Genomic DNA, 144179 nt, shown 5'->3' with positions numbered 1-144179 from the left:
ATTTATGCAAATACAATAAAGCGGAGGTGAGTAGGTGGGGATGGAGAGGGGGGGGTCGGGCGAGTTGGGGTGTGTGGGGGAAGGGTGGAGTGTTGGGAGAGAGGGAGACTATCAATATTTGAATAGTATACTCACCCGGTGTTTATATCAACGATATCAACTTACAATGCTTAAGTGCTTTAATACGGTAAAAGTATGTTGTACTTAAAAATGATTAAATGAAAATAGTCTCTTCGCAAATATATGTCAGCCATCTAAAGGTGTGAAGTAAATATCAGATGCGGATAAATATTTATTCGAAATTCTCCTCAAGAAATGTCACTTGTAAGACTTGTTTCTACTTTCATCGAAAAAGTCATTTTCGTGTTTCTTTAAGGAATTTATTTATCTTGCAAAATACTGTTCAAAATATTTTGATTAGTTAAACATGAAAAAATTAAAAATATCTTCGTTCGTACCAAAAACACCCTAAAAATCAAAGGTGAGGAAATGTTTTGTTTTTACGTCCACGGTGCACCTGATATGGAGGAAACTTTCATCATATCATTTCATGGTCTTCATCATTTTACGTGAGTGCTATCTAGTTAGGCATAAAAGTATGTGGTGTGATATATTATGATTGTACATTATGTTCAATAGTGTAAGAACATAATATATTTGTGCTATTTTAGGTACTAAATGGTTGGATCAAATGTTGATCGGAACATGTGAAATCAAATGAGATCGCAATATTTACAAAGAAAATCATTTCGTCCACCAAGTTATAAGTGGAAAACATTTTCTTGGAAGGAAATTATCTCGCATTTTAACATTTTCTGTGCAACAAAAAATTGTTTTCTTCTGACGAGATTGTTAAATGTTAAGTAATTCAGAGGAAATTATTTAACATTTTCTTCAGACGAGACTGCTTCTTTTCAAAAGTTCATGTACGTACATAATTACATATTCTACAAGCTTCAATTGAAGTAACAAAAAATTATTATTAATTCTCTATGCAACTAATTAATGAAAATGTTCAAATAAAGTGGGGACTATCACTTTTTCTTTCTTCCAAATAGAGGTTAGGTTAAAGTTGATCACTTCCATTTAATAACACCAAATAATATTAACAAAATACTACTGTGCTTGAAGATTGCATCGCTTTATTTCATGTAAGTATTTCAGTGAGATTGGTAGCTAAGTCCCTATACATGACCAACAAAACTACATAAAGGTAAAAAGATAGCCATAAAAAGAGGGATTTGATTCTCATGTATCCTTTTTATATGGCATATTGCCACTGCCTTTGCCTAAACTATAGTCTATGAGTAATCTAAAGCAAATATACGTTTGAATTTTGCTTGTCATTAACCACAACATTATTTTGTAAGCGTTGTGGAGCAGATAAAAAGAAGAAAAGAAATATTTAAAAAATTACGGAGAGAAAATTGTTTGGAGAAAAGTAGCTAGAAAAATAAATTTTAGTACTTTGACGACAAAAATAAAAAGTTCAAATAACAAATCAGAGGCGGATGGAGCACTGTATTGAACCCCAAACTTTTGATGCGGGGTACAAATTTATGTTAAAAATTTACTAAAATTACAATAAATAGTAGATATGGACCCATAACTTTAGAAATATAATGGTTTAGTGCTAAAAATTTAGAAGTTGAACCCCTAGAATTTAAATTCTAAATCCTCCTCTGATAACAATCACGATTTTAAAAATTTTACATTAAATACTTACGCACGCCGGGTGTTTACACCCAATCAATAAATAACACATGTGTCTTTCATATATCAATTTATAACTTAAACCATTATTAAGTTATACGGTATGTGTTTTTGTTCCGACTTTTAGTTAACTAAGGTCAATTAATGATTAATGATTTAGTGTAAACACTTCGCGTAAGTTTTTACCAAAATGTACTCATATTTGGTGGTTATCCTGGTTCTGTCATTAAATAAGTATGAAATATGTGCCTTTTATATATACTTCTATCGTTAATATATTTATCTTCACCTAATTGATTATTTAACAATGATAAATTAATATAATTTGATCCGAATATTAAATGGTGGGAAATATTTCCCGTCAAATTATATTACTCCTATGTTGGAAAGGAGCAGCTCCCAGATTCAATGGTCGTGGATGATGATAAAAGGAGAATAGAAGATGGTCCGTGACCCTCCAAAAATCAAACTTATATTTGTCGTGACCATGCATTCAATTTTCTCCAAATCATCCTTTTCAGTAAAATTAAGAAATAAAAATCCCATCAGGGCAAGTAACCTTGTGAACTTCATGGACGTTAAATCTTCATTAAAACGTGTTAACTTATTTGTTTAATCATGTGATGTTCGCTTTTATTATAGTCTAAAGTTTAAAATAAAATAAAAAGATCAGATTTCGTCCGTCCACATGAATGTTTATATTGTGTTAAATGCACCGATGACAAAAGTAAAATTGCGACGAAAATCCCATTAATTTTATGGTTAGTAGTTAGTACCCTGTTGATTTCAAGCACTTGTATTCATCTTTAAACTTTTTTTTCCCAAGTAAATTGGGTAGGTAAGTTTCACTATCAAAAGATATCTTTACCAGGATAAAAATGGAAAATTTAAATTGTAAAAATTTGGTAAGTTTTACTCCACCACATTCAACTTCGAGGAACGAATATAAAAAGGAGAAATAACTTACGCATGTCTTATAAAAATTATTCCAACTCCTATACATCTTTTGACTTTCTCTTTGAAGTGATTTTGGTTGGTATATTTCAGTATCAAAGCTTTCTTTTTACCACTAGAGAGTAGAGAAACACAAAAGAAAAAAACAGAACTTATTTTATATACAGTTATAGGCTGCGTTTGGTATGGATCCAATCATCTCTATATTTGGTTAATAAAAAAATTGAAAAATATTATTTTTAGTAAAACTAATCCTTGAAAATGAGCAAATAATATTTTTTGGTATTCCACCCGCACCCTCTAACACACCCCCCACAACCCTCACACACTAGGCTGTCTTTTGCGTGCTATTATGCGCTGACAAAAGAACCTCCACTTGAATTCATTAGTCATGAGTTCTTGTTTATAATTCTCGTATATGAAGATTGAACAAGAGTGTTGATACAATTCAAATTGACAAGCAGTAGTGACAACATACTAAATGTCTCGAGAACATAACCTTTTCCATACATTTATAGTATTTGCTTAGATTATATATATTTCTTTTGAGATAATATTTTTTATTTATTTACGAACACCAAAAAATAAGTTAAAAAATCACTAATTTTTTTAAAAAAAAGTTGTCAAAAATTTTTGCCATACCAAACACACCCAGCCTTTACACTATTAAAATAATTTAATAGGTTATATCAAATTGGTTAATAACTTAATATAGTTACTATACATAGACGAATTCAGAATTCTATTTAATAAGTTATCTAATTAGTATTACGAGACAATTATCTACCTTTGCACATATATTACAATTACCTCATAGTGTATAACATATTGCACTCTGCTTGTGCTTTAAGGTAAACTAAACACTTGTAAAATTTTGCTGCACCTTTTTTTTTTTAGAATCTTTGTGGGGATCAGAAAGGGGAAATAAGCTCGAAAAAACGTGTGTCTCCCCAAGACCGGCAACTCAAGTTCTCCAACGTGAAAACTCATTAATCTCTCGGTGGGCCTCTTTCTTTATTATTGTAATAAATAATAATTGTCCTACTTTCATTTATTAAATTAAACATATAGTAATACTATTGAATTAACTGCGTACTATTATGCTGCTTAAATAGTACTATACTATTTATTTTGTACTACTTTGCTCCTTAAGGTGGCATCCAATGATCCAAAGCTCCTTTACTTTATGTAATTAAAAGGAAAAAACACCACCTAGTTAATTTATTTAAATGGATCTTACGTTATTCTAAGCTTTGTCCTGTCAACTTTGTAGATTCTCTCGCATACAATTATCAGAAGCACCGTACACGTGTATTATAGAAAAGACCAATTAATTACTTGTGATGAAATCAAGCCTAAGGTTCTTTTTCTGATTCAATTCATTGATCTTATTTTTTAAGTATATTTTAATTCAGTTTCGAAGGTAGAGAAAGTGAGACACTGCATGTGCTATGTGTTCTATAGGTATCAAGTAGCACATTTTTACACGCCCTTTTCTAATTCTTTTTTCTTCTTCCAAGATGTTCTGGAAACCAATGTGGACAATTTACTTAGCAGCATATAAAATCACGAGATGAAATCGTGAGATACAATCATGTTTGAACATGTAATTTAAATTTTTTAAATTATATTTTTTTTTATAGATATAAAAACTTCATAAGTTATGAAAACAATCAAAACTTTCCCAATTATTATATAATCTTACCAAATAAGCAAGTCATAGTTCATAACAAAATTAATAGACCTTTCTAAAAAATACAACATTAATTGATCAAATTTTAGTTCAATAAAAAATAAATTTTAACATGAATAGTAATGTAACTACTTTTAATATAATCCTTCCACTGGTACTAACAATCTCTTCACGCCTAGAATGCATTTCCCGATTAGATGACCGAGAAAACGAACCAACATTGTTACATTTAAAAAATTTATGGGTTTCTTTTTTACAAAATATAAATTTATAAATAAAGTCTTATATTTAAAAATTTTGAAATCATGATTTGAAATCCCAAATTATGCCTTTTTGAATTATTTGAAATTTCATCTCATGAAATAAAATCATATATCCAAATGAGATGAAATCGCACGTCCAAACGCCTACTTTGTTTAGACGAGTTTAAATTCTTAATATAGATCGAGTGAAACAATTCTCGTAATGGTAATTTAATAACTGCACGATTAATCTTTTCTTTTATTATGGGGGTGAACAAAATGTTGAAGCAAGATTGTCACAGTGAGTTACTCACTCGGTTTCATAATAAGTGATGTTTTAATCTTCATTTTATTTTAAAATAAGTGATGTTTTAGGATTTCAAAAAGAAATTGATCTTATTCTTCTCAAATTACCTTATTAACATAATCAAAAATTATTAAATAGCTTTTTTAGGAAAAGGGTAATTTAGAAAGAGATAAAAATTTAATTAGGAATAAATTAGTAAAAACATTTCTAATTTTTTAAATGTGTGTATAAGCTAAAAACATTATTTTTTATTAGTAATAAACAAAGAAGGATGACGTAGGGTGGATGCGTAGTTGAAAAGTGGCAGGAAATAATGGGAAATAGGTGTTGCCGTGGAACCAGTTGGTAATCTCCAGTTGTTACGCCTCACTCGTCATCCATGAGCGGCGGATCCATCAGCAAATGCAAAGATTTGCTTGGAATTTGGGCCAATGTTGCCTTCTCTTCTCTGTACTCCTTTTGGACATTTTGATCTCATTTCTGTTCTCCAATATTATACTCTATCCAACAGCAATTTAGACCATTTTAAAGGCAAAAAAAAACTGTAAAGTCTTACCCATAGGTCAGTTAAATGTGAAGTCAAAATTTGACCTTTGTGCAAAAAATTAAGGAAGAGTTGAAGGCTGAACAATGTAGATACGTGTTTGGTTTATATGTCTCTATGATGTAGAAATATTTGTGTGAGAAATTAGTGATCTTGTTGCAGATTTTTTTGTTTAGTCTGTGAGTACAATCCTAGTTAAAAAAATTATAATCTATCCATTCAGGACTGGATTGGACATTCGAAGCGTGGATAACATAAGACGGGCACGACATCAGAAATAATGAATTGAGGTCGGGTTGATTCTGATACCATGATAAAGAAATAAATCTTGAGCCTTACTCAAATTCAAAAGCTAATTTATGAGGAAATGACTGTAGATAACGAAATTTTATTGAATTTAAATCCGTAAGAAATTCGGATTATAGTAAATTCAAGATATATTAGTCCAAATAAAGATTACGGATTAATATAATTGGGTTAATTATTTAAAGTCCAATAAATATGGATTTAAGTAATGGTCCAAATTTATTGGGCTAGTCCATTTAATTGGGCTACAAATGATGAGTCCACTTTGTCAAGCCCAAGATGTCATCTTATTCAAGAGGCCCAAATTGATGTCACATGTCAAATGACGTGGCACGCCAAGTCAAACGAAGGAGCCAATAGGGTCATGCCATGTGTCAAAATGATGCAGCATGCCTAGTCAAATCAAAGGCCAATGAAGATACGCCACGTGTACAAATGACATGTTCCGGCCAATCAAATATCGACATGTCAGCTTAAATCTGATTGGTCGAAAGAAGTCTGTCCTTATCACAACTCCTCCATCCTACAACTATAAATAGGGGTCTCATAATTCATAGAAGGGACAGAAATTCTAACAAGAAGCAAGGGAGAGCTCGTGGATCAAACGCTGCGGATTTCTCTACAAGCTAAAAGCATTCAAGCATTCAAGTATTTCTCTAGAAGTTCTAGAGATCCAGACGAAGATTCAAGATTAAGCTTCAAGCCCTTGAATCCAAATACAAGTTCAAGATCAAGACCACCAGATTCAAGATCAAGCTCAAAAGCCCTTGAATTCAAGTACAAGTCAAGATCAAATCCATCAAGTTCAAGAATAAGCTCAAAAGCCCTTGAAATTATTGTTGAAAAGACGAATCAGAAGAATCATAGAGATTGTAACACTCATATTCTGAAATCAAATACAAAGATTGTTGCGATATTTTCCTGTCTCGATTATTATTTTTCTCGACGCGAATTTTATTGTCTACAATGACCATATAAGGAGTATATGAACTCATCCCCCACAGATGATGTGGAACGTCAACAATTATTAAAACAAAAAAATCACTATATAAACCCGACGTCAACTCTTCAAGTAATAGGATGTCTATTTTGTATTAAAAAGATTTAATCTAATTACAAATCAAACATATAGTTGTATTCTACATCAAGTATTTCGTACTTTTGATTAATCCAGTTCAATATTACTAGTAGTATTACTTTATATTCAAACCTTTTAATTTTCTAGACTATCTAAAAGTTCCCCACTACTTTTTTTACCAATAAAGCAAAAGACGAATTTGAAGGGCACATATGAAATTTAACCTTTGTTTTGTCGGTTTCTGCGAGTGCAGGCAATAGTTTAAAAATCTCATTTATTCTGACGTCTCCACAATGAAATGATGTTTGATGGTTTTTAGACAGGGGAGGTATATCCCACAATTAATGGGCCCATAAAACTGATGTTTTAGTATTTTTTTTTTGCGCGGAGTGGCCTTTTTTTGGCTGGTCTTTATATTTTGCCTCTTATTTATATTTTATTTAATTTTTGTCCTTGCCGTCTATTTAATGAAAGTTTTTTGACAAAATTATTCTTATTCCATTAAAATCCTTTTTATTTCGTTATTTTCCCTTTTCTTTTCTTTTTTGCTTCTTCGTTCCTCCTCTGTTTGTGTCTGTCTTATCTGTTCTAAAATTTAGGTACGAATTTGGATCTTTTGCTCGTTTCAATATTTGTTTTTATGTTAAATTGTTGTTTGTTGAATTGATATCTTTGTCTTCGTCGTTTTTTATATTTAATTGATCCTTTTTTATATAAAATTATTTTCTAACATGTTTTGTTAAAGTGTCTGTATGATTTTTTGAACTTTAGTTTCGTTCCCCATGTTATATCTTGGTTTTTTGAATGTCGTATTATGAATGTCGTAATATGTTTTAGTTGATTTTGATATGCGTTTTGGTTTTCTCTTTGTTGAATCTTTGAAGTTTTTCCTGTGAACAGCTGTTTTATGTTGTTGGTGTTGTTTTTGTTTAGTAATCTGATTTTTGTGAAGAATGTGTTTGTGTGAGGCGGCATATGCCTGTTCCGGCAGAATTTTTATTTTTTTGAAACTGAATTTATGCCTATTCCGGCATAATTTCGTGATTTAAGTTAGTTTGTATGTGTTTTGATTTTTTGGTGTTTTTTTTTTGTTAATAATGTTGGTTTTTATGAAAGTTTATATGTTTTCTTGATTATAGGAAAAAAAAATTGGCATTTTTGAAGTTTAGTGATAATATTTTGTTTGAATGAAGTTATTTTGTATGTTTTTTGGTTTTCAATGTGTTGAATATGTTTATTTTTGCCTGTGAACATTTGTTTAAGATTTTTGGTGTTGTCTTTTGTTTAGTAACCTGTGTTTTCATAAAGACTGTGTTTGTCTGAGGCAACACATGCCGGGTCCGGCAGAGTTCTTGGTTTTTGAAATTGAAGTTATGCCTGTTCCGGCATAAAGTTATGCCTATTCCGACATAACTTCATGAATTAAGTTAATTTATGTGTATCTTGATTTTTTGGTGTTGTCTTGTTAATAATTTTGGTTTTTATGCAATCTTATGTATTTTTGGTGTTGTTTTGTTAATAATGTTGGCTTTTTATGCAATCTTATGTGTTTTGGTTCTTTCTTCTATTATGCAGGTATTTGTGTACCAGACTAGGGGCTGATTTTGTATTATGGTATATGTTAATTATTTTACATTCTCATTTTTGGTTTTCTTATGTAAATTCTTGGTTTCAGTTGACATTAATTTTTCTTTTATAGGAGGAACATCCCTTGGTTAAATTTGAACACTGGGCTGAAGGAGGTGGCATGTGGAGTGGTGATTTTCATTTTCGGAGTTTGACTTTGTCCTTTTTTAGTGTCTCTTAATTGGACTTGTTGAAAATAGGTGTTTTTGGACAGTTTATGAATTTGGTTGATGTCCACCTGAGTGATAGTATTTTCCATTGCTTGATCTTATCCCAACTTTCATCTAGTAATGATAGTGTGTTAAAGTTTAAGATATTTAATCGCGTGTGTGTATTTGATTCCGAGTCTTTCCGTCTTATTACTGGTTTGGATTCTTGTGTTAGTGATTTTAGTGTTGTGTCTAGCAAACCAAATAGATTGTTGAGACTTTATTTTCCAAATCAGGATAGAATAAGGTTGTGTGATCTCAAGAGTTTCTTACAGATTAAGTCAAGTAATCATAGTGGTGGATTTTGGGAAAGATCTAGTGATCCTGTTAGACTTGCTGAGGTATGTATAATGGAGAGGGTTTTGTTGGGTCGTAATGAGAAATGTGTTGTTAAAGGTCATCTAATGAAGATAATTGATGATGACAGTCTTCGAGTGTCTTATCCTCGGGGTTCTCTTAGTTTTAATTGGTTGGTACGGTCGATTCGTGGTTGTGTGAAGACTTTCAAGAGCATGCCATCTACACCTTATATGATTAGTAGTTTTCCTTACGCTTTAAATGTGTGGCTATTGGAGGTTTTCCCTATCTTTCGAGGGTTTTCAAGTTTTCATGGTTTGAAGTCTCCTCATATGTTGTCTTGGGGTCCTTCCACGTAAGTTGATTATAAAGTTATTACTGATAATTTCTTCCATGCTGAAAAAGTATGTGTTTCCTTTTTGTTGATGCTTCTTTTTTTTGTTCTTTTTCCCTCTTGTTATTTTTGTGTTTTTGTCTAATTAATGTGTTTATATTGTGTTAGAGAGATTCAAGAAATTTATTGTCCATGTTGTTGTTGTTGGTACGAAACAAGAGATGCTGAATTATCCAGTTGCACTTAAATTTCCAGATGATTCAGGCTCTTGTTCGTCTGGTACGGTTTTGCCATCTCAACTTACTTTTCAGATAGTTGATGTAAGTTGTAGTTTGCCTTTTGTGTTTTTGGTTGTTTAACTGAATTCTGAGTTAGAGGCCTTCTGGTAGAGTATTTTAGTAGGAGACATTTTTGTAGTCTTCTCTGTTTTGGTTATGGAAATGAAAGTTTATGCCCCTTGAGGCATATTTTTTGGTTTTGCAAACTTAGAATCTTCCCCTTCTGGAATACATTTCTCCTTTCATATTTCAGTTCTGCCCCTACGAGCATACTGTTCTCATTTTGAGACTTATTTTAGTAGGTAACACATTTTGCAGTCTTTTCTGTTTTGGTTATGGAAATGAAAGTTTATGTCCTTTGAGGCATATTTTTTGGTTTTGCAAACTTAAAATCTGCCCCTTCCGGCATACATTTCTCCTTTCATATTTCAATTCTGCCCCTACCGGCATACTGTTTTCATTTTCAGACTTATTTTAGTAGGCAACACATTTTAGCAGTCTTCTCTATTTTGGTTTTGGAAATGAAAGTTTATGCCCCTTGAGGCATACTTTTTGATTTTGCAAACTTAAAATCTGTCCTTTCCGGCATACATTTCTCCTTTCATATTTCAATTCTGCCCCTACCGGCATACTGTTTTCATTTTTAGACTTCACTTCTGCTGGGTCCGGCATACTTGTTCAACATTAATTTAATGGCATCAAAGTAATGTGTTGTTTTATTGATCTGTTATACAGGGTGTTTTGTCTAGTATGAAGAAGCAACTTGATGATGAACAATCTACAATTGTCAATCAAGTAAAGGTATGGCTTTTTATTTTTTTATTTTTGAGTTTGTTAATATGATATGTATACTTTGCATGTCGCATTCGTTGTTTTTGTTTATTCTCATTTTCTTTTCTTCTTTGTTTAAATTTTTTTTCCTTGTTTTGTAGTCTTTGGATAGCCGTTTCGAAGAATTGGATAAAAAATTTGTTGGTGCGATTAATGCTGTGGATAGCTTAGTTCGTGTACATGATGAAACAAAATCATGTGTAGCAGCTTCTGAAAGTGCTAAAAGAACTTGTTTAGAAAGTAGACTTGACAGTTTGGAAAGTAAATTTGATTATGTGATGCATTGTGTTGAAAGTTTAGTTCGACTGCATAGCGAAAACAAATCTTGTAAAACTTGTGCATCTGGTAAAAGAAAACCTGATTTGGGTTATTCAGTGAATGATGAGGTGAAGCTAGATGCACATCTTGGAAAAGATTTGCAGGAACGTATGGAGAATATGCTTTGTAAAGCAAGGTCTACAAAAAATGTGACCTCTCCCATGTTCGATATGCTTTGTGATGCTGCTATTTCTTCATCAAGTCAACTGTCTGATAAAACTCAAACTCTTTCTCAGTTTGAAAAGGAATTTGTGAAAGAAAATGAAGACCGTGCAAAAAAAGAAGCACTTAAAGAAGTTGTTGTAATTAATGATGCTTTTTAATGCGGAGATTATGTGTTTTCTTCTAATGAAGCATCACAAAATGTAAATGAAGTAGCAGCTGTTGTTGAAGATTATAGAAAACGTCCGAGATGCGAAGATGGAAACAAAGAAGATGATGGTTATCCTAATTGGTGTTTGCTTACACCGAGCAGTACTCCAGTTGAGAAACGGTTGAGTTCTGGGACTGATATATACTGTATTGTAGAAGAGTTAGGAAAGTGAGTTGATCTTTTTGTTGTTATTTCAGGCAAGTGTTATGTTATTATGTTTTCCCCTTTTTCGAATGATGTATATGTAAATTGGTTTTTCATTTCTGTACATATAATGAATCTTCACTTTTTCAAACTGTACTTTATTGTAGTCTGCCTTAACCGGCATACTTTTGCCATTTGTAAACAGAAGTTCTGCTCCTTCCGGCATACTTCTAAGATAGAAGTAACTTTTTTCCTAAAAATAAAAAAGATAATTAAAAAGTGACTCTTGTTCCAAAACATCTCGAATAAGTGCTACAATTACTTCCAATTAATGTATTAATTGTTTTTTTAAAAATATATATATATATGAAGAAAAGCTGAAAAATTCTTTCTATTTTTGTCAATAGTTCCAACAGTTACTCCAATTCAAATTTCACTAACTGTTTTTGTTTTTTTTGTTTTTTTAAAAAAAAAAAAAACTGCAAAGTTTGTTGTATCCTGATCCAATTGAAATCCAAAGAGCTTAATATGCAAAAGTCAAGCCAAGTGAGCTTGCCGCCTCCGACATACTTTTGCCCGTTGTGAACAGAAGTTATGCCCCTTCCGGCATACTTCTAAATTGGTAGTAACAGTTTTTTTTTCTAGAAATAAAAAATATAATGAAAAAGTGACTCTTATTCCGAATATCTGTAATAGGTAGTGCTACAGTTACTTCCAATTGAAAGTGTATTAATTCTTTTGTTAAAAAAAAAAACTGAAAAACTCTTTGTATTTTTGTCAATAATTGCAACAGTTACTTCAATTCAAATTTGACTAACTGTTTTGGTTTTTTTTTTTTGTCAATAATTGCAACAGTCATGAAGTATGCCTGAAATGGCATACTCTACCATTTTGTAAACAGAAGTTCTGCCCCTAGCAGCATTCTTAAAAAACGGAGTAACTGTTTCTGCAACAGTTATTCCAATGAAATTGCAACAGTTATTTTCATGAAACTGAAAAACCTCCTCTGTCTTTATCCAATTTAAATCAAATCCATGCAACAGTTATTCCAATTTAAAATGTACTAATTTATACTTCTATATAAACCAACACAACTTTTGGAAGAAGGAAAAAAAACACTTTACTTCTGAAAACCAGATATAATCACATACAAAATGAACCAAAATCAACATGTTGTACATGTTAATGATGGCCACGGGCAAGCACATGAACATGCCCATCTTCATAACCAAATCCATCATAATATTGCGAATTTGCAAATTACTCAAGAAATTGCAGATATCAAAAGAGACATAGATTTTTTTCGGGCTCTTAACGGTGCTCTAAGTAGAGAAAATGAACGAAGAGAATTACGATTTGTAAGGCAGAGGTTATTCCAGCACACTGGTCAAATTGACGATGGGGCAATTTGGAATGGGTACACATGAAATTAGAACTGATGATGGTAGTTTGGTACTTATGAAGTTAGGATTTTATGTTTTGTGGACATATATATTTAAATGTATGTTAATGAAGTCTAAGTTTCTTTAGGTTTGTAAATTTTACTTTAATGGCTTCTAAACATAAGTATTGCCTTCTCCGGCATACTTGTTCAGAAGTTTGTTCAGAACTTTTCCTGTAACAGCATACTCTACTCCTTTGTAAAATGTACTTTTGCCTCCTTCGGCATAAGTACTTTTTGTTTTGCTTATCATAATGCAGTAACTGTTTTTTATTTAAAAAAAAATGAAAACCTCTTCTACCTTCATCCAATTTAAATCAAATGCCTACAACAGTTATTCCAATTAGAGGATTGACGCAACTGGACTAATTTATACTTCTATATAAACCAGAACTTTTGCCTTCTCCGGCATACTTGTTATGAAATTGGTTCAGAACTTTGCTGGTAACGGCATACTATACTCTTTTGTAAATTGAACTTTTGTCTCGTCCGGCATAAGCACTTTTTGTTTTGTTGATGATAATGCAGTAACTGTTTTTGGTTAAAAAAAAATGAAAACCTCCTCTACCTTCATCCAATTTAAATATAATGTCTGCAACAGTTATTCCAATTAGAGGATTGACGCAACTGGACTAATTTATACTTCTATATAAACCAGAACTTTTGCCTTCTCCGGCATACTTGTTATGAAATTGGTTCAGAACTTTGCCGTTAACGGCATACTCTACTCTTTTGTAAATTGAACTTTTGCCTCCTCCGGTATAAGTACTTTGTTTTGCTTATCATAATGCAGTAACTGTTTTTGGTTAAAAAAAAAAAACTGAAAAACCTCATTTATCTTCATGCAACATAAATTAAATCCATGCAACAGTGATTCCAATTTAAAATGGATTGATTTATACTTCTATATAAACCAGAAGTTTTGCCCTCTATGGCATTCTTGTTATGAAGTTTGTTCAAAAAAATTTCCGATAGCGGCATACTCTACTCTTCTGTAAATTGAACTTTTGCCTCCTCCGGCATAAGTACTATTTGTATTGGTTATGATAATGGACTTTGCTTCTAACGGCAAAATGTACTCCTAAATAAATTGAACTTTTGCCTCATTCGACATACTTGTTCAAAATTTGTACACAGCTTGCCTTAATTCAAGTTTAAATCGATAAGCATTGCCTGATTTAAATTGAATTTACTATAATTACAATTTTAAGTAAATATGCATCGTATACTAATTTAAGTAAGGTATAAAGTAATTAAAATCAGAACAAAGCAATAAATCCAATCAATTCTATTTTGCTGATTAATTTTATCATGCGCAATGTTCAATCTGAGTTGTATGTCAGCTGTTTCTTAATAATCAGGTCGTAGAAGATGATTTTTCCAAATATTAACAGTCTAAACTCAATAAAATTGTTAAATTGAGTTGAATTAAGATTTGTACCTTTTACTGATGTTGTAGCAGCAAAATCAATTGAGAAATCTGGCTTGAAACAACGATTTGAATAATGTGAAAAATTTGGAACGAAATTTGGGTTAACGATATGCAAGAAGGGAAGGATTTGAATAAGGGTAAATTTAAATAATAATATTTTTTCATATATAACGGTTAGGGATAGTAATATCTTTATACTATATTACTTTTGTTCGGAAGGGCAATAATTACATGCCACCATTTTAAGGGGCAAAATCTAAATACCAACCCAAAAGAGGGGCATTCGCGCCGTGCGTATTACTATATGGTTTATTTGGGGCGCACTGAACTTGGACCAGTTGTGAACTGGAAGAAAACGACAAAAGAATCTGGAGTTGGATGACCAAGTAAAAAACAAAAGAAAAGGTTAAAGGGGTTGAATGACGTTAGGGTAAGGGTGTTCGTTTTTGAGTGACGCGTAAGTTAGTGGGCTTGGTGCATGACTTCCACGTACGGATTCCATTTCATTTGCTTGCCCTACTCTCATTCAATGCACGTGAATCACCCGTCCATTTATTCTAAATTATTTGCTGTTTTTGCTTACTTTACTCCCGCGGTTCCAAATTAATCGGCCTTTTTTTACGCTTATTAAGAAATAATTAATTAAAAGTGACATTTGACTAATTTTATTCTTATTTATTCTAAATTATAATTTCTCTTCATTAAATATTTTTTCTTTTTAGGTGTTATTTTCAGTAATGATAAAATTCTATTAAGAGTAAAATGAGGAAAAAATAATTAACTTTGCCTGAAACTTCTAGAAGACGATAAATAATTTGAGATAGATAATTTGAGGCGAATGAAATATCTTTTTAAGGTGGTATAGGGAACTAAGTTAATAAATAAACTATTATTTCTTGAATTGAAATATCTTGAGCTAACTTAAGCTAAAAATCGGATCATAATAATTTCATCTGTCCAAATTATTTAAGTAACTAATATTTCTTTTTGTTATGATAATATTTAACATATCAAACAGAAAATATTTTTAAAAATATTTCAACAAAATTTGGTCAATGTAGATTGAATATTATACTAATTAGGTTATATTGAATCAAAATAAATTATATTAATAAATAAATAGATCAAAACGAACTGAATTTATAAATACAGAACAAAATCTAAATGAGAATTTAATAAACGAGAAGTATTTTTCTGTGACTCTCGAAGTTGACTTGTTTGCTAAGTAAAGGAGTAAAGACCTGGGCGGTGCGCCGGAAACATCACATCTCAAGGCCAGAAGTTGTTCATAATTTATTGTACTAGTAATTGATATGCATTTAATCAATATTTGAATTAAATTCAAAAATAGTATCTTAAAATTGAAGTAGAAAAATATTATTTTTTCTTTCACAATTCATGTGACGTGTTCTATTTTATTTATCCACAAAAGAATACTACCTTTTAATATTTATAAATTTTTTAATTGTAGCTATTAGTTTGCCTTTAATTAAAGAATGTACAACCATACAAACATTTAAGACTTATTGTACATAAAAACTTTAAAAAGTCTTTCCGTATTTTTCAAATTCCATATCCATCAAACGAAATCACATAAGTTGAGACGATGAATAAAGTGAAATTTTATATTGAATTTGAAATATACCATCTTCACTTGAAAACATAAGTTTAGAGTCGTTTGGACATGAATTGACATCATGATGATTTGAAATTGAAGTTTTATTTGACCATGTAATTTAGATTTCTTAAGTTGCATTTTTTCTCATGGACATAACATTCACAAGTTGTGAAAACAATTAAAACTTTCTCAATTTTTATACAATCTTACCAAATGAGCAAATCATAGTTTATAACAAATTAAATACTCTACTAGAAGACATTTCTGAAAAATACAACATCAAGTGATCGAAGTTTAGTTCAATAAAAAAGAAAATTGAACATGAGTTGTATAAATAAATGCAGTTGGTAAATGGTTGATAAGAGCAAATTTGTTATAAATATACTATCAACTTGCAGATCTTTAAATAATTAATAGTACCAATTAGTTTACTTACTGAGTCGTTGATCACTTATGGCTATGAATAGCTAACATGGAGAGAATATCTACATATTTGAATCAAGGTCTCTCGGGATGGGGTTTAGATAGCAAAGGAGGTTGAGTAGGGCAAGTTCGGCTCGTCCATCATAGATTAGCGGCTTTGATTATGATTAGCAAGTGACAGGCTAGTTATAGACCTTTACTTGGTAAATCTTGCTTATTCGATTAGGAGTTATACATGCATCCTTATCATCAGATGCGATCATGGAGCCATAACATTCAGTAGTTTAGATAGGCGTCGTTCTAAGGTCACTCATGTGCGATGTAATTAATATCAACCCTGCAATTAGTAACTAGGTTCATAATAATCAAATTCTCATGGATAATTCAATAGGATTGTAATCAACTGTAACCCTAGGATCTTACCGTCCTTGAATTCTCCTCGTTTTTATGGTTGGTAAACATATATACCGACTTACGAATCTTTTTTTACAAAATATAAACTTATGGGTCAAGTTTTATATTTAAAATAATTTGAAATCATGATTTGGAATCCTAAGTTGGTAGATATAGGATTTGAAATCATGATATGAAGTTGAAGTTGAAATTTTGTGCAAATTGCATAAACAAACGCTGATTAGAAATCAAAATATGAATCATAATTTCATATCGCACGGTCAAAGGTGTACTTAATAAAGTTAATGATTTGCGAATGGAAATAAATATACACTTGAAATAGGTTAAGATGTACCATGTGTTTATATCAAATCATATAAATTTACTACACTTAAGTTATTTAATAAGGGTGAAAACACATATTAAGTAATCATAATTAAATGCTAAAAGTCTACTTACAAACACATATAATATATCTATTAACTTGGCGAAAATATCTGCTACCAATAAGGATTTTTATTTTTTGCTAATAGTACTCATGTTATAGTATATGCAAACATTAACGTCAACATTTGTAACTCAGGTCTACCGTCCCTTCGGGGACATCCGATAAAATTGGAAAGTCAGGTCTACCGTTTGAACAAAGGAAAAGAAAACCGACTTTAAGATGGAAAAGAAATTAAAGTGAAGTGAGTGTGACATACCAAGTAAGCCCGTCAACCGGTTCGGTTTTACCGGTTCAAACCGGTAACCGGACCGGTAAAATCAAAACCGGAACCGGTTACCGGTTCCGGTTAACAGTGTATTATATACCGGTCCGGTTTTAATTTTTTTGAAACCGGAACCGATAAAACCGGTGGAATTTAAAAAAAAAAATAGTTTGTAGCCGTTGGCAGGTTGGTAGCCTAATGGACCGTTGGGCAACGGTCCATTTGCAAAAATGGCCGTTGCCAAACGGTCCCCAACTCATTCCCCCCCCCCCCCCCCCCCCCTCAAACCCCCCAAACTTTTTTTTTAACACTTTAACCCATCCCCCACCCCTATATAAACCCCTCTCCATTTCCATTTTAATCCACACCAATTTACTCTTCTCTTTCTTTCAAATCTCAATCTCTCAATTATAGTTACTTTGCAACAATTAGTCACTTTAAATTTCTCTCAAATAAATATTATAAAGTCTTATTATAGTTTCAATTATTAATTTTGCAATTATAATATTGTTGGTGGAGTTGGTGATTTTGCAACAATCCGAAGTAGCTTTGGTGGATTTGCAATTGAGGCCGCCTTCACTTTGTTGGAAATTAGTCCGGCAATTTGGTACCTTCGTTCCAACTCTATTTTTATTTTTCGCAATTTAATTTATGCAATTTAGTTTGTTGCAATTCATTTTCTTGTGATTTATTTGTGTGTGATTTAAATTAATTCTATTTAATAATGACGAAGAGATTTAGACGTGGTGTCGGTAGTAGTGGTATTGTTAGGCGTGGGCTTAATGAGGAAACATTTGTGGAAGAAACACCTAATTTAGGTATTGATATTGGTGGAAATAATCCACTTTTAGGTCATGAGGCAATGCAACAACATTATACCAACACTTTTAATGAAATTGATGATGATGATGAAACACAACCCCCCGAAAATTCCATAAGAGATACATGTCCTGCACAATCACATACACAAGACAAACCGCCTAGAACTCGTAAGTCAACCGCTAAAATTTGAAAATTTATAACTAAAGATAGGGAAAGCTAAACAGCTAAATGTACCCTATGTGGACAAGTATTTACTTTTAAGCAAGAAACTAGTAAGGATGGTGGAACGGGTACACTAAATGGTCATATGAGAAAGAAGCATATGGATGTTTGGGGAGAGCAAACGGGTTCAAATGTGGGGGATATTCAAATGACGATAGACCCACGAACCGGTAAAAATTTTAAGTATGACAAGAAAAAAGAGCATGTAGAAATAGCTAAAATGGTAGCTTAAGATTGTTTACCATTTTCCTTTCCTTCAGGTTTGGGGTTTGTTACTTACATTCAACGTTGTTATAATCCGTTATTTGAGGGTATTCCTAGAAGTACTTGTAGAGCGGATGTTATAGATTTGTATAAAAAATATAGATTTTATTTGCACCATGTATTTAATTCTTTAAATTGTAATGTTTCTCTTACTGCTGATTTGGGTCTTAGTCTTAACAAGTTAGATTTTTTTGCTATTACATGTCATTGAGTTGATGACAATTGGGTTATGCAAAAAAGAATTATAGTTTTTTTATATGATGAAGGAAAAGGTCGTCACGATGGAAAAATTTTAGCGGATTCAATGTCTACTATTATGAGATTTTTTAACATTTATAGAAAAACACTTTGTATTGCTTTAGATAATGCTTCTAATAATACAAAGACGGTTGGTCTTTTAAAAAGAGAACTAAACCCTCCGTTAAGAAATATTTTTCATGTAAGATGTAGTTGTCACATTTTAAACTTAATTGTTAAAGATGGTCTTATGCGTTTTGACGATTCTATTCAAAAAGTTAGAGATGCGGTTGCGTTTCTTTTTTGTAACGCTAATAAGGGAAGAATTAGAGATTTTAAGAATGCTTGTGTGAAAAATAACCTTAGACCTAGGAAAATTCAAGTAGAAATTGAGACTAGGTGGAACTACACTTACATTATGTTACAACAAGCATATGAGTATAGGATTCCCATACAACAAGTTCACAACAAATATAATATTAATAGTGATGATTGGTTAAATTTTACGAATTGGGAAGATGTTAAGGAATGTATTGAACTCTTAGAAATTTTTTATAACGCAACTCTTGCTTTTTCTAAACAATTCTATCCCACGGTAACCGGAATTTTAGCCTACTTAGCGGAAATAGCTAGAGTTTTACAAGAGTATAAATATAAACCCGATTATCAAGCGGCTATTTTTGATATGACAACAAAATTTAAGAAGTATTTTTTTCCCATCCCAACTTTATTTATATTGGGTTCTCTTTTAAATCCTTGTTCAAAAGTGTCTTATACTAAAGCATTGGTTGGTCAAATTTATACATTTTTAGAAATTGAAGCGGGAGTTCAACCATCTTTAGCTGAAGCTGAACTCGCTATTGATGACGAGTTTAGAAGAGTTTTTACTCATTATTCTAATTTGGAAGAACATGCTACACCCGTTGCTCCACGCCCTACTACTTCTAAAAGTAGCAAAAAGGACTTATCGGGTTTAAAAGTTTTACATTCACATCCAACTCCTTCTTGTAGTGCAACTTTGATGAATATCACTTTTATTTGATGCAGCCAAATGTGAATATCAAGGAACTAGATGAGTTGGACGTCTTAGCATGGTGGAAGAAATACAAGACAAGTCATCCGATACTCTCAAGAATGACTCGAGATATCCTTACGGTTCAAGTATCAACCGTGGCTTCGGAGAGTGCATTTAGCCAAGGAAGACAACAAATTGGAGACCATAGACACTCATTATCCGGCTTTAGCTTACAAGTACTAGTGTGCATTCGCGATTGGATTAGATCGGAGCGACGCAACCAAAACTTAGAAGCGGAGGAAGGCGAAGAGGAAGAAATTGAAGATTTGATAGCAAGTGGACCGGACCAAATGGGAGACTTTGAAGATATCTCCATGGCCGAATATGATATGAGGGAAATTAACCAAATGATTGAGAATTGGTGATTTTATTATGCTACTATTTCTTTGCAACTCATGTATTATTTGCAAGTTAAAAAAAACTACAACTTGCAAATAAATGTTATCCAAGAATGAATAAAATATATGGCTCATTGAGCTTTCTTCTATTTACTTGTGTTCATATTTTTACTTATATTAAGTTAGGAATATACATAAAATATACTAAGAATATACTTATAATATACATCTACTTAAATTAAAAACTAGAAAGTTATATACTTGAAAAATAACTAAGATATACTAAGAATATACTTATAATATAAATATACTTAATTTATAAAATACGAATTTATAAACTTAGAAAAAAAGCTATAAATAACTTAAGTTATAATATATAAGTATATATAGTATACATATAACTTAAACATATATATATATATATATATATATATATATATATATATATATATTTATATGTTTAAGTTATATAACCTAAGTATATTGATATATATATATAAGTATATTCTTAGTATATTTTAGGTATATGTAGTATAACTTAAGCATATAACTTAATATATATATACGTATATGCTGCCTGTATTGCTGTTAGTCAGTTAATATATAAACCTTACTTATAAATAAATATAACATATGTAAATGTACCTACAATATGCTAATAAATACTATAATATATATATATATATATATATATATATATATATATATATATATATATATATATAATATACAAAAAAAAAAAAGAGGTTTTGCCACTTTTGAACCGGATCGATCTGGTTTCGGTTATTTAACCGGTAAATCGGAACCGGTGGCCGATTCCGATTTTTGAAGCGGAAACCGGCCGGTTCGTTAACCGGTTACCGGTCCGGTTCAAACCGGTTAACGGGATTAATAGCAAGTACATTTTGATATTTTATGAATAAAGCATTAGAAAACAAATTAGATTACTTTAAGCTTCCACTCAGTAGTTGACAGCATAATCACCAATATACCATAAAAAAAGACCGAGGTCGGCAAGCAAATAATATTTTCACCCAAAGCAACTTAAAACAAAATTTTAGCAAATTGTATTTATAACTATAAAATAGCATGGCATCCTAAACAGAATGAGTAACAAATATCAAAGGCAAGCAATAAGAATGTTCTTTACGAAAAAAAATAATAAGATGCTTCAAATTGATTACGATAGTTCGTTTAATTTTGTTCATTTTTCACTAGCCTTTATATCGTTTCATCTGCTTTAAAATAAATATCAGAACAGGTTGTTAGGTTCACATATATCGGTTTTGATGGTGATTATATACGTGAATATTAATAATTAATAAGGAGATTCTTATGCACGAGTTTCTTAATTCAATTGGGTCTTTATGTGTTTAAGAAATACAATTCTTGCGAATATGCATATATTTATTTGTCATATTAATCTCATAAAATAATATAAAAATTCGCATAATTTAATGAGTATATAATTTTCAGACGACATAGTATCGATTGACAAGACACGCGGCGAAGTTAGTGATAGACTGGAGGTTTGGAGACAAATCCTAGCGTCAAAAGGTTTCAAGTAGAGAGGACTAATATATGACAAAGTGCATGGAGTGCAAGTTCAGCGACACATCATAGGAAGCGAATGGGGAAGTGAGTATTGATAGTCATCCCCAAAAGAGGAACCTTTAAGTATCTTGCGTTTATAATTCAAGAAAATGGTGAGATTGACGAGGATGTTGCATATTGTATTGGAACGGAGTGGATGAAATGCAAGCTCACATCCGGTGTCCTATGTGATAAGAATGTCACTGAGACTTAAAGTTGAGTTTTAAGGAGTGATTGTTAGACCGGTTATGTTGCAATACGAGGTTTGAGTGTTGGCATGTCAAGAACTCTTACGGTTAGAAGATGAAGGTCGCAGAAATGATAAACACGCTTAGATCGATGTGTGGGCATACTAAGAGAGACAGGATTATGAACAAAAATATACGGGGCAAGGTAGGAATAGCCTCCAGGGTGGACAAGATGCAAAATAGAGGCTAGAATGGTCCGGACATGTGAAAAGGAGCACAGATGCCCACTGAGGAGATGCAAGAGGTCGGCGATGATAGATCTGAGGAGAGGTAGAAGTAGACGGATTAGAGGAAGAATTGGAGAGATATGATTAGATGGACATGACTCATCTTTAGCTCACTGAAAACATGCATGACCGTATAGATAAGAGATCATGGAGGTCGAGGATTAGGGTAGTGAAGATATTTTTCTCTTCCCATGGAGAAAAGCAAGTTACCGCTAGTAAAGAGTCTGAGTACACCCACCTCTTTCAGACCCACACTTGTACAACTGCACTGAATATGTTACGTTGTTAGTGATTATATAATGCAATACAATCAAATACATGTTATATGTATTTGTATTTTAAGTATAAATATTTTTTTTATACGATTAATTAAATATTATATTATCTTATACGAAACTTTATTCTGCCAGTATTAGTATTTCGATCTATCGACTAAACGATCCCTATAGCTAATTGTACGTGAGGTTTTTTTTTTTTTTTTACATGTGTCACAGGTTGCAAGTGTTGATAATCACAGAAATCTCTTTGAGGAGTTGAAACCTCACAGTAAGCTCGGAGTCAGCGTATGATAGGGGAGAAATACCCACAAAATATCCATAGATAGGGCATAGGTAGAGAGGAGGGTAGTAGAGCTGTCTACGAATATTAAGACGGTGACAATCCTTATAATTGACGTGTAAATAATGGCAAGTGGGGTTTTGGTGCTTGGTTTTTTTATGGTATTATATTCTATAGTATTTATTTATTTTTGAGGTATATACAACTTTTCGGGCTTTATAAAGCACAAGCATATCATGTGGAGTTAGTGGGGGAGAGTGGGCCTCACATACCCCACCTAAGTCCATTTTCATTCATTTCTAATGAAAAAACATTTAAACTAATAAAAATCTTTATACATTTGCAATATATTTTTGTTTTGATGTTGATATCGTACGGACAAGTTTTTACCCCGAACATATCATACGCCATTTGCCTTTTCATCTTATACTTGTTTTTTTTTTTTTTTAAATACTCATCATTCATTTTAAATTGTCTTTATGTTTATACAAAAAGTGGTTATTTCTAATCTTTTTTAAATAAAAAAGGAAATTACTAGTTTTAAAAAAAATTAAAATTGATAAAATAATTTATAGAGCAGCTAAATTTGTTCTTGAAAAAGAACTTAAAATTAAGTTTAGAATTACAAAATTCACTTTTTTCTTCTGACGAAAATTTGAGTTTTTATGCCGCCCACCAATGATAACGATGTATAACAGGAAGGGGTGAATTTGGCATGTAGGAAAATATTTTTCATTTTTCTCATATTTGATTAGTTGAATTATTTTAGAATAGAGAAAACATGTTCATTAATAATGAGAAAAATAACTTTCTTAATGATAATAAGGAAAACAGTTTCATAAATAGTATCTCAAGCTCATTTTTTACTTTCCTCCCTCAAGCTACTAGCTCCGCCTCTCTGACCAACCCACCTCCCACCACCCCAACCCTTACACCCCACCCGTATAATGTTGTCCTAAATGTATATAAATACTTTTGCTATAGTACTTTGTACTTACTTATAAAATACTAGAAAAAAAATACTGTAATTAACACTCTTATTTTTCAAAAAGATCATTTTCTAGAAGCTTCATATACGAAATGTAAACAAATCAAGTTTTACAAGAAATTCTCAGCCAATAGATTCACTTGCACGGAATCCTGAATCCCTGCAGTAGTTTACACTTCTCCCTACTCCACCCCCCCCCCCCACACCCCCACGCAAATAGACCCCAATAACCCTTCTTTATAATCAACTATTTTCCACCTTCATAGCTCCAAATACCTTCTTCCCTTCTCTCTTCATCTCCTAAACTAATAAGCTCTTAGCTAAAAATATGGACTCACCATCACCATCATCAACAAGAAGAAGAACATGTTTCATTGAAGAAGATTATGGTCTTGTTTCTTTAGCTGAAACTCAACCTGGTTTTTCAGGCAACAATAATAACAATCAGAGTAATCACAATAATAATAAGAATATGATTTCTAGGCCTCTTTATTATACAGTTTCATCTAGAAGAAGAAATAGTTTGAGAAATCTTTCCTCTTTTTCTTCTTCTTCTTGTTCATCATCATCTTGTTCTTCAATTTCTTCTCCAAGATCTGTTGTTACTGCTGCTGGAAAGTACTATAATAACAGAGTTGAAGAACCCCAACAACATTTCTTGGATGCTTGTTACCTTTGTAAGAAAAGAATTGGTGATAACTGTGACATCTTCATGTACAGGTTTGTTTTCTTCAACTTTTAATCCTTTTCTCTTTTTGGGGTTCTTTAAATTCATGTTTTCTTTTATATTTGGCTATAAAGATCCAATTTTTACTCAAAAAATAGTACTAATATGAACTTGTTTGAACTTTATTTCTAGAAAACAAACAACTGCTCTTTGTGGTTCTGTTTATTCCTTTTCCTATTGCAAGATGAAATTTTGGGAAATGGGGTTCCCATAAATTCATTTTTTCCCTTTTATTTTTTGCTTTAAAGATCCAATTTTCACTCAATAAATAGGTAGTAATATGATTGGTGAGTCAGTGAATGGTGGTAGTTTGAGCTCTACTTCTGGAAAACAAAAACAAAAAAAATGCTTTTTGTGGTTCTGTTTATTCCTTTTCCAACTGCAATATTAATAACTCTTGAGATTTTTTCTTGATCTTATTGTAAAAAAGGGCTCTGCTTTAAAATAATAGTTTCTTCATATTCCTGGGCACAAAATCTAATTATTATTAAGAAGTGGTACATTCAATGGTTTAACATGACTTGATATCAATTACCCAAGAATTGGAGTTCCTTTAAATTCATGTTTTCTTTTCTTTAGCTTTAAATATCCCACTTTTACTCAAGAAACTTTAGTAATATTTTCTACATCTACCAAAAAGAAAGAATTGCTCTTTGTGGTTCTATGTATTTCTTTCCAATTTCAAGATGAGATCTTTGATTTTCTTCTTATTCCACCATACAAGATCTAATCTTTATTTAAGAAATGACACATTAAATGGTTCACTAGACTTTATATGTATTACTCTTAGAAGGATTGGCTGTTGGCCTTTAAATGCTATTAGGTGATTGGGTGCCAGAGTTCTGATTGTGCTTGTGATTTGTGTATTGCAGAGGGGACACTCCATTCTGTAGTGAAGAGTGTAGGCAACAACAGATAGAGAAGGATGAAGCTAAAGAGAAAAAGAGAAACATTTCTTCCATTAAAGCCATGAGAAAAAAGGAGCAAAGACAATCCACTTCCCCTAGCAAAACTACAGATGATTATCCTTTCAGACCTGGAACTGTTGCTGCTGCTTGAGCAAAATGAAAATGAATCTCCTTGATGAAAAAAGATATTCAAGAAGGTTCATCTATCACAATTTAGCTATAAATAGCTAAGAAAATATATAATAGTAAGAAAGGAATCCATAGGAGTGGAGGAGATGGACTGATGAAGAAGAAAGAATATACAGAAGAGTTATTTTTTTCATTTTTATGTTTGTATATTAAGTTTTTGTTATGTTGAAAGTGGAGGAGAGGCTTGTAATGCTCTCTGAAAAGTGGAAAAGAGTGATGGCTCTTTTTTTGGGTTTTGCCCCAAGTTTTGGTTGCTCCTTTTGGGGTTGTCTTGGGTTTTTCACTGTTGAATGAGAAGCAATAACAAAGAAAGTTTTCCTTTCATTATTTGGCTGAGTGTGTTTTTCAATTCTTTTTCGGTTTGATGTGTATTTGCCTTCTGTGTATCCCTTTTAACCTGAGGACTAGCTGAATTTATTTGTTCCAACACTAGCAAGTCTAAAATAATTATTTGAAGCTTTTCAGCTTTGTGTAAAGTGAAAAAAATTAGGGATCAATTCAATTTGTTGGATAAATACCATGAACCATTAGTCTTGGGTCTTAATACAAAGTGAGCTAATGCTAAATTTCTAAACCTGTTGCATGAGTTTTTGAGGTGTAGGAGAAGTTGTTGGGTGCTTGACTTTACATACTCCTGTTCATGTTTTGGATTGTGTGACAGTTTCTTAACAATGATATGATTAATTTGCACACAGGACATTGATTGCAAGATCAATCCTAATCCTAAGTCCTAGGATGGTGTAAGCTGTTAAAGTGTCTCAAATCAGATGAGGGCATGAGTTGTTGTATCTTTAACGTAGTCTAGATATGTAACTTTAGAGCTAGCTTTTAGATGCGTTGCTTTTTTTTTTTTTTTTTTTTTTTTAATTGAGTTAATGGTGAAACACACCTAAACTATCATTTCGCGAGTTTTCGCTCTAAGTATCAGTGCTATTTTTCTCATTATTTATGTATCAAAATACATCTCGAAATTGATTAGGCCTTAATTATTATCTTTTCCTACTTATCCTACTTAAGCTATTACTCTCTCCGTCTCAATTTCTCAATTTATGTAATATTTTTCATTTTTTGAGATTTAATATAATGACTTTTGCTTAAATCTTGTGCTTGAATTTGAAAATTAATTGAATATGTATAAATATTTAATTGCGAAGTTAGTAACTAAAATATGTTGCGATTTGGTGATAAATCTAAAATTTTTAAACTTGAAATTCTGACTCCTGTAATCAAGTAGAATAGTATAAGAGACTACTGCAGTCTTAGATTATAATTCAAGTAAACGGTCGTTAGCAGATGATGTTCAAGTGGGGAGAAAAAGTGGTGTTGGATTGATACCTTGAGTTGGTAGTTACAAGTTTGTTATACCAGTTCCATGCATTGCTTTTTTGCATTTTACTATCTTTTGTTTCCTTAAAGATTGTTGTTGTTTTCTGACTCCAAATGGAATATTTGTAAGATTTAAAAGGAGAATAATTTAACAAAATCAATTTCAATGGATTTAAGCGTTAATTATCTTTTATTCTTGTTCGCGTTTATTTATTCTGCAACAAAATGGAAAGTAATAATAGCTGCTGGAAACCAAATATTTTTCACTTTATTTGGTATTTTGGAGTTGGAGTTGAAGTTGGAGTTAAAGATGGAGTTGTGGTTAGTTATAGTTTTTGCAAAGAATAATTAGTTGTTTGAATGTATTGAAAGTGAAAAAAATAAAAAACAAATTTTGATTATTTTTTAAATTTCAAATACAACTTTAAGTTTTATTTGGAATTTTATGACCAGGTGAAAAAAGTGAAAAATATTCCGAGAAAAAGTGAATAATTTCCATGGACAAACGGGCCCTCAGTAGGCGTTTGGCCATAGAAACAAAAGAAAAAAACACTTTTTTTGGAATTTTGAAGGTGGAGTTGGAGTTGTTTTTTACCATAGTTTTTGTAAATAATAGTTTGTTGTTGAAATGTACTTTTTTAACAAGGTTTTGGTTGTGAAAAGGTGAAAAAACAAAGTTTTGCTTGTTTTAAAAATAAGTTGTATTTGAAATTTTCAAGGCTAAACACTTATTTTTAAAAAAAGTGAAAAAAAGAATCCGGAAAAAAGTAAATAATTCTTATAGCCAAACGGTCCTAAAGAGCCTGTCCGGATTGTCTTATTTTATGTGCTTTTACGCTAAAATAGCTTTTAAACACTTTTATAGTATTTCGGTAAAATAAAAGAGTGTCTTTAAGCATTAATTTTTAAAATCAAAATTTTAACTTATAACTTTTAACTTATAATAAAAAATTTATAAGCTCATTCACGGGCTCCACTATGAAAATGAAAAAGAAATGACAAGGAAAATTCTGTTTCCACAGTCGACTGAGTCGACTTTTTACTTATTTTCTTCATTCTTCTCTTCTTTTCTAATGAGATGTCTTCTGTGGGTATCCATTCCAAGAATGTGAAAGTGTGAAAAGTAGTAGCATTTCCGTAAGCTGGACCATATGAAAACAGCAATTGTAAGAAAAGAATATCATTTATTAAAGTTTGGACCGTATGAGAAGAAGTATAGCATTTCGAACCTAATTGTCAGCACTTAGAGGGGTTGTCTGGAATCACAAACCCGAAAAATTTAAACTCTTTAATTCACCTATGTTTATCATTATGATTATGATAAGATGTTTGGTCAAATGGATCGAACTCACAATACCGTAATTATTTGTTTCACTATGTCAATAAGAGTAAGATGCTTGGTTGAACTGAATGAAATTTTAATACTCTCTCTATCTCAAAAATATTATCCTCTTTTAATTTGACATAAAATTTAAAAAATAAAAGAATTTTTTTAAAATGTGAGATCTAAAATTAGTCCTAAATATTTGTATTGCTGTAAATCATCTCATAAAATTAAATTATTTCTAAATATACAAAAAATGAAAAAAATTTATCATCTTTTGAGAACAAACTAAAAAAAAAATTGTGTTGGGTGAATCCAATTTGTGAGGACTTTTGAGTGTACTGAATTGTTATGATCACGGGCAATGGACCAGTACAACTGACCTGAACGATGGTGACTCTGGAATTGGGCGGTGCACTGGCTGCTTCTGAAAATGACTGATATATATTGTACCAACAATAGTAACACTGAGGAATGAGGAATGAGTCTAGACTCTAGAGTGCCCATGATTTTTTAAAAACCGATTTAATCGCGTATCAAATCAATTTTTAAATTTTTCAAGAAAATCGATAATTTTTATATAAATTTATAATCGTACCGAATAATTAAGTTAATTTTATTTTTATAAAAATAAGTCGAAAAAATCTCAAATTGTACCAAATATATATATTATAGGTAAATATATCTTATATTAAGTTTAAAAATAATAAAATATTAAAATTTTCGCCATGAGCCTGGGTGATGGAAATAGCTATGAGCCGTCAACATAATTAACACCAAAGGTCCTAACACTGAAACCTACTATAATACTTTTATATATTAAAACTGAATTAGCTCTAAAACTAGGATCACGATTAGTAACATGTAAGTTACAAGGTATTCAAACGATTTTGGATAGCTTTCCTCTCGTATAATTTAAATTAGATTTGTTTTATTGGATACTTAATCTTAGTAGATTCAGTTCTTGAGTCTTATATTGATTGGTTTCTTCCCAGTTGTGTGCTTAAATTATACTAGTGTACTTGTCCGCGCTTTGCGTGGTCATAAAATATCGAAAATAGTTGAATAGTAATGCCATAATTTTTATTAAAGTAAAATAATAATCACAAACCGAACATATCGTCATGATTCTTTTAACAACCTATATTAAAAAAAATTGACAAAACAAAGTGTGAGAAGCATATTAGATCAAATATGAAGCAACCCTACTAATTTAGTATATATGAACATGAAAAAGCAAAACATAAAAATTAACTGAAAATGTGTAAGATACTATCGTTTAATGAACTCCTTGGAACCTTGTTATACTTGATGAAGCCTCCCTTCCTATACCCGTTGGTGCCAAGTTTGTCAATTTCATCAAGCCGGACTTCAATTTAAAATACGTTCCTGAAAAAGCTATTTTATATTTTATTTTTCTATCCGAAATAGCAAAAATCAGTTATAAGCAGCTCACAAAGGAAAGAATGCTCAACCTGCCGCAATGGTGGAAAAAATCACCTTTTTAAGAAATTAATTTAACACATTTTTGTGCAATTACTAGTTAGTATGTCATGTTGAAGGGTTCTTATATTATGCTTTCACATTGTATCTTGAGCAACTCTTTTGTTTTGTTATTCATCAGTATTAAAATATTCCTTTGCTATATGTCATATTGTTGTGCATCAATAGATATATTAGATACATTGTCAAAGATAGCCTAAAAAGCATTAAACCATTAACAAAATTATTTGTACTTCCACAAAATGAAAGTAGAATCCGAACATAGCTAATAACACGAAGAGTCGTAGTCTGCCCCCATCTTATGTGTAAATGGAACCGTGCTTTGTTAGTGTACATTGACACGATTCACTGGCTTTTTGTACACTCTCAAACTTACTAAAAAATATTTCTGCAATAATTGAAGACTTACCAATGGATTCATCTTTGGAGTTTATGTCAAATCACTGTACATATAATTATCGGAAGCAATCTGAGACTTGTGAAGCTAAATGCAACCTCACAATCCGAAAAGTACTTGATTCATGAAATTTTTGTTCTTCCAAATTCAGATATAGTAAAGAAAAGATGAAATGATTCTATTTGTCCATTCTTTAGTAGTGAATTAATCAGAAGATAACCTTTATTAACTTAAGATTAGGGAAAATGAAAAGCCATAGATTAGATTTAGAATTGTAACCGGCCAAAGCAAGAACGTGACTATTTAATCATAATAGTAGAGAACAACAAGGTGCAATTATTAGAAAATTAACGAGGTACTTTTTTGGATTTTTTAAAATATCACATAAATTAAAATAAACGGGAAAAAATTCAAAAAAGGGAGAAAAAATATAAATAGCATTCTAGGCATAGAGAGCTGTCACATCACATTGTCTATGTCTAGCTTTATATTATATAAATATAGATGTTTTGTCTTTGCTTAACGTTGTTTTATACAATTGTAAAATGGTGAAATCAATCTCTTACTTGTCATCTTTCATGTTTTCTTGATTCATCACCTTTGAAACGCTAAAAATGTCTAGAAAATTTTGGTCAAAGTCCAACCGGAGTATCGTGTTCTAACTTTTACTAGTGATTTTACATGAAGTTTTTGTTTTAAAAAAATACCGAAAATTAACCGAATAGTACCGATACCGAAAAAACCGAGATGATGAGACAGTTTCGAAAAGTCTAATTTTGGTATACTAAATAAAATAATCAAAAAATCGGTATGGTATAAATTTTATAAAATAACCTCCTGAACCGTACCATTAACACCCTAGTAATGACTACTCCAAATCAAAATAATTTAACAAAAAATGGGATTTCAGATATTTGAAAGCTAACTTAGCTATTTAGGCATGCTCTTGTTGTGTGACACTTTCCTTTTCTGTCACTGTTAAGTGCTAATGCCATGAGCTGTTCATCATATTTTTTCCAGCTAACTCCAGTTGTTGCAATGCTGTATTATTATTGTTGATATGGACGTGGTTTTTGGATTTTTTTCCTTTGGCAGCTCAACTATTTTTCCACTAAAATAGAAGTGGAGCTAGAATTTTAATTTTATTGATTTTGTTTATAGATAATGTAGTTTATTAAGTTGTGCATATATTATTTGTACATAATAGGTGAATCTTTTGAGTTAATTTCCTGAATGATCAATCAAGTTTAGGGAATTTCTACAAAAATCAATTTTGTTTTATTTATGACAATAATAAATACCTAAGTATTATTAAACTACATTTCTCATGCAAAAGGAAAATAATGATACAAAAGTGACTTTCGTAGAAAATGATTTTCACCCATTTTTTAAATCAATAGATAAGTTTTAAAAATTAAAATTAAAATATAAAAATTTAAATTTTACATTAGAGCTTTATTAGTTTAATATATTGCTAGATATTAACATGACAAGTTGGAATATCTATATCATAACCTGAATAAATTAAGAATATATTAAATTTATATAGGACTAAGAATAATATTTCAAAATATAAAATAAGAGTAATCATATAATATTTTAAAATAAATATTATAGTAATGAAGATTCTATACTTTCTTTTATGATATGGTAACCCACAGCTGCTACTCTTTGGGTGCGCACAGGGTAAAATTCTATACTTTTTGCATGAGAAATAAAAAGACTTCGATGGTATGGTAATGGAAATGCCAAAATAACACACTACATATATAAGAATAAAATAACTAAAAATAAAGAGAAAAAATTTACATTAACTTTATTTTCAAAATATACGATTTAATTAGATTTTTTTAAAGGTAAACCGATACAAATGTAACATTTGTGTTATTTGTGTCGTTCTATTTTAATATGGAAAGAATATGTTGTTTAATGTGGAAAAAAAATGCTATTTAAAAAGCTTGAATTTGAATAAAGAGATTAAATTACTTGAATTTTACTTTAAACTGAAAGATAACATATTTAAATCGAGATTTGAAAAAAAAAATATATTTGAAAAAGTGGCATAATAGAAAGTACGATTTGATTCTTTTGTCGCTTTTTAACCAGGTCATATTTAATTGGGCACAAAATATGAATTTGGTTAAATGAGTTTGATTAGTTAAATATGTCTACTATTAATAAAAAAATGTGACTTTAGTGACATGGCATGCCAACTAGGGGAGAAGGAGGCTTTTGAGGTGTTTAGGTACTTTTTTGAGGGAAATAGTGATATTTGAGTGACCTTATTGTCCTAAATGAAATAATAGTGATTTTTGTAGGAAATTCCCAAAACTTGGGTGATCATCCAAGGAATTAACCCAACTCTTTTAGTAAATTTGACACTAATATTCCCAAATGGCATAAACAACCCATATTTAAAAATTTGGGCAATTTACAAAAATACTAGTAAATATACAACTATTTATAATACCTACAACTATTTTTTAATTTACATTATCTACAAAATATACCCTATAAATGATAAAAGGAAAAAATCTTTAGATATGGTCAATTTAGTATAAATATGGTAGCAGATTTATACAGGTTATATTTTTTCCCCTTAATTTGTCTCTACAAATTCTCCTTTCCTACCTATCATTAATAACAAAATTAATAATATGATGAAGGCAATAATATTAAGTATAAGTGACATAAATAATATACATAAATTTTCAGATATGGTCCATTTAGTATAAATATGGTAACCATTTTATACAGGTTATATTTGTTCCTTTATTTATCCCTACAGATTCTCCTTTCCTACTTATCATTAATAATAGAATTAATAATATGATGAAGGCAATAATATTAAGTATAATTGACATAAATAATATACATAAATCTCTAGATATGGTCAATTCAGTATAATTATGGTAACCGATTTATATATGTTATATTTTTTCCTTTATTTGTCCCTACAAATTCCCCTTTCTTACCTATCATTAATAATATAATTAATAATATGATGAAGGTTATAATATTAAGTATACTTGACATAAAAAATATTCATATACCATATATACTAAACATGTACCTTTTAAGTCATCTTTTGAAGGTTTTTTCTCTTTCCCCTTGAACATAGCCTTCAATCATAGATAGTGTTAATATAACATATATTAAAAATATAATATACTACATACTATATTTATGCATATTTGTGCATGAGTGCATCGACGTATTATATACCATATCTCCATATACCATATACCACATCCAGGTATATTTTCGTGTACTTTTCTTATACCATATACCATATACTATATCAGGTTTATTTTCATATACCATATACCATATCAGGTATATTTTCATGTACTTTCTTATACTATATACCATATCTTTTCATGTACTTTTCTTAATATTAATATATTTAAATAAATTTCTTTATGTCACAAAAAATAATTGTATTCATCAAGTGAAAATAAAAAAGGAAGAATAAAGAGGAGGAAACGAAAGAAAAAATATATTTTTAAAACTGTTTGAAAGAAAGAGAAAGTAATAGGTGAATATATGCATTAATGGTATTCGTGCCTTGGGGAATGCCTACCTTCAGGAGAAGATTACCGAATGAGCGATCTCGTACTAAACGAAACGACTTTCACTTTCCATAACCAAAATGCCTTTCGCTTCTGAAAGCGTCCTTCCTTCTCAATGCTCGGAGGCTCCGCACTTTCCCTATCATACGATTCTGCCAGACACATCCTCACTCGAATAACACAAAAGCCGCCTACGAATTTACCTGTTGGGAAGGTTAAAGCATTATGTCTATCCTTATAGGGTAAGAAGGCTTTCTCTATTGTAAGTAACTCTTAAAATTGAGTCTTATTGATATTTTAGGCATGTAAGAAGTGTATTTTTATAATTAAAAAGTTAAAATTTTAAATAAGTTGTATTTATGTAATTTTTATAAAGTAGTTATAATATTTTTAATTACTATTTTAAAAAGTTGTATTTGTGTGAATTTTCCTAAAATTTTGGCATCCGCTAGTCTATATTCACGCTTATGCTATACTTGTATTTTATTGTATTATATATAGCATATAACCGTTAAATAAATAGCTTCAAATTTTCGAGCTTTATCTCTGTCTCTTGCGTAGAATTTAGGGATTTCTACATGGTGTAGATAACATTAGGCCTTATTTATATCTAGTAGCTGTACTTTAAATTAATTACATTTCATAACTAAAAGGTGTATATCAATTACTGTACATAACTAAAACATTTAAACACGGTTAAAATTAAAAACCAACCGTTCTCCTCCTCCTCTCTCTCTCTCATGTCGTCTTCTCTCTCTCTCTCTAACATTTTGAGCCGCCGGCGGTCATCTTTTCCGGCGGAGCTCCACCGGAGCCCAATCAAACGACCTGAGACATTATAACCAAATTGATAAAAAGCAAAAAGCAAAGGTACAGCTCCAGGAATCAGTAGCGTAAAACCCACATGAAGTCACTGATGATGCCAACAGTTATTGTCCAATCGAATATCACTTCAGATTATATCCCTATTTTCTTTCTTTATTTTATTTTTATCAGTAATATATGCCAACAGTTACCGCCTCTCTCTCTATCTCTCTCTCTCATTCTCAGATTTGTATGGATCTGTGTTGATTTTTGTTGTTGTTGGCCGTGGTTGTTGATGTTGTTCGTCGTCTCTCTCTCTTCTGACGACGACGACTTACAACTCCGCAGCGGTCATATCTGGTCAGATCTGGTCAGATCTGGCCAGAATTTGGCCGAAATTTTATTTCTTGTATTCAGTTTTGAGTGTATTCGTTAATTTTATTTCTTGTATACAAATGAATACAGTGAATTTTGAAGTATATACAAATGAATATAGTGAAATTTATTTCTTTGTATTCAGTTTTTTAGTGTATTCATTAATTTTTTTAGTGCAAAATTCTGTGTTTTGGGGTGTATTTTGAAGGATTTTTTTTTTTGTATACAATCGGTTTTAGATACAATGTAAAAGTAGCTATAGATGAATACATTTGACATGAATACAGTTGAGTTGAATACATATGACTTGAATACAGTGAAAAGAATTTTTGAAATTTTTTTATTCATTGTATTCATGAATACAACTAGGTCGTTTTATGAATACAACGAGCGATTTTTCGAATATAGTGAGGTAACTGTAGCTACGAAATGTAAATATTGAAACTGTAGCTATGACAAATTTTAAACCCCAAAGTGTAGTCATTTATGTAAAATTCCCTCATATCCATTTACTTTTCACTTTTTTAAGCACCGGGTATATACTTTTAATAAATTGTAAATCCTTGTTAAACATAAATAGCGGCCCAGAATGGCTCGTTGTGCACTTCGGGCCAAAAAGTTGTAGTTGGACACGTTACCCTCAGAGAAGTGCTGACAAAATTGGGCTTATATAAAAAGCCCAATCCACAATGAATTCAGCTTGCCATAGTGTTGATGAGCTTTTTTTTTGCGCGGACTGTTCTTCATTTGGGGTGGTTTTTAATTTTGGTCCTTCAAGTTGGTGGTGAGTTCGAACCCAACTCAATAAAAAAAATAAATCGCAAGGCAGATGTTTGGATTCGCAAGGCATAATTTTGCATGAGCAACATTCTGCCCTTCAAAACTCTGCCTTGTGAATCCAAACTCTACCTTGCAATTTTTTTTAAAATTTTTAATTGAGCGAGGGTTCGAACCCGAAACTAAGGGATTTTTAGCGAACGACAAAAGTTAAAGACCACCAATTTGAGAGGCAAAAATTAAAGACCACCCCCAGCGACGGAAAATCCTGCAAGTTGCCCGTTGATGAGAGACTCAACTATGTGAAAGCATCGAATAACTATACCGTGTTGAACCATTTTTTGAATATTATACCTTTGATAATGGAAATAATTATTTAATATTAGATAGTTTGATAAGTTCATAATGCAATAGAGTTTCTTAATCCTAAAATATGCAAATATTTTATCATATTTTTAAAAGCTACTGTATGTATTTTTTAATAGATACATGACTCGAGTACTATAATTGATGTATCTTTTTTTTTTAATATTATTATTATTATTATTATTTATTTTTTACTTGGGGGTTTCTACATAAACCTAGGCAAACAAGATTCAATATTGTATGTCTATAAACTAAACGGATCTTCGCAATAGTCGAACAAAAATGGCAATTATTCTTTCTTGTGTAATTGAGTTTCGTAAAATAGATTCAACAATCATTCAACCGTATATCAAAAGGAATCAAATGAGAACTAACTTTTAAACCTGTTTAGTGGGGGAATCCCAAAGTCTTGATGATACAAAAGATGTTGAAAAATTTATGAAAAAATTTAAAGGCCAGTTGAAAGAATCTTCTATCTCCGCAAAAGACAAAAAGAAAGAAAAAATGAAGTAATAAAAGGACCCAGTACTCAATAATAATGCTGAAAAATAAAACGTCAACTCTCATAAAAATGTTTTTGCTTTAACAAAAGCAAAGTTTTTTCTTTTTTTCTTTCAATTATTGCACCGGTTTTTTTTTTTTTTCCTTCTTTCTTTCAATTATTGCACTTCCTTATTCAAATTTTCTAGATAGCTTTTTTATTTGTATTTTTCTTTTCAAAAAGCATCCGCATAATGGTGCTTTACTTTTTATCTTGTTGGCTACATGTCGGACCACTGTACTGTTTTAATTTTGTCAGCTCGTTGTACTGATCCTATATAAAAGGATCATTCAATTAAGTAGAAGGTAGGTTTTAGAAACCACCTGCTCTGTAGGTTTTAGAAACCACCTGCTCTATCTTTGTAAAAAATATTGGGAAAATAACATAGACTACCTATTTAAGACTCTTTATCACAAAACATAACGATACTTTTCCTTATTTACGGAACATAACGACAATTTACGAAACATGATGGATTTGGGCTTTAGTACTGTCCCACGTTTTGGGCTTTAGTACTGCACCACGATTTTGGGCTTTGGCAGTTCATCTTAGCCCAACTGTGAATGCAATATTTCTCTGTGACATAGTATAATTTCCTCCTCTGCAATATTCTCTCTCTATTTTAACCCACCATCTCATACAAATTTTCTCTCTCTCTCTCTCTCTCTCTCTCTCTCTCTCTCTCTCTCTCTCTCTCTCTCTCTCTCTCTCTCTCTCTACTGTGTATGCAATGTTGATGTAAATATGTGTGATTCTCCATTCTATTTTCCTCTGTTTCGTTCCATTTCACCATTAGTAAAGGTAATCTAGGGTTTACAATTCCTTTAGTTTCGATCATATATTGTTGTGTTAGTTTCAATCATATATTGTTGTGTTAGTTTCAAATATATATTGATGTGTTTCTATCTTCATTTCAATTACTTTCATCTTGTTCAGTCAATTTTAACGATTTATTTAAGGTTTCTACTTCGTATTTCCAGGTGTTTTGTGTGCGCATCAATCTGTACCAACTTAAATTGTTGTGATTCCAGTCCATTGTTTGTGAAAATGAGTAAAAAAAATTCTATAAATTCCCCTATGCGCAAAAGCCCTAGATTTTTGGGGCCTCCAACAAGCCTGAAAGTAGGGCCAATTCCAAACTTCAATTTACTCACTCAAACCCCGGTAAAAAAAAGGAGGAAGGGAAAAGCAAGATTCTGATGATGAAGGATTATTCCAAAACCCTTTACAAAATGAAATTAGGACGAAAGTTCTAAACGATCCTTGTAATGTTGGTCCCACTGTTCTTGAAATCAAATCAACCCCCTGGAATGATTCCAAAAGGAAGCGAAAAGAAACGTCAATTAGTAAGTCAAAAAAAGTCACTGACGACTCTGATTTCGAAGAAGAAACTGAGCATCTTGAAGCCAAAAAAAGTAAGATTGAGAAAGGTGGTGCAGTAAAGAAGACGAAAGTCGAGAAAGGTGAAACATCAAAGAAGAAGAAAGTCAAGAAAGGTGAAACATCAAAGAGGAAGAAAGTCGAGAAATGTGAAACATCAAAGAGGAAGAAAAACAACCCGACAAAGAAGGTATAAAAAAGCATTTACACTTTAGTCTTTGAATATTTGGTTACTTGCATGTGTATGATTTGTGGTATAAAAAGGGTTCGCTCTTCCTCCATTTTAGCTTCTCGATCTAAGTATGTTTGGAGCATTGTCATGATGCCTTCATATCCAGCACTTTGTCCTTCATTTGTCATGTTGTTGTCCCTGTCAAACTTAAAAACACAGCTAGCATTTTCGTTAGAACAACTTGGGGGAGGGGAAGCAAAATAATTGGGACAATTACCCCAATGTCCACCTTGACCACCACATATATTACAAGCACTCTCATCATAGGATTGAGACGGTGCACACATCTCTCTCCCGGGAGCATATTCACAATCTTGCCAAAAGTGGGGTCCTTCACAATATGGACATGGGTCATCAAAATATGGATTGCAACCATCAAACCCATTTTCATTCCAAGATGCCATTTTTTTTTTAAAAGAAAAATAAAACACAGATAACAACTACACAAATATTTACGGGTTCGGTTCAAAGCAAGTTAGCTTATTTCCTAGATTAGCCAAAATACACCAATTGTTCCCCGGCAACGGCGCCATTTTTGATAACGTCCAAATCCACCCTATTAATTAGAATGGGCACGGTCGTATGCAAATATATTTACCCAACTATGAGTCGGGGTCGAATCCCAGAGAGAACAATATGTAGGCGATTAGGAAAAGTAGGAATTTTCACCAATGATAGCTAAAGCCAAACGATGGATAATATTTTGGTTTTGTTTGAGAGAAAATTATAACTAATGCAAAAATGTAAACTAACCTAGAAAGCAAGTAAAATGATCAATGGCCACAAGCATGGATACAACGGAAACTACGCTCAAGTAACGATCCAATGTATTTCATGATTTACAAATAATGGTGAGTTTATATTACTTAGCCTCGAATAATGACTCTAAATTAGCTTCTTCCGAAGACTAACTAGACTACCTAATTGAATATCCGTAAAGCAATTAGGAGCATTAAGAACACCCGAATATGGCTACAAGTGCTGTCGCCTATTCCTAGGTCGATTTTCATTAGATGAGGGTTAACGCCCCAAATTCTTGTTAATTAATCTTTCTCAATCCCGAGTTTGCCTCTTCCAAGTTTAAACCGAAATAAATGGGCAAGTCTTAGGGTTAGCTACTCCCTTAAGAATCATTCAACATGAGATTAATTAAAGAAATAATAACTCACTTCATTAGGAATAAAATCATTCAACACATAAGCAAAACAAGAGATTCAATCCAAACTTTAATCAAGAATACTTCCATAAACAAGATTCAAGTATTGAAATAAATACTACACACATAAATATTCAATACAAAACAAGAGTAGAAGAAAGGATTAAGAATATCTCATTAAAGTGCTTCCAATCTTCTCCTCCAATGTGTTGGTGTAAAACCCTAGCCTCCAAGGACTTGTGTTGAGCCAAAGATGATCATGTTTTGTTGCCCTAAGCCTCTCTTTATGCCCAGATTTTTCCAAGTCAAAACAATGACAAAATATGCCCCAACTTTCAGTTTTTGCAGTTCTGCCCGTTTTTTGCAGTTCAGTCCCGTTTTTGCAAAACTGTCCAGTTTGGACAGTTTTGCAAAACTATCCCATTTGGCCTCTTTTTGACTAAATTTTCACTTGGTTTCTTCCGATCACTTCTAAATCACATAAACCTGTAAAATAGATGTAAATGATATTAAATACACTATTTTCTCAAGCAAACATAGCAAAAATATAAGATTAAAGAAGAGATAAGTTGGTAAAATACCAACTTATCATGCGCACACTCGTGCGGTTAGAGAAATTGTTCAAAAACTGGCAAAAATGATACCACTCTTCTTTAACAGTACCGGATTTTATGGCAAAAGGGATGACATAGACTGGAAGAATAACATAGAATATATTGAGAAGGGTGTTTCTGATCCTTTGGATTATGTCTTCGTGGAGAATTTGCCAGAACAAGATTCGAAATCAAAGTACGTATATTTATTCTATGAAATATGGTCTTTTGCAAGTTTTAACATGTGTTGATAGTTTTCATACATAAAAAATACTTTTCTCATACATTCCATCATCATTTTCTTTTCAGTGATTGTGGAGTCTATGTATGTGCATTTGTTGAATATATCAGCCAAGGCATCTTGGAAATCCTAAAGGACGAGTTCGATCGTCATCTTCACCGTAATAGGTATGGTGCCCTACTGTGGGATTATGCAAGGCAAAAGTAGGATGCTAGAGCTATTAGTGAATGTGAAGCCACTGGATTGGTTACCGGTAAATTAGGTGGTCCAAGAATTCGCAAGGAACCTGTCCCCCAGTGGGAAAAATTACCGAGACCAAAACAAAAAGTGAAAAATTAGTTTTTAGAGTTACCAGTTTGTAGTGTTTGATGTAAAAACATAGTTTGTTGGTGACAGGTTATGATACATTTTGTCGGGATCTATCTTAAGTTTTTGCTTGTTTTGTTATGCAAATATTGTAACTCATCTTGCTATGAATCTTTGAGTGGTTATGATACATTTTATTGGGATCTATCTTAAGTTTTTGCCTGTTTTGTTATGCAACTATTGTAACTCATCTTGCTATGAATCTTTGAGTTTAGTAATCATATTTGATACATCTTTCATACAACTAGACGGCCTATGCCCGTGCTGCGCACGGGCCCAACACTTTAGATTATAATGCATCTATGTATATGTAGTTGTCTTTGAATAGTGATTATATATATATATATTGTAGTTTGTGCTCCGTATCTAAAATTTTATTATATTAATGTTTGCTACAAATACAAAATCGGCAAATTTATTAATATTTTTTAAAAGATAAGACTTGTTTAAAAGGAAACTATTTTCCTCTCTTTGAGATAAAACAATAGCAATATTTAAGCATTAGTTGCTACTTTCAATTTTAATTCGATTAATTTAAAGGTGTAAAATAGTTATTTTTTTTATCAAATTTTGATTTGGATAATTCTAATTCAAATTATTAAATTAATTTTACATGTTTAAAATGAAACAAAGTAGACATTGATTTTCTATTTAAATGAAGAAATACTATTTTTTAATTTTTGGTAAATATTCTTGGTTTAGCTCATTTTACTTGTCATGTTGTCTTTCGTACCTTATTCATTATTTGATTTCCATTTGATAAATTTTTTAAGTATATTTATTTTAGTAAACATAACAAATAAATGACATGGCGGAATAGCAGATACAACAGTTTAATATCTAGATTAGATCTCAGGCTAATATAAAAAAAGAAAGAAAATTGTATGGTTTGACTACTTAATCTTTTGAAGAAAAGAAATTTCATTTGCTCCCACTAATGGATTGATACGCACGTGACAATGAATCCATCATTATTGACTTAATGAGATACTCTATAAATTACATGAATATTGTTTGATTTTTTAATATGGAGTGCACTTTTTTTTTTGGAGTTTGGATGTGGTGGGTTTCACTTTTTTTTTTTTTTTAATAATGGTTGGTGTTTAATATGGGGCCCACAATTTTATTTTATTTTTACTTTTTTTTAATATTGCTTGATTTTGTTAATATGGGGCTCACCTCACTTTTTTTCCCCGTGAGTTTGGAAGTGGTGGGTTCCACTTTAATACTGGTTGGTGTTTAATATGGGGCCTCACTTTTTTTCCCCGCGAGTTTTGATGTGGTGGGTTCAATTTTTTTTTTTTAATACTGGTTGGTGTTTAATATGGGGCCCACAATTTTTTTTTGTAATATTAATTGTTGTTTAATATATATGAGGCCAACAATTTTTTATTTTTTTTTAGTTGTTGTTTAATATATATGGGGCCCACAATTTTTTTTTTAGGGGCAAAACGGACGACGAAGCATGGGTGCAAAACCCATGCTTCTATATAGTACTAATTTGGTTTGAGAGGCGTTTTGAATGGTGTAGCCACTCTTGCTTCAAGTTCTGCATATTGTAAGAAATGCCAAATTGAAAATAATGTAATGGGAGCTCTGGCATATTTACCACACTACATTAGCCTGTTAAATACATTATTCATACGCTAACCATACATATTGCAGACAAACTATAAGATTTTATTATAGCCAACCAAAACCAAACACGTAATGTTGATAACCAAATTCATATCAACTTTTCCACATTATTATTATTAAAATTGTACTAAGTTTCTACTCTTACTAAAAAAAATAACAGAGTTTCTACTCTCATTAAAAAAAATATCACCGCCATAACATTGTCGACTATTTAATTTCCCTTTGGAATATTGCTACAAGTCTTCTTATTGTGGCCTTCTGTACCACATCTGCTGCATGTCACCGTTGATTTCTTAAATTTCCCCTCGTGGAATGGTTTCATTCTTTTGGTAGCTGGTCTTCCTGGTGGTCTTTTACCATCTGGTGGCAACACAATCTCTTCCTTTACATGCCTCGGTATATCCCGTGTACTTTCGCATGGAAGAGGCACAACTGGTATTGCATATGTATCGAGGAAATTCTTATTGCTGTAGTAGGCAGAGGTATATTCCGCTCCATGTTGGTGCCTATACATTATAGCAACCATAGCATGCCCGCAAGGTATCTCATCCAGTTGAAATCTTCCACAAGTACACGTCCTGGCTCGAAGACATACTGTGAACCTCTTAACACCATCAATCACTGTATGTAGAAATTCAGTGGAAGCTCGTACCTGCAATCAAAATTACATTTGTACAAGTAATTCATAAATTATACACTAAACATACAACATATATACACATATTATAGAGTTTTCATACATATGACAGTAAAAAAGAAGGATATTAGTTAACAGAAGGATTATCTTACAGTCATACGGTGTGATAATACCCTATTCTTGTTGATAATTTCTTGATACTTTTTAGTAAGATCTGTGAATGTATTCTTTGCTTCTTCATTGTGTGTCGCATTCCATCTTTCAACCAATTCCCTCATGAAATTCAATAATTTTGCCACCGACAATTCCCTAGCATTCACTGTAGCGTCGTTTATAGATTCAGCTGTGTTTGAAGTCTGTGTCCATGTTCTTTTTACTATTGCATGTCTCTATGACCATTTATGATAACCAATCTCCAACAAGTATCTCCTCAGCTTCCTATCTATTTTGGTCACCCTTCCCATGCATTCGTTAAACTCTTGGATGGTGTATGCCTTAGCCATTGCATAGTATAATTTCCTCATCTGCTCTTTGTTTCTGTGTCATTGCTTAATTAAATTGTTCCACAAATTCCAAATACAGGCATAATGAGGCAGCCCAGGGTACACTGCTGCACTCGCATTCCATATACTTTCATGCCTGTTCGACAAAGCACATGTTCTCCCTCTCACCAAAAGCATCCCTGAACCGCTCAAAGAACAATGTCCAAGGTGAATCATTTTCGGAATCAACTATACCATATGCAAGCGGTAGTATACTACTTGTTTCCATACACAAATAATACAACCAGTTATAAATTTTTATTTTTTTTTAAAAAGAAGATAAAAAACAAACCTCCTGGATCCAATGTATAGGCAATTAACATAGTCCCCTTGTAAGTTGATTTAAGATGGGTTCCGTCAACCACCACTATAGGTCTGCAATACTCCCATCCTCTAATACAAGCTTCTAGTGCTACAAAGGTATACAAGAAACAGTCTTCCTCTGTTTTTTCCAATCTTATAACCGATCCCGGATATGTCTTCTATAAAATGTATAAGTAGGCTGGAATTTTACTGTCGAGTCGGATCCCCTCGCAACATAATCATTTCCTTTTGCTTCGCTCTATAAGCTTGCATGTAAGTCAATGTTACACCATGTTGTTTCCTCATGTCCCTAGATATATCCTTGGGTGTGTATATTGCTTTTGGATCTTCATACTTATCAATTATATAATGCTGACGACATTGGAAGTTACTTGACGTTGTTCATACATTCTATCCTTTAACAAGCATGTGTGTACATCACATAAGTTCCTAATCTTGAAAAGCATTGACTCATTTAGACTTGAGGCCTTTAAACACCATGAACAATTGTCACCAGGGCATACGAGATGATAACTATTGATGAAAATACAATAGCACATCGAAAACATTGAAAATATACATTTTTATACATATATCATACAATATTCATACACCCAACTATATTATATATGTGATTTATATACATACATACTTCATACATTTTTTATTTATCTACAGTAAACAGTAATATTTGTTCGTACCTTTTTGTACCATACCTTTTCACCCGAAATTGAAACTGCTTCATAAAGGCATATTGCTTCATAACTGCATTGAGTGTTTCTTTATCCTTGTAAATCTGTTTTTCCGCAATGAATTCATGTTGAGGGTCGCTTATTATATTAGTTTCACAACTATCCAACAATTCAACATGTCCACTCGAAGCCATATCAATCAGTTCAATCATATTTCCCATGTATAAAGATTGAATTTTTCGACCCCTATTTATTGCACCGGAACTGCTCTCACTATCATGATGGAATTCAATTCCCTCTATTTCACTATCCTCGAATGTGATACATAAAGGAAACCTACTGAAGAAATCTTTATACTCTTTCTTTTAGTCTAAATATACCCAAACACCCATGTCGTTGTGTATGATCATTGGTGGGCATCGGTCACTAGCAATGTATTTAATCATCATGGTTTGGAGTGTGGTATCTAACCTCAGTTGAGTAGCAATTGTAGAAATCAATCCATTATAGTCCGAATTTGAATCGTACTGGATTCCTTCAATTTTGAATTCTACATATCGACCTGTTACACGAAGTGCATAAAACTTTAAACCAAAATTCATACATACTAAAATAGACAAATTTTTCTTGCACAAAATCAGTTCCCCACTACAAAATCTACCTAGTATACGGAGTTCATACAACTTTCAACCAAAATTCATACATACTCCAATAGACAAATTTTTCCTGAACAAAATTAGTTCCACAATATAGAATCTACCTAGTATACAAAGTTCATACAACTTTCAACCAAAATCCATACATACTCCAATAGACAAATTTTTCCTGAACAAAATCAGTTCCACACTACAAAATCTACCTAGTATATGGAGTTCATACAACTTTCAACCAAAATTCATACATACTCCAATAGACAAATTTTTCCTGAACAAAATCAGTTCCACACTACAGAATCTACCTATTATATGGAGTTCATACAACTTTCAACCAAAATTCATACATACTCCAATAGACAAATTTTTCCTTAACAAAACCAGTTCCACACTACAGAATCTACTTATTATATGAAGTTCATACAGCTTTTCATACAAATTCTTTCATGCACGAGATTACATGCTTTTAATTGACTTCAAAACATAATGTATTTGGAGTTCTAATATATTTACCTGATGCGTCCCATCTTTCACTGTGTTGTATCATTATTGACTGCATTGTGCTATCCGCCATTGTTACACTAATAAAGCTTTGATCCGTATGATTTTGATTATGACTTCTGAAATTTCAATCGCGTATAATTGATAATTTGTTTAGGTAATTGATGTTATTTCGACTTCTATTAAATCAGATTGTATTCTTCCACAAAATATCAACAAAAAAAGAGGAAAATACCTGTTCCTTTTTTTTTGTTTGGAACTTGAATATGTATTACTTCTAATACTTCAACGGTTTTTGATTGAGGAATTGATTGTTTATCAACGTTGTATTCGTTTCTTCAATCACATTCGAACCCTCAATGAAAACTGAAGAGATAGGGCGAAAACATTGAGCGAAATTGGGGGAGAAAAATCGCAGGGAGATATTATGGGAAGAGTAGGAACCAACGGTATTTGCGTGATTCCGTGGGTGTATAATTATTTGACCGTCTAATTGGGTTTTGTATAGGGTTTGTCAGTATTCTACTGTTATATTTTGTAAACTGAAAACTGTCGTCGCGTTCTGTAAATATTTACTCTAACGATGTATATATATGTATTTTGCCCTAAAATATTCCCCATATAATAAAAGTTTGCAGTTTACTACATCTTCATCTTTTCTGAGCACAACTTACAGTTTTAGGTAATTTTTCTTTTATTTCATTTTGTTTTAATTTTTAATTTTGAATTCATATTTAGCTTAAATGATAGGTTAAATACCTTGTGTTGAATTATATCACACTAGACTACTAGGTATTATGGTGAAAATACTTTAATTAACTTAGATTCACCAAGAATGGTACTGAGGTCAGGCAGAGAATAACCCAGGCAAATTTTCAAACCCAGGCGGTAGTCCTGTTTGTGTGCCCGCTGAGCCTAGGTGGCGTTTAGGGCTGTTTTGGACTTTTCTAGTTTGGGCAACCTCCATGCCAGGATTATTGACCTATAAACGTCCCTCTATTTTATTTACTATTCGTACTTAGTTTTCGTGCATGTAGGCCTCATTTCCTTAACTAACTGTGGAACAAAATTTTGCCTTTATAGTTTGGTGCTTGGAGCTTTAGCAGTGCTTTCCATACTGTTTCAGCAATCAACTGCTGTTATATTTTTTATTTCTTAGCGTCAAAATGACAGGCAAAGTGTCACAATTCTCATCCCTCAAATTCAATCTGATACATTGACACCCTTGATCAATAGAATAATATGATGTAAGCTAATTTAACTTGCAACAACAAATTATTTAAATAAATAATTTAAGAATTTAATGTGTAATCGATGAAACGTCTGAAAATGATATAAGGCTTATTTTATATTTTATTGACGCTAAAAGTGAATGAACGAAATTGACTTGTCTTAAAAATTGAAGATTAAACAATATTAATCTCGACCTCAAGTCAAGGACTAAAATCTAAAGTTTAGTCAACTGACCAAATTGAGACTCCTAAACGAAAAATTAATGCCAACACGTGAGTACCACGTGATGAGCCTAAATTAAGTCGGCAAGATATTAGTTGCTCTAAATTAAGTCGGCAAGATATTAGTTGCTCCACGTGTAGATACTAAAAATTTAATAAAATAAAGAAATATCCTAAAACAAAAAACCTCCTCCTCGTCACTTTGCTTTAAGCTTAATAAATTGAAAAATGACATAAATGGGGTCCCTTATGTTCGATCGTAGATTCAAAATTGTCCCTTAAGTATGAACTTAACAGTTTTGTTTTTTTAAGTTTGTCAAAACTTAACACTTTTAGTATCCGTAAAATATTTACCGAAATTTGTTGGTTAGATTGACGGACATAATGGAAAAAAGACTTAACTATAAACACCAAGAAAATTTCACCAAATTTTAAAATATGCAACACAAAAAGTTATACTAAAAAATAATATAAATTACACCTCAAAAAGATACATCAAGCTCTAAAAATAAACCAAGAATATCGAAAGCTATAAAAATTTTACTCACTCCGTCCCAAAAAGATTAGCACTTTTCATTTTTCGAGAGTCAAATAAGTTGTTTTTTGACCGTAATTTTTTATACGTCTTTTAAATATTTTAAATTATTAATTATAGTGACTTATAATACTTTTTACGTAGTCTTCAAATATGTAAAATTTTATTTCAAAAGAATAAAAGATTCTATGTTAAATCACACGGTCAAAATTTAAAAAATTGACTTTTGAAAAGTGAAAAATGCCAATTTTTTTGGGTAGAGAAAGTATTTCTAAATGTGAGTTCACGATGATTTTTCATTTTTACCACAGTTCTTGTTCAATCTAACAGACAAAGTCTGTTAAATATTTGACCAACACTAAAAATGTTAATTCTTGACAAACTTAAAGGACCAGAAATTGTTAAGAACATACTTGAAGGACTATTTCGGACCTACCATTAAACATAAGTGACCAGTTTTGTCATTTTATCATAAGAAATCTACAGAAACAAAAAAAAAAAAAAAAAAAAAAAGGGAAAAGACAAAAGACGTGCCAGATTCTTCCAGGTTCCAATTCTCTTTTCTTCGTTCATATTTCGCTATGGGAAACCTTCTCAACACTTCAATTTTTCATGATCAATTTCGTTGTTTTCAAACTTATATATAGGAAAAAAAAAACTTGTAGAAATTCACAGTGAAAATATTTTGAAGGAAGAAGAAGAAAGTCGCAAAAATGGTGTTGGAAGATCAAGTAGTGTACTTGTTACAGAGGTATTTAGGGAACTATGTTAGAGGACTCAATAAAGAAGCTCTAAAACTCAGTGTTTGGCAAGGTATCGCTCTAATTCCCTAATTGAATTCCAAATTTACTGAATTGATGATAACTACGAGCTTTTAATGTTATTCTATTGCTAATTTGTGTGATGAATTAGTGTAATAATTGCTTTCGATGGTGAAATTTTGGATTTTGTACTACTTTGCTAGCCTGCATACGTTTATTTGAATGTTAAAATGTTGATTTTTGTTTTTTCTCTTTAAGCATGACTTTTATTGCTAATTGTGTGAAGAATTAGTGTAAGAAGTGGTTCCAATGGTATAATTTTGGATTTTGTACTACTTTGCTGTGGTTTATTGAATGTTAAAATGTTAATTCCTCAATTAAATTCCAAATTTTCTGAATTTGTTTTTCTCTTTAGTTACGAGCTTTTATGTTATTCTATTGCTAAATTGAGTGTCAATGGTACAAGTTTGGATTTATACTACTTTGCTGTCTTTTATTCACATCATAGGTTTATTGACTGGTAAAATGTTAATTCCTCAATTAAATTCCTAATATTCTGAATTGATGATTTTTTTTTCCTCTTTAAGCACGCGCTTTTATGTTATTCGATTGCTAATTGTGTGATGAAGTTGTGCTAGAAGTGCTTCCAGTGGGGTAATTTTGGATTTATACTACTTTGCTGTCCTGTATTCACATCATAGGTTCATTGAATGTTAAAATCTTAATTCCTCAATTAAATTCCATTTTTTTTTTCTGAATTGATGATTTTGTTTTTCTCTTTAAGCATGAGCTTTTTATGTTATTCTATTGCTAATTGTGTGATGAATTAGCACAAGGAGTGGTTCAATGGTATCATTTGGATTTGTACTACTTTGTTGTCCTGCATTCACATCATAGGTTTATTGAATGTTAAAATGTTAATTCTTCAATTAAATTCCTAATTTCCTGATGATGCCTTAATGATGTCGAAAGACTAACATTTAAGCGTATCCAGCTCAAATATTTTCTTTCTTTAAATATTGATTTGGCAAGCTTATCGAGGACATGACCTTAGATAGAAGGGTTTGGAGGTCGCGAATTAGAGGAGAAAGTTAGTTGGTAGTTGAGCGTTCTCTCGCTTTATTGCGGGATAGGCTAGGTGGTCGTATCCTAAGTTGTGGACTCTTCGTTTTTTATGCCGAACCTGTCTCGACACTAGTCTAGGAGGGGTGCGGGTGCGGAATACGTCTCGGATTCGGTCAACCAACTTCGGATATTTTGACCGGAGTCCATGGACAAATTTGGGGGAAAAATGAGATTTTGATTTCTCTAAATGAAAGATAAAACAGATTTAAGGCATGGGAAATGGCATACCTTCAATATTATAGTCCTTTTGTCTCATATTCGCTACTTCATGTTTTAGGCCAAACAGTGAGAAACCAAGAGTTCAAGGGTCGTGTTCTAAGTTCGGACAATAGCTCTATTTTTATAATTTTGAATTTTCTTAGCTGAATCCGTGCACCCGTATCCATACCTGGATCCTCACCCCTGAGTCCTGAAATTTAGATTTTGCCGAATCCGACACTCGGATCCGTACCTGTGTTGGATACCCGAACCCAAGTCCAAGCAACTTAGGTCGTATCTGTACCTACTTTCTTATCAGTAGTGTTAGCGCTATTCACATAGTTTATTGTTCTTCATTTTTTGTTACCACCTGTGTTTCATGTGTTTTAGTTATCGCATTATTTCGTTGTTGTTACCGTTCTTTTTTCTGAATTTTATGTACTGCTTTCCATATCACATTATTTTGTTGTTGTTACTGCTTTCATTTTCATATTCCCTTTTTAAACTGCTTTGAAATGCTTTACTTGAGCTGAGGGTCTATCGGAAACAACCTCTATATCTCTACGAGGTAGGTGTAAGGTCTGCGTACACTCTACCCGCCAGTGGGATTACATTGGGTATGTTGTTGTTGTGTTGTTGTTGATTTGGCATTAGATGTATATTTAGAATTCCAGGTCTACAGGTATGAGTCGCCAACTACTTCGTTGCGACAATGGCTTAAGATTTTGTTTAATTTTTTTTTTTTTTGGGGACTGTATACATTGATCGAGCAAAATCACTGATGCAGGTGCACTCACTGCTCTGCATCACTGCTTTGAACATACATCCATCCATGGATGAGTTCAGTTTTATGTCTTCTCCATATTTTTTTGGGGATGCCACTGTATGTAAAGCAGTTGTTAAGAGTTTTCCTTGACAATATTCGTGGCAGTTAAACATCTGCCTTTATGTATAAAAAATTTGCTTCGTTACTAACACATTGTGGTGTATGTGACAGGCAATGTGGAACTAGTTAATATGCAATTGAAACCAGAGGCTCTCAATGCATTGAAGTTACCTGTAAAAGTCAAGGCAGGATTTCTTGGATCTGTGAAACTCAAGGTTCTACCCCTAATATCTGAATGCTGAATGACTTATTTGAAGTTTTGAGTACCTGAAAATGAACCGAGTATTTTGTTGTTCTTGGGTGGGGATGCTTTAGCTTATGACTTTAATATTTTGCACTCGAGGGCGCATTCATAATATTTTAAATCTTTTCTCGGTTGTAATTTTATCCCACTTTTGTGTGATCTTGGAAAGCAAGTGCACACATCACAGTAATTTATACAATGGTGAGTCAGCATCGTTTCTACAAGGAGGATTGATGATTACTAAGTACTGAAATTATCCCAACCCTTTGAGTTAAATGAAATTTGATCTGAATGAATAAACCTAATAACATCAATAAAGCAAGCTAAAACTGGGATTAGGTCACCCTTAGGAGGAACCTGGATCATATCTTTGCATGGTATTTCGTTTTTAACCTTTATTACCTGCTTGCTTATTTAATGGCACGGTTTGGCTGTTCTAAAGTGCATTATTATCCAAAAAGGCAAAAATTAATCCTCCTGGGATGCTCCCAGGAACTTTTCCCAAGATAGCTTTCTAGAGGTCCCTTCTGGGCCTCTAGGTCCTTTTTCAGGCGATATTCGATTACCGGAATACTCTTTTCATATTTTCACAATACCTTCTTTCTACAATGGAAAATAGGTTGTATTTCAGATCTGGGGGTAAATCAACTGTATCACAGTGAACAAATCAGAATCAGAGTTTTGGTTTGACTGGGTGGGAAGTGCCAGACTTTTCATCAGAAGGACCCTGAGGGAGGGTGCTCTACTATGGACCAGTCGGAGGTTGAGAAAAGCATCAGATAATATAGGGAAGATCTTTAAATCATGGAGGTGTGGAGCCTAGTGCCATTCTTTTTTAAATAATACTTAACCATTCAAAGAAAAAGAGTTTTAGTGATTGTGAAATAAAAGTACATCTTTTCATAAAAATCAGATATTTTAAAATGGGTTTTCAACTTGATTGATATGATTTTTACTTCTTAATTCCGCTTAATTTATACACACACACACTCTCTTAATTCTTTTTTCCTCCATCAGTGCTCTTTTTATTAAAAGTCATGCTTTAATTCTGCATTCCACTTAAAGCGCCACAAAACTTTGGTGCTTCGCTGCGCTGTTCACTTTGACTACCCTGGGTTGTTTGATGTAATTACAGTGTGTCGACCTGCCAGGGATTCTTATTATCTCTAATATTTCATTCCTTTTGCCTTGTCTCCTGACTTCTCATCATTTTCCATTTAACATTGGGACAGTTCTACGGGCCACTGTTTAATTAAGGAATTTATTGTCATTTACATGTCAGTAATTAGTCCATAATAACAGGTACCATGGAGCAGGCTTGGCCAAGATCCAGTTCTAGTTCACCTGGATCGTATTTTCTTATTAGCTGAGCCAGCAACCCAAGTTGAAGGATCTACCGAAGATGCTGTCCAAGAAGCTAAGAAGAGTAGAATACGAGTAAGGTTTTGAGTCTGAAGTAAAATATTTTGCATGTTGACAGGAAATGTTTGTTGATATTACCTTTTTCCCTTGCAACTAGGAAATGGAAACAAAGCTTCTGGAGAGTAAACGAATTCTACAGACAGAAATGGTATATTTCTGTCTTTTGTCAAATGCATAAAATTTTGATGTATGTGTGTCAACTTGGATGCTCAGAATGATGGGTTCATTGGTTGCTTGTGTCAGTGGTGGACTGTTAATCTGATACCAGCTTACTAACTTTGATTGCTGAACACTGTCTCTTGCTTTCGGATGTGAAACTTATGGCTCTAGTGAAATAACTATTTGTTTATTTCTTTCTCTTGATGAAAGTGAGAAATCAGAGATACAGATAAGATGCTGTTGATTAGCTTCCGTAACTGCAGCATAACATAGTTGCTTTTGGTATTACCTGTGCGTCTAGATAGTGAAATTGAGAAGAGGCATTATAGTTTCTGTTGAGATATGATATAATTATATAATTAAGTAAATAAATGTGTGCTCTCTCTAACAACTTAAGCTTTTAGATGAGATGGTCACACACTTCAAAATTGTATCAGATCAGATAGACTTCCTGGGTTTGAATCTCATTGCCATCCATTACTAAGAAGAATTTCTACGTGCTTTGCTCATGAAAAAGAATCAAGCCCGCATCTGAGGGGGCGTGTTTAGTATAATATAATTAAGTAAATAAACATGTGCTCTCTCTAACTGCTTAAGCTTTTAAATGAGATGATCACACACTTGAACAATATCTTAAGAATGTGAGTTGAATTGTATTTTATTGCTTTGTTTTTGGTGTAGTCAGGCCTACTCAGATGATACTATTTCCATTATTGATGTATTAGATTCAATATAGGATTAGAATAGTAGAGTCTTGGAGTACTTTTGTAGATATGGTTTCAGTACAACCTATGTACTGTTTTGTTCATATGGAATACAATACAGTTACCGGTTTCAAAAAAAAAAAAAAAAAAAAAAAAAAGAATGTGAGTTGGTTTCAGTATTATCCATGCTTAGACTAGAAGTAATTAAGAAGTGACACTACAGTTTCTGTAGAAAATATAATTCAAGGATTCTAATGTTAGCATCCACATCTTTCAATGAACTCAGTTTTGACATCAATGCTAAGATATTCCTGTTGCTTGTTGTGTGTGGCACTGATATATGTTAAGTTCGATTGAGTTTTATCTTTAAACATTTTAAAGGCGTCCTTTTTGGCTCAGTTTATGACACAACCACGGATGGGAAACAAATGGAAATCATATATCTTGCATGGACTGGTGGTTTCACAGAATATTGTCCATCAAGTAGCATCACTTTTAACCTTTTTTCTTTTTTTGCATTTCTCCTCAAGAATAAGTCCTGGATGGGGTCTCTCATCAACACAATAATTGGGAACTTGAAGCTTTCAATTTCAAATATCCACATCAGATATGAAGATCTTGAGAGGTAAGGAGGTTCAACTGTTGATTTCTTTGAATTTGTGATGAAACTGACTAGCTTTCATCATGCAGCAATTCTGGCCACCCTTTTGCAGCTGGTATTACCTTAGAGAAACTATCCGCTATGACGGTAGATGATAGCGGAAATGAAGCCTTTGTGACTGGAAATGCATTGGATTTCATACAGAAGGTCCGTCTCTTTCGCGCTTTTAAGTTGATGAAAAGGCATAAGTTCTTAACCACCCCTTACCCAATGACCTCGCATAACGGTAGCGTTAATAGTTACTTTAACGAAACCTCTTATTCAACTTCCCCACATTTCTCGTTACTTCTCTAGTTTCACCTTCGCTGTGTTCTGATTATAGCTGATTAGTTAGTGACTATAGGCGTGCAGAACTAGTGGTTCACTGAATCAATTTTAGTATCTCTAGTACACTTGCCTCTGGTTGTAGCTCTTCTGCATAATCATGGCAACAATGAAGAAAAGGGAACTGAGGAGCTTTCCTATCAAAAGAGGAGAAGAATCAGTTTCAGAATTGGAGTAAAAAGAATATCTTGTTACTGCCAACTTGCTGTGATCAATTCAGTATTATGTAGTGCCAATTGCGTATTATGCAAGTCTGTCCAGGTCCTAATAGAGATAAAAATTATTCAAAATGTAACTGTTTTCTATTTTAAACCGAGATTCACCACTTCCACAAGTGCGTACTTACATGTTACATGTGAGCTGTCAAGTCCATTTGTATTTTAATGCAACCTTTTTATCTTGTTTAGTTTTTTTATCTGTGCTAATTCCTTTTTATGGTTATGGTTTCTTGGTAAACTCAACTTCTGTTTTCTTCTTTCACGCTTTATATTGATTTGTTTTTTGACATGTTAGTCTGTAGAACTTGAACGGCTAGCTGTTTATTTCGATTCTGATATCACTCCCTGGCATATTGACAAACCATGGGCAGATTTGCTACCACAGGAGTGGGTCAAGGTACCTTTTGAATGTTTAATTGTTATTTGCTCTTTCTGATCTGTCCCTATTCCTGAACCTAGTTCAATTCCTCAGATTTTCAGATATGGAACGGAAAATGGCAAACCTGCTGATGGTCACATCAAAGAGCATTCTTACATTTTGCAACCAGTGACTGGGAAAGCTAAGTTCTCGAAACAGCGCCCTAATCCTTCACGTGATAATATGGAACCTCTGCAAAAGGCAGTTGTGTCTCTAGATGATGTGACTCTTTGTTTGTCAAAGGCCAGTCTTGCTAACTTTTCTTCTCTATTTTTTATTTCTCATTCAATGTGGAATTGATTCTAGCTTGTTTTGGTTTTTCCTTTTTACTTACTTTGGTATGTTTGTTCTGCAGAATGGCTATAGGGATTTATTAAAGTTGGCCGAGAATTTTGCTGCCTTCAATCAACGGTTGACATATGCTCATCTTCGTCCACGTGTCTCGGTGAAATCTGATCCAAGGTCTTGGTGGAAGTATGCTTATCAAGCTTTATCTGTTCAGATAAAGAAGGCCAGGTATCTAACTAGTTTCTTGAGGAATTAAGAGACTCGCCAAACTGTGGATTTATCCTCTTTATATTTTGATATTCTCACACCATTCTTGGAGAAAGCCCAACTTAATAGGCCTAAACAAATGTGATGAATGAGGAGTTAAAATGTTTCTACTTGTCCCCATAATGTACACATTTATCATATTTACTCTATTTTATTTCAATTGTGCTAAAGTTATAGGACTTTTAGGGAAAAATGTGACAGCTTTAAAAGATGTAATATCATTCCTTCTTATTCCCCTTATAAGTCGCGTACATATATTTGTATATATATACTCTCTTGGAGAAGATTTGGTTCTTTGTCTTTTAAGTGATAATGCAATTGTTGTTTGTAGTGGGAAGTTGTCATGGGAGCAGGTCCTGCAGTATACAAGGCTGCGGAAGAAATATATCGCTTTGTATGCTGCATTGCTGAAGTCTGATCCTGACCGGATAGTAATAGATGATAATAAAGATTTAGAAGAAATGGATCACGCGCTTGATGCTGAAATCATTCTTCAATGGAGGTAATGTACTTCATGTTTTATATTATTTCATGAACTGTTGGCTAATGGACTACATCAATTCAAAGGCAGTATCTTGGTGTACAACATTGTGGGGTTAGGTAGCTTTCTATTAGTCCTGACAACATTACCGGATACACTTTTGGTGAGCGTATATTTTTGGTCAATTAATTTGTTAGGTGAACTCTGAGCAATCTCCCTCCTTCCCTGCAGTGTTATCAAAAGCGAAAAGCGCAAAAAAGCTCTATGGTCAGCTGCTGGGGCTTTAAGCGCAAATAAAGCGGGGGCTTTAATAAAAAAAAGCACAATGGCGCAAAAATACAAATATATATATATATATATATATATATGTTTTGTCCAAGACTGACAATAATACGCATGAATAACAAATATATGGACAAAGAGATCGTAAAAACATTACGATAAAGTGAAATATCAATTATCTAGTGTCATCCCTTCAAAAGAGGCTCATTGGCAAGAAAAAGTATGTCTTAGAGCCTTGATGATGACACCTGAAGCACACATAAAGTGAGGCGAAGCGCTCAACATATTTTGAGCCTCGCTTAAGGGCTTAAGCGCGCTTTAAGCGCCCCTTTGACAACACTACTTCCCTGTTACTGTTTCTTTCTCCGTCTCTAGAAAAGTTCTCAAGGTGCCCCACAAAAAAAAAAAAAAAAGGGAGAAGAATAAGGACACAGAACACCAAGGTTCATTGGATGTTGTAGATAGAGCTTATAAATTAATCAGAGTTCTCTAGTGTCTATCTCAGTGCTTAGTTTGCTCCATTTTGAATCATACCAGTTAGATACCACTTCGGTTAAGGTTGTAGACTCCATGTATAATTTTGGACAAAGTGATCACTTGAGCTATTGCGGTTGTGTTAGGCTCAATATTCATTTTCTTAGTATGGTACTAGAGCCGACATTTGGTAAAGCCCATTTTCGTGCCAGATTAATGTTCATACGTGGACTCCAAAAAATTCAGTTACACGAGGGAGGGTGTTACTTGGAGTTTATAAAGGTATTAGGCTACTCCACTCGGTAGTTCTGAAGTTTTGGATTGGATATTCAGATTTTTCAGATGGTATTAGAGTTGGACCCATTCCTGATGTTGTATCAAATGTTGGGCCACCCATTATATGTTCCAGATGTTTAGCCAGGCGCGGGGTTTTTTGGGGGGGGGGGGGGGGGGGTAGTATTGACATTTAGGCTCGTTCGATCTTTAGCAAACCTCACTACTTTTTCTAGCGTTATGGCTGATTTAGGTCCAAGGTGCATTTTCCTTAATAATACCTATCATTTTTCTCTCATGTATCTTTAGCTTAGATTTGTTCTTTTGATTGGACTGGAACTTATTAATTGATTTATTTTATTCTTTCATGATATGTCAAGTGTTTTGTAAAGCGACTCCTAGGTTTAAGAGCGTTCCAGAATGTTTTGCTTGTGTTGGAAATAATGGTTCATGCCATGAAGAACCATGACAACACTACAATGATGTTTATGCACAGAAGCTGTCCTGCCGATGATTTAGAAATTAGACAGTTTTTTTATTAGAGAATGACCTTTATTTTTTACTTTTCAACAGGATGCTGGCACACAAGTTCGTGGAGCAGTCAGTAGAGTCGGATTCTTACCTAAAAAAACAAAAGTCAAATAAATCTTGGTTTTCTTTTGGCTGGTTAATACTGGATCTTTATACTCCTCAGTTTCTGTACCGTGAAGTTCTTTTCTTTTGTTTTCTTCTGTGAAATCTCATGTGGTTTGACCAACGTCTCAGGTCCAACCAATCAGTTGAAGATGAAAGTGAGAATGCAGAGCTCACTGAGGAAGACTGGGAGAGGTTAAATAATATAATTGGGTATAAAGAAGGTGAAGAAGAACCACTGTTGGCAACTCATGACAGGAGAGATGTGCCACATACCACCTTGGAGGTTCACATGAAGCACAATGCCTCAAAGCTTGGTGATACTAGTAACTGCCTAGCTGATTTGTCATGCAATAAGCTTGAATGTTATATAAAGCTTTATTCAGAAGCAAAGGTTTTTGACATAAAACTAGGATCATATCAGTTATGGTCTCCAAATGGCCTTCTTGCTGAGGTGAGAATCTTTACATTCAATTGTAGAGTAGTGTTGTCAAAGGTGCGCTTAAGCTTTAAAGAGGCACAATCATGTTGACCGTTTCTCCTCACTTAGTGGGCTTTTCAGTGTCGTCATCAAGGCTCTATGACATACTTTTCCTTGCCAATGAGTGTAATCTTGAAGAGACGACACTAAAAATCTGATATTTAACTTTATCATATATTTTTTTTTTTTTGCAATTTCTCTGTCCATGCTTATAATCATTATTTTTGGACTATATATATACATATTTGTATTGTTTTTCTATATTTTCGCCTTTGTTCAAGCCCACGCTTTATTTTCACTTAAAGCCCCGACGGACCTTAGAGGTTTTTCGCACTTTTCGCCTTTGATTACACTGCTGTAGAGAGGTTGGGTAATCGAGGATATGTTCCATTCTTTTCTTTCTAAAGATTCCTCTGCTATATGGTGAAAAGTTGATATCCGATAGCTTGCAAAATTTTGAACTTCTATTCTCTCTTTTTTTTTTTTTTTTTTTTGGGGGTGGGGTGGGGTGGGGTGGGATGGGATGATGGTGTAAAGTTAGGCAGCCTCATTTACGGTAATGTTTTCTGCTCAGAGTGCAACTGTCAGTGAGTCCTTGGTTGCTGCATTTTGCTACAAGCCTTTCGATTCCAACTTGGACTGGAGATTGGCGGCTAAAGCATCTCCGTGTTATGTGACTGTAAGCTGAAGTTTTTGTTTAAGTTCACCAGTTGCAACAGTTTACTTTTCAACTGATCAGTTTTTTCCCTTAGTATCTGAAGGATTCGATTGACCAAATTATCAACTTTTTTGAAAGTAATGCTGCTGTAAGTCAGACGATAGCTCTGGAAACAGCTGCTGCAGTACAGGTTAGCTTTAGTTTCTTAGTTTGAGATCTCAATTTTGACATTTTTACTTCACCTTTTCCATCTGTTCTGCTCACTATTCATTGAATTGGTGTTTAGATTGCAGCGTGTTTCATGGTCATAAAACATTTACTTCTTAGACCGTTATCAAAAAAGGGAAAATTTGCTTCTTAGGGAAGAGTGAGCATTTAATGTTCATTTGTTGCTTAAGGGAGTTAGTGAGAGTAAAAGTAGTGCGCTCCACTTCATTTGCTTGATTTTGTTGTTCCTGGCGATGAATGGGGATGAACCAGTAAGAAGTTTCTTCTTGATAGCTCTTCTTCTTTTATCAAAAATATTTTAATGGTGTGCTGGGGCACAATGTCATTATGGGCGTTATATATGTTTGAAAGTAATCCCAAGGGGAAGCTCGCAGCCTCGAAAAGGTAACCATGACATTTTCTTGTTCTATTTTCCCCTGAAACTGAACGATATGGTTATTGTAACCAAATGGCTTAACGGTTGAAGTGGGACAAAAACTATGGGAGACCAGGGTTCAAATCCAAGAAAAGGCTAAAACCTAGGCAGTTCTTTCACATTTGCCTAAATCTTGGTAGTAGGTAGAGTTATCAATTACTTGTGCCGGTGGAAGATAGCAGGCGCTCGGGTGAATAGTCGAGGTTTACGCAAGTTGGTTTGACCAGAAAAAAGCTGAGAATAGTATTGTATTAAAAAAGGTAAAAGAGAGGCCTTTGAATCTTAGTGGTATTGAAAACAGAATTGAAACTTCCATTGTAAACAGTTAGAAACAACCAAAAAGGCAAGGTAAATAGTTTGGGACAGGACGACTATTACCCTTAAGATGTTTCATATTTCACCTTTTTATCAACTAGTGCAGTTGCTACTTGTCTCATAGCTTTTTCTCACCACAACCTAGTAATATGTATATTAATATCTTAAAAATGTTGAATTACCGAACACATGTAAGAGATTCTTAGTTTATGTATGTATTCCCAATTTTTAAATTAAAATTTATTGGTAGATGATGTATAATTTTCCTATTGTCAGATGACAATCGATGAAGTCAAACGAACTGCACAGCAACAAGTAAACAGAGCTCTGAAGGATGAATCCAGGTTGGTTACTTTTTTTATTCGTCAAGCTGGTATCTTGGTATTGTTGAGATTGCTAGTCCCTTACATTGATTTGAGCAGTTTAAAAGAAAAATAGCTACGTCTCTCCATAAAAGTTCCGTAAATGTGATCCTGATGTAAAGCCTAGGTGGGTTTGGGGAGGGATGGTGTGCTGGGCAGGGATCAAGAGTCAAGGTTCAGTGATCTAGGCGTGTCTCCCTATAACTTTGTCAGGTTTATCTATCTTTTGCTGTTTAATGTTGCAGCATTGTCAACCCTTGAATGGCCCAAACAAATCTAGTACCAGTAGATATTGACATGTTGCATTCTTTTACACCATCCACTAAAGATTAAAATTGATATCCGCTTTCTACCAGGTTCTTTCTGGATTTGAAAATTGCAGCTCCAAAAATTACCATTCCTACAGATTTCTGCCCAGATAGAACTCATTCAACTAAGCTGCTTCTTGACTTGGGAAATTTGGTGATTTCTACAAAGGTAAATCTTATGATTGTCCGAATCTATAGGACTAGATATCCGTAACTTGGCTAATGTGCTCTGTTTCTTTGTTATGTGCAGGATGAATCTGAATTTGTTTCACCTGAAGAGATGAATATGTATGTTCAGTTTGATATGATCCTGAGTGATGTTTCTGCTTTCCTGGTTGATGGTGATTACTATTGGAGTCAAGATCCTACAAATGCAGTTGGTCCATCTAGGTCCAACTTTGTTGCTTGTTTGCCGGTTATTGACAAGTGTGCAGTGGTTCTAAAGCTTCAACAGGTGATTGCACATTTCTTCTGAACATGATCTTACATTCACATAATATATCTTATTATGTTTTCGAAGCTTCTACTTTGTTTACAATGCTTCTCATATTCCAAATTTTCCAGATCCGACTAGAGAATCCTGCGTTTCCTTCTATGAGAATTGCAGTGCGTCTTCCTTCTTTGGGATTCCATTTTTCTCCTGCTCGGTATCATCGGTTGATGCAAGTTGCTAAGATATTTGAAGTTGAAGAAACAACTGATTCGGATGTTTATCGTCCTTGGACGCAGTCTGATTTTGAGGGGTGGCTTTGTCTTCTTACCTGGAAGGTTGCTTTTAGATTAGCATATCCAAGTTTTTCTGCTATTAATGTATGCTGTAGTTGTACATTTCTGATAATTATTGTTTCTTTTATTCTGAAGGGTGTTGGTGGTAGGGAGGCTATATGGCAGCGGAGATACCTATGTATTGTTGGATCCTTTCTTTATATACTGGAAAATCCTGGCTCTAGATCTTACAAGCAGTATATCAGGTAAAAACTTCGGTCCATGTTTGGCATCACCTAATCAATCCAGTTACAACAAAATACTGCAAAAGCAACTACGTAAGGCTGGTCAAAATCCTTAATTTTGTTTTAGTTTGGGTCGGGTGACCAACTGTGTGGGGTTGAAGATCCCATGAGTGTTAGGTGGAGACTTTAATACGATAAAGTTCCCGGAGCAAGGAGTGGAGTGTAGAATGGTGTCTAGGGCAATTTCAGAATATTGGGACTTTTATTATCTATATTATATTATTTTAAAAGCATGAATATAAATGTTGGTTGGCCAAATATCCTTCAAATATTGAACGACTTTTATACCAAGATGAATTATTTCTTCGGAATATAATTTTTTATTGGATAAAATTGTAATTTAAATTTGCCCTAATGTTAACTTCTATGGAATTCTAATCACAATCAAGTTTCAACTTCGTACGTACCTATTATTTAGTATTTCGGACTCCAAAGTAAAATTATGAAAGAATATGAATTTGGAGTACAAAAAGGTAATGCCATGAAAGTCATATCAAATACGAGCAACTTTTTAGTTATCTTTGTTTGGTCCATTATTAATGAATTCTTGAGAATATGACTTCCATATGCCTAAATCACTAAGGCTTAACTACAGTGAATCATTTCATCACGAAAAAAATGTTAAATATTGTTGCATTAGTCAAGCGATTTTACATCTTTAATTGCATGACTTTGCGATTTCAGAATGGTCTGTTCAATTTAATTTATCCTTTGATTGTGTCGAACTTTTTCAGTAAAGTTGGTTTTGGTTATATGTTAAATTCTTTTATTATCTATATTATAAAAATACAAATAACAATGTTTAATGATAAAAATATCCCAAAAATACTGATCAACCTACATACCTTTTTAGTCTAATTTTATCTCGTAAATATAAAAGAATATCACAGTTGAAAATAGAATTTAAAGTAAATACTATTTACCTTCCTGAATTTCGGCTTCCAACCGATTAATCAAAGAGTCTTGAGTCTCAATATTAAAAGGATTGAGTTGTGTTAATGTCTTAACTAAGTTGTATAATTTGAGGTTTAGTTCTATTAGACCTCGTGCAATTCATCTTTATCACCTGTGTTTCCAATTCAAATTGAGTATGGAAAGACTTCTTTCCCCAAAAATATAAATTTGAAAGCCTTAGTTTTTTAAAGCCACTTGATTTTTTTTTTTATTTTAAAAAAAGCTAAATGATTTTTTTAAAAATGTCAGAGCAAAAAGAATATATGCACCACTTTTTTAACGAGGGTAATATCTGCTCTAAATCGCAAAGTTGAGTGGTATATTTGCACATTTACCCTTTTTATTTTATTTTATTACAAATACATTTAACTTCTTCGGCAAACGAATGTTTGGTGTTCTTTTGATTTTGCATAATATAACAATTTTCAGTATAATGAAAATAAATAAAATAAATGGTCACTAGCTCAATTCCTAATCTTGGGTTATTTTAGTCATAATTGTTTTTCCACGCAGGTAAAAACATAAAGGATAATGGGAAATATTAAGTGGATAAGATCAAAAAATATTTTTGTACCTTATAAAATAAATAATATGTAATTCCACATAACATCATCTAACATTTGAGAGATTGGCAAGGACTAACGTGCGAGGCACGTTCGTAGAGACTAGTTGATAAAAAAAGGCTAAAGAAAAAGAATAAAAAAAAGATGATGCCATGATTTTTAGTGCTTGCTGTGTGAAGCTTATCTAGGTCTTTGATTGTAAGTCTTATTGGTCAGTCTACTCCATCTTTTATCTGTGCTTTGTATCCTTAACTTCATTGTTGTACTGTCTTATTGCAGCTTACGTGGGAAACAACTATATCAAGTTCCTCCAAATGATGTTGGCAACGAACAACATGTGTTGGCTGTCCACAGTGCCGAACGAGCCAACAACGTACTTTTCAATATCTTAGGCTTCTTTTGGTTTTGCACATTCCAGTTTCTGACCTTCCTTACCTTATTGTCACATGTAGATTGTGGAAAATGCAAATGCGCTAATATTACGCTGCGAATCTGAAGATTTAAAGAAGACATGGCAGAGTCACTTGCAGGGGGCCATTTATCGTGCATCGGTAGACCTTCTTGCTGTTTCTCATATGCTGATTTGGAATAGATTGCTTATTGACATGCCAATAGTTAGAGTCGTGAAATTGTGTTTCAAATGTCTTAGTCAGAAAACATCCTTATGTGGGTGCCTATGGCAAAATATGAATTGATGAATTGGAACTGCTATTAATAGTTGGTATAAAGGTGAAAATGTGGTAGAGTGGTCAGCAGAATTCGATCTTGGAGACAAAAGTGTGAGTGACAAACCTGTTGCCTTGTTGTCTGCCTCAAAACTTGCAGGAGTGTTTCTCTCTCTCTCTCTCTCTCTCTTTCTTCTAATTCCTTTCCTCTGGATGATGTTAATAGACTGAGATCCTAACTGTAAGTAAACGGCTTTCCTCTGGATGATGTTAATAGACTGAGATCCTAACTGTAAGTAAACGGGATCAATTAAAAGCACTGGGAGAATAGGTTTCTGGTGAGGGATTAAGAGCTAGGACAACAATGTCTTGGTTTTCTTTTTTTAATCAACTTCCCTTAGATTTGGCAGGTTAAGTCTTCGGATTTTAGGAGACTATATGGAGTGTCTAGAGTGGTTGCTATCGTGGTGGAACTCTTTCCCCCCCTTCTTGCGGGTTGGGTGTTGTAGGGGGCAAACAGGAGTATATATTCATCAAGTTCTAAAATGTTTGCTTCCTGATGGGGGAGTTCTCAAACGTGAGGTTTCATGCAGGGATCAGCTCATATAACAGGTTTATCTGAATCATCATCTGAGTCTGAAGATTATGAAGCTGATCATGCAGACAATGATGTAATTGATCTCTCACAAATGGAGAGTCTGTATTTGACCGGTGTTCTTGATGAGTTAAAGATGTGCTTCAATTATAGTCATGAGGTGAGTATGGGTGAAAACTTTTAAGGACATTTTTTCTTGAAAAAGCAGTGACCACACTGACAGTATAATATGCTTTCCACTTTTGTCTAGCATGATCAGAGTTTTACTAAGGCACTTTTAGCTGAGGAGAGCGGCTTATTTGAATTTCGAGCAACGGGTGGTCGGGTAAGACTACTGCAGGGTTGGCTATCTGTTTTAGGTTTGCTTGATCCCTATTCTTTTGCTTAAATGGTTTAAATTTATGTCTTACACAGGTTGAGCTTTCAATTAGAGGCAGTGATATTTTTATAGGGACTCTCCTGAAAGCTCTGGAGATAGAAGATTTGGTTTGCCGGACAGGGATGTCTGGCTCTTGTTATCTAGCACGATCCTTCATCAGAAATATTAGTGCACCCCCCCTTTTAAAAGGCGTTGAGAGCCAAGGCAATGATTCTAGTCAATATGAAGGAGAAGAGGAGTTCTATGAGGCATCTGAAAATTTGAATGACCCGATTGATAGTCCTTATTCATCGGGAAACTCTTTAGCGTCAGAAAAGACCATGTCAAAGGCTCCTAGTTTTAATCGTCTTGCTGGTCTTCTGCCTATTGATGTTAATGAAAGTGGAAATTCTGTGACACTGACTGATACATTAGATAGTTTCGTGAAGGCTCAAGTGGCTATTTATGACCAGAAGTCACCTCGCTATACTAGCATTGATACAAAGGTCAGCCAGTATTTCTTATCTGACTAAATCTGTCTTCTTAATTTTACACTTAGGATTTGTAACTCAATTGCTTGTTGGTTATTACAGGTAGCTGTCACACTTGCTACCTTATCTTTTTTCTGTCGCAGGCCAACGATACTGGCAGTAATGGAATTTGTAGATGCCATTAATGTGGGGGAAGAGAGCTCTGAATCTTCCAGTGACACTTCTTCATCAGCCATTACACAGCATGATAATTCCAAGGGAAATGTGGTTGATTCTCAGTTTGAAACAGTTGATGTGCCTGCAGTGAAGGGTTTGCTTGGGAAGGGGAAGTCTAGAATTATTTTCGGTCTGACATTGAACATGGCTCGTGCCCAGATTTTGCTGATGAAAGAGGATGGATCTAAGCTCGCTACCCTGTCCCAGGACAATTTTCTTACTGATATCAAGGTCTGTTGTTTCTATCAATTATGATTTTTTCCATTGTGATAATTATCATGTGAGTGAATTTGAAGTCTTGTTTTCTCCCTGGACAGGTGTTTCCATCTTCTTTTACAATAAAGGCATCTCTTGGAAATCTGAGAATTAGTGATGACAGCCTTCCTAGAAGCCACCTTTATTTCTGGGCATGTGATATGAGGAATCCTGGTGGTAGTTCTTTTGTAGAGGTAAATTCATTGTATAGCTGGTGTGGTGGTTGTTCAAGCTATTGCTGCTGTTATTATCATTGATTGTTGTTGTCGTAACTGCTGTCTTCATTGACTATGCCTATAGTATCTAACATCTAATATGCCTAGTTACTCCCGTAGGCCTGATCAAAATAGCTACTGTGTACCTTTCTGCTTTGATACTTTAGCAATCTTTATTTAAATGAAAAAGTTAAAAATCCTTGCAACCAAGGGTGTGCCCTAGTGGCCGATGAGTGGGTGCAATCCTTGGAGACCCAGATTCAAATTCCAGCTGAGACAAAAAACAGTAACAGTAGGTGATTTCTTCCCATCTGTCTAAACCCTGGTCGGCAAAGATACCCGGTACCTGTGTTGGTGGGAGATATCATGTACCTGGTGGAATAGCCGAAGTGTGCAGAAGCATGCCCAGACACCACCATTTTTTTTTAAAAAATTTGGACGCATTGAGTGGATTTTCTATATTACTTTTTGTTATTTTGTCATCGTCATCATAGTCGTCATTATTGATAATGTTACTACTACAAAAGATGGGGAGAAGGTTTCGTCTTCTGGGCTGGGACGCGGTAATCTCTTCAATTAAGGAATAAGGATAGGGATTTTTGAGTCGTGTATGTGAAGCTTTCAGTAAACTTAAAAAATAATAAAAAATAAAAGCACCTTCAGTAGAGGTTGCATTAGGAAGTTCTTTGAAGGTTTGGATTGAGGATTCTGCCCTTCTTTTTGGGGATAAAGAAGAGATGCAGCCAGGAGTTCACGAGGAAGAAGTCTTACTATAATCAACGTGGGAATGTAACTGTCAATCAACAAACTAAAGGATGAAAACAAACTTAAAGAAGGGACCTGTACCCGATAGTGTCACCTAATGGTCTCGGTCAATGTAACTATAATGACCATGAAAGACTAGAGGTCAAATTCTTGTAGAAGCAAAAACAATAGGTGATCTCTTCACGTCCATCTAAGTTTTGGTGGATTGAGTTACCTGATATCGTGCTGGGTGGAGGTATCAAATATCCAATGGATTAGTTGATGTGGGCACAAGCTGACCCAGTGTCATGCTTCGAACATTGGTCTGGGCGGACTGGCACTCGGTGGCGTAACTTACCGGAGCGAATCAGCTCTACATGACATGTGACTTAAAGCATACATGAAGTAAAATGAAATTAGTTTTCAAATCATAAAGCCTTTAAAGAATTCCTTCATAAATAAGTACTTCAAGTTTAAAACAGTGAACCTATATCCAAAACAACATGAGACATGCCAAATGTAATGCATAACTAACATCTAATCTATGAAGCCTATACCATAATCCAAATCAAAATGTTTACCGGGACAAAGCCTCGGCATACCCAAAATAGCCAAAATGCTAAAATAAAGATAACTATGCCCCGAAGATCAAATGGGGCTCAACCGTAGCTGGGAGTGCGGAAAACCTAGTGTGTAGTAGTATCGCCCTGAATATCTGTACCTACATCGTGAAATGCAGCAACCCCGGCAAAAGGGACATAAGTACTGTGGAATAGCACTCGTATGTAAAACCAATTGAATGAAATAAAGGGACTTGAAGGGAAGGGCAACCCAACAACATTATAAATAAGGTTTGAAGAGATACGAACTTTGACTTCTGAATAAACTCAACATTTATATCATAAAAATATAAGTAGATCTTTTAGCGGGTGTTTCATTAATAACCGACATATTGTATCCACCATGTGAGCACATGGAGTCTAGTCTCTGCCCGATGGACTCGCATCCGAGTCAGGGGTCCGGCGGAGAAGATTCCTCAGTCTATCGATGTCGCCAAAGGAGATCTGATTTTTACCTTGCCGATTTGGGTTGAACAGCCGGTGATGTTCAGAAAGAAGAGCCCAGATAGGGACCTTAGCTAGCAGACCTATGATGGGAGAACGGAGGCTAATGATGCACATGTACCAGGAAAGGACGAGAGTTCCTTTCATGGGAAAGGAAAAGAAATTAGAGATTTTTATCCAGCAGGTATCGAGATAATCGACACAAAGGATAAAGAGGAAGGGGCATCGCACGTGGCCAGCAACAGTGCAGACTTGGAAATTTCAAAAAAAGTAGTGGGGTCAGCCGACCCCCTCTTAATTTCAGATCTGAATGGGGGCCCAATTATTTTAAATGAATTGGTTCATTTAATAGACATATTGGTTCATTTAAATAACTCACCTGGGTCGGAGCTTCAGCCCAAAGCCAAACTAACCCAAGAGCCTTCCATTAATTCTATCAACGTAGCCCAAGAGCCCTCTATTATACCTCCAGAATTTTCTTCGATCTTTGGGGACCTGGAATCTTTCATGAAGATGACGGAGATAGCAGGGGAATGGACAGAATTGAAATTTGGTGATATGCACGAGGAAATTTCAATTCAGAAACCGCTTTCTTTGAACTCAGGAGACGACACAGAGCTTCTGAATTTGAACAATGAAGAGACGAGGATGAGGAAAACTCTGTCACTCAATTGATGGCCTTGTCCGACCCTAGTCCTTTGCAAATTGATGATTCTAGCCACATAGAGGAAATCAAGAAGAGGGCCACACTATGGGTACATCTTAATGTCATTACACTAAGCAAGAAGTTCGGATCATCCTTTAATGGGTGTGACAAGGAAGCTTTTCTTTTGTTTCTGAAGATAGACCAGAAGAGGGCAAAAGGGGATCAAAGCACAGAGAGTTCAAGTGCTGCTGTCAACACGACCACAATTCCAAAAGAATTGAGGAATTTGTTCTTTGATATGAAATTTAACGACGGGGAACCTAGGAATAGATGGAGGAGCCTGCAAATAACCAACCAATGAAAGCCAAGATTGTGGCTTGGAATGTAAGGGGGACTTAATGAGATCAATAAAAGGGGGGACGATAAAAAATTTGATTCAACATTGGGGGGCAGATATTTATGTTCTGGCGGAGACTAAATTAGAAGGGGAGGTTACTTCTATCTTACAACAGATATGGGGAAATAGATGGGTAGGTGAAGGTCACTTGAAGGCTATTGGGAGAAGTCGGGGAATTCTTATTTTATAGGATAAAAAGGATTGGAATGGTGAGGTGGTGGAGGTGGGTAATCAGGTATTAACTTGTAGATTATCTGGCTTAAATCAGAATTTAACATGGACACTCAATGCAGTTTATGCAAGTTGCAACAGAATTGAAAAGAGGGCGTTATGATGAGAGTTGGCATCCTTAAAAGGATTGTGTGAGAGGCCTTGGGTTGTATGTGGTGACTTTAATGTCACTAGATACCCTGCAGAAAGATCAGATTGCAATGGCTGAGTCATAGAAGTTCATCTAGAATTGATAGATTTCTATTTAGCACAGAATGGGAGGAGAATTTTCTTCAAATCAAGCAATCTTTACTATCAAGATTGGGGTCTGGCCACAACCCAATTTTTGTTGACTTGTGGCAACTGGGAGTTCAAAAAAACTTATTTCAAGTTTGAAAACTGGTGGTTGGAGGTGGAAGGATTCAAAGACAAAGTGAAGAGCTGGTGGAGATCTTTTTCAACAACTGGCAAACCTTGTTTTGTTTTAGCTACCAAGTAAGACTTCTCAAAGGAAAATTGAAAAATTGGAGTAAGGTAAATGCAGGAAATTGGAAACTAGGAGATAAAATTGGAAACTATACATCCTGCTGCCTTGGGACGACTTGGGACGACTGCACGTTACATCATCTCAGCACGACCAAATGGAGGTGGAAAGCCCTTGTATAGGTTGGGCGCTAGCTAGCGCCTTCCTTATACTAATAGGAAATGTTGGGCCTTCCCCTTATTTATTAGTATTAGTAAAGTTGCTCGAGAACTTCTACTGGGAATGAAAGTTCCCTATTATAGGATCCCTAGTGAAGCCAATTTCACGATGGCCGCTTATCTGAGTAAGAAGACGATGGCTCCTATTATTGGTGAGCGATCTCCTCTACACGTTATCTTTGGGCGTTCAGGAAGGGGGACATTATTAATCAGTTAAGCGGGTTTGATTCCATACCAGAGCAGAGATTCTTGACTGATGATGAACGCATTCAAAAAAATCACTTGGCACTGGAATTTGAAGAAGTTGCTAAGAGGGAGGAGATATCATGGAGGCAGAAATCTAGAGTCCAGTGGTTGAAGAATGGATATAAAAACACAATTTTTTCCAAAGAACTGCTACCGCACACAAGAGGCATAACACAATAGATTCCCTGGAAGTTAATGGCAACAATATCACTGATCCTACAGATATAAAGGAAGCAATCCTAAACTTTTATCAGCAATTGTACAAGGAGACTGAGGAGTGGAGGCCTGACTTTCAGATACAAGGAGCTCCAAGTATTACTAATGAGGATCAGGAATGGCTTGAGAGACAGTTTGAGGAGGAAGAGATATTTGAAAGTATCAGGCTTTGTGCCTCTGGCAAGGCAACCTAGCCCAGATGGCTTTCCTATGAGTTTCTTTCAAGTGTTCGGGGAGGAGATGAAGGTAGACATTGTGAATACTTTACAATATTTTCATTCCCAGCAGGTTTTTGAAAGGAGTTTCAATGCCATTTTTGTGGCACTAATTCCAAAGAAGTTGGGCGCATCAGAGTTGAGGGATTTCAGACCTATAAGCTTGATAACAGGAGTGTACAAGATCATAGCAAAGATTTTGGCAGAGAGATTGAAAAGAGTGGTGAGCAGCTTGGTCAATAAGCATCAAATGGCTTTCATCAACGGAAGGCAGATTATGGCTGCTGCCCTTATTGCTAGTGAATGTGTGGATTCTAGACTGAGGGGAGAAGAGAAGCACCTGGCATCATGTGTAAACTGGATGTGGAAAAGGCATATGATCATGTGAATTGGAATTTTCTGTTGAACATACTCAGGCAGATGGGTTTTGGGGAAAAGTGGGTGAAATGGATCAGTTTTTGTATCAAGACTGTCGATTTTCAGTTCTTGTAAATGGAGAACCTATGGGTTTCTTTCACTCAGAAAGGGGGGCTCAGACAAGGGGACCCTTTATCACCGTTTTTGTTCATTCTAGTCATGGAGGGATTCAATAGTATGATGAGAGTTGCAATACAGAATAGATGGGTGACAGGTTTCAAATTGAGAAGCAGGGAGGAGGATAATCTGGAAATTTGCTACTTTATGCTGATGACACTGTCATCTTTTGGGAGCCTGAGGTTGAACAGATCAAATATATCAGATTGATGCTAATAGTGTTTGAAGCCTCCTCTGGTTTAAGTGTTAACTGGAGAAAGAGTAGTTTATTCTCTATAAAGGAAGTTTCCCATATACAAACTCTGGCTGACATTCTGGGGTGTAAGGTGGAAACCCTTCCAACTGTGTATCTTGGAATGCCTCTGGGCTACATGCATAAAGCAATGTCGAGATGGGATGGTATCATAGAGAAGACAGAGAAGAAATTAGCAAAATGGAAAGCCCAATATCTTTCTTTAGGGGGCAGGCTCACCCTAATAAATCTGTCCTAGATTCATTGCCTACTTATGTGATGTCTTTGTTTCCTATCCCTACCAAGGTGAGTAAGAGGCTAGACCAGCTGAGAAGGGAGTTTTTGTGGCATGGTAACAAAGAAGGCAAAGGCTATAATCTGGTTGAATGGAAGGTAGTTCAACAAAGCAAGGAATGCGCGGGGGGGGGGGGGGGGGGGGGGGGGGCGGTGTTGTGTGTGGTTGGTAAGGGGCATCAGGAACTTAAGGTTACACAACAATTGTCTTATGATGAAGTGGTTATGGAGGTATAATGAGGAAGAACATTCACTATGGCGAGAAGCTATTCAAAGTAAATATGAACAACACAATCACTGGTGCACAGATGAAGTCAACAACACCTATGGTGTGGGAGTTTGGAGAACTATCAGAGCTTTGTGGAACGTTCTGAAAGAAGATACATGTCTTAGAGTGAGAAATGGCTCTAAGATACTGCTCTGGAAAGATGTTTGGATAAATGGGACTTCACTGACGGATGCTTTTCCTGATATGTTCTCCATTCGTTCAAACCAGAATGGTACAATTGGTGATTGCTGGACACCTCAAGGTTGGAATCTCCTTTTCAGGAGAGATTTGAATGATTGGGAGGTGGAAAGAGCGGTAGAACTTTTGAATGATATTGGATTGTTCACTGGAATAACCAATGTACCTGATGCTATTAGTTGGAAACACAACTCTGATGGATCCTTTTATGTTAAGAGGCTGTACATAAGAAGGAATTGGGCTGCTAGTGAAGGGAGGCCAGGTTTATGGAAGAATGTTTGGAGAAGTATAGCACCTACAAAGGTGAGATGCTTCTCTTGGCTGGTTGTAAGAAGGGCATGCCTAACTAAGGAGGCGTTACAGAGAAAAGGTCAAACAGTTGTGCCTAGATGTTTTCTATGTATGGAGGCAAGAGAAACAAGAACCACCTATTCCTTCATTGTAGATTTATAGCACAGTTATGGACACAATGTTCTTATGTCTCACAGAAGTCCAATGGGCAATGCCTGAGCATACTGCTGACTTGCTAAGCTGCTGGATTAGAAGAGGGGGAAGCATGAGCCAGAAAAAATGGAGGGTGGTAATCCACGGTGTGGAAAGAAAGGAATGGGAGATGCTTTGAAGATACATCAAATTCTATTCAGAAAGTGAAGGAGAATTGTATTGTATCATTCTACTTTTTGTGTAAAGAACAATGTATAGAGAATGTAGATGATCTTGTAGATTTATTAGGAGCACTGTAAGTTTGTCTCTTACCTTTAAAATCTTTTTCTTTACTGTCCTTTTTGGAGGTTGCCAGCATATCCTTAATGCTGAGGAATACAGCAGTACCAGTTACTCAAAAAAAGTCTTGGCAGAGGAGTTTGGATCAGTTTTGGAGACATCTCCTCCCAAGAAGCGGACACCAAGAATGTGACAAGTCTCGATCTAGAAGAAGAATCTTCTGATCTAAACCAAGTGAAAGAGGCACCTGTCACCACTTCCATTTTAGTTTCTTGCAAACAAACAATGTCCGCCCTCCCTAAGTCCGTCCTTGATGATAGCCCTTTTATTAGGTTCATTCAACCCCCTCACATTCCAACAAATGATTTTAATTTTCATATCATACATTTTTATCCTTTCCCCCTTCCCTACTGTCCCCCCCACCCCCCTTATTTCTTCACCTGTAAACCACCACACTTCTTTCCCGTGTTTGAGAATCTTCCACACTCCCCGCCTTCCCTAAAATATCTCCAGTCCCTTCCTGTTCTCCTCCCCTATTCTCTTGTTCAATGTCCAACAAAAGTTCAATGATTCTATCCTCTTTACCTTCAACAGAGACCCCCAACACCTTCCAAACTTAAAGCATTTTTCTTCTGCCCATTTAGTCACTATTCTTCCCCCTATAATGACATCTAAAGGCTGGGCAGCTTCTTCGTTTCCCTCCATAACCCCCAAATTCTCCATTTCACCTCTGGAAGATATCACAAGTTGCATCCTATTTTTTGGGCTAAGAAGTTGTCCCTGTCCAAATTGAACAGTCATATTCCCAACCCCCTCACTGTCATTGTTCCCTGAAACATCCAAAGATGCACCTCCAATTACAATGTTTACCCTCTCCAAACCCCCGTTATAGTTCTGACCCTCATTCGACCTTTCCTTTGCAAATTGATGCACATTTGGGCTGCACTGTTTGGCATAGACCTCACTGGAAGCTGCAGGAACTAGTGTTAGGCAATTCTGCCCACCTAATTCCTTGTGAGCGCAGAAAGTTCCTGGAGAAGAAGGCTGAGAAGGCAATTTCGAGGAGCCTACCCCAGACCCAGCCAATTTCCGGCCAGATTCCAGCTCCGGCGAACCTGGCAGAGGGCATCTGGCATCTGGCAGACTTTAGATCGTATAGTATCTATTGGTTCTTACATTGAACTATTTTGTCGGAGATTGTTCATTGAATTATATCATGCAAAAGATAGTAAAACAGACAAAACCTATAAGTCGTTCGAGAGATGTTGATTGCTCTGCCATAAATTTGTATTTTCCTTGATTTTGTAAATGTTCTTTTGGTTTGTCATTGGATACACTTCTGTGGAGTTGTGTTAATTTTCCCTAAACTGACTGGTCACCGTATTTGTTGATTGCAGTTAGAGTTTTGTTCATTCACTGTCGATGATGAAGACTACATGGGTTATGATTACAGCCTTGTAGGCCAGCTGTCTGAAGTGCGGATTGTTTATTTGAATCGCTTTATCCAAGAGGTAGTGAAGCTTTAGCTTTTCTATTTGGCTATTCCTGTGTTATAGATGATGTCATGATATATTTTGATTTTCTTGTAGATTGTCAGTTACTTCATGGGTCTTGTTCCAAGCAGTTCCAATGATGTTGTCAGAATAACAGATCAAGTTACAAACTCAGAGAAGTGGTTTACAAGAAGTGAGGTTGAAGGATCACCTGCTTTTAAGCTGGATCTTTCTCTAAGAAAGCCCATAATATTAATGCCTCGACGGACTGACAGCCTTGAGTGAGTTTACAATTCTTTGGTTATGCTTTGTCACTTCTTTTAAAATATGCACCCGTCTCCAGTTGTATATTTTAGAATTCTAATGTAATGCCGATTTTTAGTGTATCTTCATGTTGATATTTGCGTATCTGTTTTGTGGGCATATGCCAATTGAACACTTATAATAGGACCTTTAATAACATTTGTGTAACAAATAATCATAGCTAATCCATAGTTTCCTCTTGCAGTTATTTGAAGCTCGATGTCGTTCACATCACTGTCCAAAACAGTTTTCAGTGGTCTTGTGGTAGCAAAAGTGAAATGAATGCTGTACACATGGAAATATTAACTATCTCTGTAAGATCTTTATTGTTTATCTTGGTTTGTTATGTTTTTCATGGAGATGCTAGTTGCTAATATCACAATATCCTTAATACTGATTTGACAAAGAATGAGATAAGTAGTCTAAAAAAAAAAAAAAAAGCTCAATAAAAACCTCATTTTCTCCGTCAGAGTTGCATGAACCAGAATTTGCATATTGCCAGTCAGAAACCGTTTGAAGCTCAATTAGTGCATGTAATAGCATTTGAAAAGGTTTTGCAATTTTGTCAAAGAGAGTACTTTAAACAGGGAATTTGTAGATTATCGTAGATCGGTAATTTGGTGGGCTTGCTTTATAAGCTCAATGGTACTATAGACAGAACAACGATGGTCTACTATTTAATTGTCCCTTTCTTTAAGTTTCTCCCATACGTATTTCATCTGATAACATGTCCCAAATATACCTTTAGGTCAAAGATATCAATTTAAATGTGGGTGCTGGCTCAGAATTGGGTGAAAGTATCATCCAAGGCGTCAATGGAGTTTCAATTGTTATAAAGCGATCACTCCGGGACCTATTACATCAAATTCCTAGTGTTGAAGTTGCTATCAAGGTACTTTAATACTAAAAGTACTCAGACTGTAGTTCTGGTCTTTTTATCATTCACTACCTATTTTGTTGTTTTGGAGATCAAGTTGTCCCAATTTTCATGGTATCTAATAATTTCAGATTGAAGAATTAAAAGCTGCTCTATCAAGCAGGGAGTATGAGATAATTGCAGAATGCGCACAGGAAAATCTTTCAGAGACTCCTAATGTTGTGCCGCCTCTTATAGATGGCTCGTCATCACCTTCAGCTGACAAGGCACAACATTTATCAGTGAGAAGTTCTGATGTTGTTAAATCTGAAGCTGAAGATGAAGATAAGTGGATTGTAACCAAGGTCTCTATAGCTGTTGATCTGGTTGAGCTTGGCCTTCACTATGGATTGACAAGGGATGCATCGCTTGCAACGATGCAGGTAATTGAGACTCCTTTAATTAAGTTGTGCTTTTTTTACCGTTATTATTACCCTTCCAAATTGTACCTTCATCTTCTTGCTATTCCAGTTTGTTAAATTTATGCTTCTGTGAATTGAAAGAAGCAATGTTCTCAGATATTTCTAGGAGGACTAGAAACATCAGAACGCCGTTTGGGTGTGGTTTGTGGAGGAGTATTATGAAGGGGTGATGACTTTTACGGGCAAATATTCTTTAAGGTCGGGGATGGTAGTAGGATTAGTTTTTGGGCACAAAAGTGGTGTGGGGAGAATGTGTTGAAGGAAACATTCCCTAATTTATATCGTGTGTCCAGCCAAAGAGAAATGACATTCCAACAAATCTGTAGATCTCACAAGTTTTTTTTTTTTTTTTTTAAATTGGGACTTAAAATTCGGAAGGAACCTTCAAGCCTGGGAGATGGAAGAGTTTCATAATTTTATTGAGTTTTTAAATGGGCTAGTCACACCAAACGACTTGCTGGATGTTTGGAGATGGCAGGAGAGTGGAGATGGGATTTTCAGGGTTAGCTCTTTTTATAAGAGGCTACTTGTGAGGGAGGAATGTATTTCCTCCCATGATGCTATATGGATTCCTAGAGCACCGAGGAAGGTGTGTTTCTTTGTATGGTTGGCGGCTAGGGGTGCGATCTTAATGGCGGAGATTCTGAGAAAGAGGAGGATCAACTACGTCAATTGGTGCTTTATGTGCAAGAGTATAGGTGAAAATGTTGATCATCTTCTTTTGCATTGTAAGGTGGCTAATCGGTTAGGGAGGATGGCTCTCAATTGGTTTCGAGTGCAATGGGTGATCCCGGGTACAGTGAAGTAGGATTTGCAAAGCTGGACTCATATGAAGGGAAAGAGAAGTCTAAGAGCATGGAGTGTTGTCCCATTAGCAATCAGGTGGAAAGAGAGAAATAGGAGGGCATTTGATGGGGTGGAACAAGATTTTGTAAAATTGCATAGGAGTGTTTTGCCTTTAGTTACTATTTGGTGTACTTACGAGGTCCCTATATGTATAAAGGATTGGACCTCTTTTCTTGAGAACCATATTTTGATGTAGGTTCTCTTCTTTTGGTATATGGCTTGTATACGGAGTTTCCCCAATTGTCAATAAATTTTTTTGCCTTATCAAAAAAAAAAAAAAAAAAAAAAAAGTTCTCAGATTTTTCTTGTCTTGAGTCAATAGATGTCACTTAAACAATATCATGGGCACATATCTAACAATTTATGTAATTTAAACGCATTTTCATTGATGACATTGTGAGGGAGTAGGTCTTATTGCATGCTTGACAGTTGTTTGCCATTTTCATCTAACGAGATAAGTAAATTTGAGTATGCTAGAATACAAAAAGTTGGGCATGATGTTGCATATCACCTTTGTTCTGGTTAGGCAGTTATGTGAACAATGTATTGTCTCACTTATTGATGACTTGATCTCAAATAAATTTGCATGAAGTGCAATATACATACTGTGATGTTCATGATTTTCTTGGAATTTGACTCACATCTATTTTGATTAATATCTCTTTTTCAATGATAAATTTGGGACATCATCATTATCGATAATAGTTTTATTCCAATTATGTTAATCTTTGTTTTCATTTATCTTTCAATTTTTGCATGCCAAATTCTGAATCCAAATCTTATTTTTACTTTTAAGGTAAGTGGTCTGTGGCTTCTCTATAAATCCAATACAGTGGGAGAAGGCTTTCTGTCTTCGACACTTGAAGATTTCACGGTGATGGATAATCGTGATGGTATAGCACAGGAACTCAGGTTGGCAATTCGGAAGCCTGAAACAATTGGGTATAATCCTTCGCAGTCAGTGGCTGATGCTGGTGAATATTCTGGCATGGCCTTCAATACAATTGGTGACAAGGACATGAAACTTGTACCTGCAATGGTTATTCTTGATGCAAGATTCAATGAAAATTTGACATCTTTTTCTCTCTTCATTCAAAGGCCACAACTGCTAGTTGCACTTGATTTTTTGCTTGCTGTTGTAGAGTTTTTTGTACCAAATGTTCGAAATATGCTGGCAAATGACGATGATGAAAGTTCTCATGCTGTAGATGCTGTTATTCTTAATGATTTAGTTTATAATCAGCCTTCTTCTGAATTCTCACTTTCTCCTCTGAGACCTTTGGTTGCCGACGATGAAAGGTATGACCTTTTCATATATGATGGCAAAGGCGGAATTTTGTTTTTGCAAGATAGAAGAGGACAAAATCTCTCTTCTCCGAGTGAAGAGGCTGTAATTTATGTTGGAAGTGGAAAGAAGTTGCAATTTAAGAATGTTAAGATCAAGGTGTGTCCTCTAAACGCACGTTTCACTTATTATACGAATCTTGATGATGAAGCTTTATTGTTTTGATGGCGATGGAATGTCCACAATTTTTTTTCCCTTTTGTGGTTCAGAATGGAAAATATTTGGATTCATGCATTTTACTTGGATCCAATAGCAGCTATTCTGCTTCAGAGGATGATGGAGTCTTCCTTGATGAAGCTTCATGTGTAGGACCATCAGAGGATGATTCTGGAGAGACCGTGGACGCTGTGCCGAATACTAATGTCAGCAGATCTACAGAATTGATATTTGAGCTGAAGGTCAAATATTCTCTCTTTTCTTTTTGGTTTTCTCTATGATGTCAGTAAAATATTTTCCTTCCAATGCAATACACCAAAATAGTTCATATATGGCCATTCTACATTGTAATCATAAGTCTTTCACCTATACTTTAGTCTCTTCAATCCAAGAGCTCCGTGAACCGGAAAACTCTTATTATCTATGATAAAATGTGAATCGCACCATGGTTTGATGGTAGTCATTAAGAGCGTTTGTTGCTCTCTAGGGTTCATGTTCCTTTGTCCCGCAGATGTTATTTGTTTGTTTAGGTTGGTATCCTTTTGTCTCATTTTAAAGTAGTGTTTGTATTTAGGCCTTTCAGTACCTAGGAACAGCTGAATGACGGTCCATAATGTCATGAGTGGCCTTAGGTTCAGATTCATGGGTCCTCTTAACATAGTCAGTTTGGAGACGAGTACCTCAAAATGTGTTGGGGAAACAGTGATTCTAATAGACATTGCGTACAATAAGTATCTTCAAAGCCTTCTAGACAAAAATGTTAGTACCTATTCTTCACCTCCAAAAAAAAAATAAAAAAAAATGTCAGTATCTATGCAAGGATTCTTAGCACCAAAAATACAGGGTCTTCCCAAGGTCTGATTTCTTTTCTACCCCAAAATTACATCTTTTAAGCAACTTTTTGGCACATGGGAGGCACACTTATTTCTTCTCCTCCCAATTTTAATCATTACTGACATGATTTATAGTAGAAGAAATGCTGCCATTTTTATCATCTGAGGCATTTCCTTTAATCTTTATAATGTCTACAATCTGGATAATAATTTGGCTCTATTATACATCATATATATCTTGCCTTGTATATGTTGTTGTAGCAGTGAAGTTTGTTTGCACTATATTTGATTCTACAATTGAGAGAGATGGATAAAAGGAAGAAACTGCTTGATTTACTTCGTTTAGTTTGAGTTAATCATGTAGATTCGATCTTTATGATGCAACTTGAGGGGAAGTAAAGAGGTATTTTTCATTGTTTATGTCCAATTTCACAGCGATAGGAGAACTGACGTTAAGCAGTTACTAAAGCTGTCTACTTTAACTATCCCTCGTCCTTTAACTTCCTTGCCAAGTGGTGGAAATGACCATAAAGATCCTGCATCATTTCCCTCTCTCCAACCTTTCATCCCGACCAAACTTCGCGTTAATGATCTGTGGTATATTGAATTCGGAGTAGTTATTTTATAGAAATTTGAACTCATTTTATGGAGAATTCAATGCAGGCTATTGGTCCAGAGCTTACCTTCTATGATACATCAAAACGTGTGGGAGAGTCTGCTGCCCTTTCAAACAAATTATTGCACACACAGTTGGATGCATTCTGCAGGTCGGTTCTCTCTACTGACCATTAGTTTGTTTTTGTTTTTACTTTTTTCTGTTGAGAATTGCATCTTTTTCATAGTGCGACCTGATTTCATGGAATTTCCTATTCGTGCATGGAAGTCCTCTATCAGCTGTCTTGGGACATGCTAGTTGGTTCAGTAGGCCTATTGAGATGGAAATAACGCGTCCTTTCATTTTTCTCTAGAATATTACTTATATTAGTCTACTGATGATTTCTGTGATAAGATGTTGATTGGTTAGAGTATTGATTCTATGTTTGTTGACTTACTTTCTAAAATGGTTCTGTCCATTAGTTTTGAGGAATTTTAACGGTGTAAGCTTCTAGTGTCAATAAGATGATGACAAAAGGCGCGTCTAGTAAGCTCTCTTTAGTTTTTTATTATGTTGTTGATTCAGATTAAGATGCTTAATGAAGATACTTGACGACACCATTGTATTTCAAATGAGTTTCTGAACAACCAATTGTTACTTCCCAATTTTCTTTTTTTGGTATGACACATGAAATTGGACCTCTTCATCAGTTCTTATTTCCTGTGTTACTGTGATTATAAGGGAACTCTTGTTAATGCATAACTTATCCTGTGTAGTTCACTAGTTTATATGAAAGAATCTATGCATCCAGCCATTAATTATGAGGCCAACCGGAAGAGTAACTCAAGATCTTTCAAAAATCTTGGAATTCCCTTGCTAGAACATTGTATCTCCGACACCCTCCTTCACGTGTAGCTCAACTTTTGGGTTTTACTAAAGGTTGATTCTGATACCTTTTAAAAAATACTTATGCATTTAACAGAAAATCGTAAGGAAATTAACGGAGTAGCTCAAGATATTGGTAAACCCCCGTTACATATTCTTTGGTTGCCTTTATATACCTCTTGGGGCAATTATATATCTCAAACAGTTTCTTGTTTTCTGTTAGACATTAAGTAAGGTAGCTGTGTTTCAGGCTCTGAGTGGAATCTTTGTAATTAGTACCGCATGCTATTTGCAACCCGCTACTCATAGTGTTCTTTTATTTTTTATGGTTACCAATTTTTGATGTTCCCTTTTTAGTGCCTTTTGATGTTTCGGTTTTGAAAATAATTCTAGATGATAGTAGTTTAATATGGCATTTAAGATTTGACATTTTTGGGAATGCTTTTGTTGGGAAGTCCTCTTTTGATTACCTATGACCCTATCATGGAGACAGAGAATGCTTTTATTGGAGGGTTTGTATTTATCTTATTCCCTCTCGTCTCTCCAGCATTATTCTTTATCCTTGTGGCTTTCTCTGTAATGACTAATGGATTTAGCTCGAATTCAAGTGCAATGCAATGTTGAAAAAAAAATAATGTGCCTCCAGTATATGTAGGAGATAAAGTACAAGTCTCTGCTTCCACTATTTCTCAATATTACTTTTAGTTTCAAGTTTTAGCGTCGGGATTGAGGCGTAGTAATAGTTGTTGTTATGGTCGTCATGTGTTTGTTTAGAATGCTAGAGTTTGGATACAGGAACTCAAATTCTTAAGTAAGGTACTATCCTATATTAGACAAATATGATGTGTATTGTGGTCAATAGCTGTAAACAAGTGTCTTGTCTTCATAAATCATCAATTTATCAGTATATCGTTCTTTCTATAAGTTTTCACTAATTGTAATGTGAGTGCACCTGGTCGTCTGTTGCTCTGCTTTCTCTTGAAGGTATTACGTAACAAACTGGGCTGTGATGTTTCCAGGGTTGTTCTAAAAGGTGATACCTTTGACGTGAATGCAAATGTTCTTGGATTAACTATGGAGAGCAATGGAGTCAGAATAGTGGAACCTTTTGATACCTCTGTGAAGTTCTCTAAAGCTTCCGGAAAGTCCAAAATACAGTTGGCCGTCTCCGATATTTTTATGAACTTTTCGTTCAGCATCTTGAGACTGTTTTTGGCGGTTGAGGATGATATTTTGGCGTTTTTGAGGACCACATCAAAGAAGATGACGGTGGTGTGCTCCGAGTTTGACAAAGTGGGGACTATCAAAAGTATGAAATAGTGCATCAAACAGAGTAATTTTTTTTTCCCATGTGCGAAATAGAGATCTAAACTGATGAAGATGATGTTCGTTGATTGTCTCATCACAGGTCCGTGTAATCAAATATATGCTTTTTGGAGAGCTCGTGCTCCGCCTGGTTATGGAACAATTGGCGACTATCTGACACCAACGTTAGTGAAATTTCCCCAGATTCACTCTCTCTATTATCTTTGCAAATTTGCTTGTGACACTAACTGCTCTAGTTCAACAGTGACAAACCACCCACAAAAGGAGTCATTGCTGTGAATACCAGCTTTGTCAGAGTAAAGAGGCCAGAGTCTTTCATGCTTATTTGGCCCTTATCCCCATACGAGGATGGTGAATTGGGTCCAACCATGTGCTTATCTAAAGAAGACAGCACTTGTTCCATTTGGTTCCCTAAAGCACCGAAAGGTTATGTTGCAGTGGGTTGTGTAGTTTCTTCCGGAAGGACGCAACCTCCAATATCGTCAGCCTGGTGCATCTTAGCTTCTTTAGTTTCACCATGTGATCTGAGAGATTGTGTTAAGATTGGCACGATGAATCGGTATGTGAAGTTATTTAATCTGTTTTCTTTCAAATTCATGGAGTCAAAGGTACTGGAACTAGTATTTAAAACCATGATAAAGCAAGTCTATTCTTATCTTACGCGTTTCGTCTAAGTTGAATTTAAGTCAAATCATACGACTCATTAGTTTTGCATACTTCTACGTATTTACCAGCCTGTAATGCAGTTACAGATATCACCATACATGCTTTGTTTAATATAGAATATATTCTAACCTGTACTTAATCTTGATCCCAGATCTTTCAACTTGGCATTCTGGCGTGTGGATAATTCCGTCGGTACCTTCCTGCCTTCAGATCCGACTACTTTGAAGTTGTGTGGCAGAGCATATGATCTAAGGCATATTTTCTTTGGAATTCCCAGAGATTTCTCTGAAACATCAAAGAGCTCAGAAACCAGGGCTTCTTCTGGTCAAAATCACACAATCCGATCAGAGAGGTCATCCACTGTAAACTCTGGTCGCAGGTGTGAATCCATTGCTACATTTAGGTTAATTTGGTGGAATCAAGGGTCTGGATCTAGAAAGAAATTATCTATATGGCGCCCTATTATTCCTCAAGGGATGGTATATTTTGGTGATATTGCAGTTCAAGGGTATGAGTCTCCAAATACTTGCATTTTACGTCATGATTCTGATGAGCTTTACAAAGCCCCTTTAGATTTTAAGCTTGTTGGGCAGATAAAGAAACATGGATCAGTTGATAGTATATCTTTTTGGATGCCTCAGCCTCCTCCAGGCTTTGTATCCATGGGTTGTATAGCCTGCAAAGGAGCACCAAATCAATCTGATTTTGGTTCCTTAAGATGCATCCGCAGTGATATGGTTGCTGGTGATCAGTTTCCAGAACAAAGCATTTGGGATACGTCTGATGCCAAATCCTCGAAGGAGCCATTTAGTTTATGGGTTATTGGAGATGAGTTAGGACCCTTCATTGTTCGTAGTGGCTTCAAGAAGCCTCCAAAGAGGCTTGCTTTGAGGCTTGCTGATCGAGGTATGGCTAGTGGTCTCGATGATATGGTGGTTGACACAGAAATCAGAACATTTTCTGCAGCCCTTTTTGATGATTATGGTGGCTTGGTAATCAATTTATGCTTTTCAGCAGCTTTGATATCTGCTGCACATTTCTAATTGCTAAATTGGTTAAATTAGGTGTATTATTGAGAGAATAAACTGCAATTGTTGATAATTCTACTAGGTTATAGAAGCATATAACCTGCAAAACGTTTTCAGTTTTACTTTTATTACTAGATGGTTCTTATATATGGCATCTCCGTGTTTTAATATCAAGAGTACCTATATGATCACCTTTGATGTAGTAGCGTGTAATATGGTTCCAATTCCTCGACTTATAACAAGTTTGGTCAAGCTATCAGAATCAACTTATTTTGAGAAGTTTTTCTTATTAAAAGTGCTTTTTAAAAATTGCTTTGGGACAGAGGAGCAGTTTGTGATTGGTCAATATTTTCAAAAAGTGTTTTGAGTGTCAAAATACAAAAAAGGATATGCATATAAGTTGTCAATTATTTTTAATGTGCGTATTCTTGTTATAAAAAAAGTCAAAAGCACTTATTTTTAGGAGAAGCTACCTTTTTCCGCTAATGCTTCAAACTTAAAAACAGCATCTGCTATTATTCAAAGGCACTTATGTTTTTTACGAAACTATAACAAGTGTTTTAATTGAAATATAAGCACTTTTGATCTTTCAGAGCTTGGCCAAACAGGCTATTAATGCTTCAACGTGCTATTTGTTATTCTGGATTACATTGACAGGGTATATCTATTATCAATTTGCATCTCTTACTGTTCTACTCAATCGCAGATGGTTCCTCTGTGTAATGTGTCTTTCAGTGGCATAACTTTCAATTTACATCAAAGGTCTGACTATCTGAATTCCAGTGTGGCCTTTTCTTTGGCTGCTAGATCATACAATGATAAGTATGACTCTTGGGAGCCTCTTTTGGAGCCAGTTGACGGATTATTGAGGTTTTTTTTCTATTGACTTTTGTAAACTTCCGGTGCTTCTTTCTTTATTATTGTAACAGTTTTACTAATCAGTAAGAATGAGGATAAACTATGAATTTTTTCCTTGCAATTGAAACTAGATTTTTAGAACCCTGGTACTCGACCGTAACACACCATGTGAAGTGTTCTCTTCCTCTTCTGGTTTATTAGATAAAATCCAAACATTTCCTTGATCATGGAACTACTGAGTCTAAGCAAGCTATTTGACTTCATTTGAATTATTTATTTCATAGACATAGATTAAGTTCCTTTCTTGTCTTGCCTAAATGTTGTTTCATTTTCCGATAATTAACATATTATACATGTTCAGTGCACTTGCAATGACCTTCTTTTCGGCATTGATGTTTTGGTTCATAACTGTGGACTGGAAAATGCAACGTGTTTCAATCTTGCCTTAGTAGAATTGTGTCTATATTGGAAGCATAGAACCATTTGCCAAGTCATTCCTATTCTGATTTTTTTTGAAAGCTGGTCAAACTTTCCTTTTGTGAGATGTTTACTAATAATTCAGTTTCAACATTCACTATAGTTTTTATTGTAGAGATCTAGTTGCTGGGGGGATTTGGTTTCGACCTAGCCTTTTTGCAAAATGTTTAGCATGCATGAGAGCACTTCAGTTTCAGGATTTATTTTCTTTAAGTGATCTTTTTGATATTCAGGTACCAGTACGATGTCAATGCTCCTGGTGCAGCTTCCCAGCTTCGTCTTGCATCTCCAAGGGATTTGAACATAAATATATCTGTGTCTAATGCCAACACAATATTTCAGGCTTATGCCAGCTGGAATAATCTCAGCCATGTTAAGGAATCCTACCAGGCAAATCTTCTTACTTAAATAAATATTCTAGCCTGGTATCAATTTCTTCATTATGAAACATCCACGTTTAAGGATCATTACTTTCACTAAAAATGTCTCTCCATCAACCTGCTGTTACTTGTACGTATACATGAGATACTACCATGTTTTGATTCCATGCCACTGAATATCTGAACACATTATTTGAGTAATTCAAGAAACTATTCAAACTAAATATCCGATTACTGTGCTTCATGAGATATTGTATCAGATATCTAGTATATCCTCCTACTGTTTGTAACTTATCCCTATTTTTTTAAATTTTATTTGACAGGAAGCAGTCTCACCAACTGGAGGAGGCAGGTCCATCATTGATGTTCATCACAGAAGAGATTATTTCATTATCCCACAGAATAAACTTGGTCAGGACATTTTCATAAGAGCTACAGAAATCAGGGGACTACCTAGCATAATTAAAATGCCCTCTGGAGATAGCAAACCAATTAAAGTACCTGTTGCGAAGAATATGCTGGATTCACACTTGAAAGGAAGTCTTTTCGAAAAAGGCAATACAATGGTGACAATAATCATAGCAGCCGCAGAGGTATGTTTCCTGTTTCTTTATACTGGTAATAGACAAGCTAAAGGTTTGTGTAAAATACATCAGCACCTTCATAAATGACACAGGGTGTTGTGTCTAATGGAGAAATTAGGAAATTTACTAGCTGTTTCACAGTTGATGCTTGTGAAGTTGCATTTGCTGTTTCTTTTAAGGCATGAGACTTATGCTCTATTTCATGCTTGTGGAGTTGCATTTTCAGCTTTGTTCAGCCTATCTATGTAATTAAGCTCTATTTAATGTCTTTACTAAGAATTTTCTATGACAGAATAAGCAAATCAAAGTGTTCCACTTTTATATGTTGAGTTTATAACCATGGTTTTTGGACAATTCAATATGGTGTTAGAACATGTAGAGATCCTAGGTTCAGGTTCCACTGTTACCCTTCATAAAAAAAAGTTCTATGTGCTTGGCCTAAGGGAAAAGCTCTGAACTTTACACACGAGGGTGTGTATTGAACAATTCGACCACCCTAAGCTTTTAGAAGAGGCTGTTCACATGATTCAACAAAAACCGAGAACCTTGTGCATGTTGTGCTCTGGAGAGAGAGAGAGCGAGAAGATAAGATGAAGAAAATCATCTTCTTGACTTCCGGTCCTGCCAAGTAGTTAGGGTTTAAGTGATTTGCTTCCTAGAAACATTTATCAGGGAAGTGGTTGTGGAGATTCTAATCCTCTATAGCATCTAATGATAAGGAAAGTATGTCTTCAGGATGGAGTGCAAACATAGGCACGGAATGACTCATTCAAGTCTTTGGAAATTCATAACAAGTTTAGCCTTCTTTGGCTCCTCTTTCCTTGAGAGCAGTCGATGGTACCTTAATCTGGATTTGGGCAGACCATGTGGTTGGGGATACTTTTTTCCTGTTTTACTCATGATTCTATCAACCTTCTGCTGTCTGCTTCAGAATGCAATCCCCCCCCCCCCCCCCCCCCCCCCCCCCCCCTCTCTCTTTTTTTCCTTCCTCAGGGGACAAGAATTGTTTCTCCTGGGGTTTTCAAAACTCTCAGGACCAAGATGATAGACAATAGTTTCCTAAGTGGTTTGGGTTTCTAGACTGGTATGATCCTTTAGCATTTGTTAGAATGAATCATTTGGAACCTAGACTGATCTAGGAAGTTCAGTTGCAAAAGTTTTTCCTTGAAGCGCTATCTTACCTTAATGTTCTTGCAATAATTAGCATCATTCAGTGTGTCCTCGTTGTGGATTAACCTATCTAAGATTGTCTTGGTTGGTATAGACATTAGAGAGCTGTTGTTTTTGCTACTATAGAAGATGCAGTGGAGGTAACCTATATTGTTTTCTGGGACGATCCAGTGTTGTTAATTTCACTTGAGGCGTGCTTATCCCTGAAGTCTCAGTGAAACCCATGTTGGGCACTTCATGTTGTTTAAAGGACGATTTAAGCAGATACCAAGGCTCAAAGGCATGCAACTCATCACTCATGAGCTCTGTCTTAAAAAGGCGGCACCAGACAATAAAAACAGTTGTCAGAGTGATATATTAAGTATTAACAGAACATTATGACTGAATTTTTATTGTGATTAGAAACAATTTGAAATTTTAATACAAGAAATAAAAGCTTAAAGATGGTTTCTAAACCTGATTGACATGATATTTATTTTACATATTTCGCTTTATTAGAGCTTCTTCAGATAGTAATTGCTTGGGTCTGTCGTTGATCTTCTTTCTTTCGTTGAAACTTCGATTCTGCTTTGAGTTCAATGCTCTAGCAGATCTTGGAACTTTCTCGCACTTTTACCGTTTTGACAACACTGGGACTTTTTCTTTAGAGGATTTCTAAGAGGCTAGATAATACCTCTTTCCTTTTAGGGTGATGAACGATCATCTCATAGTATTCTTCCTTAACTTTTCTTTTTCTATTTCAATAATGCATGTTATTCAGAACTCTTCGGGATGTTTGCTGTTTCACATGTTCAATGTTCCTCAGTTCTTGCTGCTCTTCTGAAATGTTTGCCCTTATTATACAATATTTATATTTACTATTTAGACTGGTCTTCAAGTATATATGGAGTCTTTCCTTGAGAACTGAAACTCAGTGATATCTTTAGATCCTTACCATGGTTGTGTCGTGAGTGTATCCTTGACCTTCATCAGTTGCTATTGTAACACAATCGCTGGTTAAATATCATCCATGCAGCTTGTTAATAAGAACTAAAGCCTCCCTTATTTCATGAATCCTTTTGAGGATGAAGAAACATGGGGAACCACAATTCTTCCCTTTTGAGCTTTTTCCCCCCTTATCTCCCTGTCCCAATGTTGTAATTCTTGTTTATCAGAACATTCAACTAGTTTCTCCTTTCTTCACTGAGTTTGGGGAAATATTTGTGTGCTTTATGCTGATGCTGTCTGATCCACAAGAGGTGCATACTGGTGTCCAAGAAGTATCAAGCACTATCTAGCTGACCAGATAATATCCAGCTAGTAAACAAGAACCCAAATAGCTAGTGTTGCAGACATAAACCATCATCAACTGTGCTTTGAGCCCAAGCTAGTTGGAGTTGGCTATATGGATCCTTTGTATTCTATTCAAACTAGCATGTGCCTAAAGATCGTTAAACTGTTTTTACAATTGTTTTTAACCTAAGGAAACCCTCCTCCTCTAGCGAGCTTTGGGATCGTCTAGGAATTGTAAATTACATTTGCATAGTTGTTGCAGACCTAAATATAAATAATTAAATGTGCTCCCTCTCGAATAACTTAAACTTTTAGATGAGATAGGTCACACAACTTAACATGTTTTAAAGCAGGCAGAGGTCTTTGTTTGAGTCTTATCACCACCATCAACAAAAGTATTTGTACGTGCTTACTCAGTAATTGAGTTAAGATACACGCGTGAGGAGGTGTGTCCCAGAAAAATATAAAGAAAAGTGTCCCATCTCTGACTGCTTAACTTTTTTGTTGGAACCAGCTAGCTTTTTTACAAGTTGTCTCATCTATAAGATGTTGATTAATTTATGGCTGAAGTCTTGGGAAGCCTGTTGTCTTAGTTATTGTTGTTTGTAACTTACATTGACGGATTTGAAATGCAGTTCCAACAGGTTGAAGGCTTGTCTTCTCATGAGTATGCCGTAGAAGTCCGTCTTGCTCCAGATCAGGGTCACCCTTGTCCATCTATATCCATTCAACAAAGTGCACGCACTCGTGGCAATTGCTCATATGTATCTATATCATCTGATGTGATCTCAGTGAAATGGAATGAAGTATTCTTCTTCAAAGTTGATTCACCGGTCTGTACTTTCTGCCTCCGCAAAGCCTCGTAGGACATACATCATGAATTCAATATTACTAATGATATTGCATATGTCCTGAAAATAATATAATATTTACCACATATGCTGTATGTCTGTCTGCTCATAGAATGCCTAGTGGCGCTGAGGTCGTGTCTATTTAAAAATTGAATCAATTGATCCTTTAATTAATATCATCAAAGGATTCGGATTCATGAATTGTTGGCCATAAAGGGGAACTCAATTTCGGTTCTCAAGATCCTTATATTAAGTTCGGTAGTCATACTTTCTATAGCTTGAATCCCCAAGTGGTTGAAAGAAGCAAATACAAATGAGAGAATCATTACAATGTGCAAGCTTAATGTAAACTGTAATGATACAGAAATGGTTAAGAATAGAGTATTTTGTACTCCTTTTTCGGGTTTTTCTTCATTCTAGGAGATTTATGTATCATCTCCTGACATTCCAAGTTTTATAGACGATTACATGAACTTCTTGGATAGAACTCCACTGTGTGGGGCTGATCCATCTTTGTCACAGAAATAGAAGTCCTTAAGGGTTTGCTGATTGAAAATTTCAAACTGGTTGTAAAAGGATGCTCCCAGGCACATTTATCGAGGACATCCTCTAGGGTCCTTAGTTTCTCTCTCCAGTGATCTCTCCGACCACCGGAAATTTCTCTTATCCTCTATTTTCTCTCCTCCTTTCTCTTTTCTTTATTATGGGTGGGAGTTGTTTCTTTGTTTCAGGTGATAAATCTTTTGAAATTAAAGATATTAGCGAAGGTCAGATTAGGTGGTTCTTGTTCAGTGAACGGAGTAGTCGTTTCTCTAGCAAAATAAAAATCGATGAAAGCAATTGAGATGGGTTTGCAATGCGTTACAACAGGCCTCTCGGGGCTCTGGAAACCTCTATAGAAGATGGGGAAGAAAGCAACAAAATGATCTACATAGAGTATATCAAAATTACAACATTTATGGGCGTTTTATACGTATTGAGATATGGAGGGGAGACAGGAAAAATGCTATTATTATTCCGGAGGTAGATTCTAATCTTGGCTGGGCTGAAATTGCTTCAAAGATTCTCAGATTCTTGGGCAAGCCTTTGAACCCAGCTCTTCAACGGTTCACTTCTCAGGGGAAGTCTTATTTCGAGGCTGCTTGCAAGCTGAGTTGGCCGGATCTGGCAGATCAAGCCAAACCGGTATCGGCAAATTTGTTTCTTTCCTGTTGTCTTGTGGGCACCTTCAACGATCCCTACAACTCGAGCCCAAATCCGGAGGTTATTCAAAAATGGTTTCTGAGCAGATGGAAGATAACAGCTGGGTTGAGGGTCACTCCTATTTCTCACAACCAATTTCTCTTCGAATTCCCGTCGAGGCAGGAGGCGGAGAGGGTAAAAATGGGTGATTGGTTTTGGAATGGAAGAAGCCTTGCTCTCGAATGGTGGTCTCCGGTGGCCGGAACTCAACTTGCAACACCAAAGTCTGCTTCCCGATGGGTGAGAGCTTTCGGAGTTCCATTGCATGCCTGGTCGGAGAAAACCATGAAATTCATCGGTGATTCTTGCGGTGGTTATGTGGATACTGATGAGGACACGAAGAAGAGGAATCATCTTTTCTGGGCTCGTATTTGCATCACTGATTCTACCCAGGAGATTCCCAGCAAGATCGATCTGAAATATGAGGATTGGACCTTTGAGATCTCCATTGTTGCCGATGCTGTTGCAAAAATTACAGCTTCGGGGAATGGGCCACAGGGGCAGGTTATTGACCAGCTGTCCAAGACTAAAAAGCCAGCATGTGTCATGCCTGCAAAGTCAGAGTTTTTAAATTTTGAATCTCCTAGGGTTGGGCCATCCTTTATTTCAGCCCAACAGCAGGGTCAGGCCCAAACTTCAGTCCAGCCCAGAGTGGACCACTTATATTATTCCAGAAGGCAGAAAAGGAATAAAACTCCCCTTATTAAGAAGAGGCCACAATTACATGAGTGGAAATCAAAAGGGCCAGCCCAAACCCTTTATCAGGAAAACCCTACTCTTTTTACAAAAAGGAAGGGCCCAGCTGAAACTTTCGATGCGGATTCAGTAGTGACGACTAGTCAATCTCTTGTCAAAACTGATCACGATGGTTCTATGGCAGATAATGATGATGCAGATGATGAAGCGGAATACTTGCAATCCCTCTCTCTTCTCACTCTCCCCCCTTTACACCCTGAATCTTACTTGCCCAATCCTCAGGGTTCTGATTTTCCCCCTTCCTCTGGAAGTGATACTTTGCAATTAACATGGGATGGGTATAATCACGATATACATCAGGATATTCATACTCCAACAGTAATTGAGATGTCACACTGGACTAAAATAACCATGACTAAAGCATGTAAGGCTTTTGGGGTGAATTCTTTAGGTTTCGAACCTGAAATCTTCGATATGATTCTGCGCATGGAACAGAAAAGGCAATCTCAATTGCAGCAGCAAAAGGGGAGAAGTAGCGAGACTAAGAAACCAAAAAAGAAGGAAGAATTAGAGGCAAAGAAATTGGTTTGCACTATTACATATGAAAAAGGTGAAGGATCCAACAGGGGCAGGCAACTCAAAGCCTTCTCTGAATGAAGGCCAAGATCATTAGCTGGAACGTAAGGGGGCTCAATGATACGAGCAAGAGGAGCACCATCAATTCTCTTATTCAGAAGTGGAAGCCCGACATTCTATGTTTGCAGGAAACTAAGATCCAAGGCTATTCTTTGGAGATAGCTAGACAGTTATGGGGTTCAAGATGGGTTGAATGGGTGGAACTGAAAGCCAGTGGCAATAGAGGGGGTATAATTATATTATGGGATAAAAGACAATGGAGTTGTATTGATGCACACCAGGGACAACACACTATGTCAACTATGATGGAAGGTGTTCAAACTAATTTCAGATTCTGCTTTACTGGTGTATATGGGCCACATACTAACTGGGAAAGGGATGACTTCTGGAATGAATTAGCCGGTGTAAGGGGCCTTTGGAATGAAAGTTGGGTCATCGGAGGAGATTTTAATGTGTGTCGTTTTGAAAGTGAGAGATTCAACTGTATAAGAAGATCTAGAGCCATGAAATGCTTCTCTGAATTTATTCAAGACATGGACTTAGTTGATTTACCATTGCAAGGGGCACTCTATACTTGGACCAGGGGGGAAAATTCACTACAAGCTTCTAGAATTGATAGATTCTTGATTTCTTCAGAGTGGAATAACACTTTTGGCTCTGTGAAACAATTGGCTCTACCTAAGGCTATCTCGGATCATAAACCCATCTCCTTAGAGAGCGGTGACTGGTCTAATGAACCTTCTTATTTTAAATTTGAAAATATGTGGCTCCAGCAGGAAGGTTTTACTGACTTGGTAAAGCAGTGGTGGCAAGGCTACGTAGTTAATGGTTCTCCGGACTTCATCCTCTCTCAAAAGTTGAAATCTTTGAAGAAGGATTTGGTTACATGGAACAAGGAGGATTTTGGCAAAGTTTCTACCAGAACTAACAAAGCTTTGGAAGAAATTTTATTTCTTGAACAGGCAACTGAAGGGAGGTTACAAACTCAAGCTGAAAAGAACAAATTATTGCATTTGAAAATGGAGATCCAACAGTTAGCTAAGGCTGAAGAAACATCTTGGAAACAGAAATCAAGATGCCTGTGGTTGAAAGAAGGGGATAGAAATACTAAATACTTCCAAAGAGCTGCCAACTCTCATAGAAGTTACAACTGTCTTGATAGGTTGAAGGTGGGGGACAACATCACTGATGACAAAGTGCAGGTAAAAGATGCCATTCTTGACTTCTATCAGCAGTTGTATGCTGAGGATGAAGCTTGGAGGCCTTCAGCAACCTTTGAAGGCTTGGGTTGTCTGAACCAAGACGATAGGGATGCTCTTGAACAACCTTTTGAAGAAGAGGAAGTGTTGAGTGCTTTAAACTCTTGTGCCCCTGACAAGAGCCCAGGACCAGATGGCTTCACAATGGCCTTCTATCAGAACTGCTGGGACATTATTAAACAGGACCTTATGGGAACTTTTCATCATTTTCACAGCAATTGCCACATGGTAAAATCCTTCAATGCTTCTTTTATTGCCCTTATCCCTAAAAAGAAAGGTGCTATAGAAAGGTAAAATCCCTACAACTTTTCTACAGTTAAATTTTCTGTTCTGGTCAACAGAAGTCCTGTAGGGTTCTTCTCCCCTAAGAGAGGGATAAGGCAAGGTGACCCCCTATCTCCCTTTCTCTTCATTTTGGCCATGGAGGGTCTCAGTAACATGCTGGAAAAGGCAAAGCAATTGCAGTGGATTGGTGGTTTTGAAGTGGGTAACAGGCCTGGTCTTACCGTTCCTGTTTCTCATCTTCTCTTTGCTGATGACACCCTTATTTTTTGTGGTGCTGAGGAGTCTCAAGTGAGGTATCTCAACCTCACCCTTATGATCTTTGAAGCCTTATCAGGGCTCCACATTAACATGACTAAAAGCATTATTTACCCTGTTAATATGGTTCCAGATTTAGAGTTTCTGGCCAGCATCATGTATTGTAGCACTGGCACTTTCCCCACCACATATCTAGGACTCCCCTTGGGAGCTAGTCACAGATCAATGGAGATTTGGAATGTGGTCATTGAAAAGTTTGAGAAAAGATTGGCCTCTTGGCAACAACAGTACCTTTCTCTTGGCGGCAGAGTAACACTCATCAATAGTGTCTTGGATAGTATTCCTACTTACTTCATGTCTCTGTTCCCAATACCATCAGAGGTTCAATATCAACTTGACAAACTAAGGAGGACTTTTTTATGGGAAGGTAATAGCGAAAATCACAAGTATCATCTAGTCGAGTGGGACAAAGTAACTCTTCCAAAACATCTAGGTGGTCTTGGTATAAAGGATTTAGCATTACACAACAAATGTATGTTAATGAAGTGGCACTGGAGGTTTAACCAAGATGATGCTGGTCTTTGGAAGGAGATTATCCAAGCTAAATATGGTAGCACTAGCCATTGGTGCTCCAACCCAATCTTAACTCCTTATGGAACTGGTTTATGGAAAGATATCAGGAGATTGTGGGATATGTTCTTTCTCAACACTTCCTTCCAAGTGGGAAATGGGGCTCATATTCTATTCTGGAAAGACAAATGGCTTGGCTCTATTACTCTTAAGGATGCTTTTCCCAAGCTGTTCCTTATAACAACTAACCCAGATTCAACAATTGCTCAGAACTGGGAGGACAACTCATGGAATTTGCACCTAAGGAGACACCTAAATGACTGGGAAATAGAGGACATGATAGCATTGATTGGGTGTCTACAGAACAGCTCAGTTCTCACTCAGAAAAATGACAGGCTTAAGTGGGGCAGTAACAAGGACGGTTCTTATTCTGTCAAAGAAGGCTACCTGCTTCTGACCTCCAACAAGGACCTGATTGATCAATGGCCTTGGAAGCTGATTTGGAAAATCAATTTACCGCCTAAAGTCTCCTGTTTCTGCTGGGTCGCTCTAAAAAGGGCTTGTTTAACTCTGGACAACCTCATGAAAAGGAAATTTCATCTTGCTAATAGATGTTACATGTGCCATTGCACCTCTGAAACCATTAACCACCTATTCTTACACTGTCCAGTTGCTACAGATGTGTGGAATATGTTCCTCACTTTGTTTGGTTTGCAATGGGTTATACCACACACTGTCAGGGAAGTTTTTGTCTGTTGGAGTTCTTGGAAAGTTGGGAAGGTCATCAGAAGAATCTGGTCTATGGTCCCTGCTTGCATTTTGTGGTGCTTATGGTTGGAAAGGAACCAAAGATGTTTTCATGGTATTGTAACTGCCAGCTCAAATCTCAAGGCCAGATGCCTGACTACTCTTTTTAGCTGGATTAATTTTACCCCTGCATACAACCCAGACTCTTTTTTGGATTTTATTAGCTCCTTAGTCTTATGATAGATTCTTGGATTTGCCAGCTCTCTAGACTTACGATAGGTTTTTTGTTATCTTTGTATGAGCTGATATTTCCTCCTCTTTTGTAACTATGCATCCCCTTGATGCCTTTGTGATTATAAAACACTTACATCATCAAAAAAAAAAAGGGTTTGCTGATTGAAAATGGTTTTCACCAAAACATAAACTGCTCATATTATGCGAACAACTGTGACCTTATATTCTGTGTTTCCTGGAAACACATTCATTTTTATGTCTGCTTCTCACTGGAACATACATTACATGTCGCACTGCAGTGAGTACAACTGTTAATCACATATCACCTGTCAGATATAATAATAACAGTGAGTGATTCTCTGAATCAAATCAAGGTTCCTCGATGTGCTTTTTTATGAGGTTTTCCGATCACTGAAACAAGAAGAAAATCTATTTGACTTGCCTAGCGCATTGCCCTCCCTCTCTCGCATGTGCGTTTGGTTCCATTTAGGATCATATAGAGGTTCCCAACAGAGAGGGAGGAAGCATATCTAAGATACATCTTCCTTCCATTGCACCCTGTAGTTGAGAGCCAAAATTGTACCCCTAAGGCCATGCCATTATGTTGGATCTCAAAAGAACATAGTGAAAGACATTATACTGGAAGGTAATTTCTGAATTTTAAAGGAATCAAGTGAATGAATAACGGGCACCTGACTCCCATCCCCCCATCCCCACCTCAAAGCCCTTTTGTCCTCCTATTTTACTGAATAAGTTGTAGCATTTTCCACCTAATCGTATTTGTCGATGGATGTTGCCATATTATTTCATTAGTTAATTTCTGCCATCTATGTCTAATATATATAAGACACCAGTCTTTAAGGTTATGATGTTGCGACATTTGGATCTATTGTCTACAGCGAATTCTCCTCTCTAAAATTTCTCTACCTACTATGGGCTACTAGATGATTGTTTTGCGTTCTTCTTATCTTGCTATTTATTTATCGTTTGGCTTTTTTCTCATTGTTTTTTGAAAATTTTCAATTTCATGCTTCCATTACCAAACAGGATTTCTGCAGTCTGGAGTTTGCTGTAATGGATATGGGAAGAGGTATTTATTACTACTGATTTGTGAGGATTTTGTCGTTTACCACTTTCTGATTTTCATGATTCTCATTCGGGGACGGGCAAACTTATTTTGATTTGATTAATCAGAAAACAGTCTTATTATGAGTGAAATGATTGTGAAAACATTATTATGACAGTGTAAAGAAGCAGTAATTGGGAAGTCTAATTACATTCTTGAATCTGCTTATCAGGAAGAATCAGAATCTGGTTAATTGCAGCGCAGCTTATGTTTAGATATGAAAGTTAAAATTAAGACGTTTAGCTGTGGATGTTGTATGAAGGTCTCGTATGGACTCTTTGTCGCTCGAACCTGTGTATTAACAATAGTACAACACCATCTAATAATATTTTTTAAAAAAAATACATAGCAAATTAAGTTTCCTGTGCTTCCACGTCATTCATATACTGATGGTAAGTTAGTAATATGATACATTTCCCAAGTGAATAAGTTGATGTTCTTTTTATGGGGCTATTTTGTCAATCTTTTATGGGATATGCATGTCCTCATTTCTTTGTTTAGTCGTGTAAGTTTTGTCATAAAGAAATTACAAGTTTTCAAAGTTTCCCGGTTAGATCCACACCTATTTTATACTGCTACATTTTATGTGGAAACGTCTTCTCTTAATGCAGAATTTCCTTTAACCAACTTTAGCCATTCCTCAGCCTCTTCACCATTTTTTTTTCAGTAGAAGTAGAATTGGCGGACATTTACTAAGCACTTGGTTAAGTATCTTTTAGTGACATTGAATAACAGGGATGCTGCTTGAATACCTTTTTCACCCTCCACTTAAAAAAGAAAGTGAGATGAAATATGTTTAGTGTTTTAAGTTTAGCTTGCTGAATGCATGCCCTGTAATTGACACATTTGTATGAGCTTTAGCTAAGGCTATGCTTTATGTGCCCTTCTAGATGATAGGTCGATGTTGTAAACTTGTAAGTTTTAGCTTTATGTTGTGTATGTTGTAGGCGAAATGGTCTGGTTTTGGGTGCTTCTCTATTAACTTCTAAAGCCATTACTCTTGCAGTTCCCATTATTTAGACGCTGTCAGCAATAACTGAAGTGGGAAAAGCCATTCAACCAATTCGCCTAGTTGGGGGTATTCTTTTGATTAGATATTTACATCTGGAGCTTTAAGGCCCTTTTGCTGAAGTAAAATTCAGACCTCCTTTCTCACGACTCAGACTAAAGGGTTATGACTGGCATCCGGCAGCATTTCTGCTGAACGAACCGTTAACCCATATGCCTGTCACAACCAGTGTGCCTTTGGTGGCACCATTATCACATCAATGTCAGTTGTACCTAAAAGAACGACAAAGAAATTCTATCATTCTTTCTTAATAATTATTTGATAATAATGACTCGATGCTGCCGGATGCCAGTCATAAGAGGAAGACGAGGGTCGTGAATGACCGGCCGAGGATCAAATGGGGGAATTTGACTAGGACCAGTGCCCAGGAGATAGAGGAGAAGCTGAAAGCCTTGGGGGCTTGGGAGAGTAGTGGGGACGCAAGTAGTATGTGGGATAGGACAACCAATTGCATTAGAGAAGCAGCTAGGGAGGTGCTGGGAGTCTCAAGAGGTGGCCGTGGTAGGCATCAAGGGGGGCTGGTGGTGGAATGGAGAAGTCCAAAGGAAGGTAGAAGCTAAGAAGGCGGCATATGTGGAGTTGGTAGAAAGTAAGGACGAGGAGGAGAAGCGGACGTATAGGGAAATATATAAGATTGTGAGGAAAGAGGCAAAGCTAGCGGTTACGGCCGCGTTTGTGCGCCTGTATGCAGAATTAGAGGACAAAGAAGGAGATAAGAAGTTGTATAGGCTAGCCAAGGCAAGGGACAGGAGGGCACGTGATCTGGATCAAGTAAAGTGCATCAAGGACGAGGACGGCAAAGTATTGGTGGAGGATGCTCTCATTAGACGGAGATGGCAGTCGTACTTCCATGAACTCTTGAACGAAGAAGGGCACAGAGACATTGTGTTGGGAGATTTGGAGCACTCCGAGAGGTGTCGTAACTTTGGGTATTGTAGAAGGATTAAGGTTGAGGAGATTAAGGGTGTTATTCGCAAGATACGCAGGGGCAGAGCGATCGGGCTGGACGAGATTCCGGTTGAATTTTGGAAGAGCGTAGGCAGGGCAGGTTTGGAGTGGCTTATAGCTTTGTTTAAGGTCATCTTCAAGACTGCGAAAATGCCCGAAGAATGGAGGTGGAGCACAATGATTTCTTTGTACAAGAACAAGGGGGATATTCAGAGTTGTAACAACTATAGGGGTATCAAGTTGTAGGGTTATCAAGTTGCTAAGCCACACTATGAAAGTTTGGGAGAGGGTAGTTGAGGTGAGGGTGAGGAGAGACGTGTCTATATCTAAGAATCAGTTTGGATTCATGCCGGGACGCTCGACTACAGAGGTCATTCATCTTGTTAAGAGACTGGTGGAGCAGTATAGGGAGAGGAAAAAGGACCTACATATGGTATTCATCGACCTAGAAAAGGCTTACGATAAAGTTCCAAGGGAGGTTCTAGGGAGGTGTTTGGAGGCTAGAGGTGTTCCTATGGCGTCCACTAGCGCGATATGGACATGTACGATGGAGCCAAGACCTCGGAAAGGACAGTGGGAGGAGACTCAGAGCAATTTCCAGTGATGATAGGGTTGCACCAGGGATCAGCTCTTAGCCCTTTTTTGTTTGCCTTTGTAATGGATGGACTGACCCGACAAATCCAATGTGAGGTGTCTTGGTGTATGCTATTCGCGGATGACATAGTTCTGATTGACGGGTCTCACAGCCGAGTTAATGCTAAGTTAGAGGTGTGGAGACAGATCCTGGAGTCTAAAGGGTTCAGGTTGAGTAGAACCAAGACTGAATACTTGGAGTGCAAGTTCGGTAGATTCACGCATGAGGTTGATATAGAAGTGAGGCTTGGTACTCAGGCCATTCAAAAGAAAGGAAGTTTCAAGTATCTTGGGTCTATTATTCATTGAAATGGAGAGATTGACGAGGATGTCACTCATCGTATTGGTGCAGGGTGGATGAAATGGAGGCTTGCATCCGGAGTCCTGTGTGATAAGAAGATATCACCAAAACTTAAAGGCAAGTTCTACAGGGTAGTGGTTAGACCAACTATGTTGTATGGGGCTAGAGTGTTGGCCAATCAAGAACTCTGACGTTCAAAAGATGAAAGTTGCGGAGATGCGGATGCTGCGATGGATGTGTGGGATATCCGGGACAAGGTGGGAGTGACCTCTGTGGAGGATAAGATGCAGGAAGCGAGATTGAGATGGTTCGGGCATGTGCAGAGGAGATGTGTGGATGCCCCAGTACGGAGGTGTGAGCGGCTAGCTAGGGATGGTTTTAGGAGGGGTAGAGGTAGGCCTAAGAAGTATTGGGGAGAGGTGATTAGACAAGACATGACTCAGGTCCGACTTACCGAGGACATGACCTTAGATAGGAGGTTATGGAGGGCACGAATTAGGGTAGAGGATTAGTAATTATTTGCGTGTTGTCTTACTTATCTGTGCATACTAGTAGTCGTAGTATTACTCTTGTAGGTCCTTATATTTCGATAGTATTTTGTCATGCCTTTCTACACTGCTTTGGATTGTGTGTTATTACCTCTAGCACTATCTGATTGTTTCTTTTACTATGTCGTCCTATTATATTTCTGCTATTTCGGCTTATTCTCACTGTCTATTATTACTAATAATGCTTTTTATATATCTCTTTGAGCCGGGGGTCAATCAGAAACAACCTCCCTGCCCGTCAAAAGGTAGGGGTAAGGTCTGCGTACACTCCCCAGACCCCACATGGTGGGATTATACTGGGTATATTGTTGTTGACCCGATGAAGGACTAAGCAGACGATTCATTTGTTATTTGAGGCCATCATAATGTACACCCCAAATATAAAAGTGTATACTAAATAGACTTTAGAGCCTCTAAGATAGCCAATAAGACTTAATAAGATCATAGGGATGCAACCTGGATAATAAAATAGTCAACAGGAGGAGGCAATCTAACTATCTAACTGCCACCACCAGATTACAAGTGGGGCTCACCAATGGGGAATGAAAGTGATGTTCTCCACTTACCTCAATCTTATGTGTAAAGTCAGACTCACGTGTTGAATAACGTCTCACACGGCTCAATCTACATATTAATAGCTAATTGTGTCATTAACGTCTTAACATGATAAGTTTGCCAAATAGGGCTTGGTCTTAGGTGTAACTAAAACTCTCCGACCCATGGCCTGGACGTAACACGGCACTCGGTGCCTTACTGCATGTGACCTAGCGAACCACATGGCTTGCTGAATCATCATAAGGCATAAAATGAGCGGAATATGCCATAAACATGATGAGCCTTAATAAACACGAGATTTCAAAATATCAAATAAAATACTTGTTTAAAAATATGAATATGGATTGTCATAGATAATGAGCCAAAGATGGTTATACGACTCTGAACATCTGACATAACATAACTGTCTAGTCTATGAAACCTCTAACATGAGTGAACTACTAAACATACTTACTGGGACAAGGCCCCTAGCATACCTTAAATGCATAACTATCATAAAAGTAAATAATGACTAAACCCCGAAAAAGATGGGGCTAACCAAAAGTTGATACGTGGATGATCCTATAGAGTAGATCTGTCGTCCTATAAGTCCGTACCTGCATCGTGAATTGCAGGCCCCCGAGCAGTAGAAAGGGGACAGCACATTGAATATACTGGTATGTAAAGTAACTGAATGAAATAACATGGGACATGAAATAACATTATAAGAAGTGAAACTGAAACTGAAACTGAAACCTAGTCATGAGCATGAATACACACACACACACATATATATATATATATATATATATATATATATATATAACACGAGTAAAAACATTTTAGATTGGGAGAGCATAAATATAATCGACAACATGAAATCTGGTAGATGCGCCCTACCAGGAAAGCCTCTCATACCTTGCCAGGATATAAGATGAAATATAACATGAAAGGATCCAATCAATGTTAAGTAATCGTCCTAAACATAGGCGGAGCGATCCTTATCCTATGGTGGCTATGTAGTTTCAGGCTGCTTGAAGCCTTCTTGGTAATTAGTGCAACTTCCAAAAACATGAGCATGATATAATTGGCTAATAAGCCGTGAATTTCATGAAAGCATGACTTGTATTTAGCATGAATATACCTTGTATCATGGCATGAAAATAATTATATAATGTAATTGCATGAAAACTTGTAGACATGTAGAATATTCATGAAATAAGCATTTTTTATTTAAAAACTTGCTTGTAAGAACCCATGGAATGCAAAGGATGAGTTTTTCATAGATTACGGATAGACTCTCAATAACTATAATGGAATATCAAGAACACAATAACGAATTATTTATACAAACATGGTATATCATAGTACATATACTTAGGGTTATCATGAACATTTCTAGAACCCTAGTTTTTGTATAATCTCATACTTTCATGAAAGAACGTGGCGTGGGGAAGAACAAAGATGTCCCACACGTGGATAGAAATTCTATATACCTTAATCGCTCCAAATACTTGAGAAAAGTCTGAATCTTGAAGAAGAATTCCAAAAGCTTTGAAGAAGAGTTTTCACCATTTTTCGTAGCTACTGCTCATAGCTCAAACCACACTGCTCCGGATCTGCAAATCAGATCTCCACCGTTCATATTTCAGAACTATATGTTGTGACCACTTAGTTAAAATTCGGGCTCGATCCAACGGTTAAATTATCAGGAAAGGCCACTGAATATGACTGGTCGGAGTAAAAGTCTACATAAAATATTAGGGTTTTCTCTTAACTCTTTACAACTCTTGATTTTATAGGGTAATGGGATGGTTGGATTTATTCTAGTGTTTAGCAACGATGAAATCTTGTATAATACAAAGGTTCTTGATTAAAATATTTACCTTGGAGGAAACCTTAGGAAACTAGATTGCCAAACCAAACTCTTGAAGGTTTCTTGATTTTTCTTGATTGCAAGAATGAGTTTCTTGCGGTTCTTGAAAGATTGAAGTGCCTAGGTTCTTTAGAGATGGAGGTGGAGAGATAAAGAATAGTCTCTTAGGGTTTAGAATAGTGTTATGGACATTTTTACTTCATAAAATAATAATAAAATAAGGAGTCCCAATTCGAGTAGGAAAAGGCTCAAAACGTAACCCAAAATTTGAAAATTCTGCTCTGGCCAGCATTAGTAAAACAGGCATAACTCTTAGCATAGAGCTCCGTTTGAGCTCCACAAAATACCGTTGGAAAGATATTTCAAAGGGCTACAACTTTCATGTTTTAAGCTTTCTCAATTCTCAACAAATCAAGGGGTTACGGGTGCCCGAAGTAGGCCTGTCGACCATTTTCGCAAAATGCACAAACTTTCAAATTCTCCGCTAAACTCCAATGATACAAGTCTAACCTTTCTTATAAGATACGGGATGTAACAAACTTGATTAGTTTTCAAAACACTTTCTACACCTACCATCTTGGTTTCTTTATATTATCATTTTACGAGTCAAACCTTAGCCCGAAGGTACGAGGTGTTACAGTAACCATGCCCATGTAAGTGAATTTTGGGTGAATCATGATTCACCTGTCCTTTCCCCATCATCCCTAACTCATTTGCGTTCCCTGTATTCATCTGCTACGACAATAAAGCCTCCAGGATTCAACCCGAATACAACCGAAATTTCTTGACCTCCTCGAGGCGAGCCATAGCCCTAACCTCCATTAAAGGGGTTATTTCCACCATAAATAATCTACCTTTACTCTCATTATCAAAAATGCATCAAGCCAATAGGGTGAAATCCTCTCTTGGTGAAATTGCATTCTAGACAAAAGAATCAATTTAGGGATTATGATTCTTGTTAAAATCATAATATAATCCATATAATACTCACCTTAGAGGTTGGGTTAGGATTTAGGGTTAGAATCTTTAACATCTCGTGCCTTAGCTTGGGAGTCGGAAGAAAAAGAAAAAAAAAAAAAGGGCAGCCCGGTGCACTAAGCTTGGGAGTCGGAAGAATGGGGTGAAAATCCCAACAACAACATACCCAGTGTAAAAACACAAGTGGGATCTGGAGTTAGAGGCTGTTTCCGGTAGACCCTCGGCTCAAGTGCAGCAAATCAAAATAGATATGAAAAAGAAAATACGACAATGAAAACATGACAACTAATACGGAAAGCAGTACAAAGCATTGAGAAAAAAGAACAGTAACAACAACAAACAACATATGGTAACAAATATCAAAAAGCAAGAAACTACATGAATAAGCTAATACTATGACAGACACGGTGCTCCAAACTACCACCAAGCCTAATCCCACCAAAAAGCTATACAACGCTGAACTACCTATTAATTTTCTCTCCTAATTCGCGACTTCCAAAACCTCATGTCTATGGTCATGTCCTTAGTAAGTTGCAGCTGCTCCATGTCCTGTCTAATCACCTCTCCTCAAAATAATTCTTCGGCCTACCTCTACCACTCCTCATACCCACCATATCCAACATCTCACACCTCTTCACTGGGGAATCTGCGCATCCACTTCACATGCCCAAACCATCTCAACTTTTGTTTCGTCATCTTGTCCACCACGGAGGTCACTCCTACCTTGTTCCCGATATCTTCATTCCTAATCGTTTCTCTCCTAATAAGAGTTCTTGATTGTCCAGCTCCGTGCCCTATACAAAAAAGTTGGGGTTCGGGAACCAATGATACCACATTGGCGTTTGAGTGGAGGAATATCATCATGAAGGGATAGCTAGATTTTTATGAAAATATCTTTTTCAGGGTAGGGGATGAGAGAAGAGTTAGGTTTTGGGGAGATAAACATTCTTAGAGTTTTATGTCAAAGGAACGTGGTAGTCCAGCATATAAGGGGGACATAAGGGGAAGAAACATTTTGGGATTTGAGGTTTGGGAGGGACTTTCATGATTGGGAGGTGAATGAGTTTCAAAGGTTGCTAGCTTTACTTCATCAGCATTGCGAGTCAGTCAATAGACCCTATTCGATGAGATGGAAGTTGGGGAACAATTGTGCATTCTCTGTCAAGTCCTTTTATGAAAAGCTTTTGGTAAGGGCGGATGAGGCTTTTCTTGCAAAGTCGATTTGGATTCCTAAGGTGCCAAGGAAGGTGTGTTTTTTCACTTGGTTAGCTGCATAGAGGAGTAATTTTGCCGGCAGAGAACCTTATGGAAAGAAATGTTGTTTGCATCAGCTGTTGTTACTTATGCAAGGAGGCAGGCGAAGATGTAGATCACCTTCTTCTACATTAGAGTCTGGCCACAAGATTGTGGTGGGATATGTTTAGCCGGTTTGGTATGTCTTAGGTGGTGTCGAGATCTGTGATAGATCTGTTGTTTTGCTAGAAAGCTGGAGAAAGTGCAAGGCATGGAATGTTGTTCCCATGGCATTGATGTGGATCGTGTGGACAGAGAAATATGAGGGCTTTCAAAAGGGTACAATTGAGTTTTTGGCAGTTGAGGAGTAGTCTCTGATCCCTTATTTATTTTTGGTGCACCCGTGTAGTTTCGGGTTGTATAGAGGATTGGGCGTCTTTTGTTGAGAACCATATCGTTTTGTAGGTTCTTTACTTTTTGGTATAGTTCTTGCATACTATCGATTCTGGCCTTGTGATTAATCAAAATATTTACTTGATAAAAAAACAACTTACCTTTTAAGTTTTGGTGGTACTCCCTCCGTTCCATAATAAGTGGTTTGTTAGACTTTTCAAAATAAGTGGTGCTTTAGGATTTCAAGAAGGCTTTGGGCAGATTCTTCCAAGATCACCCTTATTTAAATAGTCAACATTCATTAATTACCTTTTCTTTTTCTAGAAAGTAGTAAAACTTGATTAGGGGCAAGCTAGTAATAGCACCCCTAATTTTCTAGGAGTGACCAATTTCTTAAGGAGTGTGCATGAGCCTAAAAAACCACTTATTATGGAACGGAAGGAGAACCTTTTTATCACACAAGACTCCGGAGGTGGGCTTCCATTTCATCCACCCACACCAATACGATGTGTGATATCATCGTCGATGTCTCATTTTCTTGGACTGAAGACCCAAAATACTTGGGATGGCCTATGTATCAAGTCCCGACTTTCAAATGTTCATATTGCTTGTGCATCAGGCAGATCGCATCGTGGTGCCTGTCATGTGCCTTAATCATCAGGCCAGCACTACGGTTGGGGCTTACTATGCTTCCATGGCTGCTGAACTTCTTGCCCAAACATCATGGTCCATCCATGGCGTGCCCTATATGGTGACTTTCACACGGTGGGGAAGCTATGGCGTGACCCACTTGAAGCCTGTTTCACTTTTGAGCTTCAACATTCCTCCCTTTATGCTGCCACATCAAGCCCACTTGCTTCCGTTTCATCCCATATCGGTGGGCTTAAGGAATTTGGTTTCTTTATAGACCTGGCAATCACGACCTTTTGAGCTAGTTTTGGAGTTGAGTTAGGCCCACGGTCCATTCCTTTATAATAGTATCAGAGTCGGGCCCAGCCCTATTCATTGTTTCATTGGTTGTTGGGCTCCCATCTTATATTGTCCACGCTTCAGATATCCAGTCCTGGGAGATTGTTGAGTTCCACATCAGTGGGCTTAAGGAATTTTGTCTCTTTATATGGTCTTGGCTAATCATCACCTCTTGAGCTAACTTTTGGAGTTAAGTTAGGCCCAAGGTCATTCCTTTACTGATCCCCCAACAAACAAATCATTAGTCCACAATCAACACTATGTTTAAGCAACATATTCAAGCCCAAACATATAATAGCACTAAAATAGCAAATTTAGAAACATGAAGTGGGTTTAAAAGAGTATGGGTTTGATGGAATAGAGGAGGATCTTGTACACTTTAGAAACAATCTCTTATCCCTTCCTTTTGATGCACCTACAAGATTCCCATAGGTGTAGAAGGTTGGGTGTCATTTGTAGAAAATCATATATTTTTTTTGGTAAGGTTTTCTACTTTTTGGTGTACTTCTTGTATGCGGGTGGTTTTTTTAAAACTTATTGTTAGTAATATCTTATTACTTGATTAAAAAACAAGTGTATAGGAACATGTAGGGTGTTGCATCGCTGTGATATTTTCTTGAATTGCAAGAGAAAGAACGGATTTTTACAGTAGAAACCTATTTTTTAGCCGATCCTGTTACATTCATCCCTCTGAGGTGCCCCTTGCTGTTGACATAGTGTTCTGATTAGATTTATCATCCACAAACTTAAGCTCTTTTATCCAATCGTAAAGATAGGTGTTCTCATTAACTACAATCTTTTGTTGAACGGAGAATGAAAGAATGTGTTTGAAGAAATAAATGTTTGAGTGCCTGTCAGAATTTGTACGATCTTTTTGTATTTATATCTGTATCTTAACATGCATCTGAGTTGGCCGTTTGGTACAACAGATTAGATCAATATGTGGTGCTATATTTTTAATTTGAACTATTCGTTGCAGGTGATACTGTTGGTCATTCATTAGCTCCTCTAAACCGTATATCTAGATCCCAAGAGAATCCACTGTCTTACAACAGTTCACTTGAACTTAATTGGCTAGAGTTGTCCTCTTCAGGATCTACGGTGATTTTCTCCTGTTCTTTCTTCTTTTTGTATTGCTAGTTTTCGGACACGTGCTTTGCACGTGTACCTCATGCTAAATAGTAGTACAAATGTGTTAAAAACATTAATATGTATGCAATGAATTGCACTGAAATTGAAGGAGAAAATGCAAGTTCAAACTGATGAATTTGATCCCATTCACCGGATATTTATTGTCATTGCAAGCGCAATAATACTAAAAAACTACCATATGAAGTTGAAAAGTAATGTTGGAATGACTTTAATTATGCAGTTATTATTATATATTAAGTACTCAATATTGATCCTTCTCTATTAAATAGCACAAAATTTAAGTATGAATTTGAACAATATCAGTTATATTGCAAATGTTTCGCATGTTAAAGTTTTTGCCTTGAGCATATACCTTTATCTGATTGAAAAACAAGAGGCGTTTCATGTGAATTTGCAAAAAAAAATAAAAAAAATAGCTAGATTGTATAAATATTATTGTATCGATGAAATAGCATGATCGTGTGTTAGATGTCGGCAGTTCGACGTTCTAGTACTTCATCAAAAATTTAACACTATTAGAGCTGAAAAATGATATCGTTTACCTTTCCAATTTAATTTAAAAAGGAACTTGACAAACAAAAAGACATGAGAATAATAATATTACAACATGTATGAGATGAGTGCATGAAATTTGAAGGAAAGCATATGAACTCAAAACTGCAGAAATAATAACAGAGGCTTGAGATGCCAATAAAAAATCTAAGACAGAGAATAGAAGACTAATGTACTTTCTCCAACTAAAGTCTTCACTTTCAATAATTAGCTAAATGCCTGAAAATAAAGAATCACAGATAAATTAAAGAAAAACTAATTAGGAGCCACCTCACCTAAAGCAGTATTTACACCTTTTTGTTGAAAACTTACACCGTGTAGATAGGTTGAAAAAAAATATATATATGTATGTATTTGTGTGTTTATTTTTTAATGTTCCAACTCCCCTTAATGAAACTTGTGACTCTGCTACTGAAAAAATCAAGCATATCGAAATGAGGAAGAACTGAACATTAAACGAATAACCCGTTAACTCATTTGGAATCTGGAATTTACAAATGTTGCTTAATTACATAATCAACTGAATGAAAAAGCTTTTTTACTATCCAATAACATTATGCATCGATCCACAACTGTCTAGGAGTCTCTCAATCTTCTTAATACAAAGGATACCCAAAACGGCTGCTATGTTTCATGCCTTCCAATTTCTTAGATGAATTGATTTTCAAAAAGATGGAACGTGATATCTCTTTATTTATTGAAACTGAAGAGTGATTCTGAATAAGAAAATGTTGTCTTTTTGTTTATCCCATTCATGGTAATTAAATGTTGGTTTTAAACAGATGTCTTTTCAATTATCCTATTTATTGTAATTGAAATGAAAATTTATTATTTTGGTAATTGAAATGTAAGGGAAAATGGCCATTTAACTTTTGAGGGGCATTTTTGTAATCCAACTTTTAGCTAAGGAGCTTCCCACTTTTAGAATAGTATGATGATATGATGATTCTTGAAAAGAATATAGGGAACATATTACGGTATCTGCTTTGCTACATTTTTTTGTCGTCTTGCTCATCTCACCATGAAATGCAGATGATAACTAGTGGGGGAAAAGAAATGAAATCATCAGGAAGAATAAAATTGGCTGTTTACCTGTCTCCTCAACTTGAAGTTGAAAAGAATGAGGCAAAATCTGGGTTTATCCAAATTAGTCCTACCAGAGAAGGACCTTGGACTACTGTGAGGCTGAATTACGCTGCACCTGCTGCTTGTTGGCGACTAGGAAATACTGTTGTTGCCAGTGAAGTGAGCATAGCTGATGGAAATCGATATGTCAAGATCAGATCTCTAGTTTTAGTTCGTAACTATACAGAATTTACACTGGATTTACAGCTCAAGCTCAGTGCTTCAAATGAGAAAAAAAGACATGATAATGGTGAGAGAGAAGAGGTTTATGGTGATGAAGTTATGACAGATGAGTTCTTCGAGACCCAGAAATATAATCCTGATGTTGGGTGGCTTGAAGCAAATGAGGTACATCTCCAGATTTAATTCTCTTTTGTGCCTGAACATAAGTAGCAATAGGTTTCTCTTATTTCTGATCTTAAGCCATCAATTTCTGTCATTTTGGTAGGGGACAAATGAAGTCGAGCTTCCATCAGGCTGGAAATGGGTTGATGAATGGCATGTAGATAAGAATTCTGTGAACACCTCTGATGGATGGGTTTATGCTCCAGATTTCAGTAGTTTGAAATGGCCAGAATCGTCCAATCCACTAAAATCTGTGAACTATGCAAGACAGAGACGGTGGCTTAGGAATAGGAAAGGCCAGCCAAGAGATGTCAAGGCTCAGATTTATGTTGGGCCTATAAAACCTGGTGAAGTAGTTTCGTTGCCTTTATCTGTCCTGACCCATTCTGGACTTTACGCACTGCACGTGAGGCCTTCAAACCTTGGAAAAATTGAAGATTATTCATGGAGTTCTGTAATGGACATGTCTGGGAACACTCAGGATCTTGGGATGCCAACAGAAAACGCTGGAATATCTGTGTCAAATCTCAGTGAGTCTGAGGAACTCCTATACTGCCCTGTAGTTAGTGGAACCTCATCCAATAGTAACCGGGGCAAGTGGTTCTGCTTGAGTATACAAGCTACTGAGATCACAAAGGACATGCACTCTGATCCTATTCAGGATTGGACCCTTGTGATCAGGCCACCCCTTACGATTACCAATTATCTTCCTCTTACTGCTGAATATTCTGTTCTTGAGATGCAAGCCAATGGTCATTTTCTCACTTGCGTTAGAGGGATATTCAATCCTGGTGAATCTGTCAAGGTTTATAGTGCCAATATAATGAATCCTTTATACTTTTCGTTGCTTCCACAAAGAGGATGGTTGCCGATACAGGTTAGTTTTGTGATTACTTTGTGTTCTTTTTTCTCAGTTGATTCTTAATGCCTCTTCGAATGCATTATAATGACGCTAATTTCTTGACGTCCTTTACAGGAGGCTATACTCATATCCCATCCTAAGAAGGCACCTTTAAAGACAATAAATCTAAGAAGTTCAATTTCTGGAAGGTCTCAAAGAAAATAAGAGAGCTGATTAAGTTCATTCTTTATTCTGTGAAAAATGTTATCTTAGTGTTCATTCTTAATCCATTAAGCTACTGGCTGTTGCAGGATTGTTCAAGTAATTGCTGAACATACACATACCCACGAGAGGCCTCTGCAAGCAAAGATTACCAAGGTCTATGCTCCTTTCTGGCTTTCAGTTGCACGATGTCCGCCAATTACTTTCAGGCTTATAGACTTGAGTGGGCGGAAAACAAAGAAGATTGCTTTGCCTTTGCTATCTAAAAGGAATAATGATCCTGTTCTGGAGGAGATCTCTGAGGAGGAAATAGATGAAGGAAATACAATTGCATCTGCTTTAAACTTCAAGTTGCTAGGCCTTTCAGCATCAATTAACCTGTCGAGTGAGGAGAATTTTGGTCCTGTGAAGGATCTTTCTCCATTGGGTGACATGGTAAAGAATCTTACTCCTGTTTAATATATGTTTTATCTAAGCTTATAACTTATCCATAATCCGTCCTCAATATTAGGATGGCTCGCTGGAGTTCTGCGCCTACAACACTGATGGAAATTGCATGCGGCTTTTTGTATCATCAAAACCTTGCCCTCATCAAACTGTTCCAACAAAGGTTCTGTCTCAACAACAGCAGCAGCTTCGCTCTCTAACTTCTACAGAATCCAATTCAAATAGTTTTATTGAGTACTTACCTGCTCTTTTGTCAGGTTATTACTGTTCGACCATTTGTTACATTTACCAATAGACTTGGTGAAGACTTATTATTGAAATTGAGCAGCGAAGATGAGCCAAAGGTTTTGCGTGCATCTGATGCCAGAGCCTCATTTGTATATCGCGACACAGGCGGACCTGATGAACTCCAGGTGACTAAATTCTCTATACTGTGTTATCTGAACTGCTAATCAACTAAAGAATACTTTTCTATGGAAATGCATCCGTAATATGGTGTCTTACACATAGTCCACACTTCTTTCTTTTATACCCTCTTCTGAAAACATGAATGATACGGTATCGAACAGTCTTCTTTTGTCGTTGAACTTCTACTTTTCTAAGAGGAATATGTATCTCTCAACCTTATGATTTTCAATATATTTTTCTCATTTGGAAATTTAGTGTATTTATTGTGCCATTTCTAGATGCTACCACCCACTTGTAGGTTATTTGTTTAAACAAGGTACTATTTGGATTACCAGTGTGACCATAGTTTATAAACCATGGCTGTGCTGGATTGGAAGAGTTAAATTTCCTGGTGAAGCTTCTTACGTGTTCATTCTGGGAGGAAAATGTCAATAATGCTGCATAATTCCTCATTTTTTCTGCTTCTTGATTGTTAGTTATGGGACTGCACTATTTTAGCTTATAGCTTGCAAGTTCACTTACAATATAATATCAATTTTGAAGGTCCAACTGGATGATACAAGTTGGTCGTTTCCTGTTCAAATTGTTAAGGAGGACACAGTTCTTCTTGTCTTGAGGAGAAATGATGGCACGCAAAGATTTTTGAAGATGGAAATCCGTGGCTTTGAAGAGGGGTCACGTTTCATTGTTGTTTTTCGCCTTGGATCAACAAGGGGTCCAATTAGGTACCTGATTAACCTTGCTTTAGTTACAGTCACTGGCTCTGCTACTTCAAGCTTCTGATTAAGTCCAATCTTATCTGGTTAATCTACTATATATGCTTGATAGGATCGAGAACAGGACGAGGAAGATGGTCATTAGACTTCGGCAATCTGGATTTGGTGATGATGCATGGATCCAGTTACTGCCTCTTTCAACCACTAACTTTTCATGGGAGAATCCCTATGGCCAAAAACTTATTGATGCTGAGATTTACAATGGCAATAGCTCTAGGGTCTGGAAATTTGATTTGGAGAAGTCAGGGTTCTGTTCTGAATGTGATGGATTAGGCTTGCTTTTTCATGTTATAGATATGGCTGATGTCAGGGTTGCAAGGTTTATCGATGAGGGAGCAGCATTATTAAGTTCGAAAGAAGGGAGCACGTCTCTTGCAGAAGTTGGAAATCTTGGCAGTTCTCACATACAGAACCAGATGAAGGAGAATGGGTCTCCTTTAGAAATTACAGTTGAGTTGGGTGCAATTGGGGTTTCATTTGTGGACCATAGACCCAGAGAGATATCCTATTTGTATCTGGACAGAGTATTCATATCCTATTCTACCGGAAATGATGGTGGAACGACTAGCAGTTTTAAGCTCGTATTGGGGTACTTGCAGCTTGACAATCAACTGCCCCTCACATTGATGCCTGTACTGCTGGCACCTGAACAAAACATTGATATGGATCATCCAGTCTTCAAGATGACTTTTACAGTGCGCAATGAGAACATTGATGGTGTCCAGGTATACCCAAAAGTTTATGTGAGGGTAACAGATAAATGCTGGAGGCTTAACATTCATGAGCCAATAATCTGGGCCTTCGTAGATTTCTATAACAACCTTCAACTAGATCGCCTATCAAACAGTTCTAGTGTCAGCCAGGTTGATCCTGAAATACGCGTAGACAAGATTGATATATCTGAACTAAGGCTGAAGCTGTCATTTGAGAGTGCACCTGCTCAGAGACCAGATGGGGTTCTAGGCGTATGGGGCCCAGTACTGTCGGCAGTCGGAAATGCCTTAAAAATAAACATCCATTTGAGGAAAGTTGTCCGCAGAGACAGATTTATGAGAAAAAGCTCGGTCATTTCTGCAGTGGGAAATCGTGTTTGGAGAGATTTGATTCATAACCCTCTACATTTAATATTTTCAGTGGATGTGCTGGGTATGACGAGCTCCACCTTAGCCTCTCTCAGCAAAGGCTTTGCTCAACTATCAACAGATGGACAGTTTCAGCAGCTGCGTTCAAAGCAGGTATGGTCGAGAAGAATAACCGGAGTTGGTGAAGGGATCAGGCAAGGGACTGAAGCCCTGGCACAAGGTTTTGCATTTGGAGTTTCTGGGGTAGTGACAAGGCCTGTGGAGAGTGCTAGACAACATGGCCTTCTTGGCTTTGCCCATGGGCTTGGACGGGCTGTTGTGGGATTTGTTGCTCAACCAGTGAGTGGAGCATTGGACTTCTTTTCATTGACTGTCGACGGGATTGGTGCAAGTTGTTCTCGTTGCATAGAAATTCTTAGCAACAAGACCACCTTCCATAGGATAAGAAATCCCCGTGCTATTCATGCAGACAATATACTGAGAGATTACAGTGAGCGAGAAGCACAAGGTCAAGTGATACTACACCTTGCTGAAGAAAGCCGGCATTTTGGTTGCACTGAACTTTTTAAAGAGCCTTCTAAATTTGCCTTGTCTGATTATTATGAAAATCATTTTATGGTTCCCTATCAGCGGATTGTTTTAGTGACTAATAAACGTGTAATGCTCCTCCAGTGTTTGTCTGCTGATAAGATGGACAAGAAGCCCTGTAAAATCATGTGGGATGTACCATGGGAAGAACTCATGGCACTTGAATTAGCAAAAGCTGGCTACCCTAGACCTTCTCACTTAATCATCCATATCAAAAGATTCCGAAGGTCTCAGAAGTTTGTCCGGGTAATAAAGTGCAATACTGAAGAAGAAACTGAGGTGCCTCAAGCTGTAAGAATCTGTTCGGTTGTGCGTAAGATATGGAAAGCACACCAAACTGATGTGGCATTTCTGCAGCTAAAGGTTCCTTCAAGCCAGAGACATGTATCCTTTGCTTCGATTGATAATGATGGAAGAGATTCACTTAGCCAGAAAAAGCCCATAATTGAATCAAGGGAGCTGGCTTCCTGGGGTGCTGTCTCCGATAGAAGGAAATTTGTTCAACATGCTATCACATTTTCGAAGGTATGGAGCAGTGAACGAGAGTTGAAAGGTCGTTGTACATTGTGCCGGAAGAATGATACAGAAGATGATGGAATATGTAGTATCTGGCGCCCTTCCTGTTTACCCAATGGGTACATCTCAATTGGGGATATTACTCGTGTTGGTTGTCATCCTCCTAATGTTTCAGCTGTATATCGTTATTCTGACAAATTATTCGCCCTCCCAGTCGGTTATGACCTGGTGTGGAGAAACTGCTCAGATGACTACACCAATCCCATATCAATTTGGCATCCTCGTGCTCCTGAGGGCTTCGTCTCCCTGGGATGTGTAGTTGTACCTGATTTTGCTGAGCCGGAACCAAATGCTGCGTACTGTGTTGTAGAAACATTGGTCGAGGAGACAGTGTTTGAAGAACAAAAGATCTGGACAGCCCCAGATTCATATCCCTGGGCATGTCATATCTACCAGGTGCGCAGTGATGCACTTCATTTTGTTGCTCTCAGGCAGCCCAGAGAAGAATCTGATTGGAAGCCGATAAGAGTTATCGATGACCCACAGCTTCACATTGAGCCATAGTAAGTTTGATTATACTCCAGTTACTAACCCAATAAACAAAGCAGCTTTCTTGATTTTGCTTGCCCCGTTGGAAAAATACTGGTTTGTGGCGCTGTTTCCATCTTAATTGAAAATAGTCTCGAGTAGTTTGTACAGTCAGAACTGTGTATTGATGTACATGTTATGGATCTCCCTAAGAGGCTGCTTTCCTCAATTTTGGTATTGATCATTTCCAGCAATCAAAAGCAACTTATAAGTGTACAACTTATTGATGTTGCGGTCTTCATTTTTTCATTGTTTCCTATGTTTATTGAAATTTATGATGGCTAAAAGTAATATGCACTTCATTCATACATGCGTTAGCACTACTTCAAAAAGAACTTCTCTTTAGTTTATGAATGGAGACAGCCGTAATACAGACAATTTTTTTGGCCTTATGTTGCATAAGTTGACGTTTTGGAACTGGGATATAACAGCTTTTGTAACAAATATACTAAAGCATTAGGAGTGTACAAAGAAAACCGACAAACCGCATTAAATCGATAATTCGTGTCAAATCGACAAAAAACCCGATTAGTGATTTGGTTTGACTTGGCTTGGTATTGGCAAAAAAACTCCACCATAATTGTTTTGGTTTTAACTAAGAAGTCAAACCAAACCAATCGATTCAAAATTACTTGTATATAATTTTTAAATATTTTATACATGAAAACAGTAGTTTATAATGTAATTTATAAACATCTCTTATTTTTTTTTAATATAGTTTTTGTCTATTAGTAACATATTATTCAAGTTGAATTTAGAATTTTTAATGGTTCAGCAAGTTTTATAGCTCATAGATGTTAGTAACTCGAAGAAATAACACAAATCAAATCAAAGCAATACTAATGCTAACAAAATAAATTTAATTCTAGCACTAGGAATAACTAGAATGTTGGATATTATTACGTAGTATCAGTTTTGCATTGGTTTAGACTGTGAAAATATATAACGTAATTTAGTTTTTCTTTAATATATAGTCATGTAATTAATATGTATTAGCCATACTTATTTTAGCATGACTTAGTACTTTTAGCTTGTGATCATTTTCATATAGCTTAGCGATTTCATTTTCTTTTTTATTGGATATTTTAGTACAATGTCATCATTCACATCACATTTTGTGTTATTTTCTAAAGAAACGCCTTAATTAGATAGTGGTATCTTACTAGCACTAATGAAATATTTGAAGCACAAGTTACATGTTTTGTATAAAATTTTGTCGAAAAAAACGAACAACCTCAGGAAACTGAAAAATTCGACTTTTGTTGGTTTGTTTTGATTTATAGATTTAAAAACCCGACACAATTGGTTTGGTTTGGTGTTTGAAAAATCTGGACCAACCCGGTGTTAGCTTAACTTTTGTAATGAAAAATAGTCACCGTCCTCGAGTTTTTTTTTTTATTTCCCACCCGGTTTTCGGTACCCGCAATGGAGCCCGACTATATCCGGATTAGCGTCGCGTAGGGCCTCATTCGGGGGAAGCACTCCCTACCGAGGATTTTTTCATACCTAGGGCTCGAACCCGAGACTTGTGGTTAAGGGAGGAGCAGCCTCATTCGCTGCACCACATCTTTTGGTGGTACTGTCCTAGAGTTTTTAAATTCCACAAGTGAAACAACTTGTGATATTTGAAACTAGGGGGACATGGACTATTTTTCAAAGACATGCCGCAGTGAAAGCGAGTCTTCATGGAACAATTGTCACTACTTATGGACCCGAACCTGGACCCTAATCACGCCAAAATGCAGAAAAGCTCTGACCTATGTATTTGTCAAGTCTTCTTGTTTGTTTGAAAGAACTTAGACAGTAAAGGTACTCAAAAACCTCTAAATTGTAGAGGGATATTGGCGTTGCGAAGATATTCCTTCTAAAAATGAAAAGCTTCCTTCCTCGAATTTGGCTCATCAAGCCTTGGATTTTGTAGTCTGAGAAATTACAGTCACTTATAGGTTGACTGTGTTATGTACCTCTTTAAAGTTTAAATAAAGCCATAATTTGAATTACGGTGTCACGATCTAAAATTCACTGAATGAATCGATAGTATGCTATCTATTTTCTTATTAATTTGAAAAGAAAAATGTTCATAGTTCTTTCCATTAGCATTCAACTGTATTTTCCTAGTGGAAACGCTAGAGTTGCTAAATGTCGGGATTTGACTAATTTGATGTTCTGCATCATTATGTTTTTTTTTTTCCTCATCCGGTGTCCGGTATCCGATTGGAGCCTAATTATATCCGAATTCGCGCCGCGTAGGGTCTATTTTGGGGGAAACGCTCCCTACCAATGATTTTTTCATATCCAGAACTCAAACCCGAGACCTTTGATTAAGGGAGGAACAGCCTCATCCGCAGCACCACATCCTTTTGGTGGTTATGCATCATTATGTTTAATTCTTGTGAAAAGAATTTTGAACATGCCCTAGTCTATTTAAGTTGAGTAATCTTTGATTGGCTGCATCACCGGAATGTAAACAATTATCTCTGAGCTAATGTTTCTGAGTTTGCAAATTGTGTTTTTTTTGTATTCAAAAGGGAAGAACTTGCATCAGTATCTCAATTTCAATTCAAACATGGATTTGATTCACACTCCATGTTCTGAGAAAGATTTATCATCCAAAAAGAGAAAAAAACGGAGTCTTCGTCTAAAGAAAATGCGTTGAGAAGGGACAGATGTATAGAACCTTTCAACGAGATAGTGCTTTTTCAACTCTCTCAAAATGGAATCTATTCCAAACATATATGCCATGGTTCCTTACTTCAATATTTAAAAATATCTAAATTTAATATTTTTAAATACTTTTTCAGAACTATTGCTAATACTAAATAGCTGTCAAAATTTTGTATCTACAGTGAATCTGTCTCTGTCTTCTTTTCTTTTCCTTTTTCCTTTTTTTTTTTTTTTTTTTTGGGCGGGGGGGGGGGGGGTGTTTCTTTTTATGGTATTAATATACTGATAGAGTCTGGCTAGACCTACCTGTTAAAGGTGAATAAACAGGGAAACTTTTTTTTGGAAAAGTCGACTAAGATAGTTCTTGTTTTGCAGAATGATACATTGTATAATATATTCTGTTTGGTTTTTCAAACTTTTCCTAGCCTTTATAAATCGGGGATAAATCTGCATAAGTCACTTTGCAACAGCCTTACCCTATTATTCATGAGTTTTGATGTAATTTTTTTATATTCAAAATCTGCACTTGCATAAGTTGAACATTGTACAATATATTCAGCTTTTGTAACAAAGACTGAAAGCATAAAGAGGAGGAACAAACAAACCCATGCATTTCTTTTCCCATAGATAAGATGTAGCACAATCCATAACTTTTAAGAACCAAATGAGACTGACACTATAATAATGTGGATGTTGTTGAGAACGTTGGGAGTTTATATGGACTATGGGAAAAGTAGTATAAATAAAGGAAGTTCTGCCCAATTTTCACAAGAAATAGTGACGTATTCCTTAAGTCAATTAACTAGTACTAATTCGAATTCTCTCGTGAAGGTAGCGACGTGATATCGAAGGAGATCAAGTGAGCGATAGCCTAGCTAAACGACAAAGTATGTGAGGCTAGTTTTTTCTTTCCAATGGCATGAATCCTATGGTATAAATTCCTTTCCTCTTTATGAGTTCATGTATTCTGAAAAGCTAAAAGCCTATATCTATAGATGTCTATATAAGATAAGAGATATGCTATGATGAAGATGTTATTGATTACTCACACTCACCTTATGTGATAATTCCTTCAAGGTGAGGCAGAATGTCACTAATTGCTCCATAATGAAATCGGGGGATCTCGACCTTACCTCACCCGATAAAGTATAGTTGATCTTGAGCTTTGAACGAGATGCCTGCCATGCAGAACGAGTTTTCAGGGAAATATCTCAGTAAGAACTACACTACATCCGAAAGATCAAATAATTGCTAACACCTACAATAAAATAGTAGTGAAAACAACTTTTTGGTGATAAAATTTCTCAAAAAGGATAAAATATGAACATACGACAACTACTTATCACTAGGTCAGCATGGCAGATCTGACTCATCCATGCACGGTACCTACTAGGGATTCTTCAACCTTCAACAATCATGTCAAGGAAACCATTAGCAGAGTTCGATCAAACTAAACACTGCACAAATTATACCCATTTAAAATATCACTCATCACCTCTCTACCAAGGTAGGGGAGTAAGGTATGCGAACACAATGCCCTCCCCAGATCCCACTTGTGGGATTACACTGGATATGTTGTTGTGAAAAAAATGGAATAGGAATTGAGTGAAGGTGTGTGTAAGGAATTCTTAGGAAAGTTTGATTCAAAGTTGATGCGAAAGTTTAATTTTCAAAGTAAAGTTGAGGGTGTAAATGATTTTCAAAGTAAAGTCTGATTTACTATATAGGTAATGACCCAATTTGTCGAAAATTTGCTTGGGTGCAGATGAACTGAATAAATTTGGAGTAGACAATTTGTCACAACTCAATTCATTCTTTCATCTGTTTGCTTTTTTTCGTTTATTTATTTATCTATTCAAATAAATAGCATTTTTTTCTTATAGAAAGAAAAGTGAATTTGGTAAGAAAATTGTTAAGAAGAAAAAAAGAGTTGATTAGCATGTGCGTAAATTGCCATAAATTTATTCACTTCAATGTTGTTCTTCCCACTGTTTAGGCATTCTTTCTTTTTAGCCCCAAATTTGGAGATCTATCATCAAGGTTTATAGAGTAATGATATCACTAAAAATATAGACACATAATTTAAGTGTCTTAATTTGATTAGATTCGGAATTTAAAAAATAAAGGGAGATTTTTTAATCTTGTAATCTTATATTAAAGATGCGTGCAGACACTCTTTTTGGGATGGAATAAAAAAGAAAGTAAAATGCTTAAATTGGGACGGAGTGAGTATATAAATTTAATTCTTGCTGTCATTTTTCCTCTTCCTCTTTCATGATGTGTAATACAATATTATTTTTTTTAAAATCCAGAGATAATGCTTATATATTTTCTTATATTATCAACCAAACCAAAAATGACAAATGGCTAGCTACTATTACGCTCGAAGTCAACAAGTTGCTCATTTAGTCATTTAAGTCCCTACTGTCGGCAAAATATTATCAAAATAACCTTAAATATCTAACATATTTACAAAAATGCCATTACCCGCCTATCTCAACTTCAATTAACTGCTACTATTAAATTCAACACTATCATCAGATCACATTACCAGTTTCTCACCATAAAATCACCCAAATTTTTTTTTTTTTTTTTTACAATAAAAAAAAAAAATCCAATTTGTTGATTTGATCAGTAATGGAAGGACTAGTAAAGGGCATGTTGAATGTGGCTTTGGGCAATGATGAAAATGATGGAAACAATCAAGATCGTGATGAACGGTCAAGATCCACTTGGGCGCAAGTTAGCACTCATCATTGCCACTTTGTAAAGCTTCAGTCTTTTTAACTGTACTTATGGTGTTTGCTAATGTGTGCAGGTGGTGTCTGGGGAGCAGGAAGATGATGGACTTAACAGTGATCATAGACAGGGATATAATAGAGAGGTTAATTTGGTTTCTTGATTTGTTTAAAAAGAAAATAAATAGATTAGTGTTGACTTTGATTTTGAAGTTTTGATCTTTTTAAAATTTTAAATTTTTGGCAGGAAGAGAGATATGGGAGAAATGAGGAGTCAAGGCCTTACATGATGCCCCAAAAGGTGCATACAAGTATTCTTTTTGGTTGATTTTATTGGTTCTTGTAAGTTTTAAAAGTGTGTTGGAGATTCTATGGTGTAAATGTCATGAATATGAGACACCCAATTAGTGAATTTTATGTGCTCCTTTTTCCTGTTTGTAGAGTAGATTTTGTGTTCAAATTATAGTTTTTTAAAGTAAAATTTGAATCTTTACAGTAGTGAGGATTAGCTTGGCTTGATCTCTCAATAGATTTTATTTCTGTTGTGTGATGGGATTTCTTCCTTTACAGATTAAACCCAAATATAGTGAGACTGGCCCAAATATAGTGGAATGGATATAGAGGACTCATATACCCAGAGGCGGAGCCACGATTTTTAATTTATAGATTCCGGACCATAATCCGTTTTGCTCACTGGGTTTTGGATAGACTATTTGTACATATCAGATGAATTTTTTAAAATACAAAAACAAAATTTCAGCCAAAGCTCCTGGGCGTTGCCGAACCCTTAGCTAAAATTGTGCCTCCGCCTTTGCATGTAGCATTTCTCAACTAGTTTGAGATCGATTCATAGTTGTCCTTGGATGGGGAAGGTAAAACGGGGTCATTTTCCTACTCTTGTTTGTGAAGAAAAGTTGCTGGGGTGCTTGTACAGTTGATTTATGCAATTTGAGAAATGCTGAGTTGATCAGAAAAAGCTCTTGGAATGGTACTGCATGTGCTACAAATTTTTACACTAGTTAACTGTTTGGAGGGTAATAAAACTTCCTAAATTTCCACATGAAAATTATTTTTAAAATAAATGAACATTGTCATGTATAAGATCTCAAGTGGGTTGAAGAGATAAGTATAAGTATAATCATATCACAGATATGGAGTATTTGTGTAACCAGTGTGCAGAAGTATGTTGTTTTCTGTTTGAACAGTAACTGTTTTCAGACATCTTAAAACATGCAGGCTTCACCTCAGGGGTACGAAAGAAATGAAGATGAGCGGCAAGATAATTTCAACCAAAGCTGTTGGAATCAAAAGGTTGGTGTTGCTCAAGTATCACATTTGTTCTGATCTTCCTCATGACGGTATTCACATGTTTTATACTGGTATCTGCAGGAGGACGAGGGAAACAATGACGGCTGGGAGACAGTCCAGAAAAAGCCTGCTAAACGGCACCAACAGGTTATTATTTTACACCTTAGTGAACTATCTACACTCTAACAACAAACAAGGAGCTGATGGCTTTCCATAAGAAAAGCTTTTTTTTCGTTTTACTAAACAAAAGATTTGATAAATGATATTATCTGGTTAAATAACTATGGAAAAAACTAAATCTTATGTTTCTTCAACAACTGAAGACAAGTGGAGACAAAGGTGGAATATAGGGTTTAGAAATCATAACTGAACATAAAGCTAGAATTAGGTTGTCAAAGTCTTTCTTCACACATATTTATGGACCAGTTAGGATTAAGTGAGCATAAAAAATATTGAGATATCTTCTTGAGCAAAGATGGTAGGTTGTGCTATTCAATCTTAACTCCATTATTTTTGCTCGTGATTTTATGGTTTCAGAATTGGTAATGCAATTCTACCATCTTTCCTTGTGAGGCTTGGCAAAAGCCTAATAAGAGATGTTGAGACATCCATAACTCTTTCATTTTTCCTTCCAACTAATGATTTAAAATCTAAGGAGCTTTATATAAAGTACTTGATGAGAATATGTGGGTGATAATTGAGGCATATGGAGTGGAAACCTATATTAACAAACTGATCATTTGAAAATAACTTGGCCTTGGGGGATTGGTACCGTGGTTCTGAAAGAACTGGAGCTCAGAGTTTACAAATGCTGAACACTAAAATTTGAAGCATTCTAAGATTCCCTTCCACTATCCAAAAATATCATCGTTTTGAAGTGCTCTCGTTGTTGTTGAAATAACTCTTTTGAGTAGTCAGATCAAGTATCGTGTTGCCAGATGTATTTCCTCCTCTAGCTGTTGTTGTGTTTATTTTCTGTTATTTGATGATAATAATATTCTTAGAAAAATCAAGTATTTCTAAGAATTGATTGAAGGAGCTGAAGATTTTTCCTGTTCACAAGTGTCTTTTGTTTAATTGATGGTCATTCAAGATCTTACTCTTTTATTTGGGTCCTTTATTCTACTCTTTGTAATTTCTTTCTTGTACTTTTATACTTTTCCATCTACTTGATGCTGTTCTTTTGTATCTGTTAACCTCTTAATACCGATTCAATTTCCATCGTGCATTATCGGGAGTTTTTCTTTTTGAAGATCACCTCATCTTAAAATTTACGCTTGTCGTCATATGGAAATTATGAATATGCTGCAACAGGTAAAAATGGATTACTGGGACAATTACAAAAAGCCCCTTGATGAGCAAGATTACTCCAACGAGGTTGAATATGGAGTTGAGCTGGAACCCTCCGAAGAAGAGGTTTCAGATTTATCAAAAGCTTGCAACAAGCTCTGGGAGCTTGATTTTAACCGCTTAGTTCCAGGAAAGGATTACCAGATTGATTGTGGTGAAGGAAAGAAGGTGTACCAAAAGGATGACATGGCAGAAGGATGTTTATTTTCCTGGCTGAGTGACGACGTATTTAACAAGCCTAATTATTCTCGATTCTGTTCCCTTTTAGATAATTATAATCCACATCAGGGATGTAAGGAGAATGTAACACCTGAAGAAAAGCGCGAACAAACAGCATTCATTGAAGAGATCAGTAGAACTGCACCAATTCAATATCTGCACAAGTATCTGTCATTGAAAGGCGTAGTTTCAGGTGATTATGAAGAATTTAAGAGAATGATGACACATCTCTGGTTCGACCTTTATAGTCGAGGTGGTTCATCTGCAAGCTCTTCAGCTTTTGAACATGTTTTTGTTGGAGAGATAAAGGAGCGCGGGGAGAAATCAGTCTCTGGATTTCACAACTGGCTTCAGGTGCAATTCCTGCTTTTCATTTATCTAATTAATTACTACTCAGTACTTATGTTTGACTCTAGCTAATATAACCATGTAAAGTCCTTGATAAATAAAAAAAAAAAAAATTACCATGTAATGTCAAAAGGATTCTGTTAACTTTTACTGTGCTTGGGTTCCCTTACATTTATACTAAATGGTTCTAAGTGATGGATTAGGAATTTCTTTTCTACTCCGACTGGTAGTTGAAATTAGCAAGAATTCTATATGTTTTCTGACCTCCATCGGCAAATCTAATTCTTGAGTAATGTTAGCATTAGTTTCTGGAAATCATTTTTAACTTTCAGACCAAAAGAGAGTTTTTAGGACCTGCAAGAATATAGCTTTGGTATTTGGAAGTTAAATAAAAGTTGATGAAAATCGCTGAATCTGAATACAAATTGAAGCGCCATTCTCTATTGAGTATCTTTTGCACTCTTCGCTAGCTGGTTTTTATATTGTATCTTTGAAATTACTCTTCCCAACAACAACAACAACGACACATCCAATGTGATCCCAAAAGTGGGGTCTGGAGAGGGTGGGGTGTATGACTATATGCAGACCTTACCCCTACCTTTGCGGGATAGAGAGGTTGTTCCCGATAGACCCTCGGCTCAAGAAAAGCATTTTGCAAAAGTAAATACGTATTTTTTCAAGTTATTTTGGACAACAGCATGCCAAATGAATCATCGTTCAATAGATTTCATAGCTTGTACTTTTTTATCCTTAGTATATGTCCTTTGTACCATAAACCGCATTGAAGTTCACAAGCCCTGACTTGTAGAAGGGAAATACGTAAGCATATATTCCTCTTATATGTTTGTTTCCCTTCCTTTGCAGTTCTATTTAGAGGAAGCTAAGGGCAATGTTGACTATCAAGGATATATTTTCCCCCGAAGGCGTGGAGAGATTGTAAGTCATACCACGTTTTAATTTGGGTGTCTAATACTTGATTCACTAATCTTTGTTCTGAATTTAGTAAGTGCTCTGCTAAAACAAGTTCTATCTATTGGCAGTTTCTCATTGTTGACGAAAAGAATTCACACCTGATCATTAGCACTTATTTGATGTCAAATAACTAACAATCTGTGGAGAAAATTTCATTGTGTGAACAGTATTGTTAAGTATGTTTTAAGGTGATACATCTGCCATGTATATGGAAATCCAGAATCTTGTTCAAAGAGGTTGCTGTATTGCTGTAAAAGATATATATATATATATATATATATATATATATATATATATATATATATATACCTTAGTGTTTCCTGTGTGTATTGGTATTCATTCACCTTGTTAACTTAGGTTTTGTCTCCAAATGCAGCCTGACTCAGAAACTCAACTACTCACTATACAGTTTGAATGGAACGGCGTCCTAAAATCTGTGTCTAGCAGTTTGATTGGAGTTAGCCCCGAATTTGAAGTTGCCATTTACACACTCTGTTACTTTGTTGGAGGTGAAGAAAACCATGTCGAGATTGGTCCATATCCTGTTAATATCAAATGCTATCGATTGGGAGATAACATTGGCTCTGCTTTCCCTGTTGCTGAGTGTTGAATGTCACATCATTTCCATCACTATGGCCACAGAAAATTGATCAACATTATGGTATTACTGGACCAAATATATTTGTGAAATATTACCATTTGTTTAAATATTCTTGCCTGGTATTATATCCGCGCATCAATTGCTGTCATATTCCAGCTGCTGATGAAATGGAATGCTCAATATTTTTCTATTCTATGAAGCTAATAAAGATTGTAGCTCAGCAGTGAACACTTGGGATATTACTTGCAAGACATTTTATTTCTTGGTATTGATCAGTTCTTCTCTATTCATTTTGTGATATTCTTTCAAAAAATTTAGTTGGTTCCCTGTTTGAAATACCTGTTTACCAAATGGTCCTCTTTTAATTTCTTTTGCAACTTGAAGATCTTTCAAACCACAATGTCAAAAAACTCTCTAAGCAAACTGAAAATCTTATAAAAAACGTTGTCTAAAACTTTATAAGGTTTTGCAAAAGTTAGACTACTGTCTAATGTTTTATATGTGAGGTTGAACAATATTTGAGCAACATTAGACCTGTTGTCTAAAACTTTATAAGGTTTTGCAAAAGTTAGACTACTGTTTAATGTTTTATATGTGAGGTTGAACAATATTTGAGCAACATTAGACCTGAGCATAACGTTGTCCGAAAAGATAACTACCCAAGGACTATATCTGCACAATTTTAAAAATAGAGACAAAATCTAAATGAAGACTTGAAAAAGGTACATTTGCATAAACCATTCGTTTTATTTGTCCTTCTCTGAAAAGGGTTCTTATTCTATCGTTGGCTTACCACTGAAAGGAGGAAGAAAATAGCGTTGACTTGATAGCTTCTTCCTCACTGCACTGCCATTTGAGAAAGCAGAATGTGTTCTCGCACAATGTTATGATTGTGACTTCTCTTCCATTTCTTCCCCAAAAACATAATCGTTAGGATAGACAGCATAGGCAAATTGTCCTGAACTAACTAAAGAGTTGACAAAAAGAAGACGATCACTACACTGGATTTTCTGAATATACATGTATAAAGCATTCAGTTTACAACCAGAGCATTCACTACACAGCATGCGACCAGGTCATGAATAACTACAACTATGTCGAGCTTGTGTGTGGAAACATGTCCTGCAGAGCTTGAGGAAGATTCAAGACAATTTCTGCATATGCTGCAAGAAGCAAGATGTCAGCTACTAATTCGACCAGCTCGATACATAAATTCAAATCAACAACCAAAGAACCTTGCGGAGTATTCAACCCGAAAGAAAGGAAAAAAGAAGCTTGGGAAGTAAAATCAAAATCCTCTCCTACCTAAAAATTATCTAACGTCCTATTGGTATCCACTTACCCAAGTAAGAAATGTTTACTGTCAAACCATTCTGTATTAATTTTTTTCCAGAAGCTAGTACTATTTTATATTTTATCAATGCTTATTGTATTAACTACTGTGTTCCCCTCCCCAAGAAAAAAGGAAGTGTTTTCAAGAATCATTTACTAAAAAAGAGCATGAAACTGGATATGAAGAAAGTCATCAACCCTCAAGTTGTAACTACGCAGAAAGAGCTGCATCTCAACTTCAAGTCTGTTTCTGAAATAAATTACAGCTTCACAATTGTAGCCTTACTACTCATGGATGGTTCAATCTCTCTTATCAAGTCCTATGCATCTCTTTTCAGCACAACTTGATAAGGGTTTTACCATTAGTCCAGTAATTCTTTATTAACTATACTTTATCTATCCAGAGCAGGAAAGTATACAGGCCGATGTTTTGTCACCAGGAGACTTCTCGTGATTCAGCCTTTAAGCTACCACGTAAAAGAAATGCTGCTTACAAGTGATTCTTGAGGCATTGTTTGGTTGCTTGTTGGATTTCAAATCTATGATGACAAGCTTACCAAGTCATTTTGGCAGTGTTGTAACTGTACTCTTGACCCTTTTTACGCTGACAATTACTTATCATTCGAGCAACTCAAATCTTACAAACATCAAAATCTCAAAGCAGCTATATTTGAAGCTTTTTTTTTTTTTTTTAAATAAAGGTTAACACAGAATAGTACAAATATAGTAGGAGCTCCACGTGAATACTACAAACATATTAGGAGTTCTTCATAACGGTGAACACAATATATGCATTGCCAAACAAATACTTGACAGAGGGGAATTCAGAAAAAGAAGCAAACCTTCGGGCAGACTCATGGTCCGGAGAGCATCCTCTGCATATGTCAAACGCGCCGGAATAGGGTGACTTCCAACTCCATTTCCTTTCTGATTAGGGGCAATTGTATCAGAAGATTTCTTGGATTGGTGCATAGGCCATGCCAGGACACTAACCCCAGAGGGAAGTGTAGAGATCAGATCTGCATATCTCAGACTAACTGTCACCTTGCTGCAAGAAGGAATCAAATGTTGGTAAGAGTTGGAGTTTGCAAGTTAACCCATATCAAAATATGTAGAGTACTAGAGTAGCACTCTGTGTAGTAACCAGACAGATCAAACATTTGCTTTAGGCAGATATACAGATAATGAGATCTGAATGAAAGATTCGACCAAAAAAACAGCTAGTCAGACGCACACAAAGCAGTCACATATATCTGACCAGAAAACGAAGACATTTGCTACATATCATGATCAGGAGAGCAGCGGGGTGAGGCTGTGTTATAGGCTGATAGCATCACAGCGAGATATAGTTGTAACTTCTATTCCCAGTTACCAAGTTAAATCGAGCTGTGCACCATGGTCGTTATATCATATAAATAAGCTGCTTCATAATTCACAGTATTGTTAGTTTATTTTTGATCAAGTAAAGGTATTTTCATTCATAAACATGGCCAAACTGGCCGTATACATGGGGTAAACCAAAAGGTAAAGAATCTACAAAATATGATTCTCTACAACTCCGCCCAATCATCTATACAACAAGGAACTTTCTGTTTGCACCAAAAGAAAACAAGGGAGCGGAGGCTACTCCTCAACTGAGAAAAACTCGATTCTACTCCTTCAAAAGCTCTCCTATTTCTCTCTCTCCAGACTACCCACATTAAAGCAAGTGGAACCCTGTTCCAAGCCCTTTGTCTTCTCCTTCTCCCGCTCTTTCAACTGAACATTAAATCTTTCACAGTTCCTGGCATTGCTCAATTTTTAGTTTCATTTAGTATCGACATTCAAGTTGGAAGCTAATTTTATTCCTGCTTCTCCAGCCTAAACAACAGTCTGGTTCTTCTGTCCAGTACTTCCAGAAGACCACTCATGACACAGCAAAGATCAAAGTTGGACAAAATAAAATAAAATAGAACCGCAAGTCAACCTCTGGTGAAGCACAGTGAAACAGAAGATAGAATAACAGAAAGGAAGAAAAGACATACGAGTCAAAATCTTCAAGTACAAACTCGATCATATGGTATGGAAGACTATGATAGAGCTCACCAATTTGATTTCCATACAACTCTTTAATAAGCCGAACCTGCAAAGAACAAGTTGTATTTTACCAATACAAACATGTCACTGAAATATATTTTTGATAAGTAAAGTAAATTTATACCTAAACGGAAATGAAGAAAAACCTATTAAAGCACTGAAATAGCTTGACACTCTGTATGTTATCCATCATACATTAAATTCATCCCATCAACACAATTTCCTTCTGAATACTAAAAACATTGTTAGTTTTTTTTTTGGTTAAAACTAGAACGTTGTTAATTTTTTATATTGAATTTCTGAATCACATCCCAAAAGCCTCATTTCTTTTTCCAGCTATCCAGTTGATATCTTCTATTTCTGATTATTATCTTTATTAATACAACATACCCAATGTAATCCCACAAGTGAGGTCTGGGGAGGAGACCTTACCCCTACCTCTGTGGGGTAGAGAGGTTGTTTCCAATAGATCCTCGGCTCAAAAGAATTATCTTTATTAATGTTCTGCTGACATCATCACTATTTGCATCTCTAGGTTCCTCTCTCTTGTTCATCCACTGTCCAATGCCAATGGTGATTCCACCTCTTTAATTCTACAACTGCCCCGACTTTTTCATAGTTATTCCACCAAATCTTCTGTGAAACTAGTAAATGATTAGCCAATTGAAGAGAGTCTCCTAGCAAAATTCCAAAGGAGAGTAGGTGTGTGATTCAGCCCATGACTTGGCAAGAAATTGATAAGCAATATCTTTCACTGACAAAAGAGGGAAGAGCTCTGGTATTTAAGTAGAGAAGGGGCAGAGGGGCAGGCCCATCACCCCCGAGATTCGAAGAATATGGTTGGCCCAAAGGGTTGGCTTCATACGGATTTCTCGGTCATAAAAGAAGAAAAGAAGGAAGAGCTTTAATACTTCATTATTACTAAGTTAGGGCATACCTGTTCCCGTCTATCTACATAGGCTTGCAACAGATCTCCAACATGGTCAATAAATCTCTGAAGAAATAATGAATACAAGTTCAGAAACAAGTTCAGAAGTATCCAGTCACAAGATTATATGAAAGAGCTAGGGTCTGTTACAAATGAAGCAATGACCATATTAGAATAGGATCTAATACAAATGATGTAGTGACCATACTATTGCATTTGACGAGAGAAACTCGTTTTCAGCTTCACGTATTGGCAAGAAAAAAGGAACTGTGTGTTCCAGAACAGTCATCTTCTCAAGAAATGACTTGCTCTCAAGCACACAATGGTATAGGTCACAAGATTCGCCTGCAAATTAGAAAAATTGACATCATTCACTAGTAGTCTGGATGAAAAATAAAAATTTGGACCCCACCTCCCAACACAATAAACTTCATTTGGGAAACTTTTCCAGGAATATCATATGTATGTATTGGAATGTTCCAACTGGAGAATTATAGACACCACTAGACAATAGCACATGAAGTACCTGCAAATGAAGTCTCATATTGTATGCCAATCCTTGTTCCATCTAAGCAACAAATAACCTGCATGAAAATAATTAAAAAAAAAAAAAAACGTAAAACAAAAGTAAAACAAAGGCAGGTCCACATCTCTCACCATTCCAAGCCCCATCAGCACTGCCAACTAGTTCTAATAGTAAATAAACTATCACAAACAACAATATCAAACTTCAAACCAGTCTAACTAAACTATACGTCAACCAGCATTTAGTGGAAAGTCAAGACGCAGTAAGGAAAAGAAAACACAAAGCTACTCAAATAATAAGAGTACATTAAAACATGAATTAGACATTATGAGAAAATTGTTTTGCAATCCAGAAATCTGCACAGGTAATAACTTAGAAGGATCTTTCACAAATAATATCTCTTATAAGCCATTGGATTGTAGTTACTAGGCACAACTTACCTTATTCCCAACTTTGTAGGTAATTTTGTCATGATATGGAATTGGCAACTGGGTTGTGTCCCCTGGCATTTGCATGGCCTTTCTCTCAGCCTCCATATGTACCTAAGATAAATTGAATCATGTAACGAAAAACATGTGATAGAATCTGAGAACAAAAGCAGAGCAGTAGAGTAAGCTAAAACAGGTAGGTGTCTAAATCCGGCATCCTTTAATGAGATACGAAAAGGGGCCAGATTACTGATTATTTGGTTGGAAATAGAAATATCTTCAGGAAAATCAAGTTCGAGCTGAAAGAATACTTATATTACACATACCCGCTCTCTTATTGTTGCTAATAAGCCATCATTCCATTGCTCACCTTCTAAGCTAAGTTCTGCACAAGAATCATATGAGACAGGAAATCTGATTATCCAGAGTAGAACAAGTACATTTAAAAGATAACTGAAGACTAACCAGGATGGATCGAGGAAAAGAACTCATCACTATATGTAGAACAAGAAGTAACATAGAGTAAAAATGCATACTTACAATAATCTACCTCCTCCGCAATTAATGCACCAGTTACTGAAACAATTTTAGTTACAGATTAACTCTTTAAGGACATAGCTCAAGCATCATGATATCAAAAATGAATGAGCAAGTCGAACACCTTTCTTTTTTCCTTTTTTTTTTTTTCTTTTTTCTTAATCAAGTAAAACTTTTTCGTTGATAATAACAAGGCCAAAATGGCCATATACAAGTGGTATACCAAAAAAGGAGAAACCTACAAAATATGGTTCTCTCCAAAAGCCACCCAACCCTCTATACAAACAGGAACTACATGGGTGCACCAAAAGAAAATAAGGTATCGGAGACTACTCCTCAAGTGAGCAAAGCTCATTTCTAACCCTTCAAAAGCTCTCCTATTTCTCTTTTTCCAAATGACCCAACATTAAAGCGAGAGGAGTAACAGTCCACGCCTTGTGCCTACTTCTCATAGCCCCACTCTTCCAGCTGAACGTCAACTCCTTCACAGACCTTGGCAATGCCCAAGGAACGCCAAACAATCTAAAGATATCCCACCATAACCTCATGGCTAGCTTGCAATTTAACAAAATATGATCCACGTTCTCATCATCCTCCTAACATAGAAAACACCAGCTTAAGCAGACAACCTTTCGTTTCCTAAGATTCTTCACCGTCAATTACCCATGTAGTAGCTAACCACATGAAGAAGCATATCTTCCTCGGCACCTTTGGTATCCAGACCGACTCATGCGGAAAACTATCCTCCGCTCTATCAGAAGCTTCTCATAGAAGGACTTGACGGAGAAAACTTTGTTATTTCCCAATTCCCAACTCAAAGCATTGGGTCTGTCGACTGGCTCGCATTCCTTAGCAATCTCAGAAGCTCGATCACCTCCCAATCCTGGAAATTCCTCCTGAACCTCAAATCCCAAAAAGTCCCGCCCCCTTGTATCCCCCTGGACAGACAATCCTCTTTGGCGAGAAACCCTATACAACACTGGGAACTCATCCTTAAGCGATATAATGCTGTTATAAGGTAAGCTAAGTTGCTTAGATCAGATATCAAACAACTCGGCACCAAAAAAAAAAAAAGTTGCAGAAAATAACAAGCAAAAATCAAGTTCTAGACTAAACATTACGTTCCATGCCACAAATGATCATTCCAGTACTGTTTGTGTGCTCACAACTTAAATAGAACACAAACAACAGCAAGAGAAAAGAGCAATGCAAGAACTAGATGTGCTCTATAATTCTACCAAAGTTACCTTGAGTTTGAGAAGCACGTGCGGCTTCAAATTCCCTTTGGAGACGCTCAAAAATTGACTTGTCAGAGTCCCTAGAAGAACCATAATTGTTACTGTTATTTTGGTGGTTCTGGACCAATGTGAATGAGAATGCCAGAAAACATTAGAACTAGGGAAACAGGAGGAAAGCACATTTTTTGTGCCATCTTGGTAATTTAAGCGCTTGTTAAAATGCCATTATGCTCGGGAGAAATAAGCATGTAACTTTATCTGAGCCAAAAGTTTGAGCTCTCAATAACATGAAATAGCTCTTAATTAAATTAAATAAAAAGTTATGCAAGCTGGCCCGGACACCACGGTTATCAAAAAACAATTAAACTAAAAGTTATACATCACAAGCTCTTAATAAGTTTCATTGAAAAATACACGTCATTACTCCCTCTGTGCAGAAATAGTCCTACTTTTCTTTTTGGCAAGCTCCACATTGGTGCTACTTCCCTTAAAAAGGATGTTAAGACACATTTTATATTACACAAAAGGTTTGAAGAGAACCCCATATAATCTTATCAGTAAACATTTTCTACTATTTTATTCTTTAAAAACAAACTCCAGATATGACCCTTGATGTTTTGCTGACAGAATAAAAAATGCACCAACTCAAAGAGTATTCCTATTGATCAACCTCTGGAATGAGTTATTTGAGATCTTACATGCTTAGATAGAATGAATTGCAGGAAATTGTGTTTATTAGTCCAACATTTCTGTGCTCAAAGAATTTCTCATGATCATCAAGTAGATTAAGGTTGATGATAAATTTTCTTTTCAACATTTCTAGCTGCTTTTCCCTTCTCACAAATTCCTCCGTTCTCCCTTACCTTTATGGTTCTCTATTCATATTCCTCCATTAAAGAATTCCCTAATTAAACCCCTAGCCATCCTACCATCAAATATATCCAACCTGCAACTGTGTGATCTACTTTTCAGCTCCCTCAAACTTTGACCCTTAAAAGAATGGCTCAATCTGTTGCTTGCAATTTATACTATGTGTCATTAGGTAGAGCAAAAATATCTTGAAAAGATGTGAGATTTACCGAAAAACTAGAAAAATCATGTAAATACAAGCAAAGGAATCAAGTATATCTTAAAATCCAATACCTAGAAAGACGCTCTGCTAGCTCCGAATGTCTTTTAAGAACATTAGAAACTGCCAGCAAAAGGAGCACTATTAATGTGGGATAATTTAAGGGCCAAGAAAACACAAAGACAAAAATGAAAAGAAGGTTACATCTAGCCCGTACAGCGTCCAGCTTTACATCCTCCTCTCGCATATAATTCTAACAGGAAGCGAATGAAAGGTTATAAGCATTGACAATACAAACAATGTCCAATAGTAAATCGCAAAAGTTAGTCCTTTTCCACTTCGAAAAAGGTCATAAGCATTTAAGAATATATATATATATATAAGAGCAGTAAAATATCGCAAAATTTTGTACTTTTCCACTTCCAAGAAAAATGCATACACATGCACTCACAATTTAAAAACCCATGTTTCAAATAAGAGTGACATTACTGAACAATTAAGGCTAGTTCTTCACTTATTTAACGTTATTAATGACATGGAATGAACTACTTGAAAGGCCCTCAACTCCTCAAGGGAGAGGTCTAGCGGTCAATTCTCAACAGAGGCAACACACTTGAAATATTGCCTGCTCCCTAATCCATGGTAAGTGAGTAAGATCTGCGTATATCCTACCCTCCCCCTACCCCACCTGTGGGAATACACTGGGTATTTTGTTGTTGTTGCCTAATCCATGGTAAGTGGAGCCCAGTTAGCCTACTTGCTATGCTGGTAGGAGTTGAAGGTAGCTGCTGCCTCGTGTACTACTTGTTAAGGTTTTCAAACTCAACAAGCTTTTCCTTTGCCCTAGAGCCCACCCCCCACCCCCCCCCCCCCACCCCCCCAAAAAAAAAGAACATTGCGGTGTCAAAACAAAACAAATGCATGTATTATTAGAGCAATAGCTGTAAGTAAAATTGTTTGAGCTGAAGGGTTGTTGTTGCTATAACTTATATGCTGAACAATAACACCTTATTGTGAAAAAAACATCAAGAGAAAAAATTCTGATGCAAAGGGCCAAAAATATTTTTCTTTAAAAAAAAAACAGTAATGATTAATTAACAAAGTAGTCATCAAATTTCAAAAACAAAATAATTGGACTCTAACTTTCATGATTTACATTTGCCTAAGGTGAAACTAACCCTCCTCCCTAAAACCCATAAATGAAATATTCAAACATTAAATAAAAATCAAACAAAATAATACAAGCACTAAAGAATTCCAACAATATTACCACTTCTCCCATTCTAACAGCTTCACTCCTCCTTCTCAATTTGATACACTGCAACAAAAACTACAAATTAACAACACTTAAAAGTGAACAAGAAACAGAAAACTATTGGATTAAATGATAAAGGAAAAAAGGGCCCCAAAAATACGAATTCGAGTTGTGCAAATTTCAAAAGTAAAAAAAAAAAAAAAAAAAAATTACCAACAGTTAAAATTTAGAAGGTACTGTAATATCCATCAATAAAAATCCCTTGTCTTCCAACCGCAGCTGTTTCGTCCAAGGTGACGCTGACCGGAACTAAAAGGTTTTTTTTTTTTTTTTCGATTGTTTGTTCTTTGGACATATTTGTTTTATATGAAACTTTACTTGACTCCTCTGTAGTATTCAATATTATATTTCAGCCCTAGACGTGACAAATACTGATGATGTCCAAATATTCTCAATTTTACGCTGGCGTTTGGCCATAGACTCCCAAAAATATTTTGAAAAGTTTAATTTGGGTGAAGTTTTTCAAGTTTTGAAAATGTGTTTGATCATAGTTTTTTAAAATGTATTTCACTTTTTGTTTTGAAAAATGTAATATGGCTTTATTTTAAATATTCTCAAGTGAAATATTATGTTTGGAGCCAAAGTTTACTTAATGTGGATTGATGAATTTTTTTTATCATTTCTCATTTTCTTTTTCCACAACTTTTATCCAAGTTTGACCCTATAAAAAGAGGGTATTTCTCTCCATTTGAATACACACCAATTTGAGAAGAACTTAGTTGAGTTTGTGTTTTTCTATAGAGAGTATTTTGTAAGAGAGTTGTGTTGAGAAACAACCCTTTATTGGAGTGATCTTGTGAGGTTATTCTTTTGGGGTTTTTGGGATATTAGAGTATTTAATTACTCTACTTTTGTACTCTCTTTTGTATCTGTTGGTGTCAGTAAATTTGCTCCTTTTTTTGTTGTAGATGTATGTCAAGTTGACCGAACCACGTTAAATCTTTGTCTCCTATTTATCTTTGTTATTGTCTTTATATTGGCTGCTTTGTCTAATTCTGCACTATCTCAGACTTCCGATCCTAACAGAAAATATGAAACATTACTTATATCCATAAATTTTAAAAGTTATCAAGAATATTCAACCATACAAAACATACATACTTGCTAATCCCAAATTATGCAGAACATGATATTTTAATAACAACTGCTAATAATACACTTACAAGCTACTAGAATTCAAATTACAATACAAAAATCTATTTTTATTTTCGCAATGAATTTCTACAGTTGACAAATCAATTTTCGCTAGGATTTCTTCTTCTACTGTTTGGGCAGACCTTAACTTGTTCACTTTATAGAAAAGACTGTTTTAATTGTGAAAACATGATAGATGCGGCTTTAATGAAAAAACATGATAAATCGAATTAGTCGGATCATAAATTGATGGGGCTTTTTATAAAATACAAAAGTTTTGAATAGTTTTTAAAAGTTTTGAAAAAGCCAAAACATAAATCTTGGCCCAAAAATAGATTTGAGCCAGAATTTGACATTTGAATATTTGTTTTTAAAATATATAAAAATTCTTTGGCCAAACAAACAAATCGAATATGCTCCCAAAATCTTGCTAGGGGACGATGGACAGATTTTATGACCTCGACAAATTCACTTTTCTGGTAATAAGTTTAGTATCAAGCAGGCTTACATCTCCTCCATGCCACAACATCCTAAAGTCCATTGAAAATCCCTAATGTTACTTATAAAGGCATCATCCCAAAGCACTAGTTCATACTTTGATGGATGTACAGAACAGGCTGGCCACTACTGACAGGTTGGTGGTGTCTGCAGGTAAACACACTGTGTAAATTTTGCTGTATTGGAGTTGTGGAAACCCATAGATACCTATTCTTTGAGGGGTCGTTTGGTTTAAGGACTCATTAGTCCCGGGATTATAATCCCGGGACTAATTTATCCCATTAATTGGGATTATTTTATACCATCTAAAAGATGGTATAAAATAATCTCAGTATAAGTGGGTTAAGAAGGTATAAGTTGAGTTATTCCAGCACTAATTTTTATACCATGTTTGGTACAAGGTATAAATTTATCCCAGCACTAATTTATACCTTATATCAAACATGGTATAAAAATTAGTGTCGGGATAACCCAGCTTATACCTTAAACCAAACGACCCCTGAGTGTATATACTGTAGCTTCATATGGCAGAAACTCTAATTCACTGGGACGGGCATTAACAGACATATTAATTCTAATATGTGACTCAATTAATGTAAAGTCCATAACTAATATTTAATGAAGAATAAATCTCGTCTGTTAGATCGGTTACTTGATGAGCGTACCGGATTAAGTCTTAACCCCTATAAATTGGTCCTCCCTCCACCATTAGGGTTATCACATATTCTATATACCTTTTCCATCACTGACGACTGTGGTAACGTAAGGCTAGGGCAAGGAGATAGAAACCAATTTCAAACTTACGCTTCAGCTCTTATCTGAGATAATGTCTTCCGCATCAGGTATGTTTTCCGTATTATCTTCATGTAAGATTATTGTGTTCAAGATCCTGTGTACATTAAGTTAATGACATGTAACAAGAGCCTGGATATTTGAACCGATAATCTTCTTAGAAGAAAGACTATATTTTATGTTGAATGTATAAAAATGTTCACGGTATTACCGTATTGCTTTCGAAATCACGATATGATGCCCGTAATGATTTATTGTTTAACAAAGGATTACACGCTTTTGTTGTTTCTATTGATTTGCCCTATGATTGGATTCATTTATACTTGTTATAAAAGAAAAAAAATATATTATTATGATTAGATTACAACATCAATCGTTGATAAATAAGTCTACCATATGAAGCTAATCTAGGTCTAAATCAATATGGCTTGGGAGCATGTTTGTTTTATGTCTCAGATTTTTTTTTTCCAGCTAGTAAGACACATCTCCACATTGTAAGTGCACGCATTACTTACAATTCTAAACCTGCTAAAGGTGTTTGGTTGTTTCAAGCTCTGCCTATTAAGCCCACAGTTAAGGTGATAAAGTTTAGACCATATTTTTGTATATTATGTGTAATGACTTCACTCAGTTCCCGCATCAGTGCAATAATGAAAAGTGTTGGCTGCTGTATGTGTTTAAAATTTATACAGTTTGTTACTCACCAAAGTAACCGAACTAGTATGTTTAAAACAAGCCCATACATAATATTATGTTTATTTTGTGCATGTAGTATGTTCATAGTTTGTTAGTCACCAAAGTAATCAAACTCGAATGTTTAAAATATTCACATGCATAAAAAATTTATGATATTTATTTTATGTGTGCATTTATGTTAATATAGTTTGTTAGTCACCAAAGTGGCCGAACTAGTATGTTTAAGAAAAATATGCACTCATAAAATTTTCATTTATCCATTAAACTAATGAAATGTCAATTACTGAAAATAAATGGATAAATTGATTTTCACTATTGCTAGAACTTAAGGATTTGCCCAAAGGTGAATCAATTATTCTATGAGTAGTGAACATAATGAGGTAAATTAATATTATCTAATCAAATATGTATTGTATATCCAAAGATGTCGTATATGTTTGATTGAAAATATTTAATTGTCTGTTAAGTTGAAAATGGCATTTAAAATATGATAGTATGTCGTAGTATCACCCAAAGGAGAATTACGATATACTTTTATTGTTTTGCTGAATCCACATTATTTTCTAATTTATGAACATGTATATCTATTTTGGAGCTATTCCTCATCATTCGCTTGCTTCATCTGTTACTGTGTTCAATGGATTGAACTTCTCTGAGTGGCATGAACAAGTCTAGTTCCACTTAGATTGATGGATCTTGACTTGGCTCTGCTAAAAGGAAACCTTGCTGCTATTACTGATACAAGCAGTGGGGATGAGAAGTCCTTCCATAAAGCATGGGAACACTCTAACAGATTGAGCCTTATGTTTATGCGAATGACTATTCCACAGACAGAAAGTGCCAGGGAATACCTGAAGTTTGTGGAAGAACGTTTTCGTTCTGCTGATAAGTCTCTCGCTTGTACACTAATGGCTGAACTCACGACCATGAAGTTTGATGGTCGCATAGTATGCAAAAACATATCATCGATATAACTAACATTACAACAAGACTCCGGGCCTCGGGGATGAAAGTGGATGACTTCTTCTTGGTTCAGTTTATTTTGAACTTATTGCCTCCTGAGTGTGGACCATTCCAAATTAACTATAATACTATTAAGGATAAGTGGGATGTTAGTGAATTGTCCACTATGCTTACTCAGGAGGAATCAAGACTTAAGAAACAAGGAGGTCATTCTATTAACCTCATGGGTCAAAGAGCAGGTAAAGGACTTAAAGTGACGACCAACAAGTTCAAGAAGAAGAAAGCACCTGCTAAAGTTCAACAGGATGCTCATAAGGAACTCAAGGCAGATGTGTGTCGTTTCTGTAGAAAGGAAGGACACTATCAGAAAGATTGTCCGATACGTAAAGCTTGGTTCGAAAAGAAAGGTACTTTTTATGCTTTTGTATGTTTCAAATCAAATTTAATAGAAGTTCCTAATAATACTTGGTGGCTTGATTCTGGTGCAACTACCCATGTATCCACTATGTTGCAGGGATTTCTTGCGATCCAAACTACAAATCCAAATAAGGATTTCTTGTTCATGGGAAATCGTATGAAGGCTCCAATTGAAGGCATAGGGACTTATCATTTGATCTTGGAGACTGGACATCACCTTGATCTATTACAGACTCTTTATGTTCCTTCAGTTTCTAGGAATTTAATTTCTCTTTCAAGACTTGATGTTTCTGGATTTGATTTTAAGTTTGGACATGGATGTTTCAATTTATATAAGAATGTTGTTTTTTATGATTCTGGTGTTCTTATTGATGGTTTATATAAATTGAAACTCGATAATGTTTTTTCTGAATCCCTTCTTACTGCACATCAAAATGTTGGAATTAAGCGTAGTTCACTGAATGAAAGTTCTGCTTACTTGTGGCACAGATGTTTGGGTCATATATCCAAAGAAAGGTTAGAAAAAATAGTAAAGAATGAGATTCTCCCGAATCTAGATTTTACTGATCTTGATATCTGTTTAGATTGCATTAAGGGAAAGCAAACCAAGTATAGTAAGAAAGGTGCCACAAGAAGCACCCAGCTTCTTGAAATTATACACACTAATAATTGCGGACCTTTTGATATTCCATCTTTTGCTGGAGAAAAATATTTTATCACTTTTATCGATGATTTTTCACGTTATGGATAAATCTACTTGCTGAATGAAAAATCTCAAGCAACAAACGTCCTCAAAGTGTACGTAAATGAGGTTGAAAGGCAATTAGATAGGAAAGTGAAAGTCATTAGGTCAGATAGAGGTGGTGAATTTTATGGAAAATATAGCGAATCGGGGCAATGTCCAGGTCCATTTGCAAAGTTCCTTAAGGAACATGGCATATGTGCACAATATACTATGCCAGGAACACCTCAACAAAATGGGGTTGCAGAAAGATGTAATCGAACACTTATGGATATGGTTTGGAGTATGATAAGTAATTCCTCATTACCCAAATCTTTGTGGATGTATGCTCTTAGTACCGCTGTGTATTTATTAAACAGGATTTCTAGTAAGGCAGTTCCAAAGACTCCTTTTGAATTGTGAACTGGAAGGAAACCTAGTTTAAGGCACCTGCATGTTTGGGGTTGCCCAACGGAGGCTAGAATTTACAATCCACATGAAAATAAATTAGATTCTCAAACAGTAAGTGGTTACTTTATTGGTTACCCAGAGAAATCTAAAGGGTATAGGTTTTACTGTCCAAATCATAGCTCAAGAATTGTTGAAACCGGTAATGCAAGATTAATTGAAAATGGTGAAGTTAGTGGGAGTGTCGAACGACAAAGTGTGGAAATAAATGAGGTAAGGGTTAATGTTCCATTGCCCATGAATGTGCCTAGTTCCACACCAATAATAAATATTGTTCCAATTGTCGAAGAACACTTTGACAATACTGAACAACATTTGAATGAAACACTCCAGGAAGGAACTAACTCACAAATATCTGACGCAAATGAACCACAAACAGTGCCATTGAGAAAATCTCAAAGAGAAAGAAAATCAGCTATTCCAGATGATTATGTGGTTTATTTACAAGAGTCAGATTTTGACATTGGACTTAATAAAGATCCGGTTTCGTTTTCACAAGCCATAGAAAGTACTGAGTGTGACAAATAGATTGATGCCATGAAAGAAGAGTTAAAATCTATGGAATACAATAAAGTCTGGGATCTTGTTGAATTGCCAGAAAGTTCTAAAAGAATCGGGTGTAGATGGGTCTTCAAGACCAAGCGCGATTCAAATGAAAATATTGAACGATATAAAGCTAGACTTATTGTCAAGGGTTATACTCAGAAAGAAGGCATTGATTATAAAGAGACCATTTCACCGGTCTCAAAGAAAGACTCGTTAAGGATTATTATGACTTTGGTAGCTTATTATGATTTAGAGTTACACCAAATGGATGTGAAAACTGTCTTTCTTAATGGAGACCTCGAGGAGGAAGTTTATATGGACCAACCAGAGGGTTTTGAAATTAAAGGAAAAGGTCAAATGGTGTGTAAATTAAAGAAGTCAATATATGGACTCAAACAAGCCTCACGACAATGGTATATAAAGTTTAATGATACCATAACATTTTTTGGATTTAAGGAAAACACCGTTGATCGGTGTATATACCAAAAGATCAGTGGGATCAAGTTTATATTCTTAGTCCTATATGTTGACGATATTTTGCTAGCTGCTAATGATTTAGGCATATTACGTGAGACGAAAGATTTTCTCTCTAAGAATTTTGAAATGAAAGATATGGGTGAGGCATCCTATGTGATAGGGATAGAAATATTCCGTGATAGATCACAAGGACTATTGGGACCATCTCAGAAAGGATATATCGAAAGAGTTCTTGAGAGATTTAACATGAACAATTGTTCAGCGGGAGTTGTTCCAATTCAAAAGGGGACAAATTTAGTCTCATGCAGTGTCCAAAGAATGATGTAGAACGAAAAGAAATAGAGTCAATCCCTTACTCTTCTATTGTTGGAAGTTTGATGTATGCTCAAACTTGCACAAGACCGGATATTAGTTTTGCGGTCAGAATGCTAGGAAGATATCAGAGTAACCCGGGAATTGATCATTGGAATGCTACAAAGAAAGTTTTGAGGTACCTGAAAGGAACGAAGGATTACATGTTCACGTATAGGAGATCCAACAGTTTGGATTGGATACTCGGATTCAGATCATAGTGGATGTGTTGACACCAGAAAGTCCACTTTTGGTTACTTGTTGCTATTAGCTGAAGGAGCAATATCGTGGAAGAGTGCTAAGAAATCCATCATTGCTATATCCACAATGGAACCAGAATTTGTGGCATGTTTTGAAGCCACAATTCATGCATTATGGCTGCAGAACTTTATTTCAGGACTTGGGGTTGTCGACACCATTACCAAGCCACTGAAAATTTATTGTGATAATACTGCAACAATATTCTTCTCCAAGAACGATAAGTACTCCAAAGGTGCCAAACATATGGAATTAAAGTACTTTACCGTCAAGGATGAAGTTCAGAAACAAAGGGTGTCACTTGAGCATATTAGAACTGATCTCATGATTGCAGATCCGTTAACGAAATGTGTACAACCAAAGATATTTAAAGAACATGTACATAGAATAGGTCTTAGTTGTACTTATAATTAATATTTTCTTTATGATGTTTGACACTCTGAGCTCAATTATGTGTTGCTGATATACTTTATTGAATTTCTTGTTTCTTATACACATTATTGTTTTGAGATATTACAGGATGAGTCTCAATGAGACATTATTGTGGACCATAATGTTAAATGTTTTATAGCTTATGAACCTAGTATGATAAGTTGCCAATGTTGTAGTATATGGAAGGGAGTATGTAGCACAAAATTATGTATAACCGCCATAACTCGCATTAGTGGTTTGTCATATTAAGATATGTATGATCGACATTATAGAAGAGATTTATTTTATGCGCTACTAATGTTTTCTGTCATTTAATATTAGTGTTATGTGGTCATTGGGCCAAGTGGGATAATGTTCAAATTTTACTAATTCTAATATGTGACCCAATTAATGTATAGCTCATAACTAATATTTAATGAAGAATAAATCTCGTCTGTTAGATCGGTTATTTGATAGACGTACTGAATTAAGTCTTAACCCCTATAAATTGGTCTTCCCTCCACCCATTAGGGTTACCACATATTCTATATACCTTTTCCATCGCTGACGGCTATGATGACATAAGGCTAGGGCAAGGAGGTAGAAATCAATTTCAAACTTACGCCTCAGCTTTTAGCTGCGATAATGTCTTCCGCATCAGGTATGTTTTCCGTATTATCTTCATGTAAGATTATTATGTTCAAGATTCTGTGTACATTAAGTTAATCTTACATGAAATACAATGGATATCCATAAGAGTCAATAGTAAGAACTCCAAATGGTCTATAATGGGATTTGTTTTCGTAACTGTTGTTATCAATTCATACATGGATGGAAAGAAATGTCAGAAGGTTCCAACAAACAAGCAGAAGCACTGTGAATAGAACAAAAGAAATGGCCTTGCAGTTACGTATTGTAGGCCATAGACATTGTAAATGGCAACAAATTTTACTTAAGATTGAATAGTTTTCCTTGTTAGTATCTGGATGACACTACCTAATTTCACCTTTCCTAGAAGGTCAAAATTAGCTAGTTGATAGAATTAAGCTGCATAGAGTTCTGCTTTAGTTATGTTTGAGAATCCTGTATCTATAGTCCAAAGAGCGGGCTGTACAGACTCTACATGATTAAATACAATCTTTCAATTTTGACCAAAAGAAAAATTAAAATTTAACCTTTTATTTATCATTAATCTAATTTCAACTTAAAATAATTAGACGTTTGAGGATCGTTTCAAATGAAGTGACCTGTGTATTCAAGCAAACTTTAAGTTTAATAGTTTCTTTATCGAACTTCAACTAAGTACTGACCAAAAGCCTCACATTCTCAAAATATTAAGGCTTTCTGCAACTGGTTCCAAGGGGCAAGGACTCGTGCAGCCTGAGAAGCAGTTACTACTATGAAATTGGTGGGAAAGTATCGTTCAATATCACTAAGCAGTGATCAAAAACATAGCCCATTGTAATCTCCCACACCACTAAAGATTGTGTTGGAATTGTAAAAATTCATTAACGAATCAATATCTCCTTTACTTGAATATGTGTTTCAGTTATTTACTCTCAATCCTTAACCAAGCATCTCGTGATCGTGCCTTAAAATAAAGTTGCTTTTAGCAAAGAACGTTTTAGCTCGTAACGTGAAACTTACTAGTACAAAGTCAAATTAATTAAGCCCGCCCCAAATGAGTACCAAGCACGGAAACCCAGAAAGGCTATCTCCTTAAACAATCCTCTTTTTCCTCGAGGAACTCTTCTAAAGGACCTTAATATCAACCCATATATATACTAGGGAAAAAAACATAAAATTTCTTTGTATAGTACTATTGATATAACAAAAGGTCCAAATATTAAAAAGAATAAAAGACAATCGAATAATCAGTTTTCTCATATCAAATTGAGACACTGAGTACCACCACGGGTTGTGGTGGAATGACAAGTACTCCTTCATTTTTAATCAGAGATCTTGGGTTCGAGTCCTTCCGCATACGGAGTCAATTTTATTACGGAGCGCTCCCCTCTCCCCCCTCCCCAATGTGAGACTTTCCGGCGCGAATCTGAATTTAGTACCCCCAATGCTGATACAGACACTGGGTGAAAAATCCAAAAAAAATATACTACAAAATGAACAATCTAGTTATTTTTTGTAATAAATTGAAAAGTATTGTTAAAACGGATAATTAATGGGCTTAAATTGTTATATCACGTAATTTTTCCTTCTGAAAAATGATTAAAGTTTGATGGAGAAAGATATAAGAGTATTAGAATAAATTGATAATAGAGAGTAATTACTAACTCTCTGCATCTAAAAAAACTAAAAGAATGAATTTCAACTAAAAGTATATATGAATTTTATCAAATAGTTTAAATCCTCCTAGTAAGATTCAATTTTGCACCATCATTCCGTTAAGTCACTCCTACTTAATTGAGAATCCATTAAATCAGGAGCGGGACTACATGGAGCTGGGCGTTCATTCAAACCCCCTTCGTCAGCGTATATAGGGTCAAATTTGTGAAATAGGGATATATACAAAGCGTTGAACCCCCTTAACACAAATCAAAAGCATAGTTCAGCAGCAAAGGGGGTTTAGTTATTCCTAGAGCGTCCAGGTTTTCTCGATTTTTTATATTAGCATCAGGCGTGAAGGTTATGCGACACGCATCAACCACATTTTTAAACCCCTTATTTACCTTCTCTCTTCCCTTCCTTGCTTCTTCTTCTCAATTCTCCTTATTCCTTACATTTGCCATTATTCTACATTAATTTTCGTTTACTGCTTTCTCATAATTCCATTATCCTATTTAGCATTCTCATTAAATGTATCTAGAAGGTCTTCTAATACAAATTGATGTAACTTTTGCATTTCACACCGAGCGTTTTTGGAAAGTCAGAAGAGCAGATGAAATTCATCTGGAATGAATCACTCAACCAACCAAATATGTTAGGTTTTGATCAATTTGATGTGACATAATTTGTACTCTAATCAAAGCCTCCTTTCCCGTTCTTAGGCCAAAAAGAGTAGTTCAATTCATTAAGGTCTCACTATACACTATTTGA

The 144179-nt window shown here is 35.6% G+C and overlaps 5 protein-coding genes across 6 annotated transcripts; 4 read left to right on the top strand and 1 right to left on the bottom strand.

The window, feature by feature from the left end:
• The first annotated feature begins 24097 nt into the window (after window positions 1-24097).
• On the top strand, window positions 24098-25984 carry LOC132635218 (FCS-Like Zinc finger 1). Its single transcript, XM_060351510.1, has 2 exons — window positions 24098-24556; window positions 25436-25984. The coding sequence occupies exons 1-2, from the start codon at window positions 24165-24167 to the stop codon at window positions 25620-25622; spliced, it is 579 nt and encodes a 192-aa protein (XP_060207493.1). The 5' UTR covers window positions 24098-24164; the 3' UTR covers window positions 25623-25984.
• Window positions 25985-48120: 22136 nt separating this feature from the next.
• LOC132635217 (uncharacterized) lies at window positions 48121-113963 on the top strand. Its single transcript, XM_060351509.1, has 52 exons — window positions 48121-48381; window positions 50650-50753; window positions 52085-52219; window positions 52302-52352; window positions 53598-53692; window positions 53758-53875; window positions 54566-54667; window positions 54743-54931; window positions 55044-55204; window positions 55575-55745; window positions 57327-57419; window positions 57519-57840; window positions 58442-58546; window positions 58620-58715; window positions 59760-59827; window positions 60202-60322; window positions 60404-60607; window positions 60718-60921; window positions 61015-61124; window positions 62960-63053; window positions 63133-63231; window positions 63939-64100; window positions 64191-64265; window positions 64355-64804; window positions 64892-65236; window positions 65323-65454; window positions 73562-73675; window positions 73754-73938; window positions 74166-74274; window positions 74709-74852; window positions 74969-75259; window positions 76941-77588; window positions 77699-77887; window positions 79142-79245; window positions 80978-81267; window positions 81367-81448; window positions 81529-81843; window positions 82102-82942; window positions 83685-83848; window positions 84547-84703; window positions 85017-85286; window positions 88355-88552; window positions 95542-95584; window positions 106082-106203; window positions 107839-108279; window positions 108380-109153; window positions 109253-109326; window positions 109429-109774; window positions 109851-109949; window positions 110044-110199; window positions 110738-110919; window positions 111023-113963. Exons 1-52 carry the CDS (start codon window positions 48282-48284, stop codon window positions 113718-113720), a joined length of 12942 nt encoding a protein of 4313 aa, XP_060207492.1. The 5' UTR covers window positions 48121-48281; the 3' UTR covers window positions 113721-113963.
• A 4977-nt stretch (window positions 113964-118940) lies between these two features.
• LOC132635215 (uncharacterized) lies at window positions 118941-124234 on the top strand. Its single transcript, XM_060351506.1, has 8 exons — window positions 118941-119150; window positions 119227-119292; window positions 119394-119447; window positions 120383-120457; window positions 120536-120601; window positions 121769-122377; window positions 123236-123307; window positions 123720-124234. The coding sequence occupies exons 1-8, from the start codon at window positions 119046-119048 to the stop codon at window positions 123951-123953; spliced, it is 1281 nt and encodes a 426-aa protein (XP_060207489.1). The 5' UTR covers window positions 118941-119045; the 3' UTR covers window positions 123954-124234.
• A 412-nt stretch (window positions 124235-124646) lies between these two features.
• LOC132635216 (uncharacterized) lies at window positions 124647-133749 on the bottom strand. 2 transcript variants are annotated; one of them, XM_060351508.1, is made up of 13 exons: window positions 133547-133749; window positions 133349-133408; window positions 132283-132331; window positions 132153-132201; window positions 131019-131089; window positions 129561-129619; window positions 129247-129348; window positions 128807-128864; window positions 128489-128625; window positions 128290-128346; window positions 127301-127398; window positions 126119-126324; window positions 124647-125107 (listed from the first exon to the last, which is right to left on the bottom strand). In XM_060351508.1, exons 2-13 carry the CDS (start codon window positions 133358-133360, stop codon window positions 125037-125039), a joined length of 969 nt encoding a protein of 322 aa, XP_060207491.1. In that variant the 5' UTR covers window positions 133361-133408; window positions 133547-133749; the 3' UTR covers window positions 124647-125036. The 2 variants fall into 2 exon arrangements, with proteins under 2 accessions (XP_060207491.1, XP_060207490.1); XM_060351507.1 differs by having other exon boundaries at window positions 133349-133396; window positions 133547-133747.
• Window positions 133750-137088: 3339 nt separating this feature from the next.
• On the top strand, window positions 137089-138197 carry LOC132638195 (uncharacterized). The gene is made up of 2 exons (XM_060355162.1): window positions 137089-137883; window positions 137991-138197. The coding sequence occupies exons 1-2, from the start codon at window positions 137463-137465 to the stop codon at window positions 138023-138025; spliced, it is 456 nt and encodes a 151-aa protein (XP_060211145.1). The 5' UTR covers window positions 137089-137462; the 3' UTR covers window positions 138026-138197.
• The last annotated feature ends 5982 nt before the right edge of the window (window positions 138198-144179 follow it).

Source organism: Lycium barbarum, chromosome 4 (genome assembly GCF_019175385.1).
Source record: "Lycium barbarum isolate Lr01 chromosome 4, ASM1917538v2, whole genome shotgun sequence".
NCBI classification, from domain to species: Eukaryota; Viridiplantae; Streptophyta; class Magnoliopsida; order Solanales; family Solanaceae; genus Lycium; species Lycium barbarum.
The sequence above is the reverse complement of the archived record's forward strand: the minus strand, read 5'-3'. Positions and strand labels throughout refer to the sequence as shown.

What these genes read in the sequence shown, in the direction of transcription:
- LOC132638195 (XM_060355162.1), top strand. Translation starts at nt 137,463, where the DNA reads ATGCAAAAACATATCATCGATATAACTAACATTACAACAAGACTCCGG. An exon ending in AGCTTGGTTCGAAAAGAAAG is followed by an intron (nt 137,884 to 137,990) that starts GTACTTTTTATG and finishes ACTATGTTGCAG; the next exon opens with GGATTTCTTGCGATCCAAAC.
- LOC132635215 (XM_060351506.1), top strand. Translation starts at nt 119,046, where the DNA reads ATGGAAGGACTAGTAAAGGGCATGTTGAATGTGGCTTTGGGCAATGAT. An exon ending in CAAGATCCACTTGGGCGCAA is followed by an intron (nt 119,151 to 119,226) that starts GTTAGCACTCAT and finishes TAATGTGTGCAG; the next exon opens with GTGGTGTCTGGGGAGCAGGA. An exon ending in CCCGAAGGCGTGGAGAGATT is followed by an intron (nt 123,308 to 123,719) that starts GTAAGTCATACC and finishes CTCCAAATGCAG; the next exon opens with CCTGACTCAGAAACTCAACT.
- LOC132635216 (XM_060351508.1), bottom strand. An exon ending in CTAGCAGAGCGTCTTTCTAG is followed by an intron (nt 131,090 to 132,152) that starts GTATTGGATTTT and finishes TGGTTCTTCTAG; the next exon opens with GGACTCTGACAAGTCAATTT. An exon ending in ATATGAGACTTCATTTGCAG is followed by an intron (nt 128,626 to 128,806) that starts GTACTTCATGTG and finishes TCTAATTTGCAG; the next exon opens with GCGAATCTTGTGACCTATAC.
- LOC132635218 (XM_060351510.1), top strand. Translation starts at nt 24,165, where the DNA reads ATGGACTCACCATCACCATCATCAACAAGAAGAAGAACATGTTTCATT. An exon ending in TGTGACATCTTCATGTACAG is followed by an intron (nt 24,557 to 25,435) that starts GTTTGTTTTCTT and finishes TGTGTATTGCAG; the next exon opens with AGGGGACACTCCATTCTGTA.
- LOC132635217 (XM_060351509.1), top strand. Translation starts at nt 48,282, where the DNA reads ATGGTGTTGGAAGATCAAGTAGTGTACTTGTTACAGAGGTATTTAGGG. An exon ending in CAAATGGCCTTCTTGCTGAG is followed by an intron (nt 57,841 to 58,441) that starts GTGAGAATCTTT and finishes TTTTCTGCTCAG; the next exon opens with AGTGCAACTGTCAGTGAGTC. An exon ending in CGACGGACTGACAGCCTTGA is followed by an intron (nt 73,939 to 74,165) that starts GTGAGTTTACAA and finishes TTCCTCTTGCAG; the next exon opens with TTATTTGAAGCTCGATGTCG.